This window comes from Ictalurus punctatus, chromosome 8 (assembly GCF_001660625.3).
Source record: "Ictalurus punctatus breed USDA103 chromosome 8, Coco_2.0, whole genome shotgun sequence".
Classification (NCBI taxonomy): domain Eukaryota; kingdom Metazoa; phylum Chordata; class Actinopteri; order Siluriformes; family Ictaluridae; genus Ictalurus; species Ictalurus punctatus.
The window spans coordinates 2,892,501-3,005,000 of NC_030423.2; the positions used below are offsets into that span (position 1 = coordinate 2,892,501).

The window sequence follows — 112,500 nt, forward strand, 5'->3', positions numbered from 1 at the left end:
TGCTATTCTTACGTTCTGCGGCAAGTTCTTGATTGATAGTCGTCCATTCTAACGACTTGGCTTTGGCCTTTCGCTCCAGCACACCAGACAACATACTAATCTAAACGGTGAAAATGAGCTGATAAGGCAATACTTGCAGTGCCGAACGAGGACAGCGGCTCTTCAAACAAATTGACAGTTAAATATCGAAAACGCTCGGAGGGGGTTGAGGATGAATTTTTAAAAAGGCCTCGCTGGGAGATTCAGGAAGAGGACAAACAGAACAGCCGTGCGAGTTTGTCTGTAGCACCTAATCTTGTGTTCACTGCTTCAACTGGACTAGTTATTGATTGGTTCCTTTTGGGGATATAAAATATGCATTTCATTAAAAATGAATGAAATTAGCAGTGACCACATGTGCATGAGAAGCTGTCCGAGTTGTTGTTGTTGTTTTTGAATTGAATGTCATATGGTGCGTCACAATTAAAGGTTATAGGGCAGTAGTTCTCGCCAGGTCAAAGAATTACTGCAAGAACGATATGGATGATAGGAAATCACAATCAAACTCTTTTCTGTATTTAGGAAGTGAAATTCAGGCGAAATATATTCCAACCTAACCATGGCTGACCATGATGTTCAATCATAACTCTTTTTTTTTTTTTTTTTTTTCATTTAAAACATTTATTTAAACAGTGAACAATAGTTCCTGATGACAATCAGTCTGTACCATGCTCATGTGGTGCATTTATTCAGTCCAAAGTACACGCAGACGTTGAATAGCTCTTTAAACACGTGCTTTATTTAGCTTCAGTGTAATGATCCGATCAACTTCTCAGCTGTCAGCTATGATTTGCAATCAGCCAATGCAAGACAGAATGTGGCACAATCAGCACAAAGTTAGTCTGCCTCTGACCCCCTGCTCCCCTTTTCCCTTTACTCAGAATGTTTTCTTTTAAAAAGAAAAAAGATTTATTTATTCGACAAAAATTAAAACATCATCAAAGGTTTGATGTCAAGCCTGCCTCTCATACTAACCCTAACAGACAAAATAGATCAGCTCGCCTACCTTTGTTTTAATTTTTGTACAGTCCATCTCGATTGCATATACAGACTTCCTGTCAGTGGGATGCTTCAGATGAGGATACTAGGTCCTGTTTTACGTAGACTAACGCATTGCAGAAAGAGAGAAAATAAGCATATTTACTCCATGAAGTCTGCTTTATTGGCTCCCAACTACTGCGTTTAAGTTAGGCATTGTATTTTTTCAGGAGGTCATTCTGCCAGAGCCTCTTGCGATCTGGGAAGAGCTTGGGGATTCTAATCTTGCGGAAATCCTCGATGCATTTCTTAAGCTCCTCCTCCATTATCTTCTTCTCCTTGTCCTTAGGTTCTTGGGCTGGAGATCCACCATTCTCCTTGTTGCCAGTGGTACGGGGCACTGCCTTCAGAGCCAGAGTGGTGGGCCGTGCCGGGCTGATGGCAGAAAGTGGAGAAGGGCTGGCAGAGGAGTCGGATGAAGATGTGAGGTGCTCTAAGACTGGAGTTGGAGGTGGGGGAAGGGGAAGGTCAAGGATGTCGTGGGGTTCTAAAAGGGGAACAGGGTCTGGAGGAGGCACATCTTGCAAGTCCAGGTCTGCACTGTTCCTGTCCATATGTTCTGTCCAGTCATGTACTGGTTCTGCCTCTGGCTGGACAAAACCTGGGTCACTTGGAAGTGCTGGGAATGATGATTTGCTACCTGTGAAAAGACATAAACAGTGTAAATAAATGTAGTAATAATGGACGCAAACATAGCTGAACTAGTGATCATTCAAGCTGATGGTGAATGATTCGCCATCAAGTTCCTGAACACAATAGGTCCAAGTTAACATTATTCATAGACCTACTAGACCTACTTTTCTTTCTTTCTTTTTAGTTATTACAATTTGGATTAAACCAAATTCAAGTGTCCAGTCAAACAGGTCAATTATGGTAACTCAATAACACAGTAAATAGATTTGACAATATTGGGTTGGGATTTTCACCACTGTAACTAAAAACAAATAAACAAAAAACAGGGACCTCTGGGCTATAATTCAAGGACTCCAGGAGGACCCCAGACTCCTCTTGGAGAACTGCCATGAAATATTCAGTGCTTCATTTTGATTGAAATGAAAAAAAAAGAAAAAAAAAAGGCTTCAGTCCCTAAATAAATTTCTACAATCTGGTGAGAAACAAAACAAAACAAAAAAAACAACAAAGAATGAGAAACACAATACGAAAAGACCAAGAAAATACATCAGATAGTATTTCCTTATTTACTTCGTCCGAGGTTATTAGTCAGTGGGACTTCACACAGAATATTTGCTCACATTCTCCCCTTTAGTGTTTACCCCCATCAAACTGCTTCACTGAACAAACCAAAGAAAGGCAGATTGAGATGGATTGAAGAAGAACGCCTTAGAAGTCATGAAGATTGATTCTAAGGCAAGTCGGAGTGGGAAGAATGTGGAAGACTGCCAGTTAGGGGGGAAAAAAATGTTGCTCCAGTGTTTTGACATGTTTAGATGAACACAGCACTGAATAATATAGCCACTGGCTTCGAGGAAGCGTATATTTCTAGTCAGAAATAAACACACAGACACACACACACACACACACACACACCTGGAGACTCATCCATACTGTAACCTCCTCAACCTGCAGCTCCAGTAAAAGCTTGGTTTGTGTAACACCAAGATTGAATAGAATATTTCAGTGCTCATCTGTTTCCATGCATATCCGAGTGTGTACACACATAATAAATAAATAAATAAATAAATAAATAAATAAATAAATAAATAAACTGCACCCTTCTTGTCACAAAGGTGGTACCTGGTAATGTGAATGTAGTGTACCTTTAGAAATGACTTAAGCTACATAATTACACCTTGAGGACTAATTTATTTACATTTATTTAGCTTTTATAAAGTAACACTTGGAACTATAAAAAGGTATACCACTGAAGGTATTGCTCCACTGACAAGGAACGGTACCGTTTAATACCATTATTCTGAAAATGTATATCTGTTTGTATGTATGTGATCGTTTATTTAGCAATGCACACACACACACACACTGAGGGCTAATTTGGGTTTATAGCAAGAGAGGAAGATGGAGACACCGGCTTAATGTGTAAGCCGACTTCATAGACGATTTTAAACCGACTGAATGGCGTTGTAAATATAGGCCCACGTTCACTGAATGTGAAAACAACTTATCTATAATGGCTGTGTGTGGGTTTCGCAGGCTTTCGTCGTGGGCATGTGTGGGGGCTTTTGAGTGCTGTTGGAATAATCTAGAGTAAGAGGGGGATGGGCTGGGTTTCTCTGTCATGGCGTGCAGAGTAAAGAGGAAAATACTCTTCCATTTTGCTGTCAGTCGGGTAAAAACATGAAAGCACTGTAGCATCCTTTTCTTTTTTCCTCCATGCAGCCCATCTGTTGTCAATGGCACTTTTTTTTCTCTCCATACAAAACCATCATTACTGCTATTAGCAGCACTAATGTGATAACCAGAACCAGCATCCCCATTAGAAAATGTATGATTGCCCATGCACAACATCGATCATCGTCGATGCATGAGATTTATATACTGATTTAAAGGAAATCTGCAGCCTAAAACACATCAAGTGTATTTATATTGAATATTTGTGATTGATTAGCGAATTTATTGGTCACTGCTGTATTGTATCATTATCCTCGGTCGTCAAGGCGACCTTGCTAGAGCAGGTACACTTGGGTTAAATAGGAGTGGAAAAAAATCTCGAACATAAGTGATAACAATAAGGATTCGCTCCTAAATGCAACACAGAAAGAGCTCACGATTTTCAACGCACCACGCTCTCTCCGAACCTCTAGCACCGTTAGACTGGTGATCCCGTCTCTCAGGGTACAAGGAAGGCATTCGTCAAGACTCTTCTCTGTTCTGGCACCTAGGTGGTGGAATGAACTTCCCCTAGATGTCTTCAACGACGTCTAAAGGCCTACGTCTTCCTAAAGTACTTACGTAAATGAGCACTTTTTATTATTAAAAAAATAAAATAAAATCAAACATTCTTATTGTCAGCATGTTTTTCTTACTATATTACCTCCCGACAGAGTGTTTCGACTGATGGTATTCTTAGTCCGTGACCTAGTGAATCAGTATCGGGATGTATTTATTATAGAGACTTCAAAGCACTTCTGTAAGTCGCGCTGGATGAGGGCGTCTGCCAAATGCCTTAAATGTAAATATTAATGAATCCAGATACAAGTTTCAGAATGCAATACAGCAGAACAACAGTTGCACTACGAGTTACGACAGAGATTTCGTCTGGTTAGTTAGTTTGTATTAGCGTAAAATCGACGTTCTAATACGCTGATCAGAGAGCTCAGATAAGGACGAGGGAAAGCTAGACAGACTAAAGGAGTAAAGCCCTGCTGCATGAATCGATTACAGACTGCCGCTGACGACACAATGAGCAGGCAGTTGAACAACACTGTGACCAATGTGTACAGTATGTTAAAATAATAATAATAATAATAATAATAATAATAATAATAATAATAATCTTTATATGTATAGCAAAATGTAACTCGAGTGAAAACAGACTTGTCGATGGAAAGTTTGACCCCAAAAAGTCCGAAAATTCAGAATTTAATAATAAAATAAATGTCATGTCACAGCAAACCAGTGACTACATTTCCCATCTTGCACTGCGGCCTACAAACATGGCCGCCATGGACTGCAATTCCATTTGAGAACCCTCACATTCATTCTAATCACGCACACCTGGATCAAATTCCCATCCCTCACAAACACAGTATAAAGAGACTGTTTGAACACGATGACGTTGCGAAGTATTGAGTGTTATCACCGTACCAAGCGTCTGTACCCGTTTCATTACATTACAAATATTGGTGTTCATTAACTGTATATCAACGTACGCCATATGCATTTATGCACAATGGACACCTCATATTTCAGTGCGAACCCCATCCCTTTCGTACAGTCGGTCATGTTGTCCCCTGTCCGAGATGAAACGTGTCTGTTTGTTGGCATTTATTTTTTGCCATATAAAAGATCACTTGTTTTTATTTGAAATCATGGATGCTGCGTTTTCCTCAGTGCTGTCTCAAGAGCAGACATGACTATGAGCTGCTTGAAGAGCCATGGTGAGAAGATCTTCAGTGTAGGTCTCAGGAGCCTGGTAAGGTACACTTGAGTGGGATGTGGGAAGCTTTTTAGAGTAAAAAGATGCTCGTTGTCTCTATGGTTACACCTCACTCATCATCATTGTGGAGCTTTACAATGGATCAATGCGCCAGAACAACAACTCTTCCTTTTAAATGTGTTCCCAAATGACTTAGAAAACTGTATATTTATATATAATACTGTACAAATATGGGTCAGCTGACACGGACCTGTCAAACCTGATATACATCACTTTCATTTCAAGCTACAAGCACAGATAAACTGGACCCGCCATCCCTCAAGACACAAACAAGACATACATCAATATACATCTGCATGGGCTACCAGGTGGTGGATTGAATTTCCTGTGATTGTCCAAACAGTGGAGTCATTAGTAATCTTCTAATGAAGATTGAAGACCCAGTTCTTCACTAAACACTTCAGCACTAAACCTACACAAAAATCCTTGTACACTGGCACTCAATGTTTTTCACAGCTGTCCCAATTCCCTTACTAACTCCTCTCTAACAGAGTTATAGCTTGATGGTATTCGAACATCCTGGTCTATTTGTACTAGCACGAGTGTGATTTTTGATCAAGTCTATAAAACATTTGTCTGGATATATGGATATTTGGTGAATGGTGTACACTATATTGGCTTACACTGTGCAAAACACCCTATTTTCTTTTTATTACAAACTTTGTTTTTATAGATCTGTATTTGATGACTTCTACATTGTCGAGTCAGTACCAAAACATTTTAGATTTCCAAACATTACAAAACGTTTTGGAAAAAAAATAATAATAATGTGTGTGTGTTTGTAAAGAAAGCAGTGTATTAAGTGATAAGAGACCACTTTCAGACATAAAAGATAATGATGGCTGCTGGGTTTTGCTGCAGAAATAAGAAGCGACAGTCAAAGTCTCCAGAAGAACTGTAGGCGGTTCTGCAAGATGGTCAATAAAACTTACAGCTCATTTCCTTTTAAAACCGCACTAATTCGAATGGACAGCAAAGAGCCTTGACCTCAACCTCAATGAACACCTTTGGGATGAATTGGAATTCCGACTGTGCACTAGGCCTTCTCGCTCGATATCGGTGCCTGACCTTACTAATGCTCTTGTGGTGGAATGGGCACAGATCCCAACAGCGACGTTCTACAATTTAGTGGAAAGCTTTCCCAGAAGACTGGAGGCTGTCACCACAACATATGGGTAGGACGGCCAGGTGTCCACATACTTTTTGCCGTATAATGTAAATGTACATGTAAAGTATGCTTGTAAAAATTTGAAGCACAAAATCTGTTTACAAATATCTTCCATACGTGCTCTCAGGTTCCACCAACCAAAATAACAAGCTAGCGGCAGTGCAATGGTCAGAAACACATAGTAGGTATGGAAAAAGATGAGCTCTAATCTCTCGTTATGTTCACTGACAATATAAGTATGTCTAAAAGTGTACATAGTGTTTAAAATATCCAGCAAAAGCTGCTGCACTTAATACTTCACACTACTATCAGCACCACACGCAACCCTGCCACGATCGCTGTCAAGTGTCACAGCTGTGATGCGAATGCTCCACCACTCAAGTAATATCTGTTCAGTGGCGTTCCCTTTCTCCTGGTGGATGGGGTAGAGAAGGGCTACAGTCAGTAGTTTTACCTGATTAAACATCCAATGAGTTTATCTACACAGTAGGTGTAACTGATAAAAATTGAGCATCTTGGAGTGGATCTATGGACTCAGTACCATGGAGACAGGACAGCCACCAAAACAATAACAAGTTCCTGAGTTGTGTTAATCCCGAGTGCTCACAGCTGGACGGCGATAAGTGCATCAGGCTTCCCCAGCTGGCTGCTCATTAGTGGAGTGACAAAAGGTCTACTCATGGCGGGAGAAGACAGAGGAGCTGTATGCGCCATGCTAACCCAAAACATTTACGGCATTTGGCAGACACCCTTATCCAGAGTGACTTACACTTTTTGTATCTCATTTATACATCTGAGTAGTTGAGGGTTAAGGGCCTTGTGCAGGTGTCCAGAAGTGGCAGCGCTGGGATTTGAATTCACGACCTTCCCATCAGTCGTCTAACATCTTAACCACTGAGTTACCACTACCACTACCCCAATACCATACCATACCCATATCCGTAACACTCCTTTCCCTCACAAAGATTCCCCAGTGGAACACTGTCCACCCCCTGCAATTATATTACCTCATCATGTGTCCTGTCACCTCTACCATGCTCACCACGCTCCCCTGCAGTTGACAGCCTGTTAAAAGATCACTAATCCTTGCAGGATTTTGCAATCAATGAATCAAGCCCCAGACTGGTGGTCTGTTTGTCCTACACACCCCAGGGTGTCCTAAGCAGGATGGATTGTTCTAGAAGTACTACTTACCCCAGACTGCTAGCGGCATGAGCACTACAGAGATTGTCACCCTGAGCACCCAGGACACCCAACAAAATAATAACTGCATGTGTTCCCTGGAGTCTAGGGGAACTGAGCGGACCAAGCTGAGCTGAAAGAACTGAATACTGAGATATAACGCAGCTATCTTTTCCCTCACACTGATTTCACACAGGATAGTGCTGAACCAGCTATGGATTTTGATAATCAGCACGTCTTCTTCTATGTTTGGGTTTTTGGGGTGTTTTGTTTAATCTAGTTGCTGGTCTTTTTCTCTTCTTTGTATGTCCAATCAGTGAAGATGTGCTTTGATATACTTCATACATTTAATGGAAAAAAAAAAAAGTTGCATGCCCTTTTGTTTGTTATAATTCGTTCATTTTCTGACCCATTTTCTGTGCTGTGTAGTAGATTAGATTACTGCTTGTGTTATTGCAGGCAGACAAAAGACAGCTGCTCAGCGTTGCAGATTTGATTGGGTTGGGACATTTCTTGATCAGAGTGAAACCAGAATGAAAATTCGACTCCAGAGTTTCCTCATGGTGAACGCGCTATGCTGGCTTTCCTCATGGGCTTACCTATTAAATCGTAATAAATTGAGTTTTGCTGGCAGGTGGCCACATGATACAGCGACTTCTTGGAAGTGGATGAGTGAGAGAGAAAGAGAGAAACATCCGTCCATTGGCGATGCTTGGGTAACATGGTGCGTGACACTTCACTGGATTTAAAGATTTTATGCAGTGGAAGAAAACAGGAAAAGGTATATAGAGAGGAGAGCAGTAAGCACTACGTGTAAGTGGTTGGTGGGGTGAAGGCGAGTAAACAGAAGGAACCGACTGAAAAACCTCCGAATTCTCAGTTCCGTCAACTTTCTTCAACACCACAACAGATTACTATACTATAATGTTTTAGGCTGTCTGCTCTAATAAATAAAAAAATAAAAACCCTCCCACTTCCCTCCCCTTACCCGTCATACACTCACTCAGGGCTATATATTCCCTCAGGGCTGAGAATAGCATGCCTTCTCAAGACCTTCTGTAGCTTTCTGGGTCAACGATCATGCTCGGTTCAACACCAAATAAACATGCGAAATCTTCACTAATTTCTCCATATTATCCCAAATATTTTATAGCATTTATATCACTTATCGTTAGTAGTTGAGACAAATATATCGTGCGTATCGTCATAAAATAACATGGATCAGTAGGACATGGATTTCAGGGCCATTCCACCTCCTCTGGTGAAACTGCATATGCCTCGTGAGTTGCATATTCGGGGGGAAAAGCGGCAGGTCTAAGCAGCACTGTTCTGTGGAGGAGGAAAAGTGTAAACAGAGGCCTCATATGAAGAAACTAGGGACATCCGTGGTATAGCGTTATTGCAAATCGTATTCTTTGTTATCGTTCAAATGATACGAATATCACAGGTCTAGAGACACTTTTAAACATGGCAAGCTACAGATTTACGTGACCGCAGCATACATCTTAGGGATAATGAATGTAGGACAAAAGGAAGCGAAAAAACAAACAAACCCTGTTTTTAGGATCAGACAGCTGCAGATACTTAAAATAAAGAGGGCGATGAAAGGAAAAAAAACGCCACGTCCAGTCATGCCTCGTACACCCTGAGCTAGCGAGCTTGCCTGTACACTTGCTGTGTGTGTTGACACAGAGCCAGTGAATGCTAGGTAATTAACTGGCTGGCACTTTCATTTGGGCTGCTTTCAGCTCTGCTTGTGCTCATAGCTATCAAGGACGGAAGGAACTGGTTAGCTCGCTGATATTCTACTCGTTTTATTCAACACATTTATTTAAGTATGTGTTTGTTTGTTTGATTCTTCATGCAGGGTGAGGTGAAGGGTGTAGGGCATACAGTAGTGGGGTATAGTGGCCCAGCTCCAGGGTTCTGGGTTCGATCCAGAGCTCATATTACTGTCTATATAGAGTTCCGCGTGTTCTTCATGTGTTTGTGTGAGTCCCCTAGGGAGTGAAACGTTTCCTTTAAAGGTAATTTTATCTACAAAGTTTATTCTATTTCCTTCGATTGTGCGAGAGCTCAGCAGATGAAAGTGAACAGGAGACTGCTCAGCGCAACACTTGACCTTCTCTCTGCTAGCCCTATGCCTCCTCAGGAAAGGAATAATTTTCCGGTTTAAAAAAGAAATAAAAAAAAAAGGTCCCATGGTTAGCACGTAGCATCCAGAAATCGATGAATTTCCGAGAACGTCCAGCAGGACAGTGTTTGGTATTATAATGTAAACTGTGAGCCATTAATGGAATAATTTAGGCCATTTGAGGAGAAATGTTTTCATTGCACGTTCTGCTCGTTACGTATGCTGCCGGATTAATGGAACATTTCCTCCCAAATGGTGGTTAACAGTGAAAAAACACACGTGAATCATCTGATTATTTGCAGAAAGACGATCAGTATGCCAGACTGAATGCATTATTAACATGCTTAGATGTTTGTTGTTTTTTTTATGTTTCAGCTATTGGGTGTAACTACTTGTTAAACCCTAAATCCTACCAAGGACTCTGCCATAACCGCAGATAATTTGATTAATGGACTTAATTAGGTTAGAGACAGTGTGATGTATCACACTGGGTGCAGAGGGCTTCCTGAAATATAGGCAATGGGATGAACTGAATTATTTAAAAGAAACATTTGGAAATTTATATTCAAGTGCACCTATTATGGTTTTGAAACGTGCCTAATTTTGTTTTAATGGTCTCGTACAATAGATTTACAAGCATCCGAGGTCAAAAAACACTCAAACGTGCTCATTATTTCAACTGCAGTGTTACCTTTTTTTCCCCCAGTGTCACAAACGACTCGTTCAATGATCCGTTCTAAACGATTCATTCGAAACAATTCATCCTCTGTTCTGATCGGTCAGATTTCCCAGTCTGTTGTGATTGGTCTACCGCTGTCAGCATGTTTCAAAAAGGAAACGCCCACTACCGTAACGAGCTTCAGATCCGTCTGTCAGCGAGCAGCCGATGAAGACCAGAGGCGGGGCTTTATGTTATAAACCTACGTAGGTTAGGACAGGAAGTAAAGTCTGGAATCACTAACGAGTCGATTCAGCTGTTCAGATTCGGTTCCTTCTTTTGGGAGTCAATGACTCCGTTTGTCGTGCGCTTTGATTTGTGAAACTTTGCAGACTTTTTGCATTCACAAACAGCTACGTATATAACACACTACATGAAAGGCAATATTTGAAAAAACCATAATAGGTGCACTTTAATCATTACTGGTTGATTAAATAATTAAATTTATTATTTAATTTTGTCCAAATATGCTCAATATGCATTGACCAAAGAATTAGCATCACCAGCCTGTTTGCCCAAAGCTCCATAAACGACACACATCCTTAATTATTGTGTGTTGCATTAAGTGCCAGAAATCTAGAATGTTTTGTCTACAATAAACACTGTTAATGAGCATAATTAAAACGGTATGACAAATTTCCAGTCCTGAAAAAACCCTCAACACTGGCAAGAAATGTGGATAAGTTTGATATGCTGGAATATTTTGTGAATTGACTCAATAATGTGGCCGCTAACCAAAAGTGATTCGTTTTCTCTAACGTTAATGTCGCCTCAGAGATCACAAAAATCACTTTGTACGTTCAGTACAGCAACATTAATTCGTTAACCGTTAGTGACTGCGACGGATCCGGAGGCTTTTCCAGGAACACGCTCTCAATAGGACGCCGGTATAGTGAGGCAACAACTGCACGACTATGCTGTCCCTACTCCAATTCAAATGAAATAATGACTCTTTCATTGACTATACAGGTTAATTAATTTCTTTACCAGGGCTGGGTAATCTGCTTCGAAGGAGCCCGTTTATCCGTTCGCCCTCATTTCTATTCTGGCCGTTCCTTCATTCTGCCTTTGAAGAAAGAAATGATAAGGCGAGAGAAGAGGGATAAGCAGGAGAAAGCTTGAGAAGCGCCGAGCAAAGAGGAGACACATGCTCAGGAGAGATGTGCAAGTTAATCCAGTTTAATGCTTCCATCTCCACCATTAACTACATACATAGCATCATCATCATCATCATCATCATCAAGGCAAATTTAGAGATTTTCATACGTGACTGTATTTCACCTGTTGAAGACTCCTAAGTTATTAACCAAATTGTTTATTTTCCTTTTAACAATTTTACAGTGATTAGATACTGAGAACCGTGATTCCAAAGAGTAATACACAACTGATTGGTACTTGAATTCACCACACATTACACAAATTGCTGATTTTATTCATGCTGCTTTTTAGCACATTTTTTTTTCTTTTTTTTTTTTTTTTCCTAACTCGCTGCTAACAACACAAAGTCTTCACAAGAAAATTAACAGGATAATAGGATATCCTAGATAATTATATGACCGGCTCAATGTAAACGTTTTCCTGTCAGGCGACATGATAGCACATGTGTGGCAAGAATCTGCCTAATGAAAGCATTTAGTGAAAAGAGTTGTACTCATAAAGCCATTTCATTGTTTATGCCTTAAATACTTTCTACAGATCTGAGGTAAGAACTGCTGTGCAAATCCAGAATTATCCTGAGGGTGGACCTGAAAACGTATTCTGCCTAATCTAATTCTAATCTCAGGTTTGTTTGTTTGTTTTTCACACCCTTTTATACTCCTTAGAATCTGCCCTGTTGCTGACACGCGTCTTCACTTAACCTAAACTTCTCGGACTTCTCGGGCTTTCTTACGTAAATCTGTACGTTCTGTCAATGGAATTGAAGCGCTAAATAATCGACTCAAGCTAACCGTAAAAAAAAAAAAGAAGAAAATATGCTGATACAACTGCAGTATCTGTTCCTTACGAAGAAAGAATTCTAAATGGTGTAACGTTACATACACATGGTAGGGAAATTATTATTATTTTTTAAATCCCTTAAAAGGCATAATAAAAGTGTGCGGCTGGAGACCAGACACAGAAATTGCCTCATGTCGCTATCAATACATCTCATCAGGCTTTACTGAGCAGATTTCAGGCAACACCTTAATCCTTTTTTTGTCTGTGTTCCATAGCCTCCTGCTCAGAGTTCAGCCCTTGATGTGCTTTGGCAAGAAGGCAAATCCCCCTTCTGGTGTGACACTTTGTGCTTAGTTAGAATTACAACAGCGTGACGCGAACATCTTGTCTTATGAACGCACGTGGACTGCTGTGGATTGACAGAAACGAAAAGCACTGCAGATCGTTCGATCTTCTTGCGCCGTAGTGGCAACTGTTGCTTATTTACATGCAGTGGCATTGCAGATTCAGAACGACGTGCTTGTCTAACAATCAAACAGATTTGCTTTAGGGTTCATACGCCTGGCCTGTCTACCTGCTGGTTTCCTAATGGCTTGGTCCCAAAATATTTAGCTTAAGATTACAACGACTTGTCATTACAGAGAACCAACATTCAAGCAAGCCGTGAACGTCCACTTATGTGATGGACTGATGAGAGGAATGCCATTGTTATAGTTTGGTGCAAAGGCTACTTGGAGATACAGAGAGGCCCGTTCCAAGCCCTTTCTGCCGGCCTTGTGCCAGTTTAAAAGCAACAGAACGCCACGAAATTGAAACCCGACAGCATGACAGAGTACTTCACGAAGGCCAGAAATGATTAGACATGTATCAGGAGCTGTTTCTAGCTGAAGGGACAGAGTTGGTTTGAAGAGAGGGGAAGTGACATGAAGTATCAAGGGCAAGTCTGGTTGGAGGTTTGGTTTGGGATGGTGATCTAGAAGCATCTGCATCTAAGGGAGCACATTCTCAGAGAGAGGCAAGTAGGTTTGGGAGGAGAAGGGTCAGGAACACAGGTCTGGTCTCACTCACGGTAGAAAACGTATTCCGTGTAGCTGGTCCAGATCTTGTCATCAGTTTGGTCATGTGTGAACGCGCACGTGCCTGTCGAGTTGCAGGCCACCATGTGAAAGCCAGCATCAGCCAACTTGTCGAAAGCTTGTTCGAGGAACGTGAATTTCAAATAGTAGCGACAGGTGTACCGCTCCGGCGGCCGGTCAGGGTCACGGCTTTCGTTCAGGGTTTCCCCAAAAACCTCTTTGGCCAACGACGTCTTCCCGCATACCATGATCCGGGCCACACGGCGGAACTTAGCGTCGGTTTGGCTATCACGGCCCAGCGTGTAGGAGCCTCGATAGCCAATTGTGATGAACCCGGTGCGCTTGCCGTCGCCGGCTACTAGGCTGCTGCAGGTCGCTGTTCCCAACGCCGCCAGGTTTCGGCTAGCGTCAGCACTCGGTGACGACTCCTCCGTGTCACTCTGGCATCCGTCGTCACCCAGCGAGTTCTGCTTGCTGATCTTCGGAGCCAGAAGCTTGGCTAGCTCAGGAAGGTTGAAGTACTCGGCCTCTCGCTGTAGTCTCCCTCGCTCTGGGAAATGGTCAGGCAGAACAAGTTGCTGGTCTCGCATGTAGTCCAGGATATAGCGAAACAGGAAGCCGTCGCGGTCGACAAAAAAGCGGCCCTTTGTGTCACGCGCCAGGCTCTTGGCGCTTTTCTGGCTGAACATCTCCCATAAGAGTGACTCAGGGACGCTAGTGAGAGTCGAGTAACGAGTTATGTATACCTGGCCCCCTACGTTGAGTTCAATAATCTCTGGAAAAGCCAGCTCGTCTGAAATGCCACTGGAGTTATCCGGTAAAGCCATGCTGATGATGACACGGTGAGCTGAGGCAAGAATTCAGGAGGAAACAACAACAACAACAAAAAAAAAAACACAAAACTTTGCAGTGATGGGTATGAAAGCCAAAGCCTCTCCACTCCCAACACCCCAGTCACAAAGTGGCGCAGAATCTCACACTGAGCCGAGGAGTAAATGATAACAGGGGTGTTCTTTCTCCTTGGGTTGCAATGCAGAAATGAAATTAAGATGGTGCACTTCACAACAGCAGATTTGACAGTATCTGGATTCAGTAGTCCTTTTGAGAGGAGAGGTGAAAAACAGACGCGTTTCCTCCGTCCTTCTGTCACACAGTTTCAATCAACCGACAAGAAGAAAGAGATGGTTACATACGGCTCTCTCAGAAGTCCATTACTATTCCCTCGTTTTCACAGGTCTCTTCTCATAACTGTTTTCAACTGTGTCCATAGCACAGCCTTCTCAGCCTAAACCCACTTAATTTGTGGTCGCACTTCAATTGTGGACAACATGGCGTGAAAGGCAAACCGAGTGCTGAAAAACATTCTGAACGGAAACCGTAAATAAACAAATGTATAAACAAACACGTCGGGATACACACCTTCCATAACTGATACTAAAGCGCTGTTTTCTTTTTCTTTTTCTTATTCTCTCTCTCTCTCTCTCTCTCTGTCTCTCTCTTTCTCTGCTACAACACTCATGTGATTAGCCCCGCCCACGTAGCTTCTACGTCACGCACATAGTGTACATCTTAATTTGACTTCCTTAAGCTTTTAGAATAAATGTTAATAAATGTAAGGTTTACTTCATTGGATATGGGGATTGTATATATATATATATACATTTATTTATTTGTTATTTAATTCGTAATAACAAATAAAAATTATTACTACCCGTTTTTTTTTCAGGTGGGGGGGCTTTAAAAGCCCATATGTATAGGCCTACAAGAAAGTGATAGCGATCAAAATGTGATCATTCAAGTTAGACTCTTTAATTATCACATACGTATTGCAAATAGACGTCTAAAGACAAATGGTTTGCTGTGTGTGTGTGTGTGTGTGTGTGTGTGTGTGTGTGTGTGTTTTATATTGGTTTATTTCTCTTCGCGTTATTCTGTGCAACACTGACATCTAGTGGCCAAACAGAGTGGTGCGTGACTGGTTATTACTAGGCAGTACTGTCGGTGGACGTTGAACACTGTGTGGATGGATGCTGTAGAGTAAGTGTGAGAGGTGTTGTTAATTCATTCATTCATTCAGGAACTGAATCTGTATCTTGCGAAGGGTTGCTGTGAATCGTGGGAACCCTCGGTGTGAAACGGGAATATGAACACGGGATGGGACGCCGGTCTCAGAAGTGGCATGCACAGACATTCACACCTAGGGAAAGTCAACAAGCCAGTCCACCTGCTGGAATGATTTTGGAAGGAAACCGGACATCCCGGAGGAAAACAAGGCAAACACAGACAGAATCTCGAGCTCAGGATCGAATCAGGGCCAGTGAATTCCTATCTGTGTACATGGTTACAGAAGGGACTTGTTTATAATTGTTTACAATCTGTTGTCACCCAGATGAGGACGGGTTGCCTTTTGAGTCTGGTTCCTCTCAAGATTTCTTCTTCATATCGTCTCAAGGAGTTTTTGTACACATACAACAAATAACTCCCTGTAGCCATATTAGCACGACTTTTTTCTTGAAAAAACGCTACAAAACAGCAGGTGTGGAAATAATAATCAGCACTTTGTAACAGTCAGAGTTAAAGCCGTTCTTTTAAGAAGAAAAAAAAAAAACCTTCAGGATGGAGGAATGCGTTTTGCGGTTTTCCACAATAGGAATAGGTTAAAAGTATGACGTCACTAATTACCAAATAAAAATAATGTAATCATTGGCAAATCGCTGTAGTTTAAGAGGAATAAAACACGTCGGGATGCTGTAATTGGGAAAATAGTCAACGTTTGGGGTGATAACGGTAATAATGCTTTGCATTGGGCCACATCACACCACTCCATCAACGATTATTTTCCCGTAACAGCACGTCCTGTCGTGTTTTTTAATCCCTACGTGTCATATTTTCCTCAGCATGAACAGCCATTGCAGTAGAGGGCAGATACAGGGGTAGATAACAGTGCAAAGGATTGACTGCTTGATTGAGTTTGTCTTGTATGAGAAAAGTGTTGAGATATTGTTATCACTGTCCTTGGGCTTAACTGGTGGGGACATCTTAGAGATAGAGAAAATGCATGAGGGGAAAGCTTGAAAGCTGCTGACACTAATCTAGATAGCACCGTTAATTATTCAGGACATTATATGCACTGTTTCTGTAATCTAATCACATTGTAATCACATTCGTACAATCTAATTGAAAATAATTTCTTGATGAATGGCTTAGCCATTGCTAAGAAGCCAAACCTCTTGACTATATATGGTATATCTGGACTCATGAGCTGCACACTTTGCTTAGCAAATGAGCGTGAATGTGAAGATTGACCACCTATTTGTTTCATTCTTCTGTTTCTCAACCTACAGAGTCCATCCATCTATCCATTTTCTATACCGGGGTGGAATGGAGATGTCTTCTTAGTGCTTACACATTAAAGATGGCACAGATGGCATTTGAATTTCTCATTATTTTCAGCCTTTGTATTACATTTTGATTCATAGTGTAGGCACTTTTGCCTGTTTATCCGGAAAAGGAATTACCCTAAAGAGGCTGTAATCTTCCTATTGTTTGTTCCTCATGTCGAACAGTTCTCATCTCGCCTTACATTTAATATCCAGCACAAAACAAAACAAAATACATTTTTGGGACCTTTGGTTTTTTATTCGTCAGTTCAAATACAAATCCATTGTCTCGAAATGTATTCTGCTATTTAAAACGTAGTCCATAGCACTCCGCACCCCATAACCTTCACTCAGTTGAAATACACTCGCTGGCCACTTTATTAGCAACACCATACTAATACTGGGTAGGACCTCAGTTTGGTTACAGAACAGCTTCGGTTCCTCGTGGTGTTCCGCTAGGTGTTGGAAACATATTGACTGAATCACATAATTGCTGTAGATTTATCAGCTGCAAATTCATGCTGCGAATCTTCTCCCCTACCACATCTCAATGCTGACAGGTGGAGACTGTTGATGTACACTGAACTCACTGTCATGGAGACAGATTCAGGTGGCGTATAGTACACTTTCATGCTGGAGGTAGCCAATATAATGGGTAAATTGTGGCCCTAAAGGGATGCACGTGATCAGTAGTCATACTCAGGCTGCAGCATTCAAAACCAATGCTTGATTTGTATTAAAGGGCCCAATGTGTGCCAAGAAAACGTTTCCCCACACCATTGCACAACTACCAGGCTGAACTGCTGTTCCAATAATTACATCTCTATCTATCTATCTAGTGCTGTGAAAGAGTATTTGGCACATCCTGATTTCTTCTGTTTTTCTGTACAGTCATGTGAAAAAATAAATACACCCTATGGAAATGGTTGGCTTTTTTTTCCGCATATTTGGACAAGCGAATACTCAGTGCTCTTTGAAACAGTGCCTTTGCTTCCTTTGCTTTTGAGGTGTGAGGTGTCATCATGCCGAGATTAAAAAAGTTCTATGAGGCTTCCAGAAAAAAAAAAAAAAGGTTGTGGATTCCTATGAGTCCGGTAAGGGATTTAAAAAGATCTCCAAATTATTTGAAATACATCATTCCACAAACTACACAACCCCAATTCCAAAAACAGTTGGGACGCTGCGTAAAATGTAAATAAAAACAGAATGCAATGATTTGCAAATCTCATAAACCCATGTTATTCACGAGAAAACATATGAAATGTTTAAACTGAGGAATTGTACGGTTTTAAGAAGAAAAAAAAAAACGTTTAAATTTGATGGCCACAACACGCCTCAAAAAAGTTGGGACAGGGACAACAAAAGGCTGGAAAAGTAAGTGTTACTAAAAATAAACAGCTGGAGGAACATTTTGCAACTAATTCGGTTCATTGGGAACAGGTCAGTAACATGATCGGGTATAAAAAGAGTATCTTAGAGAGGCGGAGTCTCTCAGAAGTAAATATGGGATGGAATCTGGATGGAAACAATGCAGTATGTTGCTCTAAAACCTGTATATACCTTTCAGCATTGATGGTGCATTTCCAGATGTGCAAGCTGCCCATTCCATAGGCACTAATGCACTCTCATACCATCAGAGATGCAGGCTTTTGAACTGAGTGCTGATAAAAAAGCCAGATGATCCCGCTCCTCTTTAGTCCTCCCTAGTTTAGAGGACAGAATCATTGCATTCTGTACTTATTTGCATGTTACAGAGTCCCAACTTTTTATTATACACACACACACACACGCACACACACACATATATATATGGTGTACTGTGTGTGTATAATGTTATGTCTAGTGGATACCATTAAGGACCAATAATAGTAATGGAATAGTAATGGTAATAGCAGTAGTAATGGTTTTAAAGGCTAGCTGATGGTTTGTAACAGTATTTAGTTTCTTTCCTTTTCAGCGGGGGTGGGCGGATCTTATAACTTTAGAGGCGGGGTTATCTGCTGACAGACAGGTGACAGAGTTCGTCGCATGATTCATAGCCAATCACATGCCACTTTTTTTTTTTTTTTTAGCTCCTAAGTAAAATGTCCCGACAGTCAGATATCCTGGGCATTTGATACTGGGGTCAGTAACACCGCTGTCCGGTACACATCTGGTCCTGTGTTGTCGTGGGAGAAGCGCGCGAGAAGGGAACCCAGTGGGAGGTCGCGTGACGTCATCGCGCAGCTGCAGCAGCACCGCGCACGCATGTGTTTGTGTGTATGTGATCCCGCGCGCCATCGGAGCCCCGAGAGATCAACTATGGCGGAAAGGTAGGGAAGACGTTCACCTAACAAGGGGATTCAGCATCAGCTAGCTACAATCTGACCGACACACCAGCCTCCATCCTGCTCAACCGGAAGTCGTTGTTGTAGAGCAAAAGGCTTTCTTGATTGTACGCAACGCCAGGCCCCGGAACACGAGAAGATGCCGAATATTAAGATTTTCAGCGGGAGCTCTCACCAGGATTTGTCTCAGAGGATCGCCGACCGGCTCGGACTTGAGCTGGGGAAAGTCGTCACGAAAAAGTTCAGCAACCAAGAAACATGGTAGGAAGAAAAGAAAAAAAAAATACAACCACCTCGCTGTTTTCTAGAATTATCGCATGTTACTTTTCCGTGCGTTGGCTGTCGTTAACTGGGTGCTCTTGGGGGTTGTAGTTCCGATCCTGACATTGGTGCTTCCATGTTTGACTACGGATACTACAACTCCCAGAATGCTCAGCAGCACAGCCGCTCAATATGGGAAATAATAAACGCAAACTGTTAAAAGCGCGTGCGCTTTAAATCTCTGCATTATTGTCGTATATTAACCTGGTCTCATGGTTGGGAGTTCTTAAGCGATTTCTGCCGTGAATTCACACGAAAAAAATAACCCCTTAGTGAATAAAAATTCGGTTTTAACGGCTGCGGCGTGCTGCGTTCAGCTCGCGCAGGAAGTGCTATGAATGTCACGCGCAGCCGGTGACGTGTTTTAAAGCAATTAAAGCTCAAATTCTCCACAAATATGATACCAACCTTTTATAGGTAATAATAATAAGGACCCCAGTGAACAATGCTCTTATTGTAAGTGCACACTCCTGTGTGTACGGATTCTGATCTCATCCTCACGCTCAGCATGTCCACATGTTTATGGCATAAAATGTCAGTTTCAAACCAGTTTTGGATAGAGACATGCCCAACTATTTTTTTTATTAAAAAAAACAAAACAAAACAACTTGCAATGCTCAAATGAGAGAAATGTTTTTATGCATACAACGCAAAGCCCTTTTACAGAGATTTAAAAGTGCCCATGATCGCTTAAGATTCTTCTTCTTGGTTGACGCTGATAGGAGTGGAACCTCATGTTGTAGTTCATCCACCTCAAGGTTCACTGCGGTGTGCATGCTGAGATGCTTTTCTGCTCACCGCTGTTATAAAGAGTGACTACAGACGTCCTGTCAGCTCAAACCAGTCTGGTCATTCTCCTCTGACCTCTCTCTTATCAACAAGGTGTTTCAGCTTGCAGGATTTTTTCCCCCCACACCATTCTGTGTAAACTCGAGACGTGTGTGTGTGTGAAAATCCCAGGAAATCGTCAGTTTCTGAAACACTCAGACCAGCCCATCTCGTACCGATATCTGTGTGTGTGTGTGTGTGTGTGTGTGTGTGTGTGTGTGTGTGTGTGTGTGTGTGGAGTTTGTTTGTCTGGATGATTTGCATCTTGCAATTTTTCTCCGATTCCAATAGTTTTCCCATGCTCAAACGTGCAACTTTTGTTACTGCTAAATACTGTAATCTTAAGCTTTTTGACGCTATGTTTTGCGCAGCGTGGAGATCGGAGAGAGCGTACGTGGCGAGGACGTGTACATCGTACAGAGCGGCTGCGGAGAGATCAACGACAACTTGATGGAGTTGCTGATCATGATCAACGCCTGTAAAATAGCCTCAGCGTCCCGTGTCACCGCAGTCATCCCCTGTTTTCCTTACGCCCGTCAAGACAAAAAGGACAAGGTGAGGCTGCTCGTATCGCGTGTAGAAAAGCCCTATGCAAATCCACTTGCGCATCCTGCTGTTTGAGCGGCGTGTCCATTTTGGGTGTTGAAAAGCTTTCATTAGGACTGTCTAATCCATACGTACAGCAGTTATTGGAAAATGATCAACGACTTAAGTAATTTGAAGTTAGTTTTACCACTCGAATTGATTTAATTTCCAATAACGGTACATCCTGAAGTGTTGGATTTCTATTAAACCTGGGGTCCCCAATCTGTTCCAGGGCAAGGCCCCCCAAATGCCATTAACATTTGACCGAGGCCCCCCCTTTTGCAAGATGTCTTTAAAACACATTAAAAATACAGACTTCTGAATATATCCCCTTTTTTATTAATAATTACATCTTTACATTAGGAATTGATTGTGTGTGTGTGTGTGTGTGTGTGATTGTCAGAGTGAGAAAGAGAAAATATACTAGTGAGAGGTATGGGCTTGGTGGCTCTGACTAAATTGTTGAGGCCCCCCGGGCGCCCCCTGGTGGCCCCCACTTTGAAAACCCCTGTCTTAAAAGACACCAATTTGCCACTGATAAAGTTGTAGAACATATGCGGAACATGTTGATTCTTGTTATCCAGCTATAAACAGTAGTTCCCCTTACTTTGTCTTGAAGTGAGTGAAAACAAACCGTCCACAAGACTTTCCCGTGTCTGAAAACTTTACCTCCGACTGTTACGAAGCACGGATACTGGAGACTCCTTCCAGAAATATTATCGATAATAACTGTCTTCATACAGAAAAGCATCACTATATAAGATTTTCATCGGTATGTTATTTTTTTCTTCGTTTAATAACAATCCATTTGTTATGCGTAACTATCCTCATGAGCAAGGCTGTATATTTGGATTCAATCTAGTTGTGCTTTAACGTCTTTCATCTAAGCCGCTTTGAACGTATAGAACATACCAAGAAGTAGAAAGTGAAAGTATAAACTGGTGACCGTGGACAACCAAAATAACTCAAACGATCAGAGGGATTTACAGGAACCGGGCGTTTGGAGTCTTGCGCCACTCAGGCCTGGGTCATTTGCATAAAATTAGACGCATTTGTCTCTTGTTGCTGTTGGTAGAATCACAGCTGCACTTCAAGAGGAAATAAAACAAGCTTGCTGTACGGACCGTATATGGACGTTAGACGGATCAGCCATTATATTGTGTAGGTCCCCCATTGTGCCAGCAAAACAGCTCAGACCCATCGACGCATGGACTCCACAAGATCTCTGAAGGTGTGCTGTGGTATCTGTCTCCAAGACATTACCAGCAGATGCTTTAAGCTCTGTAAGTTGCAAGGTGGGGCCTCCATGGATCGGATTTGTTTGTCTGGCACATCCTGCAGGGGTCAGGATGCGGATTCGCAGGCCCGTACGCAGCAAGCTGGGATGTTCCGACACCTTTCTATCATACCCTGCGTCAACTTTTCCAGCAATCTGTGCTACAGATCGGACCAGACGGGCTATCCTGCGCTCTACCAGTGCGTCAACAAGCCTTGAGTGCCCAGGACCCTGTCTAACCACCGCATACAGGGAATACCCCACTGTCATACCCCTGCTGTTTCGGACATGCTCCGATCGAGTCGTCTAGCCACCACAATTTGTCCCATCTCGGAGTCGCTCAGATCCTGTACACTTGCCCATTTTTCCTACTTCCATCACATCAACTTCATGAACTGACTGTTCGCTTGCTGCCTAATACAGTATATCGCACCCCTCCATAGGTGCCATTGTAATGAATTAATCAGTGGTTTTAATGTTCTGGCTGATCAGTTGTTATTATTATTATTATTATTATTATTATTATTATTATTATTATTATCAGTATGTTGATGATAAAAATACTTTGAATTTTTACTTTTAATAGGTTTGTATTTTCACTGGTTCTACCACAGCGCTGTGGAATGGTGGACTCTGATTGGTCAGACGGCGTTTCTATAACAGCAGGTCTGACAGTAATTCAGTGTAATTCAGTCCACAGGATTATAGTAACCTTGCTGTGGTGTAAGAGGAATGAAACACTTCAGGATGTGTAGTTATCGGAAAATACTGTTTTTATTAACCCGAACATGCCGTGAACCTCTTGGAAACCTAGTAATGATGCCCCCTTCTTTTTTGTTCTGCACTTTTGTACAGAGAAAGGCATTTTATTCATTGAAAGTATTTATCGTTATTAGAGCCGAGCGCCAATCTCTGCCAAGCTGGTGGCCAACATGCTGTCGGTTGCTGGAGCAGATCATATCATTACCATGGATCTGCATGCCTCTCAGATACAGGTGAGCTGGAACCGATTCCACCGGAATCCTTTAATCTCTTTGACCGGATCTGTTCAACCCGGTGCTCTAAATCCGGTGTTTTTAGGGTTTCTTCGACATCCCCGTGGACAACCTGTATGCCGAGCCCGCTGTGCTGAAGTGGATTAAGGAAAACATCCCCGAATGGAAGAACTGCACCATCGTCTCGCCAGACGCCGGAGGAGCGAAAAGGTCTGCGTAGCTTTTCCGTCTCGCCACGAGACTAAATTCAAGAAGGCGTCCGAGTTTACTCCGTGTTACCTTTTGCGTTCGTTTTTATTTATTTAGTGAGGTCCAGCTCTTCCCTGAATAACCGCAGTAAACGCGTTGTTAGAAACGTTCCCCGTCACGTCTATTTCAAGGCTAGGTCGTGACAAAATATCTGTCTACGAGAGCTTTTAAAAGTAATATAGATGAACGTGTCATTTTGTGGAAGTTTACTTTGCTCCTTTACTCGGTGTTGCAAGTCATTGAAGGCAGGTATCGAAAACCTTAACGGAAGCAAAGACTCCACTGCAACCATTAAATAACACGCGCTCATTTGCACACAGATGGATTCCGCATTATTTTCTGTTCATTCACCTGTGTGCTCTTTTTGCTACGTCAGTGGTGGTGTTTTGTTTTTCTTCTTGCTTTGACGTAATACTTAACCTTTAAAGTGTTTTTCCACTGGCAGGGTCACGTCTATAGCAGACCGGCTGAATGTTGACTTTGCCCTCATTCACAAGGAGAGGAAGAAGGCTAATGAGGTGGATCGTATGGTGTTGGTGGGAGACGTGAAGGACCGTGTGGCTATCTTGGTTGACGACATGGCTGACACATGTGGCACCGTCTGCCATGCGGTTGACAAGTAACTCACTTTCTTCTGTGATTTTATATATATGATTCATTACACATAAAGTGAAATATTTACAGCTTACAGCTCATGGAAGTCAAAAATCCAGTATCTCTAAATATTAGGATAAAGAATTTATAATACAGAAATGTCGACCTGATGAAAAGTGTGTTAATTTATGCGCCGATACTCGGTCTGGGTTTTAATCCTTTTGCACGAATTACCGCATCAATGCGGCGTGGCATGGAGGCGATCAGCCTGCGGCGCTCCTGAGGTGTTCTGGAAGCCCGGGTTGCTTTGATAGCGGACTTCAGCTGTAAATTCAAACTGATCGACGTACTAAGTTTTCTTTCTCTCCCTCTGATGTTTCTAGGCTAATATCGGCGGGTGCTACCAAGGTGTATGCCATCCTTACCCACGGCATTTTCTCAGGGCCTGCCATATCGCGCATCAACAACGCCTGCTTTGAAGCCGTAGTTGTGACCAACACCATTCCACAGGAAGAGAAGATGAAGCATTGTCCTAAAATTCAGGTTGGATGCCACACGCGTATTAAACGAGGCTGCAGGCGGAACGCTCAAATTTAGTTGTATGATTATGTGGAAACAAATTAACCAACCGTAAAAACCAATTAAAATAAATAAATAAATAAAAACAGAAAAGCAAAGTTAAAGAGATGGAGGCTGTTGCACGCTTGTCTCTACTGGGTTACAACCAGCGACCGTGTAGACCACTTCACTGAGAAAAACAGTAACGAGTGTTATGTTACTGCGCATTTCCTTTCCTAAAACATTTCTATTGAAAGCAAAATGCTTAGCTTGTAATCACCCGAGAAACAAACAAGATATATACAGAAATCCGGATCCTTTATACGATGTGAGAAAACAGCTTTTTTTTTTTTTTCCTCCATGGACATAAAACTTATGTCTGAAGTGATTTACCCTGATGTGCATCCTCTTTCTTGGAGGAAAAGTATGAAATATTTCCTCCTATAATACAGATGGAATCTGTATTGTATAGTTGGAGCAAGTCAAACATTGTCTAAAACATACTGTGCATGGTTTATTGCTGGTAGGAATGGGAAATTGCCAGCGGACACTGTACGTGTATAGCTGGGCGAGTTAGCTAGCTAATTGTTTTCTTGTTTGGTAAATGAATCCATTACACATTTCAGTATTCACCCGTTGAGGTTTGAAGATGCAGCTGGTAGTGTGCTCTGGTTTGAAATGTCTGATTTTATCAGATTAGACTAGGTTTGTCATAATATTGCAGTTCTTTTGGCTGTGCAACAATATGTAAGGGAAGGCTTAAATGTCTTTTTGATCAATGACCTGAGGGAATTTCTGTACAACGTGGTCCTAATTAATATTTTGAATTATAGCTATCAGTTTGAACGCCAGTTGAATGTCCTAGGGCTGGATAGGTCTCTGAGGCCCTCTAGTGGCTGGTTGGAGTAAACGTCTTAACCCCTCCCAGTCCCGTGTTGGCGAAAGGAGACCAGCCAAACTTGGTTTTTAAGTTCCATCTCCACAAATTTTGTTTTTTGGGAATAGTGTTCAGTCATATTTACAATTTCAGTTTCCGTGACGTCTCCCCAGTACGTTTCCGTACGATAAACGAGTTTTCTGAGTTATTTGATGATGACTAAAAAGACGTGATCGATGAGGTGATGCGTTTTTTTCTAACGAACATCTGAAGCTCCTTGGCAGTTCTGTAGCAACGCCATGTCCTGTTCTGCTGTAAACTGTTCTAACAGACCCTTAGAGGGGAGTTCTGGTACTTTGCTCATTAATTAACGACCCTTGCTCATTGTACCGACGTGAGCGAACGAACAGATGACCCAAAAAAAAAAACGAAGGCAGCTAACACTAACTAAATTGAATCATTTATTGACTGTATGGCCTTGGTGAACTCTCAACGTAGCTTGGTACGGTTACTCAGTCTCTCTCTTTTTTTTTAAACATTTTTTAAACAAACTCCACCAACAGAAGGAGCGGAGCATAAACGAGTACGTCTCCATTCAGATTGGTAATTTACTGCAGGTGTCGGAGCTAGATGAAAATCATGGAGAGTAGCATGGGCATACTAACCTAGCAATGCCTTTATCTCAGCCTGTTTTAACTTTATAGACTAAAGAAACCTGACAATTACTAGGCTTTGTTTAATAAAAATGCTTGCTTCTGATCTCGGATGATAACGACGTTTTCCACTTTTCAGGTCATCGACATTTCAATGATCCTCGCAGAGGCTATTCGGAGGACCCACAATGGCGAGTCTGTCTCGTATCTCTTCAGCCATGTCCCCTTGTAACCCCTCCTCAGTGTGTGTCCCTTTAATGTGCTTTACTACCAAAAAAACAAAACAAGGGAGACTGACCCCAAGTCCTGAAGAAGTTGTATCCGAGACCCCAAAGGAATTTAACCGTCTGTGAAACCATGGCAACCAAGACACCTGTTGGAGCTGTTCACTTCTAGTTGAGGATTCTAGCAAGACTTTAAATTCTTTCCCTCGAGGTTAAGTTCCTAGTCTTAAACGCCACCTTTTTATTACCTTACACGGATTGCGACTAGATGCTCAGCCATTCGAGTGACAATCTGTTACACTTTAATTTATTTGGGCTTTATTTGTATAAGTAACTTGCGAGATGTGTATCCACACAGGAAGAAAATGTGAGGTAGTTGAGTGAGTTTATTTTCCTTCTTCTGTCCTTTTAGTAGATGCTGGGGGATCGTAACTCGGACAGTCTGTCTGTTTTTTCATTTCGTCTCCCCCCCCTCACTTCCTTTTACTTTTTTTTTTTTTATTTTAAATTTGAATGTGTTTTCAGAAGTGATTTAGCCACACTTTCTTAGGATCAATCACGAAAGTGCTAATTCTGTTTCCCTTTTATATATGTTCGTTTTCCATTGTTTTTCATTTTCACACCGCTAAATTTGTTCTTATTAAAGAATTGTGACAAAAGAGCAAGGAAATGGACTTGGGTTACTTTTCCTTAAACGTAGTCTTCATGACTTTGGATGTAAATTTGAATGTTTTGTCTTGCGCAGCTTTTTAAACAAAAATTTTTTTTTTCGAGTGAAGATTCTGGAAAGCTTTAGCCCATTTTTGTATTTAGTAGAGATGCGCCGATACCGATAACCGATTATTCGGAGTGATATCGGCCGATACCGATAGTTCTGCCTTTTATGCCTTCTTTTAAATGAATAATAATGAATTCCAGGAATTCTGAAAGAAATGCAGATAAAAACTTTATTCTCTCCATTTCCACATGTTGTTTCACAGTAACTGGTCTCATACAGAGAAAACACATCACTCTAATTAACATTAACACATGAACTAAATACTGAAGATTAAAGTAAGATTTATTAACTTGTTGAATCTTATTAATTCATATTGACACTAACGGGCCAGTACATCGTCGGTGTACTGGCGCTTTAATTCGGCTCGAGCAGCGCAGCAAAAAAAATAAAATATTAGACTCGGCGCTGAAACTCCCGCTTCACTGCCGCAGCGTCCGGTGTAAAAAATTTATCGGTGCAGAGCTTACAGAGATCACAGACTGCAGTTTTGTCGTCATTCCACACAAGAGACATCATCTTTACGTACAGCACGAAATCGATGTGTTTTCCCGCCCTCTCTTGATTGACGGGATATAATCGGCCCTGATCATCGGATGTTTTTGAGGTGGATTGGGGTACAACAGCAGAAGACCACATCAGGTTCCACTCCTGTCAGCCAAGTACATGAATCTGAAGCTATCATGGGCGCAGATTCACCCAAATTGGAGATTTGGTAACAAACAAACGCATGCCTGGTCTCTTTTCAGTCTTCAACTGTCCAGTTTGGGTGAGTCTGTGCCCATGATAGCCACAGATGCTTGACAGGAGTGGAACCCGATGTGGTTTTCTGCAGTTGTAACCCATCCACCTCAAGGTCGATGTGTTGTGCGTGCTGAGATGCTTTTCTGCTCACCGTGGTTGTAAAGAGTGATTATTTGAGTTACTATAGACTTCCTGTCAGCTCAAACCAGTCTGGTCATTTTCCTCTGATCTCTCTCATCAACATGGTGTTTCAGCATGCAGACCCTCTGCTCACAGGAACGTTTTTTTTTGTTGTTGTTTTTCACACCATTCTCTGTAAACTCTACAAACGTGTGTGTGTGTGAAAATCCCAGGAGATCAGCAGTTTCTGAAATACTCAACCCAGCCCATCTTGCACGAAACATACCTGTATACATGCCATGTCATGGTTAAAGTCATAGAAATCCCTGTTTGATGTGAAGATTAACTGAAGCGCTTGACCTGTAGCCGCATGATTTCTGCATTGTGCTCCCGCCACACGATTGGCTGATTGGATAACTTGCCTAAATGAACAGGTGTACAGATGTTCTTAGTAAAGTGACCGATGAGTGTATATTTACACACAAGCATGCTGGGTTGCTTTGCAGGGACAGGATTAGTCAATCCTGGGCCCCTGGGCAGAAACCTAAGCAGGGCCTCCTCTCCACCCTGCTATGCATAAAACAATGAATGGCGTCCTGACTTTCCTTTCCTGCCCTGCACCCAAAAATATGATGCATAGGCCTACATCGTAAGTCCATTACGAGTATTTGAGTAGCATTGGTGCTCGGAAGAAGTCCGTTTTTATCGTGGTATACGTGACTGACATTTTTCTTGCTTTTTCACCTCACAACCTGATACGTTCACGATTTCTGACCCAGATGACGAATCCGGATTATACAGTTCCTTGATGAGGCGCTGTTGATCGCACTTTCCTACAAACCCCATTAATGACATCATGTCTTTCATTCAGCACAATAACAGTATGCCAATTTACTGTACATTTATGCCAATGTACTGTACATTTGCCTTAATAAATATAGCATACGACCGGTCTGCCAGACTGAGTTTCAGCTCTGTGTTCAATGTTCTTCACGAATTTTTTTTCCCGCCTACCGAATATGGCGTCGCATTACCTTATCTTCGGCGGTGACATGAACTGTACACTTTCCCCTGTGTTGGATCGTAGCTCACCCAGATTCTCGTCCCTGTCTGGGGCGTCGCGTTCTATCCAGCTCTTCCTCGAGTCGTACGGAGTGGTGGACGTGTGGCATTTTCGCAACCCTGCTTCCAGGAGTTACTCCTTTTTCTCCTCAGTTCACATGCCCAGATGTGATTATGGACCCATAGTTGTTTCAGATCACTGCCCCTTGACTATGAGAATGCGCATCCCGGATACACAATCCAATTACCGTCCTTGGAGACTCGATCCTCTGCTTCTCTCGGATGATGTTTTTACTAGTTTTATTGCATATGAAATTTTGTTTTTTTTGAATATTTATCGAACACCTGGAATGTCCTCCTTGACGGTTTGGGAGTCGCTGAAGGCGTATTTGCGAGGTCAGGTTATCTCAGGTCAGGAGAGTGAGCACTGCTTAACTTAAAGAACTGGCGGAAGAGATTCTTGAGCTGGATAGGGCATGTAGCCAGCTACCTTCTGCAGATTCTATGAAGAGGCGTTTGTCACTGCAGACAGAGTTTGACCTTTTATCGACGGAACAGGCTGAGAATCTTATCTCCAAATCACGATACGGGTTTTATGAGCATGGGTAGAAGGCTGGACGGGTTCTTTCTCACCAGCTAAGACAAAGAACTGCTAATCTGACCATCTCTGAAATATATGACGAGCAGGGCTCAAAATGTACAGGTAGTCAAAAAATTAACTCCAGTTTTCAAGCTTTTTATATGTGGACCCTTCTGTATTGGAAGACTTTTTTAAGACCCTGCATGTTCCATCCTTAGATCCAGGGGAGGCCGCAGGGCTGGAGGAGGACCTCTCGGTCGGGGAGATAGCATCAGCGATTGGCTCAATGCAAAGTGGCAAGTCCCCAGGACCGGATGGTTATCCAATTGATTTCTACAAAAAGTTTTCAAGGCAACTCTCCCCTTTGTTATTGTCGGTTTTCAAGGAGTCGTTCTCCTTGAGATCCCTGCAATCTATTATACGTGAAGCAGTTATCTCCTTACTCCTTAAGAAAGACAAGAGCCCTCTTGAGTGCAGCTCTTACCGTCCAATTTCTTTACTAAATACTGCTGTTAAAATCCTTCCTAAAACTTTGGCACGTCGTTTGGAGGGGGTTCTTCCATCCATTATATCGCCAGACCAAACAGGTTTTATTAGGAATCGTTACTCTTTTTTCAACATCAGACGCCTTTTCGATATCCTCTATAGCCCCTCTCCGCCTGGTACCCCAGAAGTAGTGCTTTCACTTGACGCTGAAAAGGCATTTGACCAGGTGGACTGGGGCTATCTTTTCAGCGTGCTGGAGAGGTTTGGATTTGGTCCCAGGTTCATATCATGGGTTAGACTTCTATATATACGTCCCCGAGGACTGCTGTTTGTACTAATAATAATTTGTCCACCTACTTCGAGCTCCAGCAGGGTACAAGACAGGGATGTCCTCTGTCACCACTGCTATTTGCCACGTGGCTGTAATGGAGCCACTTGCTGTGGCGTTAAGACAGAATACTGACATTAGGGGGATCCGGCGTGCGGGGATAGAGCATAAAGTTTCTCTGTATGCAGACGACATGCTATTGTTCGTTTCACAGCCCCTTGAGAGTCTCCCTAAACTAATGGTCCTACTCGAGGCTCATTAAAGTAAAGTTAAATAAGGAAATCTGTAAGAGAAGTAAATCTGCTGGGGGGAAAAAAGGCTTAATTTTGGTGTTGGGCCACACTGTGGCGCTGTTTACCCAATACCTAAACATTCCTCAGGTCCTCGGGTTTCACACCAAATTTGGGATTTTTACTTAAAGCTCACATCATTTACTGTGTGTTTAGTGTTTTTATTCTGTGTCATTCTCCTTTTTTAGTGTTTTTGTCCAAAAGTGTTTAATTTTCTGTAAACCAAACATGTAAAAGGTACGAAAACAGTAATGAAGACCAAATACTTTAATAAATACAATAAACATTTTAACTAGCTGAACAGTTCAGTCGATTTGATTTTTATTTATTTATTTTTCTTTTCAAATGTTGCGTAAGTATTCACCCCCTGAACTTTTCCCCATGTTACGAAATGAAATGGCCTCAGCTGGGATTTTATGCTGATTTTTCATAATGTTCTGTCCATGAACAGGTGTAGCGTAGTGTAGCAGTGTGCTTTAGCCCCATGTCTGGGTGGTACACGTACAGTTGAACATCTGTTTGAGTGGCAGATAAAAGCCTGAGAGTCTTAGACAGAGGGCTGTCAATCAAACATACTCATTAGAATATTAGGCCACACCCTACCAGACAGGTCACAGGTCACAGTTCACCCAGCCGGGGTTTGATCAGCATTTTACCATGAACAGCAGGATCCAAAAGTCTGAGCGCACTAGTGAAAACTGATTCATCTCGAGCGTTGTCTGATCTCACGCTTCAGTAGACGAGATTAGACGAGAGGAAAATCTGACCTTTTGTACAAAGCAATTAGTACGGCCAATATCACACATCTGCTTACGTTTAAATATGGAGCTAGAAATGGTGTAGAATATATAAGATAATGCACGTCACTTTCTTTGTATTAAATGTTTCAGAATTCTATTTCCAATTTTAAATGAAAAAAAAAATTGTTCAATGTGGTCTCGGATGTTTTCGATCTGCTGTATCTGTATTAGGGCTGCAACTAATGATTATTTTCGTAATCGATTAGTTGGCCGATTATTTTTTTTTCTTCTTTGCATTAATCGTATGGGGTCAGGGCAAACTTTCAGTACCCTTTAAAAAAAAAAAAAAAAAAAAAATCAAACTGAGTGTTACAAATCTAAATTTCAGACTAAAACTTTACACAACTGTTTGTCCAAAACAGAAAAGAACCCAATACACACACAAGAATATATGATTAATTTAGGACTGTAGTTTAATTGGGTGCCTTTTGTGCATCCATAAAAATAATGCATAAATACCATCAAATAAATTTTATATATATATACACACACACACACAGTGGCAAGAAAAAGTATGTGAACCTTTTAGAATTTCATGGTTTTCTGAATACATTTGTCATAAAATGTGATCTGATCATCTAAGTCAAGGGTATTGACAAATGTAATGTGTCTAAAATAATAACACAAAAAAAAATTCTGATCTTTCATGTCTTTATTGAGAACAACCAAAAAAACCTCATAGTGCTTGTGGAAAAAGTATGTGAACCCGTGAGTTAATGACCTCAAAAAAGCTCATTGGAGTCAGGTTTTAGCACACCTGGAGTCTCGTTAAGAAAATGAGTTTGGAGGTGTCGACTACAGCTACTTTGACTGATAAAAAAAAAAAACCCTCAAATGTTTGGAGTTTACACTGCACAAGAAACACACGCTTACATGAGCCATGCCTTGCCAAAAAGAGCTTTCAGAGGATCTACAATCAAGAATTGTTGATTTACATAAAGCTGGCAAGGGTTACAAAGTGATTTCAAAGACTTTAGAAATTCACCAGTCTACAGTTAAGCAAACATTCTACAAATGGAGACACTTTAGGACTGTTGTTACTCTGCCAAGAAGTGGGCGCCCAGTCAAAATGACACCAAGAGCATAACGAAGACTCCCCTCCTGCTTTTTCACTGCAGCGTCATGTCAGATCTGCAAGACTAATAAATTATTCACGTAGGTGAAATACAAGACCTAGACTATGGAATGTGAGGACATATAATAAAAGTGTGTACAAACATTACACTGGTGACATACAGAGAGATCAATTGCACGTGCTCAAGTTAAGCAAAAAAAAAAAAAGAAGAAGAAGAAGAGCAGCTCAACCAGTTTGTGAGGGATTGCACAATCCGGGAGGAGGCTCAGAGTCTCCCTTCGGGTCTTTCCCCCGTATTTGAACAGGAAAATACACCAATTCAGTGATATTAACTATAAAAATTATTGGAATGATTGGAATCATACCATAATTACAGTTCAATCACAGATCAGTGGACATATATATTTAATCATTATTTGTTTTTTACGCTCCATGATGACACAGGGGAGACAGCGCCTCCCCTGGCCGCACGTCACTGGTAGGTACTGTATTTGTCTGTGTTTGAGCGGTGGACAGACGCCATTTTTAATTGAAACTCGCGCCATTTTCTAATCACGTCAAAGAGAAAAAGTAGTGCCAATGTTCATCTCACTACCCAAATTGAACTATTCTTCCACTGAAAATAGTACCTTGTCTTATGTTGAAAAAGATTATTTGGCTTTTTTTTTAAAAAATATTTGATATTTTTTAATATTTGAGATTTGATTTTTTTTAAAAAATATTTGAGATTTGATCTTTTTTAAATAGCTGCGCGGATTGATACATGTTGTAGTGGTCAGCCCGACGGAGTTTTTTTTTTTCTTCAAATAGAACTTTTGACAGAAGAGTACAGTCACTAAGTCGGTAAGGATGTCTACGAGAAATTTTATTTTATTTTAATAGTTATGTTTAGAATTGTGTTATGGTTTTTAAACTAATGTTAGTTAACTTTTTAAAGTTTGTAGTAAGTAAGAGAATTCTTGTTCAACAAGTTTTGTACAGAAAAACAAGTATTAAAAGTGCTTTGAGCATGGAAATTCTATGAATAACGTTAAAATTACGTTTGTTTTTTTTTTGTTTTTTTTAATCTTAACACACAAAATTTGTATTCAGTCTTCTTAATGTATTCCCAATACAATATTTTTGTTAACAAGACAAAGCGCTAACAGTCAGGTGTGGAGCACCTGTATTCACCTGTATTCATTGTTGTTGTTTTTTAGTGTATATATTTATGGATATATTTTTTTGTATTCATTCATAGTTTCGTTGAATGAAAAAGTTTTTAGACATGTCTAGACAATCCAGAGGGCGCGGCCAACACGGCACAGCCCCGTCTCTAGCTATTTATTCCGCACCAGCTATTTATTCTTATTCATATTAATTATTAAACTACTGGGGCTGACAAGTGAGTAATAATAATAATAATAATAATAATAATAATAATAATACATCTGCTCACACACATTGTAAATTGTCATGTCCACCACCACACCACCAGAGGGCACCCTCACTCAACTTCTTATTGTCTGGCTGATTTACTGTTTGTACTCACCTGAATTGTATTTCTCATGTTTCTACTCACATTCTATAGTTTCTCTCATTGGTTGCTTAGGATTTGTTTCCCTTAGAAGTCTGTATCTTGTATGTTTTTCCTGTCATAGATTTTCTTGATTTTGGTTGGTTTTGCTAGATTTTAATTCTTTCCCTGCCTTTTGGTTGGTTGTTAGTTGTTTATTTAATAGAGCTTATCTGCACTTGCATCCACCTCCCTGGATTTGTTACAGAAATAAAAGCACACAGAAAACATTAAATATAAAATAACTGCTACTAAAGTGTAAAGTTTCAATGAATTTCATGCCACTGCTAAAAATGACATTAGCAAATATGAAATTAAACAATGCAGTCTAATTTCAGGATGAAATGGTCACATGGTAAGCTATTCACACCAATGTCTTTTGCTCATGCTGCCACAGGCCTCCGGATCTCTGCTACGAACTTTTTAGCATCAAGACGGATTTCAATGATGTTGTTGAGCAGAGCAAAAAGTGGCGCCAATGGAAATGACGCCACAAACAGTGTCACAAAACCAAACTGGATAACTGCACACAATAACAATACACATTACACACAGTTACAAATGACAGCGGTTTATGGTCGCTGAACCACTGGATGTCTGTGCTGTGGATGTGGTGTTCCGAAAACAATGTGGGCTTTAGAAACAATTGAAGTCATTTTGAGTGCAAGGCTGTCCTTTACGGGCAGGGCAGTATCCATCCCACTCTCGAAGGTGCTACTCTGATTTCTCAGAACAGGCCTAGTTAATCAGTGACAATCCAGAGCCAAGACCATGGAGCAGACAAACAGGCTAATCTGACCCTCTGCTAGCTGCCTTGAGTCATCACTCAGGTTCCAAAATAGTGAGACTGTCTGTTCCCCAAGCTTAACAAAAATGTACCTTTGGTCTGAAGTTAGGTTTGCTAAATATTAGATCTCTTACATATAAAGTATTACTGTTCAGAGATGTTATATATGTCTGTGCTTAATGGAAACTAGGATGAGACCAAATTGATATGTAGCATTAAATGAAGCTAGTGTTCCCTAATACAGTTTTATACATCACCCTCGTCTAACTGGCAGAGGAGGAGGCATCAAAGTTATATATAATGATAATCTAAGCATTCCACAAAAACATGGACATGAATTTAACTCAGTGGAACTAACATAACATATATAGCCACACAAATTACATCTACTCAATCATTTCACCTAATTATTATTATTTACAGATTGTATTCTGAATACGGTTAATCAGATCGTAACAGGACCCACTCGTAATGCTTGATTTAACACTAACGTTTGGATTACATATAGAAAACAGTCACACTTCCACAGGCTGGAGCAGATCATTGTCTCATCTCATTTAAAATAAATCTTACTCATAATATATGCACCACACCATGCTACCACATCAAACAGATCAGGTCAGTGACTGTACAGTTTTACAGGTACACTCAGGTTGATGGTGGAGTGGCTGCTTGTTTTATGTCTCAGGACACCCTCATCTCTGTCTTACCTTCTGGCTCTCGCTTTTAGTTTTACTGTCAAAGCTAGTCCTGGGTCACTGTAGAGTACATACCCTTAAACCACTACAGGACAAGAGCGTATATAATATTCCGTTCTCCCTCTCTCTCTCCATCACATGATACAGGATGTTCCTCCTGTAGCCTAATGAGATGCCGGTGATCCTGACTCCTTCTGCCCTTCTGACCAGCCTGATCCATCTTGATTCTCTACTTACACTTGGAGCCTCCTTCATGTGAGAATCACTCATCGTTGCTGAGGATGGCCCACATGGCTAGTCTAAATGCCTGAATGCTGTGAGATCACTGTGAGGTTGCTGTGGATGGTACCGAACTGATACCCTGAATATTGTTGTTGATGGTCTCACTTGGATAGCCAAAATTAACAGAAAATAAACAGATTATACCCAAGTCTCATTCAATGTTCAGTGAATAACTTCACTTGGATACTACACACACACACACACACACACACACTCATCTCCATGTACTCTGGTGTGAGGCCTGAAAAAGGTTCAAGGAAAAAATCGGTCTCGTAGCGCTGCAGTGTTTTTTTCTCGCACCTCCTGAAATGTACTGCATTTTAACTTAATGTAGCGAATCAGCTTTACTGTGATTTACTTCAATTTACTGTGGAGAAACACACACACGCACGTGCACACGCACGTGCACACAACTGTGTATTTTTCTTTTTTTAATTAAACAGAAAATCAGCTGGAAGCTGGTGGGAGACCGAGGAGATGTAACATCAGAATTCTGGGGGTGGCGGAAGCTAATGGATCCAGCTCTACAACATCAGTCTCGGAACTACTGAGAGAAATATTACAGCTGGATAGAGATGTGCTTGTGGACCGCTCTCACAGAAGGCTGGGTCCTGTGAGGAAGGATGGGAAACCACGCGCCATCATAGCCAAACTTCACTACTACCAGGACCGCGTTGAGGTACTGAGCTGGGCGCGCTCTCGAACGCCGCTCCCGCGTAACGGTGAGACGATTGCTATCTTTCCGGATTATACCGCAAGTGTCGCTAAGGCCAGGGCGGCCTTCAATGAGGTCAGGAAGTTGCTCCGTAACCGGCAGGGAGTTCGGTATGGCATCCTGTTTCCAGCCCGTCTCTGTATTACGTTCAACGGAGAGGAAAAGGAGTTCATAGATGCAAGCAAAGCCATGAGCTACGTCAGGAAGAATATCATTACTACTGTAGAGGGCTGAGTGAGTAACATTGCCCTGGCTAATTCATCGTCTCTGAACTTTGACTGGACGATAACTGTTTGATCAGACTTTTACTGTAATAAGGAGGATGATCGTCACCGCGGTCCTATTTTCTGTTATATACGCTATGATAGGGTGTATGTTCTACACTAGCTTTGTTTTTTTTGTTTTTTTTTTAGTTTATTTTCATACCAGGGGTTCGGTGGGAGCTTGAGCAGTAGGCTCTATAGAGTTCCTCCACACAAGCACTGAATGTGCGAATTTGTTTCGGGTGGGTACAGTGAGCACCATGGGTTTGGGGTTGGGGTTACGGGAGGGTGTGCCAGACTTTGTTGTTTAGAGTGTTTAATTTGCCAGACATCTGTGTTGTGGTCTATCTGCTTTCATTCTAGGTTCCCTGTAGGGCTCAGATATCTGACCTTTTTTTTCTCTCGTAATGACTGACTTCAGTATTCCCCGAGGGTCGGATGGTAGTATGGTTAATTTCGTGAGCTGGAATGTTAAGGCACTTAATCATCCTTTAAAGTGAAAGAAGGTATTTACACATCTGAAACGGCTTAATAGAAATATTGCATTTCTTCAGGAGACACATCTACGGTCATCAGACCATTCTAGACTAGGAGGGGAGTGGTCAGGACAGATCTTTCATTCAAATTTCCATTCGAAGGCTAGGGTGGCAGCTATATTAATTGATAGAAATACATCATTTACGATGACGAGTGTGGAAGCTGACCCCACTGGGCGCTATGTTATTGTCGTAGGGCAAATTGATACGTTTCCGGTATATTTTGGCCATTTCAGAGCTGAAATGGGCTTCATGTTCACTGACTTGAACTGTAGTGAGTGACAGGGCCAAATCCGTCTGTGACTCGCTTGCCAAGCGTGATGAAAAACTATAGCTGGGACACCAACTACAGCCTACAAAACAGTCAACAACAACAAAAAAAGATTTCAGTTAAACAGAAAGCTTATTTGGAAGGTTATTTGGAAGTTGTCTGACAGGACTGGCCTAATCTTAGCCTTATATTGGGCTTAACAATTACACAGTGTATGCTAATTTACACCACAAACCCAATTTGCTAGCAAACTAGGCTATTAAGAAAACCACTCCTGATTGAATAAAAACAGGATTAAAAAAAAAAAAAAAATTAGGATAAAAATGCGAAGACTGGGGAAATATTTACCAAAAATAAATAAATAAACAAAATAAAAATATTTTATGATGGTTTTGGAGTCACACACTTGTGATTGGCTGTGTTGTTAGGGGGATGTGTGCAACCATACAGCCTCAGGCGCATAGTATAACGGAAATATAGGCTACGTGCTCGGTTTACGGTAAGCGACGGTTCATTTATTTTGATTTTTTATTATTATTATTATTATTTTGTAATCTGTTGACGGTGATGTATTTTTTTTTTTAAACAACCCTTATAAGGAAATCGAAAGTAGTGATGCTGAAACAGTGCACGCGATCAGAGGAAGACGGCGGAAATCTATAGGTGCACCCTTTTATTTCCTCCGGTGGATAAAATCCGAACGACCATCCACCCTTTCATCTCATCCATCATCCACCTTTCCATCATCCGCCCTTCCATCATCCACCCAGTTGTCCGTTGTTTCAAGGTAGGAATATTATGAAATAATGTTCAGTATATTTCTATTCTTCCATATGCAAATAAATAATAATAACAGTAATCACTGAACCGCTTACAGTTTTCTCCTGCACACATTATGATACTCGAGTAGAAATAAAAAAACCCTTATATTGCGTTTTATCACTTAAAATGACTTTATTATTATTATTATTATTATTATTATTATTATTATTATTATTATTATTATTTTGCACAGACACTGCAGCAACTGAGATTTCATTCATATATCTAATGCAGAAGTCATTGTTGAGGCACTGCCTTTTGACTCCTCAAATAAGAATATGTACAGTGTCCTCCACTAATATTAGCACCCTTGGTAAATATGAAAGCTGTGAAAATTTGTCTTTATTCTAACCCCAAGGTTAGAATAGCTTTTGAGCTTTTGTTTAAAAAAAAAAAAAATCACAAAGCACGTTCGGCTCACACCTCCAGGGTCGGGGGTTCGAGTCCCACCGTGGCCCTGTGTATACGGAGTTTGAATACGAAGATGGATGGATGGATGGATGGATGGTTGACATGCACTGACATCTGTAGGGGTTCCAAATCATGTTCAGTCAGCTGAATTGACCACAGATAACCCTTAATCAACATGTAGAAACATTTTTTTTTTGTACATAACTTTGTGAAAACCTGAAAAGCAAGACAGGAAATGTGTGTGTGTGTGTGGGGGGGGGGTTGGATGCCGGGATCTGAAGATTTTCTGACATCCATTGCTAAATGTTAACCGATACATGATATAACGATGGTTTTAAAACTTATTTCATCTCGTGTTTTTTTTTTCTTCTGCCCCAGCAAACTGCTATTCACCAAAGAGAGAAATGAAGCAAAATCTTGCAGACAGCAGTGGAAAGCATGATGTCTCTGAGCCAGGTATTTCTTTCCAAAGTTATATGCATGGTGGGATGTCCAGCCTGACCTGCACCGTCATCACTTTCCCCATGTACAAAACTGTGTTTCGCCAGCAGTTGCACAACACACTGATCCGTGAGGCTGTGGTGCAGCTATATGAGGAAGGGCTACTGAAACTTTACCGTGGAGTTGTGCCACCCTTGCTGATGAAGACTCTTCAGGGAACCATTTTGTTTGGCTTCCAGAACACTCTCCTGCAGAAGCTATCCCCAATGGCTGAATCATATTTTCCCAGGGCAATGCTTCCCGCCCTGGCCGGGCTCGGGACAGGGTTAGTGGAGTGTTTTTTTTTTACCCCTTTCGAGCGCGTACAGAGTATCTTACAAAACAGTGGCAACGACCGCAACCTTCCCACTCTCAGCAAAATTGTGGGCCGGATGAGGTCTGAAACGTTAGCGAATGGATGGTACAGAGCTTTTTTACCTACTCTTACTCGTAACGCATTAGGGAGCAGTCTTTACTTTGGCCTGAAGGATCCGCTGTCCAGATTGTTACGTGAGCAAGATTGTCCCCCCGTAGCCTCATCTTTTGTCTCAGGGATGGTCAGTTCCTTTGTGATCAGCTTGCCCTTGTATCCACTGTCAGTGTTGGTGGCCAATATGCAAGCCCAGGTCGGTGGAGACAACTTGGGGGTGAGGGCCAGCTGGCATCAGCTGTGGCAGAAACGACAGCGAAGTCTGGTATTGCTATACCGTGGAGGATCGCTGGTCATCCTGCGCTCCTGCATCTCCTGGGGCATCACCACTGCAATATACGACCAGCTAACAAAACGCTCAGGCTGAGGACCACTATCAGCACTTCTCCTCTGGAAGGTGGATATATCGCATATGTGAAAAGATTTATTTAACCACTAAAACCATTTCTGGCAGCATTTTCTCTTTTTTTTTTCTTTCCCGAAAGTGTCATTGCTAACAATAGCTGAATTCTACTCTTAAATGAGTAACAGAGCTGATTGTTGGCATAGAATTTGCAAATACTCAACACGTGTTGAACTAGCATCCATACTAAGGACATTAAGGACATCCCAATGATTAACTTAGTGTATTTTTTACATTTTTATTAATCATTCACTTTCACTTTGTAATTTGAGTATCAGAGTTGCACCTTCAAAGTGACCTTGCCAGTCAGTATCACAGTATCATTTAAAATGAATTTTAAAAAAAATAGAACGTACAGTTTTTCATGATCTTAATGAGATTTGGATGATGCAACTTCCTGCTGAACATGGGACTTGTGGAATGTTTCTCACGCATGAGGTTTAAACGTATTCACATATTATGCATTACAGTATTTTGATGTGTGGTTAAGAGACGTTACAGTGGACTGGGACAAGCAATAGTGCTGTTTTCTAAACTCTGTAGAGAGGTTTGAATTTATTTATCTGAAACATGCACATAAGCTGTTGTGAAGGACGCTTTACTTCTGGTTAAAATGTATTTTACCTTTGTTTTATAACCCCAATTATGAAGAAATTGGGACGGTATGGGCTCGGGAATACTTTGGTAAACCTTTGTCAGTCGACACTATTCGCCGCTGCATCCACAGTTGCAAGTTAAGGCTTTACCACGCAAAGCAGAAGCCGTACATCAACACTGTCCAGAAGCACCGCCGACTTCTCTGGGCTCGGTCTCATCTGAGATGGACGGTAGTGCAGTGGAATCGTGTTTTGTCGTCCGAAGAGTCGACATTTCAAATAGTTTTTGGACAAAACAGCCTTCGTGTTCTCCGGGCCAAAGAGGGAAAGGACCATCCGAGCTGTTATCATCATCAGGTCCAAAAGCCAGCATCTGTCATGATATGTGAGTGTCAGTGCACATGGGATGGGTAACTTGCACATCTGTGAGGGCAGCGTTAATGCAGAAAGATACGTACACAGTTTGGACCAACATAATCTGCCATCCAGAGCAGGACAACGTCAAACCACATTCTGCCCGGATTACAATCGAATGATCGCGTAAGCAGAGAGTTCGGGTGCTAGCATGGCCTGCTGCAATCCTGACCCGTCTCCCATTGAGAACGTACGGCGCATTATGAAGCGCAAAATAAGAGGACGAAGGCCCCGTACACTCGCGCAGCTGAAGAAACGCATAATGGATGAACGGTGGAAATTTCCACTCGCTAAACTTAACGAACTGGTGTCTTCACTCTGCGTCCAAACACTTAATAAGGGTCATTAAAATACAAGGTGATGTTACACAGCGGTAAACAGTAAATCAATTCACAAAGTAAGATCAAATAATGTCTTTTCAATATAGTATAGGGTGAATTGAATTTTCAAATGACCCTTTTTTTTTTTTTTGCGCATTTTCTATACTGTCCCAACGTTTTCGTAATTGTGGTTGTACATTCATATTTGGAAATTATTATTATCAGTATGACACAAATGGCCCAGATTGTGTAATCATCCTATCATTGATGATATTGATGATTAACTATATTGCTTAACCACCAAATTACAGTGCATTGGACCAACATCCTCAGGTGTTCCTGATGTTATAAGGTGAAGTAAATTTATAAAACGGTGCCTAATAGGCAACGGTGCAGTCAGTATTTGTGTGCACAATATTTTATATGCTTTACATGATTCCCTGCTCACCTGTATGTATAAAGTCTTCTATCTCAGGGTTGCAAACTATTGTACTATTGTACTTTACTTAGAAGACCAGAATATAATCTCATATACTATTACTCTAATTATAATCCTGTAAGAATTGTGGCTTGGTGGTTAAGTCTCTGGGTTACTGATCGGAAGGTTGTGAGTTCAAGCCCCAGCACTGCCTAGCTGGCACTATTGGGCCCTCGAGCAAGGCCCTTAACCCTCTCTGCTCCAGGGGCGCTGTATAATGGCTGACCCTGCACTCTGACCTCAACTTCCTGACATGCTGGGGTATGTGAAGAAATGAAATTCACTCTGCTGCAATGTATATGTGACCATTAAAGACTCATTATCATTATCTACTGTAGGCTTTGCAAAAGAAGAGAGGGATAGACAGACAGACAGACAGGGAGAGGGAGAGAGACACAGAGAAGAAAGAAGAAGAAGAAAAAAAAGAGTGTGTCAAGATTATATTAAGCGAATAATCACCTAATGCCCATCTGACTGATTTCAGGTGCTCACTTCTTGTCAATCTTGGATAATCTTGCTCAAATAAAAGATAGAAATGTATTTTTTGTGTTTAGCTTCGTCTTATCTGGCTGAGATGAGCTGTTAGCTTTGAATCACTGTTTTCTTTTTCAATTAGAATAGGTGCATCACAATTTCCCTTGAAGCTCCACACCAGCCACTGAAACAAAAATCTCTGGTCTTAGTGACAGCCGTTGTTTTTCTGTGCTCCCCTGTGGTATTTACAGACCATGTCTTGTTCTCTCTCTGTGTGTCTCTCTCTCTCTGTCTGTCTGTCTGTCTGTCTGTCTGTCTCTTTCTCCCTCTTTCTCTCACTGTCTCACCCTCTCTTTCTCTGTCTCTCTCTCTCCCTCTCTATCTGTCTCTCCCTCTCTCTGTCTGTCTATCCCTCTATCTCTGTCTCTCTCTCTCTCCCTCCCTCTCTGTCTCTCCCTCTCTCTCACTCCCCGCTCTCTCTCTCTCTCTCTCTCTCTCTCTCTCTCTCTCTCTCTCTCTCTCTCTCTCTCTCTCTCTCTCTCTCTCTCTCGCCACAAGAGTGCGCTGTTGCGCCTTTAGTCACATTTCATCCCGCCTGCAGAACTGAAATGATCATCAGTGACCTACAGTATATATAACATGGTGGCTGTAACATCACATGGTTTCGCATAATCAAATAATCACTGTTAGACATCTAGTGCACTATATGGGACAAGTTGGACAAGCACTGTTTCATATAAGGAGAGTCTGGATCTGTTTGGGATTCAGTGTCTGAGGATTTAAGGCTGAATCCTAAACCACTTCCTATATAAACGCGCTACAAACCGGACTCTAAGTAATGTATGCAGAACTGAGCTGTTTGGGACTTAACCTACAGGTGCAGGTTTATCCGATGAGGGGGGGCTCGCTCGACCAATCAGAGTGAGGGATTTAGAGCACAATGCTCACGCAGAGCGGGGCGTGATTTCCTACTTAAACCTCTAGGCTTCGAAGGATTAAACACACTCACACACACACACTCACACACATAGAGAGACACAGCTTCCTTCAAAGGCAACGCAAGGTAAGCAGATATATTTCTGAATAATTTGACTGCAACCCGAAATTAAGGGCCAGAGACGCAGGATAGGACTTAATACAGCCTTCAGTGATTATATATATATATATATATATATATATATATATATATATATATATATATATATATATATATATATATATATATAAAATGTGTGTGTGTGTGTGTGTGCATTTATATATATACATATATGCACACATACACACATTTTTCAGTGCCATCCATCTAGTGTGCTGGGAGCCAGGACTGTCCTGTATTCAGCTCCATTAGCCCCATCAGTGTGACTTCTTCAGCTACCTGCCTTTAAGTCTCAGTGTGTCACTAAACGTTTTACAAACGTTATAACCGTTCTATGTAGTGAATAATGGAAGCACGCGGCACGTCCACGTCACTTGGAGCGGATCAGTTTGTTAATTGCGTAATAGCAGGGCGTAAACGGTGCACTGACATGGGGATAGCATGAAGAAATCATGAAATGATAAAGCACTGTATGCATGTTGTAGTGGTACAGATGAACTGGAACGATTATAATGTAAAAAAAAAAAAAAAATTAAAAAAAAAAAATTATTATTATTAGTGTCATTGGTTTTTTTTTTGTTGTTGTTGATGTACTGGGATAAAGTGATGCACATGCAATCATATGGTTATCATACTTTTCCTAGCTCAGGTAAACGCCAGTTAGATGTAGCGACGAATCGCCAGGCACTTAAGAACAGGTGAATGCACTTGTTGGGTGGAGTACAGCTTTTTAAAGCAGATCAACAACCTCTACATGCAGTGAATGCAACTCAAGACTGTGTAATTATCGTGCAAGGTGATGAATGGCTTTCTTATGATGTTTACCTTAGCCTTCTTTGACATGGGACGACAAACTCAATCCATTGTGCGTGTGGTTTTTTTCCACACCCACATCTTGTGTAAGAGCACCTGCAGATAAGGAACTCTATCAGTAACATCGTTTTATGTTCCTCAAGAGTTTAGTTGCATGCTAGTCAAGCTGGCATGCAACATATCTGCATAGATTTAAAACAGTGGCCTTTTTGTAATGCGTCGCAAACGTGTGGGCCGAGTTGTCACATGGCCGTCGTTGAAACAAGGAGCTTTCTGAAAACATATTCAGCATGGCTTTTATAGAAAGCCAAATATATATATATATTCCATTAGGAGTCTTTATTCACACATTTCCAATCTTAGTGCAATTCACAGTAACTGATCACACTAATAACAGTTTACGGGTTGTTGGGTTTTTTTTTTTTGTCAGGACCATCTAATAATATGCCCAAACCTCTCGAAATATTGTCGAAAGGTTACAAATCCCTTTGGCAATGTCTTCTGCTCGGTTTGTGGAACTTGTGGTAGAATTATTTGGAAATTCAGCTCCTTCTGTGTGTGTGTGTGTGTGTTTTTTTTTTTAAACTAGTTCTCTATTCTAAAACTGTGCGTGATTGCACAAAAGGACCGTTGTGTTTTTATTCACATCCCCTCTTCCACCGATAAGAGAAAGTTAATTTCATGGGTGGGGCTTGACGACGTGTCCAGACAGAGGAAAAGTGGCATTAGTTAAAGGCGTGTTGTAACAGAGAGAGAAAACGACCTGGTCTTCGGGACAAACCTGATTTGAAGCTGTAACAATAAGTAAAAAACTACCCATAATAATAATAATAATAATAATAATAATAATAATAATAATAAATCAGTTACTCAATATGATTAGATTTGACACGTTAGGTTTGGTTTAAGACCAGCAGGTTTCCCAAAGAGGTTCCTACTAATTTGTTTAAAGACAATCCCTAAACGTGATTAGCTGTAGCTAACTACCAAATTAGCTCATTTCACACCATTAGGTCAAAGACGCAGTGATTTCCTCAACAGTCATACCGGTGGCCTGAATCTACCTCGCAGTTTCTCCAGTCTGATGTATTGATTCGAATAAAATCATCTCTCTCCAACAGAACATCCAAAATGAGTGACCACCCAGTCAAGCAGGAGGTGCAGAACTTCGACAAGAGGTGTCTAAAAAAGACCAACACCGCAGAGAAAAACTCTCTTCCAACAAAGGAGGGTAAGCCGAGCAGAAGTCTTCATTTCGTTTCCACACGTCCACCGTGTCCCAGCACGCGTCAGGCATGTTCACTCGCACCTTTCGCGATAATTGACAAGCGGAAACAGAAACGGCAGACTGCGAGAGCAGATATGCGATTCGTGTTGCACTCGGACAAAACGAGAGGAAATGCTGGAAATGGGATGCTTGTCCCTGCTTCACCTTTAGCCCAATCTACTGCCAAGTAAAGGATCCAAAATATAGAAAGGCATGTCCTTTAATTGTGTGATCGTCGAACATCCCTCCAGCTAGGTCTACCTCAGAGCCAGAAAATTCCTCCAAATATTTACACATACGGTTTCAGTCCAGCTCTCGATACTCTTTCTGTAGCATGTTGCGTTATTATAATGCCGTAATAATGATTTGATAACATAACACAATGTAATACTAACACTGGGACTTTCCCAGCCAGAGGAAATATCGTAACATACAACAGAGAGAGAGAGAAAAAAAGAAAGCTTGTTATGTTGTGGTATTTCATCAGCGACCACAGATGTCATCTACATTAACAAAATGGTGTCATGTATCAGTGACTGCACTTGTTGGACTAAATAATGCCTTACTGTTGTTTATTCAGCTGAGCACTGATCTCCAGAAAGTGATTGACAGCTCTTTGAGTAGATTTATATTCATATTACGTTTAATTCTGTGGATCTCCATCTCCAGATGATAATTATCTCCTTCAGAGAGTGTGAAGGTTCATTAATATACTAGTATGTTTATAGCATCAGGTGTATATGCAACACTCAAAAAAAAAAAAAAACATGACTGGCCTGGGATATTTGTGTATGTATTATACGAATAAACGAGGCTCGTGAAAGCGCTTCCCCAAGTGCAGAAATTCCACAAGAATACCAGAGTTTGGCTTTAGCTAGCGATAATCTGCTTTTGAGGAATTTATCTGATATGGAAAGCTCTGATAAGGACAAGGAAGCAAAGACTGTATCTAGTTTAAAAATAAAAAACAGACCAGACGAACATTCTTTCGTTTCTTCATGCAGGTGATCCAAAGTTATCTTTGATTTCATTTGTCCAGCACTTATTATTATTATTATTATTATTATTATTATTATTATTATTATGCGAGTGACAGTCATTCGTAGCAATTCAGTGATTCTATATTATGTTTATATATCCAGAGGAAGACAGCCTAAACATTCACAGTTTACAACAGTGACACAATACAATGTTTATATCTATACGTATATATTTTCCTGGAATTCTAAATACCGTTTGACTTGCTGTAATAGTAGTAATACCCACTAGCAGTAATAATAGAGCAATAAATGTAACCTCGAGGTCATCAGAAACCTCAGAATGTAACGGCATTTCCAAAAGAGAACACGTGACGTCGACGTCTCCAGTTCCATGCAGATGTTTGCTCGACTTGGATAAATGTTTTAAAATCAATAAATAAATAAATAAACCTTGAAGAAATTACAGTGACGACGGTAACTGTCGGATTAACAGAACTATAAAGGTCGGCTTCTGCTTTTGTGACATCGATATCTGCTTTTTTAAAAAAATTTATAACACTCGTTGCATCACCGTCATTCTTACATGCACTTCCCTTTTTCTTTAACAGACATCGAGCAAGAAAAGAAGGCTGCCGAGGGTGGAAAATGAAGCCTGTCGAGCATGATTCTTCACATATCTCTCTATCTAACACCCCCACCCTTTCCCTTCTCCTTTTAAGACATTTTACTCGATCACCCTCTTCACCTCCTGCACTTCAAATCCTTGTTTAAATAATATCGCAGTCTCTTCACAGGCAAGGAGATATGCAGCCGAAAGGGGCAGATGAGTGGTAAAATCCTGTGTAATTGCACCTATGCAAATTTGTAACCTTTTTTTTTTTTTTTTTTTTTTTTTTTTTCTATTTTGCATACCTGAGAGTGGACTAAGGTTGTATTGGAGCAGCTGAGCAATCAAACACAAGTGTGTATGTCTTATCATCAGCCAGTAACTCTGTCATCTATGCCCATGTCTCTGTATCTGGTAACATTCGTTATGAGTTATCCAGTAAATGACATGTAAAAATATTTTTGTTAAAAAAAAATGTAAAAAAAATAATAAAATAAATGATGTTTAAAGCATACCTTGGAGAGTTGTTACTTCCTTGTTTGCAGCATGGATTGTAATTTTATGTTTTAGGCTTATGAACGTGTTTACAAAAGGCTTTGGTGTTCTTAACTATAATCAGCAATATCATTCATTCATTCTTCTTCAGTAGCTGCTTTATCCTGGTCAGGGTAGTGGTGGATTCAGAGGGGCTTCTGAGCGTGGGGCATGAATACAGCCTAGATGTGACGCAAGTGATGAGTGGCACCATGCACTCACATGAACACACTCATTCACACCTAGTGGCAATTTAGCATAGCCAGCCCACCTACCGGCTCCTCCAACTGGTGTCTACAGAGAATAATGCTGCTAGTTGTCTGACTGCTAATTTGTTTATGATTTGATTTTTATCATGCAGCTACAGTGCCGATGAAACACTACTGGAATATTTTAGAAACTCTAACTGATATATTTGTTACATTTATTACTAATACTTAAAGGTCTTTGTCTAAAGCTTGCCCAAAGCTTATACCCAACGACTGATCACTGATCACCATTATACCCAACCACCGATCACTCATCACCACAATTGCCAATGACCAATCACTGATCACCATTATACCCAACCACCGATCACTGATCACCATTATACCCAACCACCGATCACTGATCACTCATCACCACAATTGCCAATGACCAATCACTGATCACCATTATACCCAACCAAAGATCACTGATCACCACTATACCCAACCACCGATCACTGATCACCATTATACCCAACCAAAGATCACTGATCACCATTATACCCAACCAAAGATCACTGATCACCATTATACCCAACCACCGATCACTGATCACCATTATACCTATCCAAAGATCACTGATCACCATTATACCCAACCAAAGATCACTGATCACCATTATACCCAACCACCGATCACTGATCACCATTATACCCAACCAAAGATCACTGATCACCATTATACCCAACCAAAGATCACTGATCACCATTATACCCAACCACCGATCACTGATCACCATTATACCCAACCACTGATCACTAATCACCATTATACCCAACCACCGATCACTGATCACCATTATACCCAACCACCGATCACTGATCACCATTATACCCAACCAAAGATCACTAATCACCATTATACCCAACCACCGATCACTGATCACCATTATACCCAACCACTGATCACCATTATACCCAACCACCAATCACTGATCACCATTATACCCAACCACCAATCACTGATCACCATTATACCCAACCAGCAATCACTGATCACCATTATACCCAACCTCCGATCACTGATCACCATAATTATTATTATATCTATGCCCTGACTATTCACCACCAGTGTGTCTTTTTGTCTGCATTCTTTTAAAATAATATAATATAACATAATATAATATAATATAATATCATAGTATAGTATAGTATAGTATAGTATAGTATAGTATAGTTAGTGGATTGGCACCCTGTCCAGGGTGTACCCCGCCTTGTGCCTGATGCTCCCTGGGATAGGCTCCAGGTTTCCCCGTGACCCTGAAAAGGATTAAACGGTATAGAAGATGGATGGATGGATGGATAATAGTTGTTTCCACGCTATGTATTGAATATGCAAAAGGTTGATTTGAATACATTTTGTATATACATAAATAGTTTGTGGTGGCGTAACTAAATACTTCCCTAAAAATAACTGTTCATTCTAATACAACTATTCTATTTTATATGCCTTTACAAAATCTTCCTTCTTCATGTAACATGATTTGATGACCATTATCATATCAAATAACCATTATGTTTGAATATTTGCCTATGACGTCATCTGGTAACTTCTAACGACTTTCTGAAGCTACATTAGCTGCTTTCCACATGGAAGGATTTGGCAACACAGGGTACTGTCTGATTCTGAAACTCTTAACTGCAATACTTCCTGCCACAGCTATGCCAGACCAGTGAAACATTTTTACTACAACCCTGGAATTTTTTCTAAACAGTTTATAGATTTTTATATCGATTACCTGACTTTTGTAGGTCAACAGCCATTTTGTTAATGCATTAATGTTGAAAGTGACTTATTTTCATTTCCTGTATATGCCACTGCAACAAATAAGGATTAACTTGAATCTACTAGAACGATTAACGTGAAACTTCATTCATCACCATCCTAAACTGCATTTATTTGACCAATACAATAATATGAAGTTTTTATGATGTTACTGTTATAAACCCTGCATGTCCTTTCCGTGGGATCTGCTACGAGGCAGATCAGATAATATACCTGTGAATTGTTTGCATTGATTAATGGGTTTAGTTGTTTTTAGACTTACACTGCCAGCACATTAAATTTTCTTTGTTTATCGTTATATAGTTAGTCCGATAAGAGTCTAACCCACACCTTCTTTTCATGCTTCCGTTATCATATGAAGTCATTTTGACCAAAAGGTGTGGCTAGAGTAAACTTGTGCACTGAAGCGATGATTTCCCAGCTCACAAGAAGAAACAGGTTTCAAGAGACTGAACTGAACTACTCTTTGGGTAGTAAATCCTTATTGGGAAATTCGACATAGTTCATGCACCATTAATTCAAGCTCATTAGTAGTAGTAGTAGTAGTAATAATGATTATAATAATCTGTATTTATAAATCAGTTTTTAACTTCCGGTAAAGGTGATTAACATAAAATATACCTGCGGTTTTCCCGCCATTGTAAAATGAGATGAAATGAATCAACAAAATGAATAAGATGGCATGAAAGGAATGAAATAATAACTACCCTCAACTCAGCTAAAAGTACATACATAAAAGAGGTTATGTTGTTTTAGAAGATATTTTTTTTTTTTAAAAAGAGAGAGAGAGAGGTGTTTATGTTTTAAAATAGCTGTGAAATCTGGGTAAAAACGTGAAAGAGTGAGTATTTCCTATAGATCTAGATGTAGGCTCTGAGCCCAGCAAATGTACTAGAGAACTGGCTCTAGATCACCTATCTAAAGGAAAGTATTTTATCTGGAAGGCGAGGTAAATCTGAACCTCACGCAGAACACTATTTTTACCCCGCTGCAAACACTTCTCAACACGTCTCAACAAGAAAGACTTGACATTCCTACCCAAGAAGGATCTCTACAAGTATGCTCAAATAACCTCAAGCTGCTTGGTGAAAGTCTTCTATCAAACCAAATGTGTCAATAGGACCAGAACATTTGGCCTAGCCTGAAGGGAGCTGGTGAAGAGAATTCTGTAGGGAGATCAACAATCGCAAGCACTAATACGTCTGTGGGTGATGAAGAATGTAATGCTCCAACTAAGAATGTCTTCCAGCGCTTCACTGGCTTGAGCATGACGGCAAGGCGTGTTTTTGCACGTAGGCTGCGTTCAGAACTACAAACCACGAGGCATTCATTCATATTCGTCCTTATTCTTCAGAAAATAACAAATATATATCTCATCTCTTCTTAGATGTTAAATGTCTAACTTGTCTAGTTCACTGTTTTTAGGCATTTTGCATAAGCATTGAACGTTAAACTGACCGCCTCTTCACGCTCAGCTTATTATCATGACACCGTGAAGCCACTGACATCACTGTGGCTTGTATAACACTGAATAGAGTTCATAATATTCCATTTGCTTCTCCAGAGAGCTTATTTGATGTTGTGTCCTATCCGGAAAGACAGATAAAGAAGACTGCGGTGTGTAGAAGCACTCGGGGGTCTCTTTACTACAGCCGCAGACCCTTTGCAAAACACACAGTGCAACACAGTCAGTACGTTTACACGGACAACAAAATTCCGATATGAACCCGATTAAGTCGATACGCTGATTAAGGAACTAGCATGTAAACAGCGAATATTCATGACCTTAATCCGATTAAAGTCGCACTCGAAGTAAACACAAACGGAATTAAGACGTGTGGAGTGTTCCTGTTTTAGTCGCATTATGGACGTGCGTTACAGACACGTACACACCTTAATCACACTATTAACGTCGTGTGAGAGTTTCCACCGCATTTTGCGACAGGACACGTACACACACGGCAGCGCTCAACCGTTTGACGCCAAACAAGAGAACAAGGCTGCGTCCCAAACCGCGTACTTACCCGCTATATAGTAGGTGAAATACACGTATTTTGGCTACTATATAGACGGTAAGTACGTGGTTTGGGACACAGCTCACGGCTTCAAGCAGTCGTCTATTAGCACGTATAGCACGACAAATAATTAACCGCACTTTCGTAAAATTTAAAACGAAACATCCGAAACTGTTTACGGTGCCATAACGAAGACCAACTGTATGAACGATACGTGAAATTCCGGAGGGAACGTCGGACGGCGTGGCGCGGTGACGTGATGACGTGTGCTGTTAATCGATCTATGTTCTATAACATGTAAAACGGGTGCATGAAAGGTTTTCAGACTAAAATATGACCAAATCCCCCCCCCCCCCCCCCCCCGCCACATGTTTATGGGATTTATATTATACATGTTTATGGGATTTATATTACACATGTTTATGTACAAGTCTCTTTTGTAAAATGAAGAGTTGCAGAATTTTGGGACACACCCAGGACACACCGCAACATCCGAGTGTGTCTGGAGAATGGATAGCTCTCTTGCATTTTGTCTTCATCTTTATCATGTGGCATAGGTAGGGGTGTGTGTGTGAATCATGTGGCTCAAATTTCTTGCTCAGATAGTATCAGAGCAGCTCTATGCAAATACTTACACAGACCAACACTATTACTAAATCCATGAAGGCTTTTTTGTTTGTTTGTTTGTTTGTTTGTTTGTTTTAAAGAAACAACTCCATATTCTTGTGAAATTCTCCATAGGATTTATTTATTTATTTATTTTACAATGAATTGGGATTGTATGTTATCCTGAGCTATAACCAGTTTTACCAGAGTTATGACTTTCCCATGGACTTATAGCCTACATTTGACTTACCTCTGCCGTTTTTTTTTTTTTTTCTTGTGCTGCAGGTTGGAGGTTGAGATTTTCACATATATTAGCGCACTGTATTTATACTCTTCAGTGTTTAACGTGGCATAGTGTATTGTATTTTACAGAATGAAAGTCCTTGTTGTGCTCAGTGGAGTCATTTACTTGTTTTCATAGGGCCATATCCACAGTTGGTGTCACATGTTCAATTGTAACATTATTTACACAGGGAAAGTTAAGCTACACTGTGTACAAAAAGACCATGTAAACGAGATTTATTAATACTGAAAGTCATGGTATTATTTAACAGAATAAGATAACGAGATGTTAATACTTAACTACAACCTTTATGAAGAGCAAATCATGACTCAGAGGCGGTTCATGTCTACACTTCATTATTTCCCGATGTGCTCGAGCATTAATAGTAAAGTTTTCCTAATGTACGTATCGTATGATGCTTCTTTGTAATTGTTACAATATACAGTGGGATCCAAAAGTCTGAGAGCACACTGAAAATCCGTGATTTAAAACAAAAAAAAATTCAAATTGGAAATAAACAGAAAGGTTTTTTTTTTTTTTTTTTTTTTTTAGAATTTTTAAAATATTTTAAACAAAGAAAGTAAATGGTCAATATCTTGAATACTGTATTTAATATTCCAGATTCTGCGCTATTTTTAAAAGTGTGCAAAAGTGTGATATTGACCATGTTAATATACCTTTATATAAAACGTCAGATTTTTCCTCATGTCTAATCTCTTCTATTGACGTATGTGCTCAGAAGACACTGATGGATTTGCTCTTAAATAGATCACGAGGGTTTTTCCCCCCCACAATCTGGTAGAGTCCATGGCAGCTCAAATGCACACTGTCAGTAAAGTTAAAATAAATAAATAAATGAATGAAAAATTGGGGGGACGTACCAGATACTAAGAAACTCTGTAAATACTGTATTTCAAAGATTCTCAATAATATTGTATTAAATTAGCGAAGAATGCAAAATAGTGGACTCAGACATTTGGCAATGATTTTGGACTTTAATGGAAAGTTGGGGGGGGGGGGGTTGGTGGGTCAGATTTTAAGTTCTGTTTTATTGGCTATTGAGGTCATGAAGTCTTTACAACACAATGACGACTTTTTTTTTTTACTAAAAGCACATCACTGTACGGTAGAATTCATATAAAGTGCTTTATCTTGTGAATCTTATGAATGAAAATTTGATGACCACTTTAGTCTGAGGGCATTCAGTTCTTTCATTTGACTAGTATTTGGGTTTCGGAAAAGGAAACTACACCGAAGTCCGCCTCGTGCCGCCAAAACAGTTCTGACCCATCAGGGCACGGACTCCACAAGACCTCTGAAGGTGTGCTGTGGTATCTGGCACCAAGACGTTAGCAGCAGATCCTTTAAGTACTGCAAGTTTCGAGGTGGTGTCTCCATGGATCAGACTTGTTTGTCCAGAACATCTCAGAGACGCTCGATCGGATTGAGACCTGGGGAATCTGGAGGCCGAGATAACACCTTGAACTCTTTGTCATGTTCCTCAAACCGTTCCTGAACAATTTTTGCAGTGTCTCAGGGCGCGTTATCCTGCTGAAAGACGCAACTGACGTTAGGGAATACCGTTGCCATGAAGCGGTGTACTCGGTCTGCAATAATGTTTAGGTAAGTGGGATGTGTCAAAGTAACATCCACATGAACGCAGGACCCGAGGTTTCCCAGCAGAACATCACACTACCTCTTCCGGCTCGCCTTCTTCCCATAGTGCATCCTGATGCCATCTCTTCCCCAGGTAAGCGACGCACACACGCATCCGGCCGTCCACATGATGCAAAAGAAAACGTCATTCATCAGACCAGTCCACTTTCTTCCATTTCTCCATGGTCCAGTTCTGATGCTCACCTGCCCAAGGCTTATTATTGTGTTATGAATACCGAGTACAGCCATCCTCCATGTATTAATCATTACCAAAAAAAGAAGAACCTTGTGACCAAACTACCTTTAATAAGAATAAACTGTGGGCTAAATTTATATGTAGCAAAGGATGAACAGGAAGTATTTGACATTACTATTCTCCTCTGAACATACCGCTATTCAGATGTGTTTTTATGCTCATACTCTATCCTCGAATATTAGATAAATGAGTTAGGCATGCATTTTCTGGCATATTAAAGGAAACATTTGCCGAGCAAGTCTCGAATGGAAGACTTTTTACCTGTCGCAGCCTGTTAACACTTGCCCATGAAGAAAACAAAGCCCAGATTTTAAGTAAGCCATACAAAGTTTCCTAAGACCATTGCGCAATGCTAAGAGAGTAACATTTAAGGTTTTCTTTGAAGGTTATGATTAGGATTTCCCTCAGAAGTCAGTAACTTTCCATAATCATAGTTCTTGGCGTTGCAGATGTGAATCAGGTATTACCAGGACAATCATAAACAGCCTGTTTATAGAACAGAAGACTTGTTTTCTCTTAGGGTGTGAGTCGAAAGACCTTTTGACCTTGTTAAGGGTGCGCAGCAATCTTCCTGCTGATCGTTAGAAACTCTCTCGTACACAACCACCTAGCATTCTTTGGCTCGCATAACTGAACTGAGTGCTTGCCAACGTCCTCTTGCTTATCTGTAGACACTGGCGACGCGTTATTAACGCTAACGTTCGGGCTGCGTCTAAAGAGAATCCAAACTGTTCTGAGAATCAAAAGGTGAAGCATGAAAACGGCTGTGCATGAGGGTGTGTACTATCGTCAACGTGTACGGAGGTGGAACTAATCGTAAAAAAAATAAAAACATAAAATTTATGGGTTGGGCGTAAACTCACAGCCTGAGACTCAAGGTTTCTGGAACATGGTGAAGAAACTCACAAGCACAGACATGAGAAGGATAAGCACATTCATGTGCAACTCCTTACATTCCAAGACAATAGGTCATGTATAATTACCAGGGGCATTTTCAATTCTTTACAGAACATGCTAAGGATGTATATTTTATCAGTGGTAAAGTTTTATTTTTGATAAAGGTGGAGTATCGGTTAACTGTAGTCACTAAACAGTTCTTACTTCTTACACTAGGCTCTCCAGTCTCTCTTTCTCTGCATTGTTTGGTCTCTAATTCAAAGTTTACTTCCCAGTTTCTCACACTTTGGCCCGCTAAACACTGTCACTAATGACGGTAAAGGCATGAGGTAATATGATTCCCTCCTTCCAACACAAACATCCCACCCATACTCGGACATTTGTTTATAAGTTTTAAAAAAAATTTTTTTTATTATTTTTTAAAATTTTCTTTAGACTGCACTCTAGCTGAAACTGGAGTATCTACTGCCATCTCCTGGATACATTCGGGCATTTCAGATACCCAGGTTGCCGCTTGCATTCTGGCATCCTGACCTTCTCATATCATCTCAGCTTGGATCATCACTTAAATCTGAATCGAAATGAAACTGAAATGTGCCACTGTATATACCTAGAAACAAATCCTTTTTGTCTTTCAGGATACACCTAATCTGTGTTGGATGATCATCATTCTCTGTGCATGTTGCAAACCATACTTGGTCATGTGTGTTCACCTGTACATCAGTAGTGATTTCTCCAAGGAGGTCCATCCTAGCTTGGCTTCCTGGATGTTCCGATAGATCCTTACACTCATGTTCAGTCATATCTCACTCTACTGGAGTAGAGTGCCACCACTGGGTTCATGCTGTTGCCTACATTACATTCAAACCACTAAAAAGGGGGCTTGGCGGTTAAAGCGCTGAGTTACTGATCGGAAGGTTCAAGCTTCCTGACATGCTGGGTTGTGCGAAGATCTAATGTACTACTATAATACTGTAATGTATATGTGATTAATAAAGACTCATTATCAAAATCAAAAATGCACCCCCCCCCCCCCCCAAATAAATAAATAAAAAATTCCCACATCGTACTGTCCACCAAGCCGCAACATCAGCTGGGTTTGACATGCCACCCAAGGAAGACAAACATCTCTGCACTGGTGATACAGTATGACGATATTTTCTAACCAACTTAGTTCATCCTGTTACCCAAATCAGTCCCTCTATCATTTAGCGATCGCAGAAATTAGGAACCTCCACAATATTCACAGGAGATTGAAATTTTTCAAAATGACCACGGATTTTTCGCAGATTTGGGCGCAATGACGTCACATGACGTCACACGACCCTCTGCGATTCGCTTGTGTCGAACACGAGTACAGCTAAAAGGTCTCATTTACCAACAAACATCGCTGCAAAAGACCGTGCAAAACCATTTCGTGCGATTGCAATTTCACCCATTCAAGTAGTTTTCTGCAGATTTTGAAAAAAAAAAAAAAAAAAAAAAAGCCAGAGCAAAAGCAAGCATTTTTGGGCAGCAACAATCACACACACACACACACAAACCTCTGAAAAATTCTGTACGGACTGCCGAAATATAAATTTAGTCATTTAAACCACTTTGACACTGATGGTGGTCAGGAGCCTGGAGCCTATTCCAAGAAAGTCAGGGCACAATGCGGGGGACACCCTGGATGGGGTGCCAACCCTTCACACACATTCACACACTCCGGACAATTTGGAAATGCTAATCAGCCTACAATGCATAGCTATGGACTGAGGGAGGAAACCGGAGTACCCGGAGGAAACCCCGAAGCACATGCAACCAGGGCACAGGCGGGATTCAAACCCCCAACCCTGGAGGAGTGAGGCAAGCATGCTAACCAATAAATGCACCCTCCATTGCATAACATGACATTTGTCATCGCTGGCTGTTGTATGAGAGGAATACCAAAATCAAAAACAAACAAAAATGATTTATTTGTTATTTGCTTTATTGACTATATATTATGTTAGGAGTTGCAGTTAATGTTATCCTGAAAATTGGAGGTCTTGCAGGAGCCTCAGCACTAATTCCTGAATTGCCCCTCTGTGTGTGTGTGTGTGTGTACGTATGTATGTATATGTGTGTGTATATATGTCTCTCTCTCTGTGTGTGTGTGTGTGTATGGTGCCCTGCGATGCACTGCAGTTAATTCTCCTGTCTTGCGCCCATTATAACTGAGACTGGCTTCCTATCCATCGCGAGCCTGTCCAGAATAAAGCTTTTACTTCAGATTATATATATTTTTAAAAAGATCAAAATGAACCTTTTTACAGTTTTTTCGATCAACCCTGACTGCGCAACTTTAAATGATCCAGCAAGGAGCGCTAAATCTCAAAGCACAACAGCGTGCCTTCTTCCGTGTTCAGACACGTCCCGCCTCTGCGCTAGGATTGGCTAGTACAGGAAGACTGCTCGTGATTGGAAACTACTGGCCAATGATATTGCAGGAGGCGGGCTCTGTTCAAATGCGTATAAAAGGCCGCATTTACCAGCGAGCTGTAATCTGGTTCGCGCTTAGGCAAGTGGGCGGGATTTTTCATTTTATTGGTCCACCGAGATTCGGGTTATTCAGTGCTTCATAACAAACTGGCTAATCATTGAAACAGCTAGTTGGCTAACTAGCCAAGGTTGCAGTGAGATAATTGAACAAGTAGCGCGGAAAGTAGTTATTCAATAAATCGATTTAGATGTAACTGTTGCAACTAGGCGCTCGGTGATTCAAGATCTGGACGTATTTGGTGAGGTAAGTTGTTTAACGTTGGCTGTAGGCTGGGAAATGTATACTCGACAACCACACTCTTCACCCGGCAACAGTGCTAGCTAGCTAGCTAGCTATCAAGCTAAGCTTTAGCTTGGTTACTAGGTAGCAGTGTACACCGACTCGATGTTTATCTGGGCAGAAATCTCCACAATATAAAACTACAGTCCTGTATCAATGCGGTGCAATATACATCTTATTAGAATAGAATAGAATAGATCATTTGCGGCTTCACTACCGGTCTACAGCACTATTTACAGGCTTCACCCGGTTAGCTTAGCTGCGTTAATGTTAGAGAGAGACAGGTTAAGCGTTATACTTGACCTAAGTGCAGAGTTTGGGAGAGCCGTCCTACATTAATCTGCTCCTTCCAGTCGTTTCTATAGTAACAGCTTCACGACAGCTTTTTTTTCCGGCCTCTCGGTCACATGACAAGCTATATTATTATTATTATTATTATTATTATTATTGGATTACTGACTTCATGCGAGAGAGAAGGACTGTTTATAGCCCCTGTAACTTAAGTGATGACAATTTCCACTTGTCTCCAAGCTTTCAGCTCTCCTGTAGTTTGTTATAAAGTCAAATTTCCAAGTTAAATCTCTCTGCTTTGCTTGTATTTCCTCGTTTATAAGCCGCTTTGGATGAAAATGATCTGCTAAATGAATATATGTAAATATGGTAAGGATAATGGTCAAAAAACAACTTTCCATTATTATGTGTATGGCTTAACCCTTTACCTGGGGGTTGTTTTCAGTCTGTTTCTTGTTGGGGTGCATTCTAAAGCTAAGTAGTTAAACACAAACGAAATAACGCACCCATTCATGAGGATATTGGTTGTTTGGATTTGATTTAGGATTTGTACTTAGCTTCATTGGCAGATTAGCAAAGCAAGCTAACTCTACTAGCTATGGACACTCGCCAGCGACGCCAACGACTTCTGCTACTTCTTTCCAAGCTTTATTTTTGTTCCTGCCCACATGTAATGAGAGGTTGTGTATGACCGGGTGAGGTGGAACCATGCTTATTTGCAAGTCTTTCTTTAGTTGCTAGAGAGATTTGACTCTAGAGTCAGAAGGGAACTACAGGAGAGCTGAAAGCTGTCGTTGTGAGTGGAATAAAATATGACGTCCAGATATGCAGAAGGATAGTTTTGATTGGTTCACTAATATGTTAGTGTTGCTGTAGTGGTGGTTGTAATGGTGGTGGTGGTAGTGCTAGTGGTGGTAGTAATGCTGTTTATAGTGGTGGTGGTAGTGGTGGTGGTGGTAGTGCTAGTGGTGGTAGTAATGCTGTTTATAGTGGTGGTGGTAGTGGTGGTGGTGGTAGTGCTAGTGGTGGTAGTAATGCTGTTTATAGTGGTGGTGGTAGTCGGAGTAGTGGTGGTAGTAGTGGTGGTGGTGGTAGTGCTAGTGGTGGTAGTAATGCTGTTTATAGTGGTGGTAGTAGTAGTGGTGGTGGTGGTAGTGCTAGTGGTGGTAGTAATGCTGTTTATAGTCGTGGTGGTAGTAATGCTGTTGGTGGTAGTGGTGGTGGTGGTGGTGGTGGTGGTAGTAGTAGTGGTGCTAGTAATGTTGGTGGTGCTAGTAATGCTGGTAGTGGTGGTGGTAGTAATGGTGCTGGTGGTAGTAGTGGTGGTGGTAGTAGTAATGCTGGTGGTGCTAGTAATGCTGATGGTGGTGGTGGTAGTAGTAATGCTGGTGGTGCTAGTAATGCTGGTGGTGGTGGTGGTAGTAGTAGTGGTGGTGGTAGTAGTAATGCTGGTGGTGGTGGTAGTAGTAATGCTGGTAGTGGTGGTGGTAGTAGTAGTGGTGGTGGTAGTAGTAATGCTGGTGGTGGTGGTAGTAGTAATGCTGGTGGTGGTGGTAGTAGTAATGCTGGTGGTGGTGGTAGTAGTAATGCTGGTAGTGGTGGTGGTAGTAGTAGTGGTGGTGGTAGTAGTAATGCTGGTGGTGGTGGTAGTAGTAATGCTGGTGGTGGTGGTAGTAGTAGTAGTAGTATTCTGTCGATATAAGATTTCTAAGGATTTTTGTGTATATCTTGTACTGGCTTGTATTGTGGAAGTGTAGTGTAGTATTTGTTCAATTTATGGCAAGCATCTTTTGTACACACAGAAAACCTGCATGAGATTGTTGTTTCTGCCCCACAGAGTGGGAGAATGGTGGTTCCGGACAGCGGAAGCGGGGCTCAGCAGGCAGACAGCGGCACGGTGCCGGGGTTCGAAGACGAGCAGAATGGAGCGGAGCTGGAGGAGGTCCGCAAGTTGCGCGAACTCGTGCGGCGCCTTGAAGTACAGAACGAAAGCTTGCGCAGCCGGGGCACCACGCGTCACCACAGCACGAACGCTGAGAGACCGCTGTGCGAGGACACCGGCACCAGCTCAGGCAGAGACTTCCAGACTTTGTCTCCTCCTCAGGACAGTGTCAGCGAGGACATGTCTCCTCTTCCCGAAACCACAATGCTGGAGGACGGAGAAGAGACGGAAGAGCACGGCCCAGTGTTTCGTCTTCCTTGTGCCGCTCCACCGGGGCACCCTCAAGAACACACACACGCCAGTTCTTCCGATAGCTACGATTCAGAGACACTCGGCGGGAGCGATGCCGGCGTAGACCAGTCTGCTCTGGATGAGGTGGACGTGCTCGACTTGGACGACTGCGCCGATATCGACGGTGAAGACTGCTGGTACGTTTCGAACACGATTTTGCAGTACCAGATTCATCTTGGCAAACATTAACCCAGCTACTCTAGAATAGCCGTGTAACGTTTCAAGCAAACAATATGTAGATAAATGCCACATTTATTACACAGCACAAAGGTAGGGTGCAAAATCTTGGAAAATTGAGCTTACTGACATCGAATAAAAACGTGCGCTAGGATCCGGATGTTACGGATTAAATACTTTTTAAAATATATGTATTGGCATCTGCATTGCATTGAGTAAAATCAATGCTGGACTTGTATGGAAATACATGTATGCATGTGAAGCTGATGGATGATGCTGGCTGTGTGGTTTTTCTCTCTTGTTGACATTGAGCGTTATGTTTGAACACTTGTTCTGCATGACCGATTAAATTCTCCAGACTGGAAAGGGCATACAGTAATTCAGCAGCAGGTGTATTAACGTCACTGCTGAAAACATGGGTCGTTTCTTTTTTTCTACTGTACTTTCAGAAAGAAGAACTGGCTTAAACAGGAACTGCAAGGACATCAATGGGTTAAAACAACGTCAAATCATTGTTCGTGCCACAACTGAGAAAAGGTTTAAAAAACTGCACGGTGGCAGGTTTGCTGGTAAACAGCAGCAACAAACTAGCATATTCTGTGAATTAAGCCTTGGTGTAGTTGGGTTTTTCTGAGTGTTCACACATGCGTATTTGATTTTATTTATAGACCAGTGGTCACCAACCCTCTTCCTTGAGATCTACCTTCTTGCACGTTTCATCTCCAGCCAAAATCGAACACGTGCTTTAGTTGAACTTCTTAAAGCGGTGATTAGACCGTCACGTGGACACGATTTCTGGTTGGAGCTGAAGCCTTCAGGAAGGTAGATCTCTAGGGAACAGAGGTGGTGTGCGCTGTCGTAGGACATATCGCAATGGATCCTTTCAGACCTGGGAATAACGCACCGTTCGTAACAGGAACTCTTGTTTGTTAGTGTAAAGATGCATTCAGTCTTTTAAGGAAACCGGTCGTGTAGTAGCATTTTTAAACTAGTATGGATGAGCTGTCGACCATACGATGTGATCTCTTCTCTTCTCTAGGAGAAATGTCTCTATAAATAATGTGAAGTTCATGCAAAGCTAATTGCCGTAGTAACCGTCTGTTTCGCTAAACATTTCTCCAGTAAACCATGCTTACTTTATTTGTAGAATGACATTTGTGGAACGTTCCTGCAATCGAGTCAGAATACAGAATCGATGTACGGCTTCTGCTTTGCGTAAAAGCCGTATCTTGCATCTGTGGATGCAGCGGCGAATGGTGTCGAGTGACAAAGCTTTACCAAAGTATTCCCGAGCCCATGTCAGGATCTCCATTACAGACTCATGACGGTTTTTAAGACAGTCACGTCTGAGGGATCGGAGATCACGCGTGTTCAGAAGCGGTTTTCGGCCTCGCCCTTTACGCACCGTCATTTGACCGGATTCCTTGAATCTTTTAATTATATTGCGCGCTGTAGAAGATGAAATGCCCAAAATCCTCCCGATTTGTCTTTGAGGAATGAATGTTGTTCCCAGTGTTGGATTATTCGCTGACGTATCTGTTGGCAGATTGCCGAGCCTCGACCCATTCTTGCTCTTGAAGGACTTTTTTTATTTGGAGGCTCCTTATATACTATGATTAGACGATCGCCTCACCTGTCTCACGTCACCTTATTTCAACTTGTCACATCGCTATTAGTCCAAAATTGCTGCTGTCCCAAGTTTTTGGGAACTTTTTATCCTTTTATATGTGAATGTATCACTGTCAATGTCAATTTCGTTTATCTTCGAAAAACTATGCAGTTGATTAGGTTAAACACCAAATACCTTGTCTTTATAAGTTTTGTTTGTTTGTTTTTGTTTAAATACACATCAAAGTGCATTTACAAGCATTCTCCATACTGTCCCAATTACTTCGGAATAGGGGTCGTACAAGTACAGTGAAATTTGGTTTGCGACTGGAAGTTGTGTAGAAAATTTCTAAAACGCAGAACGAGAAATAAATGACTGGTTCGGTGGTACGTAGAGTGGTACATGAGTTTGTCGAGGTATTTATGGACAGTTCAATGCTGCAGTACAGGAAATAAGTGTAAATGAGTTCCAGTTGCTGTAGAGTACCTTGTTGTTTGTGTTGTATTGCAGGAACAAGGATGAAAGCAGGATATGTGAGATGTACTATAAACGAACTGATATTGAAGTGTAATTGTAGCAGTAGGATGGTGTATAACGCAGTGGTTCACAGGGGCAGTAATAAGGAAGTGTGGTGCACAGATCTGTTGCGGTGAGCTAATCCTCACTGGGGCTTATAGTGCAGAAGCTTGAGGGAGTGTGATGTGTGTAGGGCAAAGGGGGGGGGGGGGGGAGCTGTTTCAGCAGAGTGATGGACCTGGGGGGGGGGAGCTGTTCCTCAGTCTGGCGGTGCAGGCGTCAATAACAGGTAATGATAGGGGTGAAGTGGGATCTCTGCAGATGCTGGTAGATTTCCTCAGACAGCACGAGTTACAATTTGCTTATTTTGTTTTGTGTACTTTATTTGTTAAAACGGCTCGAATCGGAGAATTTTGCAGTCGCACGAAATTCTTTCGCAGCGACGTTGGTTGGTAAACAAGACTTTTTCACCGTACTCCCTTTCGACACGCATGAATTCGAAGAGGGCTTTGACCTCGCGTGTCTCGGCCCGAATCTGCGGAACATCTGCGGTAGTTTTTTTGGGGGAAAAAAACCTACAAGCGCCTCTGCAGAATATCTATAGACATAACCGAGTCTAAAAACATCACGTTTCCCATGGTATCATGGGATTAACCGACCGTTTAAAACGCACAGAAGTACGTGGATTATGTAAAATTTACGTAAGTAGTTTGCTAGTAATCGAAGTAATTACGATTCATTTGCTCCGGGTGTATAAAACACACACAGATGGGCGTGTCCTCGCAGTACGGTCGTCATGCGAACTAAAATCGAGTCGAAAACGACGTAAACAGGCCCAAAGAAAGCTCGTTGATGCTTTTATTATTACGGAATCCGTATGCAGAAAAGACCGACGTCGGCATGTTGATACACTAGATCGATCATAACCATTTTTTTTTCTTCCCCCTAATATGTTGCAATCACAGTGTGTGGCATTGTGAGTGTTGTATGTCCATGTGATACTTTTGTCCATGTCAAACGTATGGCCTACTGACCACATCTCGTAAATCAGTGACATCTGGCCCATGTCACAGTCGCTCAGATCCTTACCATCATGAGTTACATCATTAGTGAGCCTGTTCCCCAAAGCAGCCACGCAGGCCCAAGCCATGACACTACCTCCACCATGTTTCACAGATGAGCGTGTATGTTTTGGCTCAAGAGCAGATCCTTTCATTGTCTACACTTTGGCCTTTCCATCACTTTGGTAGAGGTTCATCTTGGTTCCAGAACTTTTGCTTGCCCATTTTTCCAGCTCCCAACACATCAACTTCAAGAACTGACTGTTCACTTGCCGCCTAACATATCCCACCGCTTGAGATAACCCATGTTGTTCATGTCACCCGTCGCTGGATTTAATGTTAGGGCGGATCGGTGTGGGTAAATATCGCAATCTACTAGCCGCTGAATCCGGATAGAAGTTAGAAAGAGCGACGCTGAGAGTATTGACGCCACTGAGTGATGATTCCCTAACTGTACCTGAGAGCTCATGGTCCTATTTCCATTATTTCCCATTACCTTTGTGTCTGTCTTTCTCTCAAAGGAAGGACGAAGCTCCATCATTGTGTATTGGCACGCATTATTTACTCTCTCCATAGCTCTTAACGTTCCATGAACTTTTCTCTGTGTAGTGATACAAAGGCTTACAATAGATTCCCTCAGTGTTTACATTTGAGCAGTAGTAATTGTGAAGCTCGGTGGAATTGCCCCGCCTCGTCTACAGCCTGTAGGGTTTGTCTGATAAGATTAAAGTAACGTGATCGCCAAGAGAAAGTGCTGATTGTTAGGAAACTGGGCCACCCTGATTCATAGGCTGCTGGCGTTTTAACCACAACACTAGATCAGTTTGTCCTCTGAAAAGGGCGAGATGATTTTTTCTGACCGTGCTAGTACTGTAATTCTGGCGTTGTGTATGTGACGTAATTGATGCCGTCTCACCGGCTGTGTTTATATGCAAAGATTTTCACCTATGAAAAGCTCCACTTGTGAGGACAAGTGTCTCTCTCCTCTCCCTCTGTCCTCTCTCTCTCCTCTCAATCCTCTCTCTCCTCTCAATCCTCTCTCTCCTCTCAATCCTCTCTCTCTCCTCGCGCTCTCTCGCTCCTCTCTCTCTGTCCTCTCTGTACTCTCTCTTCTCCCTCTCTCCTCTCAATCCTCTCTCTCTGTCTCTCTCTCTCTGTACTCTCTCTTCTGTCTCTCCTCTCAATCCTCTCTCTCTCCTCGCGCTCTCTCGCTCCTCTCTCTCTGTCCTCTCTGTACTCTCTCTTCTCCCTCTCTCCTCTCAATCCTCTCTCTCTCTGTCTCTCTCTCTCTGTACTCTCTCTTCTGTCTCTCCTCTCAATCCTCTCTCTCTCTCTCTGTACTCTCTCTTCTGTCTCTCTCCTCTCAATCCTCTCTCTCTCTCTCTCTCTGTACTCTCTCTTCTGTCTCTCTCCTCTCAATCCTCTCTCTCTCTCTCTCTCTGTACTCTCTCTTCTGTCTCTCTCCTCTCAATCCTCTCTCTCTCTCTCTCTCTGTACTCTCTCTTCTGTCTCTCTCCTCTCAATCCTCTCTCTCTCTCTCTGTACTCTCTCTTCTGTCTCTCTCCTCTCAATCCTCTCTCTCTCTCTCTCTCTGTACTCTCTCTTCTGTCTCTCTCCTCTCAATCCTCTCTCTCTCTCTCTCTCTGTACTCTCTCTTCTGTCTCTCTCCTCTCAATCCTCTCTCTCTCTCTCTCTCTCTCTGTACTCTCTCTTCTCCCTCTCTCCTCTCAGTCCTCTCTCTCTCTGTCTCTCTCTCTCTCTCTGTACTCTCTCTTCTGTTTCTCCTCTCAATCCCCTCTCTCCTTGTGCTCTCTCTCTCTCTCCTCTCAATCATCTCTCTCTCTCCTCTCAGTCATCTCTCTCCTCTTAATCCTCTCTCTCTCCTCGCGCTCTCTCGCTCCTCTCTCTCTGTCCTCTCTGTACTCTCTCTTCTCTCTCTCTCCTCTCAATCCTCTCTCTCTCATGGCGCTCTCTTGCTCCTCTCTCCTCTCAATCCTCTCTCTCTCCCCTCTCTCTCTCTCTCTCTGTACTCTCTCTTCTCTCTCTCCTCTCAATCCTCTCTCTCCTCGTGCTCTCTCTCGCTCCTCTCTCGCTCCTCTCTCTCCTCTCTCTCTGTACTCTCTCTCCTGTCAATCCTTTCTCGCTCCTCTCTCTCCTCTCTCTCTGTACTCTCTCTCTCCTCTCAATCCTCTCTCTCTGTTCTCTCTCTCTCTCTCTCATGCATCTGTCTCTCTTCTCTCTCTCGTTCTCTTGCTGGGAGTGGGTGTGGTTAGCATGAGAGCTGCGTGTGTGAGAGCGTTTGTTTTTCCGTAGAATCTTTAATCTATTTACTCTATCATTTCTGTTATTTTGTGTGAGTGTTGGGAGTGAACGTGGTGAAGTTTGTGAGTTTTCTGATCCTCTTTTTTCTTAAGGTGGTGGTTTATTTTTGCGTGTTTGGTGGAGTCGGCGGCTGCCGGCGTGGCCGGACAGTTTAACTTTGACAAACTGACTCGCCGACACGCCATTAAACCGTCTCCACCTGACGGGTGCTCAGTAGAGGAGTGTAGTTTAGCGGTCGGTGAGATTGTTGGTTATGAAAGTATTAAATCTGCGTCTAGAATGAACAGCGCTGTTGTGATTTTTCTAGACAATATGGATAAAGTAAATCAGCTACTTGTGAACGGAATAGTGATTAAAGGTTCCTACGTATCAGTTTTGTCCCTCGTAAGTCCCGCTAAAAAGGTCATTATTTCGAATGTACCCCTGTTTCTAGAAAAAAAGAGCTTTTGGAAAAAGAGCTGGAGCGATACGGTAAACTAGTGTTTCCGATAAAGATGATTCCCTTCAGCTGTAAATCTCCTCACCTTAAACACGTCGTGTCTTTTAGGAGACAGGTTCATCCATCCATCCATCCATCTTCAACCACTTACTCCTTTTCAGGGTCGTTGGGGAACCCGGAGCCTATCCCAGGGAGCATCGGGCACAAGGCGGGGTACACCCTGGACAGGGTGCCAATCCATCGCAGGGCACACAATCACACACGTTCATACACTACGGACACTTTAGCCTACCGTGCATGTCTTTGGACTGGGGGAGGAAACCGGAGTACCCGGAGGAAACCCCCACAGCACGGGGAGAACACGCAAACTCCTCACACACAGAGCCACGGGAATCGAACCCCCGATCCTAGAGGTGTGAGGCGAACGTGCTAACCACCATGCGCCCACGAGACAGGTTCATATGATTCTTTAAAAAAAGCGATGAAGAATCGAATTCGGTGTTCAAGTTTAAAATCGATGACTTTGATTATACCGTGCATGTAACATCAGAAATGATGAAATGTTTTGGGTGTGGCGCTTTAGGACATGTGATCCGCTCGTGCCCGGAGAGAGCAGGTGAGAGCCGGCCAGCTGCTAGCGCAGAGGAACCGCCGTCCGTTAGAGCCGAAAGCGGAGCCTCGGTACCAGACCAATCGCAGGAGGAAACCGCGAGACGATAGCGATCAGGAGAATGAGGTGACGGGAAACTTAGAGGGTGAACAAAACGAACAAGTTGGTTTAGAGGCGGATGTGAACGTTAGTCACGCCGCGACTAGAGTAGCAGAGTCAGTGTTTTCTAATGAGGAAGGTGTTTTAATGGATGCCGATCCTTCCAAATTCTCCACCAAGAGGAAAAACCCGGAAAATAAATCAAACACTGAACAAATTGCAAAAGTGTCAAAGACTAATCCAATGGGCTGTTCATCTCAGTCAGAGGATGGTCTTACAAATACGCAAGAGGGTCAAAGTGAGGAAAGTGATGTAAGTAGAGACTCTCAGATGGAGGTCGAGGGTGTTTACTCTTTCACTGGAATTCATTCGTTTTTATATAGGACAAAAGGCATGTGATCAGTTAAAGTTGATGAGTTTATTTTTTTTCTCCCCAGATTTAAAATTGTTCCTTAACCCTGTTAGACCGTTTATGAAAAACACAGAACGCACCGGCCAACCAACTTTTACCGACCAAGAAGTGTTCCGTCTTAAAAAAAAAGGCGAGCGAATAGCGAAAGATGGTTAAGCGTCTCACATTTTGCTTTCCCCTATTTTGTGTCAACCTCACGTTTTTGTCCGAATGCAGCTTTGCACGTTTGCTATGTGCGACATAAAGCTGGGATCCTTAAATATTAATGGTGCTAGAGAGGATGTGAAGAGAGCGTCCCTTTTCAGCTTGTTTAAGGTCAAGAAGCTAAACGTCGTCGTCTTAGAAGAAACGCATAGTACAGCTGATAATGGAACTGCATGGACGAAGGAATGGGAGGGGGAAATGGGTGACGGCGGTGGAGTTGGCATCTTGTTTTCTAGAGACTTTTTACCCGTCTCTTGTGTAACTGAGGAAATCATTGAGGGTCGTTTTGTTAAAAATACAAGCTGTTTGTGAAAATGTCAAATTGATTGTTATAAATGTATACGCTCCAACCGTAGGCACAGAAAGGGTGGTTTTCTTAAACACTCTAAATACTGTTATTAGTAATTGTGGTGATGGCGGATACATGTTCCTGGGTGGTGATGTTAATTCCACTGCAAACGCAATGTTGGATAGAAACCACCCAGAGCCACATGGAGCTAGTAAGGGATGTCTGGTTAAATTAATCGAGGAGAATGATCTATGTGAGGCTCTTCCACACCACTCAGCGTCAATATACTTGGGCTCATGTAAAAGATCATTCATCGTCTTCGGCAAGGCTTGATAGATTTTTACTGCTTCACATATCAAAGCAACATATTTCAAAGCTGTTTAATACACCCAGTTGGTATTTCAGACCATTCCCTTGTACAAGTTTCCATCTTTGTCCAAGATGTGAAATGCAATAGCGCTCACTGGCATTTTAATGCGTCTGTGCTGTCTGATAACGTTTTTTAAGGATGTTCTCGTGTATTTTTGGGGGAGTTGTACAAAAACAAGGTAGGAATATAGTTCTTTACAGCAGTGGGGGGGCACAGGGAAGGGCAAGACCAAACAGCTGTGCCTACAGTATACTCTGAATATCACAAGGGACATAGTGTAGAATAGTGAAGCTGCAGGATTTGGTAGACTCCACAAGAAAGGGAGAACATTTTAAAGTTCTTAAAAGGGAAAAAAAAAAAAAAAGTCAGCTCTATCTAACCTGTTGGGTTTTTCTACCCAAAGTGCTCTGGTTCGCTCTCGCCATCAAAACGTCGTCAAAATGGACGCACCGTCTGACTTCTTCTTCGGCCTTGGACGCAGGAATGGAGAGAAGCTCACGCGCTCTCTGCGGTCCAGCACCGGGCAGCTGCTCCAGGAGTCTGCGGAGATCCGTAAATGCTTTTTATGAGAAGCTTTTCGGGAAAGAGTTCCAAGAGAAACCAGAGGTGGTGCAGTCCTTTTATGAGGGCTTACCCAAGGTCTACAAGGAGGTTAATGCAGAGCTGGAAGCTCAGATCTCTGCTGACAAGCTGTGTTGCAGAGCCTAGAGAGCGGTAAGGCACCTGGCATTCATGGGCTTCCTGTGGACTTTTATAAAGTGTTCTGGCCTGTGATCGGAAAAGATCTACTGCTTGTTCTCAGAGACGGTTTGAACAAAGGACAACTACCATCGAGCTGCAGGAGCGCAATCCTTACTCTTCTCCCTAAAAAAGGAGATTTACAGGAGATCAAAAACTGCCGACCCGTGGCTCTTCTCAGTACTGACTACAAACTTCTATCAAAGGTGTCGGCCATGAGGCTGAGAGACGTCATGGAGCATGTCGTTCATGTCGATCAGACTTATTGCATACCCAACAGGTTGATATCTGATAACATCATCCTAATTCACGATGTTTTGGACCTCTCCAATTCACTGGGCTGTGAAATCTGTTTGATTTCACTAGATCAGGAAAAGGCCTTTGACAGGGTTGGACATCAGTATCTGTGGCGAACGCTAGACGCGCTCGGGTACAGCGCTGGTTTTATAAACGTGATTCGAGTCTTGTACAGTGACCTCGAGAGTATTTTAAAGATCAGCGGCGGTTTAAGCGCTCCATTTAAGGTTCAGAGAGGAGTCAGACAAGGCTGTTCATTATCTGGCATGCTGTCCTCCTTGGCCATAGAGCCTCTCCTACACAGATTAAGACGGTCCCTTTCAGGTGTAAACCTTCCTGGATGTGAAGCAGTTTTTAAATCATCTGCCTATGCCGATGATGTCATTGTCATCACCGAGAAACAAGAAGATTTGACACCCTTGTAGAAAACATTAATGATTTTGGTGTAGCGTCCTCTGCAAAAATTACCTCGGGGGGAAAATGTAAAGCCATAACAATCGGTGATGAGTTAGGCAAGAAACTGGTTTTACCTGCTGGGCTAAGTTGGAACAAGGGTGGTTTTAAATATCTTGGTGGTGATACTTTTGTGAGCAAAAAATGGGACAGTGTTTTAGAGAAGGTTGAAGGATGTCTTAAAAAAAATGGAAATGGATCTTGCCACACATGTCTTTCAGGAGTCGTACGCTTGTGATTAACAACTTGGTGTCATCTATGCTGTGGAACCGTTTAGCCCAACCTCCAGCACAACTGCTGGCTGAAATACAGGCAGAATTGGTGGACTTTTTCTGGGACCGTTTGCACTGGGTCCTGCAGAGTGTACTATTTCTACCCAAAGAGGAAGGACGGCAGGGACTCCTTCATCTCGCCAGCATGGGTGCTGCCTTCCGTTCATTCAGAGGCACCTCGTTGGGCCCAGAGACCGTGTCTGGAGACCCTTAGCCTGAACCGTATTGACTCGAGGCCGGAATTTGGGTCTTGTTGAGTCTTTGTGGTTCATGGATTTGAGTTCTGACGAACTGTACAATCTCCCAAAGTTCTACGAAGGACTATTTACTGTGTGGGGGATAAACAGAGAAAAACAGGCTATGAGACTCTGGCTGCTGAAGGAACCAGTGGTGCATGGGACTCGTTTCAACGTGGAGCGCATAGCAGGACCCTCCGTGATGCAGTTGTTCTGTTCAGCTGGGACGGTAACGCTAGGACATGTGGTCGAGTGATGTGGACCTAGTTTGATTGACGCTGCAGGTTTAGCCTCTCAAGTGAGAGTTACATCCACCGGGGTCATAACCCAACTGCTCAACACGTGGAAGTGCGAACTCGCAAAAACGCAACTTTCTCTGCTGAACAGCTGCTGTAACGGACACTGTCAAACACCTGCTGACGGACCCTTCCTGATTTTTAAAGACTGTACGGGACAGCTGTTCGAGTCCAGAGAGACTCTCACAAACAGGTTGGACATCATGGGGGGAAAACTTATGTATTCTTTGTTTGTAAAAGTCTTAAACAAAAGCAAACTAAGTGGTAGGGCTGACACTCCTTAGAGAGCTCATCTAGGGCTGGACAGTGAGGTCCGACCTGCGTGGAGAGCGCTATGTAAAGCACCGTGGACGGAAAGGGTTGGACATTTACAGTGGAGAATCTTACTTGGTATTTTTTGTTTACGGAGGGAAACAGTTGATCACTGCGTTTGAGAGTGCAACAGATTATGTACCTTGTTTCGCGATGTTTGGAGAAAAGTTTTCCAGGCATTTGTTTATTTTTGGTTTTAGATACAGTCGGAATTGGAGAGGGAAATGTCAACTATTTAATTTTGTACTGGGACAAGCAACAATGGCAGTTTACATTAGCAGAAGAAACAAAATAGGAGAGTGAGTAGATTGCGACGCAAGCACGGTTTTTTGCTAGAATGGTGAAGGCAGATTAAATATCCACGTTGCGTTCTACAGAACTACAAATAATGTAGAGGAGTTCACAGGTGTGTGGCGTCTCAGACGTTCAGTGTTCAGTTGTGGAGAATGCTCTTATTTTCGGGACTGTGTCGGGTTAAATCATGTTTATGCTTTTATTTTTTAAAAATTTTATCTTTTATTTGACTTTCTTCTGTGTTTTTGGGAACAGCATCAAGCTGTAGATAACTCTGTTTTGTTTAAATAAAAAGGTATTGAAATCTCAAATCTCTCCTCCCTCTCTCTTCTCTCTCTGTCCTCTCTCTCTCTCTTCTCTCTGTCCTCTCTCTTTCTCTTCTCTCTCTGTCCTCTCTCTCTTCTCTCTCTGTCCTCTCTGTCTCTCTTCTCTCTTTCTCTTCTCTCTGTCCTCTCTCTTTCTCTTCTCTCTCTGTCCTCTCTCTCTTCTCTCTCTGTCCTCTCTGTCTCTCTTCTCTCTTTCTCTTCTCTCTGTCCTCTCTCTCTCTTCTCTCTTTCTCTTCTCTCTGTCCTCTCTCGTTCTCTTCTCTCTCTGTTCTCTCTCTCTTCTCTCTCTGTCCTCTCTCTCTCTCTCTCTCTCTCTCTCTCTTCTCTCTCTGTCCTCTCTCTCTCTCTTCTCTCTCTGTCCTCTCTCTCTCTCTTCTCTCTCTGTCCTCTCTCTCTCTCTTCTCTCTCTGTCCTCTCTCTCTCTCTTCTCTCTCTGTCCTCTCTCTCTCTCTTCTCTCTCTGTCCTCTCTCTCTCTCTTCTCTCTCTGTCCTCTCTCTCTCTCTCTCTCTCTCTTCTCTCTCTGTCCTCTCTCTCTCTCTTCTCTCTCTGTCCTCTCTCTCTCTCTTCTCTCTCTGTCCTCTCTCTCTCTCTTCTCTCTCTGTCCTCTCTCTCTCTTCTCTCTCTGTCCTCTCTCTCTCTCTCTCTCTCTCTGTCCTCTCTCTCTCTCTCTCTCTCTCTCTGTCCTCTCTCTGTCCTCTCTCTGTCCTCTCTCTGTCCTCTCTCTCTTCTCTCTCTCTTCTCTCTCTGTCCTCTCTCTCTCTCTTCTCTCTCTGTCCTCTCTCTCTCTCTTCTCTCTCTGTCCTCTCTCTCTTCTCTCTCTGTCCTCTCTCTCTCTTCTCTCTCTGTCCTCTCTCTCTCTCTCTCTCTCTCTCTCTCTGTCCTCTCTCTCTCTCTCTCTCTCTCTCTCTCTCTCTCTCTCTGTCCTCTCTCTTCTCTCTCTGTCCTCTCTCTCTTCTCTCTCTCTTCTCTCTCTGTCCTCTCTCTCTCTCTCTGTCCTCTCTCTCTTCTCTCTCTGTCCTCTCTCTCTCTCTCTCTCTCTCTCTCTCTCTTCTCTCTCTGTCCTCTCTCTTCTCTCTCTGTCCTCTCTCTTTCTCTTGTCGGTCCTCTCTCAATCCTCTCTCTTTTCTCTTTCTCTTTTCTCTCTCTCTTTTCTCTCTCTGTCCTCTTTCTTCTATCTCTCTCTATCTCCTCTCAATCTTCTCTCTCCCTCTTCTCTCTCTCGCTCCTCTCAATCCTTTCTCTCTCCTCCTTCTCTCTCTCTCTCTCTCTCTCTCTCTCCCTCTCTCTCGCTCCTCTCAATCCTTTCTCTCTCTCTCTCTCTCTCTCTCTCGGTCTCTCAAAGTTAATAAGACAAGCTTCTTTTGTTACTGAGAAACTGCAATTCTTAAACATTTTTTCCGTAGGTTGTACGTGTCTCCGAAGAAGCACGTACAGACGGCGCAGGGTCCCGAGTCTCCACTGAAATGGTGTCGGAAAGTGCTCGATCACCCGAGTCCTGAGACCGAGGTGGCTTGCAGGACACTTCTGAGCCGCCTGGACCAAAGTATGCATCACGCACCTGAGAACGTGTACACAGTCGCTCTGTCCTGTGCATTATTATTCTTATTATTATTCTTATTATTGTAATATACGTGTCTAAAAGTAAATAAAGTATGAAGAGATATAGAACGGGGGCTTCTCGTTGCATATTCACGAAGAAATAGGTGTTCCTGTTAAAGTGACCGTATACTTAACCACGTGATGCTAATTCAGATGCGGCGTTTTCACTCCGCCTCGCCCTTTTGTTTCTCCCATAGGCTCGAGATGGAGGAACGTGTACAGCAGCCCATCGCAAACCCCCGCGGGCTCGTCAGCCGAGGCTGGCCCAGCTCATTCTCCTGGGTACCACAAATCAACTAACAAAACCCTACTAACCTGTGGCAGCTCAGGTACGGCATGTGTTCAACACGACGCTGCTCCTGCTTTCGTTAAACCTTGTTTGTGTGTATTTACGGCATGTCATGCATAGGGTGTGCCTGCCAACACCCAACACAGATTAATTGCCTTTGCATGGATCTCGTGGTAGTGAACTTGTGTTTACCGAGTAAATATCACACCCGAGAAAGAACAGCAAATAAGAGTCGGCGTTTGAAGGGAAGGGCTCGTCTCTTAAACGATAAGCAGGTCTGGGCGGTTTGGACTTTTCTAGCACCTTTTGCACTTAGCGGTCCTTTACACCGTCGTTCACTCGCACGCAACGTGTCCGTGGACAACCCGCTCTAGCACCTGAGCCACAGCCGCCCCGAGACACCATTCCGTTAGCGTTTGCTTCAGCAAGTCCCACTTCTCATAGTGACGGTGCTGTGATGTCTCGCTGCACATGAAAGCCATCGACGTTAACCCACAGGCAGGGAACTCGCATGTGAAGACTTCACGAGGGTTTTCGTCAGCCCGTGTCTCGCTCGCTCAGCCGAGTAAAGGGGAGACCTCCCTTGTTATTGTGTCTAACGCGGCCACTACACATCTGCACTGCCCTACAGGTCCATCGTCTACACCGCTGCTCTGGATTATATCCTGTCCTTTTTCCCTCTTTTTTCACTTTCTTTCTTTCCTTTTGCTATGTCTGTCTGTCTCTTTCTTTTCTTTCTTTCCTTCCGTATTTCTTTCTTTTCTTTCTTTCCTTCCGTATTTCTTTCTTTTCTTTCTCTCCTTCTGTCTTTCTTTTTTTTTTTTCTTTCTTTCCTTCTATTTCTCTTTCTCTCCTTCGGTCTGTCTTTCTTCCTTTTCTTTCTTTCCTTCTGTCTTTCTCTCCTTCCTTCTGTATTTCTTTTCTTTCTTTCCATCTGTATTTCTTTCTTTTCTTTCTTTCCGTCTGCCTTTCTTTCTTTTCTTTCTTTCCGTCTGTCTTTATCTCCTTCTGTCTTTCTCTCCTTCCTTCTTTCTTTCTTTTCTTTCTTTCCTTCTGTCTTTCTCTCCTTCCTTCTGCCTTTCTTTCTTTTCTTTCTTTCCTTCTGTCTTTCTCTCCTTCCTTCTGTATTTCTTTTCTTTCTTTCCATCTGTATTTCTTTCTTTTCTTTCTTTCCGTCTGCCTTTCTTTCTTTTCTTTCTTTCCGTCTGTCTTTATCTCCTTCTGTCTTTCTCTCCTTCCTTCTTTCTTTCTTTTCTTTCTTTCCTTCTGTCTTTCTCTCCTTCCTTCTTTCTTTCTTTTCTTTCTTTCCTTCTGTCTTTCTCTCCTTCCTTCTGTCTTTCTTTTTCTTTCTTTCCTTCTGTCTTTCTCTCCTTCCTTCTGCCTTTCTTTCTTTTCTTTCTTTCCTTCTGTCCTTCTCTCCTTCCTTCTGTATTTCTTTCTTTTCTTTCTATTTTTCTCTCTCCTTCCTTCTGTCTTTCTTTCTTTTCTTTCTTTCCTTCTGTATTTCTTTCTCTCCTTCCTTCTGTGTTTTTCTTTTCTTTCTTTCTTTCCTTCTGTCTTTCTTTCTTTCTCTCCTTCTTTCATTCTTTCACAAGGATCACAGAAATACTTGCCTATATACACTCACCAGCCACTTTATTAGGAATACCGCACTAATACCGGGCAGGACTCCTGTTTTCCCCGTCTTAGGAAAGCTTCAGTTCTTCACAGCATGGATTCCAGGCGATGTTAGAAACATTCCTAGTCGACATGGAGAGATTCCGCTCCATTTCGACACCATCGCAATGCATAATTGCTGCAGATTTGTCAGCTGCACATCGTGCTGCGAATCTCCTGTTCCACCACACCCCAGATGTGTTCTTCTGGATTCATATCTTGTGACTGGGAAGGCAATGAAATCGCACTTAACCCATCGTTTATGAAACCAGTTTGAGACGACATTGTGACAGTTATCATTCTGGGTGTAGCCATTACAAAACTCTGGGGTGTGTGTGAAGCATATCTAGAGGGTATGTGAAATATGTTGCGTATGTAACATGAACCTTAGAAGGAGCTCATGAATATAAACCATATAAATTCACAAGGATCTGGAATCTAAGACGTAATAAACTCAGCCAGTCGATTTTCTTGTACCAAGGAAAAGGTACCGCTAAAAGTACCCGTTTTTTTTTTAAACTCCCTGAATTTTTAATTAACATCTTGGGCATTGGTGTGCATTTTTGTTTTATTTTCAGTGTCTCCACATAAATATGAGCTTCAAATCAGGTCAGTGTTGGCTATTTCGTGCCAGAAACCAGCTAAGCTGCTTGCTGAAGAAGGACGTTTCTAGCTAGACTTATTTTTATTAAAAAATAATAATAATAATTTCAGAAATGAATGCAATTCATGAAAGAGAATTTTATAGATGCGTAGGACTGGGCGATTATATCGATATAATATCAATATTGTGTATCGCACAATCATGATTGCACCGATGCGCAAGAAGGCAACGCGATACATTAAGAGCCGGGGGGGGTGTGTAAACTTTTGAACAGGATGATCTGTGTAAGTTGTTACTATTTTGTCTTCTGGGAAACACGTCAATATCTTGTGTAGCTTCTGAAGATATGGTACTAAATGAAATAATAAGAATTTACACCGATCAGCTTGTTCAAAAGTTTACACCCCCCCCACGCTCTTAACGTATCGTGTCGCCTTCTTGAGCATCGGTGAACGTTTGCGCCTTTTTGTGACAGTTGTGTACGGGTCCCTCGGTTCTCCTGAGCATATATCGCAAAACATATATAAAAGGTCGTTGATCATCCAGGTAACACCACAGCGTATTACGAATCGAGCGTATGTAAGCCCGAACACGGGTTCTTTGGTTATTAAATTCGGTTATTATTGTGTCTTGTGGACTATATGTAAACATCTGTTCTGTGAAATGGCTTATTCCGGGCGGCATTAAATAAATAATAAATAAAACCAAAACGTCATTTTTATGATCCCTTTCAACTGTAGGTGAGGGCTAAGCATGGTGCTGTGGTTTCTGCAGTGTTCTCCAGGGTTGACTGAGTCCTCATCATGGTTTGTTCGATTGTCTTATCTGTTACGGTGTCATGATCGGTGTGTATGCACTTCTAATCTGAATCCACACACCAGACGTGTCGCATCAAGACCTTAGTCAGTCCAATCCGCTCGTGTCTCAGCATGCGGTTCTGCACACTTTACTGGCAAGAAAAATGAGCAATGGTGCGCTTTGATTTTAATCTCTTTTTTTTTTTTTTTTTTTTTCTTCTTCTTCTTTTTTTTTTTTTTTCTTTTCTTCTTGGCAAGTCTGTGTTCCAATGATCAGTTATGAGTTGGTGAATTTTTTACATTTCTTGTGATTTATTATTTTTTTTAATTATTATTGTTATTTTTTTAAACAGATATAGACATATTAACCATTTGATAATGAAAGGCTTATTCCAATCTTTATGGAGTAGAATTACAGGCTGTATTTTTCTGCCTTTTTATGTATTTATTTATTTATTTTTTCTTGGATTGTAGGTTACATGAGCATGCACTCGGCGCTGAGCTCCCAGTCCTCCATCGACAGCGAGCTGAGCACGTCGGACGATTCCATCTCGATGGGCTACAAGCTGCAGGACCTGACGGACGTGCAGATCATGGCTCGGCTACAAGAGGAGAGTGAGTGCTCCTGAAAGATGGTGACGCTTTTTCTAAAGCGCTTACTCCTACAGTGTATAAACCTAAAGCTAAAGACTTCCAAGTAAATAAACGGTTTATTAACGTGCGAGAGAGCAGATTCTCGTTCCTAAACCCACAGGTACCAGCATCACTACTAGAAGCACTGTCTTGGGAGGATATTTCTGCATATTTTGCATTCCAGTGAAAGGGATGCGGGGGGGGTTCTGACTCGTTTTCTCTCAAGACTCAAAATCATTTCAGTCCACACAGCGTTCATGAGACACGCTAAAACTCCACCTTCATCCATCCTGCTGTAGCGGCTCGGGAAATATTTTTAATGGTTTTAATGGCGTTAATCTGATCGTGCAGCTGCTTTGTCGTTTTCTTAAAAAGTTCTCCCTTCACTGGCTTCATGTAGCTGCTTGCGTCAGACCTAGTTTGTTTGTTTGTTTGTTTATTTATTTATTTTATACTGATCACACTCTTAGTCCCCAAGTTGGGGAATTAGCATGAGCGTGGTTTCGGTCGAGACTAAAGAACTTCTGTACGTTTCTCTTTATAAGTGCGTCTGCAGGGTTGGGGGTTCGACGACTCTCGCCTCCGTGCCCCCGTGTGCGTGACGTTTTCACGTTCTCCCCGTGCTCGAGGGGTTTCCTCCCCAAAGATCCGAAGACACTCATCGTACGTCCGGCTTTCCAAAATCGTCTGTAGCATGTGGATAAATTGCGCATTCGTAAAAAAAAAAAAAAATTTTTTTTTAAATAGCATCATGGCTAATTGTGCACCAATTACAAGCACACGACTACATTACGTTACAAGTTCCGATCAATAATTCTGCTTTGTGTTTATAATACAGTGTAGTTGTGTACTTGTAATTGATGCACAATTACATCTGATGTTTGATAAATAGACGACTTTTTATTTATTTATTTATTTATTTATTTATTTATGTATTTGTACTTTCACAGGTTCATGCTTTTGTATTTTGCAATTTTTATTTTTTTTCATAATGAACATTGCATTTATTTTATCTGTAGTAAATACACAGTATCTCACAAAAGTGAGTACACCCCTCACATTTTTGTAAATATCTGATGATATCTTTTGATGTGACAACGCTGAAGAAGTGACACTTTGCTACAATGTAAAGTAGTGAGTGTGCAGCTTGTGTAACAGTGTCAATTTGCCGTCCCCTCAAAATAACTCAACACACAGCCGTTAATGTCTAAACCACTGGCAACAAAAGTGAGTACACCCCTAAGGGAAAATGTCCAAATTGGGCCCAATTATCCATTTTCCCTCAGCGTTGTCACATGAAAAGATATAATCAAATATTTACAAAAATGTGAGGGGTGTACTCACTTTTGTGAGATACTGTGTGTGTGTGTGTGTATGTATATGTATGTATATATATATATATATATATATATATATATATATATATAACACACCGTAGTGTGTTTTGGCTAACGTCCACAATGTCGTGTTTGTAGGTCTGAGGCAAGACTACGCTTCGAGCTCGGCCTCGGCATCGCGGCGGAGCTCTGCGGCTTCGCTGCACTCGTTGAGGCGAGGCACCTACAGCGACCAGGAGCTGGACTCCTACAGTTTGGAGGACGAAGAGGCAGACAGCATGCCTTTCACGCACCTCCACCGCCGTCACTCGCCTTCTCCTGGCACCTCACCTCGCTGTCCGTCACCTGCAGCTGGAACAAGTGTGCCCAGGCGCTCCCTTCAAGGCACGGCGCCAGAGCTCCTCAAATTTACTAGGAGTGAGGGTAGGATGCAACACGACCTTCATTTATATATCACCTGCCTTGTATATTTAAGCCTGGCAGATATTTTGCGTACCACGACATGCACGATATCTCAGATGTTATACGCGGGGTGTAGAAGACGGGAAACTGTGGGTGTGTCTCAATCAGCTCCCCAGGTGTTGAATTAACGTATCGTTTACGTGAGTTCGGACCCTGTAGCTCACGATGCATATTAGGACACCAATGACTACATACTCGCATTGTAAAACATCACCAAAAATAAATATTTAAGATTTGTTAGATATATTTGTTAGCTTATAGCTCACGTGCATTTCTGTCATGGTATGTCAAGCAGGCTCGTAGGCAAGCTAGCGGATTAAAATTTTTTTTAACATTTAAAGGGACAGTTCACCTAAAAAATAAAAAAGCTGTCACTAATTACTCATCCTGATGTCTTTCCAAACCCATAAGACTCTCATTCATCTTCGGAACACAAACGAAGACATATATTTTTTTTAATGAAAACTGGTCTTCCATTTACAATCCAGTAAACGAAACTTTCAAGCTCCAAAAAAGTTCATAAAGGCATCGCAAAAGTAATCCATGTGACTCCAGGGGTTTAATCCCAATTTTATGAAGCGATACGAAGGCTTCGTGTGCCCGAGAGAGCTAAAATGAAGTCTTTATGTGAAAGCTGTGCCGGGTGCATGTAGAAATCGCAGAAGTCACCCGAGCGCAGAGAACACTCGAGTCTGCGCTTAAGAAATGAGTAGATAAATAGTTAAATTACTAGTTTATAAACGTTTTACGTACCGCGTCCACCATTCAGTTTTACTTTTTTTTTTGGGTTCTCTGCCTAAATAAAATGCTCCGAGAAGGGAAAACGGACCAGGGTTTGATTCAGGTGGACTTAACGCTGCATATATGAAAGCTTTCTAAGAAAATCCTGAATGCACATCAGCCCTTTACAGTGCAGTGGCACCATGGGAGAAAATTACAGCTAGCATTCCACCCTGCACTCTCATGAAAGGAAAGGTGACTGCATGTAGCCATTTTCCTTTTACAGGAAGTCTGAGTGGTGACAGCTGGTGTGTGTGTGTGTGTGTGTGTGGGTTTCAGAGGAGTTAAGACACAGCATGCCTAACTTGGCCCCACGCACCAGCCTGCGCTCGCTGGAGGCAGTGAGAAACAGCCGTAGCATGGAGGCTAATCTGCACAGTTCAGGCAGCCGCATGTCCCGCCTGCCCCAGTCCCCCACAGGTCGGTACCCAGCACCCCCTGCTTCCTCACCCTCATCCACAAACCACCATCACTCCACTTCTCTCCTTCAGACACGCCCTCGAACAGGTCGAGGCAATCTTTTTTGGGGTTTTTTAGTTAGCTATTTATATACAGTGCTTATGAAAGGTTTTGGTCATTCACATCATTTTGATGTCAGTGACTCGAGTCGTCATTACTATATTCCGGAAAGTCCGTCGGTCCTTATTCCTCAAACTTGTGTACGATCATGTCTCAACACCTCTAAGGTTTTCCTTTTCTGTCACCCTATCTACGTATCTATCTATCCGCTTGAAAGTTTGTGAACCCTTTAGAATTTTCTATATATCTGCATAAATATGACGACATGATCAGATTTTCACACAAGTCTTAAAAGTAGACAAAGAAGACCCAATTAAGCAAATGAGACAAAAAATATTATATTTGGTCCTCTTATGTATTGAGGAAAATGATCAAATATTACATATCTGTGAGTGGCTAAAGTATGTGAACGTCTAGGATTAGCAGTTAATTTGAAGGTGAAATTAGAGTCAGGTGTTTTCAGTCAACGGGACGACGATCAGGTGTGAGTGAGGGTCGTGTTTTATTAAAAGAACAGGGATCTATCAAAGTCTGATCTTCACAACACATGTTTGGAAGTGTGTCATGGCACGAACAAATGAGATCTCTGAGGACCTCAGAAAAAGAGATGTTGATGCTCATCAAGCTGGAAAAGGTTACAAAACCATCTCTAAAGAGTTTGGACTCCACCAATCTACAGTCAGACAGATTGTGTACAAATGGAGGAAATTCGAAACCACTGTTACCCTCCACAGGAGTGGTTATCTACCGTCCTTCCTTTTTTTTTTTTTTTTTTTTTTAGGCCCTAATTGAGCTTACATAAAAATGTTCGTTATGATGATTTGATGACGAAAAGGAAAAACCTCATCCTCGAGATCTATCTTTCAGGTTTCATCTCCATCCAAAATCTAACGTGTTTTAGTTGATCAAGAACTTCTTAAGTCATTGTTGACTATGATGTTTGGAAAATTGTGCAGGTGTCTATATTTACTGGTAATGTGTCGCCCTCTACTGGTGAATTTTGAAACCGCGTTTACTGATTGTAATGGTTTAGTTGCATGCACTGCGTTCTGTATGTAGAGGCCAAAGAGAATATTTTTAAAAGATTTGAATTAGGAATTGAAATTATTCTTGCTATTAAACCGTATGATCACCCTAAAAGTGCCGGCTGTCGCTTACTCCTGTAGGTGTGTCCACCACCCGATTAAGAGGCAGCGGGCAGTCACCGCTCTTGTTGCGGGCTCCTGTGAAAGCTCTCAGCCCCGTGGGCAGCATGGCTGCGGTGCGACAGTCCGCAAGACAGAGTGCTGGAGCTCAGGGACCCGCTCCAGCAGCACGGCGGGTGCAGTCACCAGGGCCTGCCAATGGAGCAGCTTATTCTGCAGGCAGGACTGCTACGACAGGGCCAAAACAAGCAGCGGGCAGAAGCATGGCACCAGCGTCCTCAAAAAGCAGACTTGCCCAGACCCCTAGAAGGTAATACTTAACCATTGTATTCAGTGCACTATTCGGCATTTTTTACATTTTTATTTATTTATTTTTTTTAGGAACGTATTACAAACGTACAGCAAAATATATCAACTTATATCACAATACTTGATCTTTCTATGATACGTGATATCTAACAATATAAAGGTTTGCTCCTAAACTGCCAGGAAAAAGCAATAAGAAAAAAAAAAAAAAACGTGTATAGAAATAAATTACCGGGAGGGGAAAAAATGTTAATTAATTAAACAACAATTGCTTCCAATCATAATAATAATAATAATAATAATAAATATTTTTCATCTCAGGAAAACATGAGCACAATTTATAACCATGTCAGTATATTATTGTCCTATTGCCCACGTGCGAAACCCCTATCATTTTTGTGAAGAACACAAATCCTCGTTCCGTTTCAGACATATTAATACTAGTAACTGTATAGCTTTATTTTCCCCTTGTGACTGAAACGATAACGTAAACATGATCTCTCCAGCCATTTTTTTTTTCTTCTTCTGACTCAACATCAACAGCACTTGATTTTGTAAACTCACTTTCCTGTTCTTATCACATCTTCTTACAGCAGGTCTCTGGGAATGACAAAAACCTGCGGTCCTATAGCAGACGATTCCTGGAAGGATGGCTGTTACTAAAGCTTTTGTCATTCTCCTTTACACACTCCTAGAAAACATCCATGAAACACCGCTGCCTTTACAAACATCACAGGGACACCGGACACACCGAGGCCAGAAGCAGAAAGGCACAAAAAAAAAAAAACACCACCACAGGAACCCTGGAAAGTTTTACTCCAGCATGAATCTTCTTACCCCCTCTGCCACACTAGCCAGAGAAACGCTAATGGAAAACCTTTGAGACGACATGATTTGTTTCATCAGACTTTAAAATGGGCTGTTTTTTTTTTTTTTTTTTTAAATAAATATGACAAGCTGCTTTATTTTTATGATAACTGGAGAAGTTGCTGGGGGAAAAAAAATTGTCGTAGTGTATAAAATACCTGGAACATATGTATATGTTGTTTTAACGATTACATTTCGGAAGTAAGTTCTTAGATCCTTATTCAGAACAAGTGGATGTCCTCTGTTTTGTTCTTCCAGAAATGACGGAAAATATGTATGAGCTGTTTCACTGGAATTTTATCTGACCTAAAAAAAAAAAACAAACAAGAAAAAAAAAAAAAACCCACCACGGTCTATGCAGTCTTCCATCTTCTCAAAAAGTGAAAAAAAAAAAAAAGCTATAATAAAATTGACGTCACTGGGTTCTGCTTTACCACCGTCTCCAAAATCCCGTCTTGTCTTTTTCTCTTCATCACTATTCTGACACGGAGTCTCTTAAAATGTTCACCAACCAAATCAAGTTGTTGGAAGCAGAAACGTGAATAACGTGAGGTTTAGTATGAGGCTGGTTACAAACGGTACGCATTGTTTAACTAGAATTTGACCTTCCAAAAATAAATCTGACCCACTACATTTATAAAAAAAAAAAAAAAGTTTTCTTTTCTTTTTTTTTTTTTAAACCTGACAAATCTCTAGGACCATATATTAATATGATAACCACTCATACTTCATTACAAATATGAGCTGCAAAACACAATTTTATTTCAGGAATCTCATGTTATGGTGTGAAGCTAAATTCCAAAATGATCATTATATAAAAATTCTATAATGTTTTATTATTATAGCCTATATAATTACACGATAATTATAGAAACACTTTCAAAGATTGATTCTTCGGTATTTTTTTCTTCTTCTTTCCACAGTACCACCATTATCTCTACATGGAACACGCTTTCTCTTCCAGTTATTTGTCTCCATTCCACCACCATTTACTCAATTGATAAACGATTCATATCAAAATTGCAAATGTATAAACTTAATCAGTGGTTTTCTCACTAAATTGGGCTTACTCTCAGCAGGTAGGTCACAGGTAGAAGGTTAGGTGTTCTGCGTACATTTTGATTAAAAATGGACCGCGATGGCGAGGTTATCTCTCCTCATATCCGTGCTTCTTGATCCTGCTCCCAACAACTCTGTAGGCTATGTTACACTTCTATACCACATCTATTCTGTATTTACATCTATATACACGCACTAAGAGAGTTTTAGGTCTGTAGTGGAATCTAAACTGCATGTTGTAAATGTACGGCTTTGATTGTAAACATTTCTACAATCTTTTTCAGTGTTATCCAGGATGTTGGTCTTTCAAAGCACTTTAAGATCTGGGAAGTTTAGGTAAGGGTGGAATGGTTCTGTCACTAGGACCTGATTAATTTACCACTAGCTACATGTAGGCCCCATAGGCCAATACGAAACACCCAGCCAGCAGTCTAAGAAGAGTTGGTGTCTTTTTAAGCATCTTTAACAGGTGTTTTTATTTGAATGATCGTCTAGGGGCCAGTCTTAATAAATAATTCACTTAAGCATTTCTGGGATTTCGTGTAAAAGGACCCCTAGAGAATTGCTTCACAGGCCTCATTACAAATCGCACACTTCTGTTTTTAACAAGACCAGCAGCACGGCACGTCATAATCGTGTAGTATGTCATGATAGTTCATTGTTTAGTGCTCTATTGTGCTGTTTTTTGTATCTAACAGCTGCTTTAATCGAGTTAATAACATAATAGCTTCGGCTATGTTTCTCTATGGGGTGACGTAAATGGCCCAGGCTCGGCGGTGAGCGAGGCCTCGCGCGCGTTGTCTGCCCCCTCCCGCCCCTGTTGGCGGCGCGCAGCCTGATTGGCCCGGGCCTGCGAAAGCTTGCTCGGGGATTCTGGATGTACAGGCCGCAGACGCACTACGCCTGGAAAATAAAGCTAAAACCGGATTATGATCTCTTCGGTGCAATAAGAAGGCCGTCGGCGTGCTAACGACGAATCAACGGACCAGGTAAAAGCGTCTCTATTAACACCGGATGTTAGCAAAATTTGAGCCGCGGCCTGTTTGGGCCTCGTCGGACAGCACAACAAACAAAAGCTCGAGGAAGGGCCTTGCTAGCTGGCTTAGCAACCGGTCGGAGACTCGTACGAGTAAAGATAATCATCGCGCAGATAATTTCCGCGACTCAAAAAAGTATACAAAGTGTCGGTTTATAAACTATATGCATACTATATAGATGTATAACGCGTGTGTGCAGTTGACTCGTTTGTTTTCCTCTATCTTCTTGCTGGGTAAATAATGCTAACTAACTAGCATGAACTAAAATGGCGGAATACAAGATGGCGGATCGCCGACTAGAGCCATGTAGAGAAATTGCGAATATTAAACCATTACTTAGCAATGTGTATATTTTTCCAACACATTAAGACCAAAGTCCTTTATTGGCTTTATTGGTTTTCTGTTGGTTAGTAATATTGTCGCGGGGAAGAAGGGAGAAAAAAAAGATGTTTAGATTTCAAGGTTTGACGCAACGGGGCGAAGAAGCGTACGTAATAGCAAGATGGCGGGCAATGGCCATGATTTCAGCTGCTGCAAAGGGCTATGGGTAGACACGGGCAGCAGAGGAGGCAACGCGCAGGGGGAGGGTCTGGAATAAAAAACAAAAACAACATTAAATCTTCTAGTCATACAACGACAATAAACACGACAACACGTCAGGTTGAAGATATTGTGCTTTTTTAAATGGTATGTGAGCGCTGGGAAAGACTTCCTGTGTTTATTATGGGCGGCGCCATGACGTCATTTTGGAAATTCCCTCCACAGCGTTAAAACAAGTTTGCAGGGCATATAACATCACACAGATACCCCGAAAGTGTGTCTTGTTCATATGACACGGAAATCCCAGTCGATTCTAGACAAACCAGTGAAGGTTAAACAGCCCCCACCCCCTATAATAAGGTCTGAGCGTTTGTACTTTTAACTCTGTAAAGTGTGCTGCAGTTTTGTGTTGAGTATTCTTGTTGCTGGCATTGGTGCGTTATTAATAACACGTTATTTTATTTCCAGGTGTTTTCCTCCCTGATGATACACAAACACACACACACATGCTGTGTTGCTTAATATTTGACACTTTTTATGTGTATAAAATTATACAGTCAACAAATGTGAAGGTACGTCTACATTTCCTTTTATAAGGGATAATAACATTTACATTTAAATTACCCATCTCAGTTACTGCCACTCATGACTAGCATATTTCTTCTGCTTATTTTGTTTGTTTGTTTGTTTGTTTTGGTTTGGTTTTTATATATATTTATTTTATGTTTATTTCCACTTTTGGTTAATTTTAGCATTGGTAAAAAAAATAATCCAAGAAAATGGATCGAGGAGGAGGGGTCTTAGAGCTTCACTCCCAGGATTTGAAAATGCCCCACACAATGATAATGCAAGACTTTGGTAAGGGCAAGTATGATCTGTCTGTAATTTGGAAAATACTATAGGATCTGTCTGTTTGTTTGTTTGTCTGTCTGTCTGTCTGCCTGTCTGTCTTTGTCTGTCTGTTTACCTGTCAATCCAGCCATCCGTCTACAGATATATATATGTGTGTCTGTGTGTGTGTGTATGTGTATATATATATATATATATATATATATATATATATATATATATATATATATATATATATATATATATATATATATATATATATATATATATCTCTCACACACACATATATATATGTATACAGGATTTTACACACACTCAAATATTTTATGGAGGCAGAGAACTACCCGATGCGAAGCGAACGTGTTAAAATCGTGTCACACACACCTAGCCGTGGATTAGCCCGCTTATACCAGCCTTGACAAGTTAAAGCTGTCCTCTGTGTTTGTGGCGCAAAATTGGACAGAAAGGATAAAAAAAAAAAACTGAAGGTTAATTTGAGTAAAGTATAAAATGATTTTATATATACGAGGCCTCGGATCTAGAATTCCGCCCCGCTCTAAATCATACACCGAGATAAAGTTGTGTGATAGTACATGTGAGCGAGTTTAACTGCTGTATGCAGCTGTAACTGTGTGTTACTATGGTTACAGTTGTTTGTAGGCGGTACATTATTCTGGAACGGTGATTAAACGGACTGGAACTTCCTGAGCGTTAAGCGGTTTGAACGCACACCTTCCAGCCAATCAGAATCAAGTATTCAAATAGACCATGGGGGGGTATATATATATTTATATAATCTTCTGCCTCTTCCCTATCTCATTTGGAATTCAGCTTGACTCTGTATAATGTGTATACGCCATTGTGTTTGGACTCTGTGTTCACAGGCATGGGGGGCATGGCCCACATAGACGGCGAGCACATTGTGGTATCGGTACCCGAAGCCGTGCTGATATCGGATGTGAATACCGACGAGGGCATCCTGCTGGAGCACGGGCTGGAGGCTGAAGTGGTGGAAGGGCCTGGTATTGGCAGGGAGGATGTCATCATGTCTGAATCTATCCTGGGAGCAGAGGTGGCCATTGAAGAGGCTCTGGACGCTGACCACCATGTCCTGGCTGCCGAACTTATCGAAGAAACGGTGCCCGAACAGGTGTTTGTGACCGATCTAATGTCCACACACGAGGACAGTCCACTGAGCCCTGAGCTGGTGTCGGAGGAGGTGATGGTCGCAGACACGGAGTCCATAGTTCACGCACACGAGACGACGCCACCCTGTGCGACCCTTAAGACCGACGACGAAGAAGATGGCAAGAGCGCCTCGGAAGACTACCTCATGATCTCATGTTAGTCAGTAGTGATTTTAATAGGTGAAATGTTATATTTGTAGTGTTTTATGGCATCCTTATAAATAAATAAAAATACGCAAAGGTATAAGCCGATACTGTCACTTTTCGTACGCTGAAATATAGTAGATCTGACGCGCACTGGAATTTACGGTCATTGATGTTTGCCGTTTTTTTTTCTTCTTTCCCCTTCGCATTGCAGTGGATGATGTTGGGGAGAAGTTGGATATCGGTGACGCACCATTAAAAATCAGCACAGAGGTGGGCCAGGACGACGAATCCAAAGAGGATGAGTTTGGCTCTGAGGTTATCAAAGTGTACATCTTTAAGACCGAAGGGGATGAAGATGTGGAAATAGGTGAGGATGTGTGACGACATCCGAAGATGCGTTGATACTTTTAGGAATCTAGTTTTTCACCATAAAATGATGTGTACTGAGACAGTATATTCTCTCTCTCTCTCTTTTAACAATCCTAAGATTAAAAATCTTTAAAAGAAAACAAGAAGGTTTTGGGAAGATTTCAAAATTTTTTTCTGGTCATGTTGTAGGTGGAACAGAGGTTGTTGAGGAGAGTGATTTCCCCAACGGGCACGCAGTGTTGGAGCCAACAACAGCAAGCACGGCTCGTTTGCCCAGGGAGAAAATGGTCTACATGGCAGTGAAGGATACCAGCCAAGGACAGGAAGATCTGAGTGAGCAAACCTTGTTCTTAAAGCATGGTAATGTTAAACCATTAAGCAGCACATTTCTTATGTAGCGCTGTCTTAAACACATTTCTATTTAAGAGTGGCGCGTTCATGGGTTCAGTTCGTACTGTCAGCCAATCATGTGGCAGCAGAACATTGCATACAATCATGCATATACTGGTCAAGAGCTTCCTCTAGTCTTCGTATCAAACATGGGAATTGGGGGGAAAATCTTGGTGATCTTGGTGACCTGTAGCACGGTTGTTGGTTGGGTGTTGGTCAGATCTCCTGGGATCTATAACACAGAGTCTATAGAGTTTGCACGGAACTGTGCGGAAAAACAAAACGTGCACGAGAATGGCCAGACTGGTTTGACCCGAGGGAAAGGCTAAGATAAGATTGCATCACATACATTGCCCTCCATTAATATTAGCACCCTTGGTAAATATGCGCAAAGGCGGCTGTGAAAAACTGGTCTTTATTGTTTTGATGTTTTGTTCTAAAAATTCACAAAAATACTCTCCTCTCATAGATATCAAACAATTGAAAACACTACACAGGTTTATCAAAAAAGATAGATTTATATCTTTGTTAAATATTGGTGTGCAACAATTATTTGCAGCCTTTAAGTCAATACTTTGTGCTAACTCCCTTTGCCAAGATAACAGGTCTGAGTCTTCTCCTATAACGCCTGATGAGGTTGGAGAATACATGGTAAGGGATCTGAGAGCGTTCCTACATACAGAATCTCTCCAGATCCTTCACATTTCGAGGTCCACAATGGTGGACTCTCCTCTTCAGTTTACTACACAGGTTTTCTATGGGGTTCAGGTCAGGGGACTTTGATGGTCATGGCAGAGTCTTGATTTTGTGGTCAGTAAACCATTTTTGTGTTGATTTTGATGTATGTTTTGGATCATTGTCCTGCTGGAAGATCCAACCACGGCCCATTGGAAGCTTTTTGGCAGAGGCAGTCAGGTTTTTGTTTTTGGATGAGAGTAGAGGCCTTTTTCATGAAACCCTTCCAAACAACTTGTGGTGATGGAGGTGACTTCGGATTGTAGTTTTGGAGACTTTCTGACCCCAAGACACAGCTAACTTCTGCAATTCTCCAGCTGTGATCCTTGGAGATTTTTTGGCCACTCGAACCGTCCTCCTCACGCTGCGTTGAGACGATATAGACACACGTCCAATTTCAGGTTGATTCATAACATTTCCAGTTGACTGGAACGTCCTAATCATTGCCCTGGTGGTGGAAATGGGCATTTTCAATGCTTGTGCTATTTTCTTATAGACACTTCCCATTTTGTGAAGCTCAACAACCTTTTGCCGCACAGCTATATTGCTTGGTCCGTACCCATTGTTATGAATGACTAAGGGAATTTGATCTATGTGTTACCTTATATTTATACCCCTGTGAAGCAGGAAGTCATGGTTAAACAAGTTCCTGGGAATATACTTCAAATATATTTTTTCTCATATGACGTCATAGAGTGCCAGTAATTGGTGCGCATCTATATTTAGAAGTGTTGTTTGTTTTTCCCCAGATAAACCTGTGTTTTGTTTGCATTCGTTTGATGTCCATGAGAGCAGAGTACTTTTGTGAATTTTGGTTTGAACAAAAGATCAAAAAGTTAAACAATAAAGACAAAATTTCAGAGCCTTCTTTGCTCATATTTAACATGGGTGCCAATATTAGAGAAGTACATTCAGTTTATTAAGAACACCAAACTAACAATGGCTAGTAACCCCCCCTTCTGCTCTCAGAACAGCCTCGATTAAGCTACACGTTAATGCAGTGGACATCTCTGGTTGTTATAAATTGCATAATATTGTGCAATAACTGTGATACTAACCTATTTCATCAATACTGTATCATACTCTACAAGGTCAAAGTGTCAAAATACGTCTAATCGTTCCATGTGTCGTGTGAATAGACGTTTCTGAGATGACTGACCAAGTATACATGGAGGTGATCGTTGGGGAAGATGAGGCTCCTGCCATACAGGAAGCGCAACTGGAGGATTCGCCGTCTAATAAGACCTTTGTTCCTGTTGCATGGGCAGCTGCCTATGGTTTGTCATTTCTTCTTTTGAATGTTAAACATCTTATAGTTGCTTCTATGCAATTGTCCCACACCCACCGATTTACAGTAATGCAAGGTTGAAGAATCTGATTAACCCCGGGGGCCCAGATGGTGCCTGGAATAGTCGCCAGTGCACCCAACCTTTTTTTTATTTCCTGCCAGTGGTGATGGAAGCCTCCCAAGTAATACAAAAGACACACAAAGGGTTAAGACTTTTGCTCACTCCATCTCACTCGATCAGTGAAAGATCTCGGGTACAGTCATCCTAGCTGGACTCGGTCAGTATTCAGTCATTGCCAGGTGGTGATGGCGAAGCGCATCTAATTGAGTTTCCTATGCCCTGCCTTCAGTGTGGCTACAGGAGTTATCCAGTTTACGTTCTAAAAACGGGAAAATGCACTGAACCTTTTGTGTTCAAGAAGTGCGGGAGATTTCATAAGTGGTTTAAGTCATTTACAGAGAGAAATCGTAAAGCATGGTGACAAAACCTCCCCGAAAAAACACAACAAAACAGAAGAATGTCCAGGGATTGTCTCATCGCCAGGCCTGCCTCTCATGCCACCACGATAGCTAGAATACTTCAATGTACCAATTATAAAGTTACAAAAAATAAAGGAGTTGAAAGAACTGAAAATAAACCGCATAATATAAATACAATATTAAACGGCCATTTCCCCGAGATGCTTTTTAAACAGTATTAAAGGAGTTCCCACCGACGCCGGACTCTCATCGGCTGCTTTTCGGAACATTTCGCTCCGAGCCGTCAACTTTTCTGTAAATAAAATGTCAGTTTTCTAATGAAAGAAATGAATACATCGGCACAGTTATATTTTTTTGTCTACAACACCGATTTCAGACATTTAATCATACACTTTCAGATCAGAAGGGTTTTAGGATCACGGGAAACGTTTCAGTCAAGTGTCCACAAACTTTTGACGGGTGGAGTGTATATATACTTGCAGCTCAATTGGGTAGACATACTGCTCAACATTTTTGCTTAGCTCGTTATCTAATCCATTCCTACTGAAGCAGCTCCAACGGTTACCAATGCTTTCCAGTTTCCCGTAGTCCTCCCTTTGTCTCTCATAAACGCAACTTGACCACAGACTGTCTTTTGTTTCGGGGTCCTCCGCTGTGGGTTGTAACGCAGCCGTCTCATTGTTGGGTTTGCAAGTCTCCAAGACCGGGTGACAAATGTGCGAGAGAGAGAGTTCCCGTCAGAGCTTGATTTCCAGTCCATTAAGTTGCTGGACTGGGAAGATTTTTTCTCTTTTTACTGGGAAGAATTTTCTCTTTGCTCATAAGATTGTTGAGGTGATTGATTTATTTATTTATTTTATTTATTTATTTAGAAAGTGCTTCATACCAGTTGGGTTGATCTGATTTTTTTTTTCAAAGTCAGTGTTAATGTTAGTTTGTATTGTTAAGTATCATTTTGATTCACTATTTTGGATTTTATTATTACTAGTGATGCACTTGGTTTTGCTTGTATTTCGCCCACATGCTGGCTTTTTAGTCTTTGCCATACCCTACGGGCGGGGCATGTGTGCGAGGATTTCCTTCTTTGTGTTCTGTGCTAATCATTATAATAAGCGAGTGTAACAATACTACAAAAACCATCTTTCCTACATACAAGTCAAGTTTGTGCACTCATGTGCTTCCAGTCGAATCGTCTTCTAGATGCTGTCTTTCTGGCGATGAACAAACGGAATGTCATCCGTACATAATTAATAGCCAATAAGCCAAAAGAGTGTTCACACCCAAGTCGGGCCAACCAGCGACCGCAAAGCCTAAAAATACTAAAAGCTAAAACACTTGCATATGCTCAAGTGGAGATTTACATCAAACCTGCAGGGCACAGGTAAGTTAGCAAATAGTGGAGTTCCATCAGCGGTGCTGAGTCTTTCATCTGTCCAACTAACTCGTGCCAAATTCACACGGATCGTTAGAGCGGCGCACTACGACCTTCCTGTCAGTCCACCCCAGACAGCATGCTTGTTTTTATCACGAAAAGTAATGCCCAAATCTACAACCGAGTCAACGAGACTCTGTGGATAAGGGCAGCCAAAGTTGAGACCAACTGTGATTTAGAACGCAACCCGATATAAACATTGCACGAGACAATGGAGCAGAGGATAAGAATCATTTTTTCATCAGTGTGATCGTGGATACGGGCTCCATCATGGCTCTTCTCAGAGGGTACTGTCGCTAGTCTCGAATTCTTGCTTTGCGCTTCTCAAATAGCTCTGCTGTTCTTAATTTACGTTCCCGCTGAAGTAATTCTAGCGTTTCCCAAAGTTTTTAAGCACTTAAATGCGTCTTGTCCCAACTTTGTGCATAATGAATCAAACTGCTGGCTAGTTCAAATGTTGCGCTCCTATTTTTTCACTCTAGGTAACAATCTGGAGTCTCATTTAGAGAGTAAACACGGTGCAAGCACTCCATACCTGCAAATCAGCGACAGCATCAGTACAAGCCGCGCTCTCAAACAGAGGATCAAGAAGAAGAAGAAGGGCGAGACCCGGCAGTGCCAGACCGGTATGACAGAACAAGCTGGTATCAGTGAGAACGAGCTGTAGAAACCACATTTAAGTGTGCACACTTAAGTAAATCATCCTCTCTGTTGCAGCTGTAATAATCGGCCCTGACGGCCTGCCGCTGACGGTCTATCCTTGCCACATCTGCGGGAAAAAGTTCAAGTCACGCGGGTTCCTGAAGCGGCACATGAAGAACCACCCGGACCACATGTTTAAGAAGAAGTACCAGTGTACAGACTGCGATTTCACTACTAATAAGAAGGTCAGCTTTCACAACCACCTGGAGAGCCACAAGCTCATCGTCAAGAACGAGAAAGTCCCGGAGTACACGGAGTACACGCGGCACTACCGGGAGGCGAGCCCGCTCAGCCCCAACAAGCTGATCTTGCGTGATAAGGAACCCAAACTTCACAAGTGCAAGTACTGCGAATACGAGACGGCTGAGCAGGGCCTGCTCAACCGCCACTTGCTGGCCGTGCACAGCAAAAACTTTGCACACGTTTGCGCAGAGTGCGCTAAGGGCTTTCGCCACCCGTCCGAGCTCAAGAAGCACATGCGGACACACACGGGCGAGAAGCCGTACGGCTGCCAACGCTGCGACTTCCGCTGTGCCGACCCTTCCAACTTAAAGACTCACGTAAAGAGCAAGCACGGCGCCGAGCTGCCGTTCAAGTGCGCTCACTGCCCGCAGGCATTTGCCGACGACAAGGACCTGCAGCGGCACATGGAGGTTTTCCAGGGCCACAAGACTCATCAGTGCCCACACTGTGAGCACAAGAGCACCAATTCGAGCGACCTGAAGCGCCACATCATCTCCGTGCACACCAAGGACTTTCCACACAAGTGCGACGTGTGCGAAAAAGGCTTCCACCGGCCGTCCGAGCTCAAAAAGCACGCGGAAACGCACCGGGGCAACAAGGTGCACCAGTGTCGGCACTGCGACTTTAAGATCTCGGACCCTTTCACTCTGAGTCGGCATATCCTGTCCGTGCACACGAAAGAGCTGCCTTTTAAGTGCAAACGCTGCAAGCGTGGCTTCAGGCAGCAGAACGAACTCAAGAAACACGTGAAGACTCACAGCGGCCGCAAAGTCTACCAGTGCCAGTACTGTGAGTATAACACGGCGGACGCCTCGGGTTTCAAACGCCACGTAATCTCCATCCACACTAAGGACTACCCACATAGGTGCGACTACTGCAAGAAGGGCTTTAGACGGCCCTCTGAAAAGAACCAGCACATAATGCGCCATCACAAAGACACACTGATATAGCCCTCCTCGGTCCCCTCCACCTCATAAACCAGAACCTACTTTACACAGCAGAAGATGAGAACAGAATGGTACCCCCACCCCCCCCACCCCTCCTCCTCCTCCCCTGCAGGTTTTTGTAAAGGCTTTTCAATTAGTACTTCTTAAAGTACTATCCCCATTATTGGAGCAGGATTGCTAGGGTCAGCCAGGGTCTCAAATCAGTATATTTTTATATCTACCTGGCTGAAATGCTGCAAGTGAATCATGTCCTCAATGTTAATTGGGTAACTAAAGCTTTTAATATATGCTGCGATTTGAAAAGAAATGCCCGTTATGACCCTTGGGATTCTTTGTAGCCATGTCGGTGTGGGCTGCAGCGTACTCCGTCAGAGAGTACTAACTAGTGTGCCTAGCTTATATGCTAACATATTTTTAATGCCAATCTAAATCATGTCACTGGTTCCAGTAGGTGATTTGTGGTATAAATTATCTCCATTTTTTTAAAATAATGTTTACTTACATACCACTCGTAAGTAAACGCGTATATTTATGCATATGGGTATAGTTACATGCTCATTTATACTTAAGTATACCCCTATTACACCAACCAGTAAATTTTCTTACCCAAGATTTTTGGAGATTGGAATCACGTTACTTTGAATAAAACTTTTTATCTTTTTTTCCTCCCTCTTTTTTTTTTTTTTTTTTAAAATTAAAAGCTGTCTCCCTTGTGAATGCCGCTGCAAGTAATGTATAATATGTATAATCACATGTAACTGGCAAATGTGCACATATTGTCATTTTGAATTCCAATTTGCAAGTCATGCCTTACCTGTATTGTATTTTTCTTGCACTGAAATTCAGTAAATTGAATGTGATTTTATTATTTTTTAACACGTCTCAATGTGCAGTTAATAGTTCAATTTACTGACCGCCGTAGTAAAGTTAGAGTATTTTATCTGTCCTTTTTCTATTTTTTTTTTTTTTTTTTTTTTTATAAAAAAAAATAATTATTTATTAGTCGGAGGACACTGATGACTCGAAGACTCCTTTATTTAAATAGGTTGTTATAAAACGTGTGAAAATTAGCACCAGTTGAACCAGGTTTTTATTTATTTATTTATTTATTTATTTATTTATTTAGCTTTTTTTTTTTTTTTGCGAAAGTATTGGAGGCGGTTATGGACAAATTTGATCTAATTTTCAATATCATATTAGTGTTGTCTATATTTATACCTAAATCACAGTCCTGATAGTTTACATGCTTTTTAAATAAAAAAAAAATATATATATATTTTTCCTTATAGCTTTTAGCTGGACTCGGCCAGAATGTTAGAAAAAGGGAAAGCAGAAATGGTGGGGGGAAGATCATCTACATGAGTTCCCAGGACAGAGGTTAGTAAAGACCTGACATGTTGCTGCTAGGAGTCTTTACTTAAATCAGACATTGGTTGGAAACACATGTATACTACTTGAATATAATAGAATATGTTGTCTTATAAATGCACACTATGTTTTGGAATAATAATAATAATAATAATAATCACTATGGGACATGGTATTCAATCCAACTCCAGGGCTTCTAAACATCCTCGATTCGTTTTCCCCTGCTGTTCGATCTGCATAACCGAGGGTGTCCATAATAACATGATCATCTCAAATAGGATATTTACTACCAAAGAAAACAAAAATACCTGGCATGTGTGAGTAGCGCACAGGACTGAGAGCTAGTGTCTTTGAGAAAAGGACTTTGCTAGTGAAATTCTTGCAATTAATCTAATTAATTCAAATCGTTTTCTTTCTTATGTCTGTTATTAATGGCTTTCTTATATGAAAGCACCAAGTGAACCGTTGTTTGTCTCCCCCCCCAAAAAAATGGCCAAAAAGTCCATTATAAAGGAATACGTTTGGATGATGATTAGTATTTAAACGATTTTGTTCTCCGTACAAACATCTAAATGCTTTTGAAGCCCTCCGTGCAATGCTTCAAAGACTTATTTTTATATTAAAAATAAGAAAAAGCGCCTCTCCCTTCCCCAATGCTGTTCACGCCGTGTCATTAAGTTTCAGTTATTAAACTTTAAAGTTGAATGTTCTGATCAATTTTAAAATGGAAACCTAAGATGCATTCAGGCAAGAATTTTTTTTTTTTTTTCTGTATCAGATTTGAATTGTGTGTATTGTTACACCCCTATTATATCATAGGACCATTCGTAATCCATCTTTTAAGCTATTTTCCTCCAGCAATCAATCTTTACAGTATTAAATTCTCAAACACCCCCCCCCCCCCCCCCCCCCCCCACCCAACATATCTAATAATTTGTCTGAGAATATACATGAAGACTGAAATATTATTCTGGCAACTCATAATGGATAGAATTATCTAGAATTGCTCCGAGACCTAACCTTTTAATCACCTACAGATTGGTGACTGCTGTAGTCCCGTATATTTACATGTTCAGTCCTTGCTCCACCGTGTCCAAAGGATATAAATGAGAGTGGTACTGCAAGAAATTACTTTTTTGAGACTCTGACCTGTTTTATCCTCTCATATATATATATATATATATATATATATATAATTACAGAGACCTCTATTACAAGTCAAATATATTTAAACCTATGAAGAAATTAATAGTTCAAATATCGCTGGCAAAACTTGGATGAAAGAATTTAATTTTACTATTCTTTATTGCTTTTAAACATGACCTTGAACATAGACAGAACACAGTGAGGGCAGACGCATTGACAGAGACCCGTAAGAACTTAAGATGGCTACATATACATAAGGAAAAAAAAAAAAAAAACACGTGGACAAGCCATATTTGGCGATGCAACCAATCCATAACTTCAAAAATATTTCCGAACCATGAGGGCATACCACTGTAGTGTTTTTTTATTTATTTATTTTTTATAAAAATAAACATGTCACATGCTGTTTATATAGATATAGAGATATATAATATTTGTTAAAATATAGGTACTATGTAACTATGATACATTACTGCTATAAATGATAAACTATACTTTACTCACGTGATTTTTTTAAATTTTTTTTTGCTTTAAAAAAAAAAACTAAATCTGTAGCAGTGTTAGAATAATTTCAATGGTTTTCAAGCTGCACAATCTCGTGTCTTTTACAACCTTTTTTACAAGTTAAATAAGAGACCACTTTCATAAGAAAGTCTACCTTCAAATGTTTGGTTTGGATTTCCTTTGACTAGCGTTTATATCGTACACTCGGGTCTTATCCGATAACAGTCATCCAGCAAATTATTGACTTTATAGTAGCCACTTTGTGTAAATTTACACTAAATGATTCGAAGTGTTTAACATGCAAGACACCGACCGGAACAATGATATACGAAAAGTATGATTCGATTATTCAGATTAGATTCAGATGCAAGAGCAGGAGACAGAGGTTTTCAGACAGAAAAAGGCTGTTGATTTTATTAAAATATATAAAAGCTCTTATTTGGGCTTCTTTAATATACTCTGGAGTGCACAATGACCACATGGAAATTCAAAGTGAGTTCAGGTTTGATGTAGAGGAGAGGATTAAACGTCAAGAAACTTTTTTTTTTTTCTTTTCTTTTCTTTTTTTAGCCATAATAACACCTATACATGTATAGATAATTTTTCAATACAAGCATGAATCGTGGAGCTGATCGAATAAATAAATTGCCCATGAATCTCATCACACTGTTCCTTCTGAAAGTATCAAATGTGTGAAAGTACAGTGTTCTTGTGCATGCCGACGTGAGTATTTCTTTTCATCTTTAATTTTTGGTGTGAGTTCAAACTCAGTGATGTATGATGCATGAGAACAGAAAGGAATTTGTATTAGCGAATTTTGAATATCTGCTACATTGTCTGCCCTGAGCAGGTGTTCCCTTCCACCACCTCGTGACTGGGCCGTGTGTGTTCATGTACATTCGTTTCAAATGTGTAAATTTAGACTTTTAGACTCGAAAATAGCTCAAAACGTGATCTTGCGACAAGGGAATACTTAAATTTCATATCACAACAATCAAAATTGTACAAACAAGCACATCAAATAACCATCGCTTTCACTATCTAATTCACAGAATCTGCTACTTAACATTTCTCTGCAATAGTTTTGCCCCAGGCATATATTCATTTGAGATATTATTCCTCTGCAATATTTGTTTTTACATGTTAATGTATTACTGCATGTATTTTCAACATGGGAACAATTATAATGGTAAAAAAAAAAAAAAAAACCCAACAACTTCAGTCTATTGGCAATGACGACAATCGCTAATGTAAGTTTTTAGAGTGTAGCCCTGTTGATCATCCATACAGCAGAGGGCAAAGGATGGTACTATTGTTCTCTCTCTTTGGCACAAAGTGCAAGGTAGTCAGAGGTCCTTTTGTCTTCTGGACAGTCAAGCAACTTAGTGCCGAAACAATTCTGTAAACGTGTCATGGAGTTGTATGTAATTTGGTAGACGTGGATGTAAAAAAAGAAATATAACAGATCATCCAAGAGTGTTGTACCTTACGTGATGTATTGTGCAAAAAGAATGTGTTACTTGCTGGGCAAGGTTTTGATGGAGCGAGTAAGAGAGCCCATGTTGGTGGAGGTGGGGAGACTTGTACTCTTTGTTGGCAAGCTGCAAGAATGTCCCATTGCCTCCTCGGCAGCCCGTAGAAGCAGAGTGTAGTTCACTGCAACCTCTTCTACCTTTCGTAAGAGCTGTAGCCTTTGGGTTTCAGATCGTACACCTCGGACCAACCGAATGAATGTCTGAGTTAGGCTGCACAATACCTCAAAGCTGGCTGTGACGGCACTTAACATTCGTGAAGGACTCTTCTCGACACTCGCCACTCTTCTACACGAGGCCCTGAACTCTTTGAAGCGGACCGCAAGTTCTTGCTTGTACTCTACCAGCTTTGCTGGAAGCATTCGCGGTTCACCCTCGATCTGGGGAAAGTTGGCACACTGCCGTAAAATAGAAAGCAATTCGTTAGCATCAAGTTGTGCGTTTAGGAAGCCATCGGGTAACGAGAAAGTTTTTCCCTGCAGTGTCTGCACTCGTGCCATGCTTGTTTCGAAATTGCCACAGGCCCGCAGGTCGATCTCTTGCGTTTGTGGTTCTTCCTCTTCTTCTTCTTCCTCTCCACTACAGTCCTCAGCATCAAGTACCTGCAACGTCTTGCTGACAACGGGCATAGCTCTTGAATCTAGCTGCATCCCAGGCAAGACCTGTAGGGGAATGGAATATGAAAGTTCATCTTTTTCACTGCTCTCATCGGCAGCCTCACACTTGCGATAACAGAAGCAAAAGGAGCAACATTTTTCCCTGTCCTCATTCTCTTCACTTAAACCAAGTAGAACCTCAGTGGTTCCCTCTCGACCCTGACGAAGAAGTTCTTCGCCCTGGATAAAGAATACGCCTTTCTTTTTGGAATCTGCACTTTGAGTATGAACGGGTTCTACTGGAGTAGGAAGCCGAAGACCTGTAGCCCTAACTCTTTCCATTTCCTTCTCCAGGCTTTTTGTTTTGGTTGTTTTAACCTCAGCATAAAGGGGTGTGCTGTCATTATCAATTTCCCCTATGCTATATCGTCTTTGTAGTTTTTTGTACTGCGGGGCTCCGGTGCATTCTGAATGGGAGGTGCATGTAGGTAAACAGGACGTATGTGTATCGCTGAGGTCTCTCGACTCCAGGCTTGTGGAACGGATTCGTGTGGTTTTGATCTCCAAAGATTGAGGTTGTGTAGCAGTCCCTTGAATGTGTGGAGATTTGGGTTTTGCAGGGGGAGTTTTGGAGATGGTTCTCTCTCTGCCTCTATGCTCCACCGCAGAACCTACTGGAGTGTCAGGGAGACGCATTGCCCTACACATCCTCTTACAGTCACAGCTACGTCTCTGTTCTCGTGAGATGCCAGGGACTTTCTGCACTGGGCTTGTGCGCAGTTGGCATGAACATGGAGTACCTGATGGGATGGGAGATGACCCTTGGGACAGGAACTCTCCCTGTGATGTCTTGGGCTTTAGAAGCTCCTCAAGGAACTCTAGTTCATACTGCCTCACTTTCTGGAGCTGTGCACGACGTTCGTCTGTCTCCCGACGCAGGCGGGCAGGAAACGTGGCTGAAATTAGATTTCGAATGCTTAGAAATGGAGCACTACGCTGGGATTTGGCTTTGCTGTTTGCTTGCTTCTTATATTCCGCTCCAGGAATAGTAGCCCCTTTTTCTCCACAGCTCAAATCATGTGTTGTGTTTACTAGGACTGGAACACTTTTAGTGTTTTTCTGTGGCTCAGCAAGGACTGTACATTTGGAGCTGTCTGTAGTGACCTCGGGTACATCTTTCCCTTCCATTTTCACAGGCACGACTGGGGAGTACTTTGCTGCGGGCAGGGCTTTCGGCTTAGCTAAGTTTATGTCCGCGGTCCTAACTGTGCTGTCTTTGGTGCTGGACAACTGTAGTCCTTTTGCACAGAGTCGCTCATCATCAGTGGGAGAGGAGGAGTTCAACACTACCTTTTGGGTCGGTGGGTCCTTCAGTCGCAGTTGTTGCCCTGGTTCTGATCGAACTGGACATGTGCAGAACAAATCATCAACTGGCAGTAGACTCGTTGAACTTGAAGGCTTATCGGTCTCACTTGAGGCAGCCTCAGCATCGTGGCATATCTTTGTTGGGGAAATCTTGGCAGAAGCATTTTTGTCCACAGGCAAGGGAATAGGTAAGGCTTTACTGGTAGTTTCTGGTATTGCGTGGCTAGGGCTTTTCTCCATGACATTTTCAGAGATATTAGCGCTTAGCTTAGCTTCTTTAGAATATAATAATCTCTCCTCTTTCTTGACCTCAAAAGTGTCCTCCTGTTCAGGAGTTTTTAACTCCTCTCCTGTCTGTGGAGCACATTCTACAGAGCACTCTTTAGCGCTCTCTGAATCTTGTTCATTCTTTAACACATCTTCAGTTTTACCTTGCTCCATAGGAGCTCTAGAGGGTACAGTCCCTTGACTAGGACTGACCTTCAAGGGCACAGTTTTACTGAGGATCACAGACCTAGGTGGACAGCCACTACGGATTTGACCCATTGCAAAAGCCCCTCTTCCAATTGCTTGTGTTGTGCAGCCTGGAATTGTCAACGGGAAGTCACGTCGACTAAATATGCGCTCCTTGTTAATATGGTGGGCCAAAAGGTAGGCCTGGTTTTGATGGTGCTTCATGGCAGAAACCATTTCTGACACATCGGTTAGCTCTGATGAGTTGGTCTCATGTCCAGAGTCGAGTGAAGACTCTGGAGTGATGGCTGCCAGGACAATCAACCCTGTGGGAGAACACAAACAGGACACAATCAGGGTCGTGTTTGATATACTTTGTGTTAGTAAAGTCAGGGCTAATTCTTAAATATCTAATGGAACTTGTACCAGTTAGACCAGTTTTCTCAGATTGCACAGTTAAATAATGAAACTTAAAGCGTTTGTATGCTTACATACAACCAAACATCAGTGTTCATCCTGTTTCTCTGGCAGCTTTTACTATGTCCACCATAGGTCTAGTTACATTTTATACCAATTAATTATTGAATTATCAAAATATGTCCATTTGTTGGTTAACTTCTGATCAGATTTTGTTTTGATCAAACTTACGAGTGTGAGACAAGCATCAGTCTTGCATTGTAAACAGAGAGGTACCAATTTTTCTTACTTTGTTAATTTGGACAGTTAGTACTTGTAGATGGATACTAAGTGTGTACAAAATAAAATGGTATATACAGTGTGTGTATATACACACTTTATTTCTAAACTTGATTGGTTTTAGGCAAAAATGGGACTTTTTAAACATAATGCCAGTACAACCAAACTGTAGATGGTGCCATTTTGCTTTTTTTTCATGTACTTTCATGTTTTAGATTTAAAAATGTTTTAAATGAAACCATAAAACCAGTAACAAGTAGTTTGTGGACATCTTGCACTTGTTAAGAAGTACTTGGTATGTCCACCTGCTGTCTGTGGAGTCTGCGGCTGCTGATGAGGGTAGTCCTCTGATGCAGCTAGTGCTTCCAGTGCCTGCAGAGTAGACACTAAAGCATCATCTAGCTCCTGAGCATGGTCTCGCACCGTCCTTGGGGCAACATTATCAATTAATGTCACAGGTACTTTCTCTTGAGTATCTACCAGAGGTGCTACAGCTGCGGTCGCACCGGTGCTGGGAGCAGCCTTACGATTCTTTTTAGCGTCGTCCTCATCCGAGCTATTATCTCGAAACCCTGGAGGTGGTGCTGCTATTGCAGGAGGAGGAGGTTGCAGCTTCCCTCCTCCATCCTCAATTTCTTCATCCTCCTCACTTCCGGGAGGAGGAAGCGCTGTGAGATCAACAGCTCCAACTTCACAGGAGGCACAGGCATTTAGGCATTGCAAAGCATGTTTCCCGGACGTGCCTTTCTCGGTCATCATGCCCCCAGCCTTAAGCTTTGCCTTGCAAGCATCACAGAAGAATCTCCCTGTACGCTTTGAGTTCTCCATTGTTTTAGCCCTGCCTCTGAAGCCTGAGCTGTCCTCAGTTGCGCTCTCTGGATCAGCCACCGATTCGATGCTTTTGAGGGTCGGATCGGACTTGGCACGTGAGCGATTCTGTGACTTGGATATGAAGTTCTCGTTAATATCCAGCTGCTCCTCTGCCTGCATTTGGAGCTCCTGCAGATGCTGCTGCTCTTTCAAATGTATGTGACAGAGGCCAAGGTGTTGTGACGGTGGTGGTTGTGGTGCGGATATCTTCTGTGACGCCTCTCTGGACGAACCCTCTCTCTCTTCACGCCGACTGCTACTTGACACGGCGGCCCCAGAGCGGGAGTGAGGATGGGGGCTTCTGAAATCTGAAGAACAGAACCATCAGAAGAGTTGAAAAGGCAAGAGTTAAATGGTTGATGGGTGTGAGTCCAGATGGGAAAAGCAGAGGCTGAGGGAGACCACAGATATGGAGGCTGAAGAAAAGTCTTTTGAAATGTCATGTGATGTGGTCATCCTCACTAGCAGACCAGAGTAGATGGTGATGGCATCCAATGTATGGTTGAATATTATGGATGTATGCTCTTGGGTCAGAGTAATGAACAAATCCATAATGTAGTTTCAGTTTGGAACACATAAATGGATCAAACGTCCGTGGATTCGTTTGAAATGAAGATGGAAGGCTCAAGAACAGCAAGAAAAAAATGAGTGATTCTCATGAATAATGCATGTCCCAGACAACTTAAAGAAACATAAATGTAATTTCAGGTGATACTGTATGATAACTTACTGAGGAGCATATTTTTTTTCCATTATTAAAGCTGCTGTAGGTAGATACCGCTAGCTTCCAGGGTTTTTTTTTGTTTGTTTGTTTCTTTGTCTGTCCAGCTAGTTATGCAGCTGACGGCACAATTAAGGTTATTAACTAATGGCCGCCTATCTAACTATACCATGCACATTGTTATAATTTGGAAGAGTAAAAAAAAAAAACCTTCCACAGTGAAGTACAGATCTTCGGTGTCCTTCATAAAATTTAACACAAAGTGACGCATGCAATAATGGATATTTTTAGCTTTTGGGCTGTTTTAAGACCATATGATTCAAAGTGAAAATTCTTGGTGGTGCAAATCCCTAGGTCATGCAAAACACTAGTTTTCAAAACGATGATGCAATTAATATTTAATGAAGCCTCCTTGAGAGCGAATAAAGTAAAACAGCCTTTATCTTATCCCCTTTTTCACCAAACTTGCTGATACTATTCATGACCAAACAGTGTGCTTAAAGTCTGATTATCTAACGAGTTTCAGTGAGGATCGGTGTTGTTGAGGATCAGCTGCAGCTTTCTGTGCACTCCTCTCAGCGAGTTCTTTTTCCATGCCACCTTACAAAACAGCTTCTCGTTGTTGTTTATTCAAATGATTTTTCTAAACCGACACTTTCTGAAAAATGTTAATCATCATTTGTTTATTTTACGCAGTCACCTTCGCACATTTTCTTGAACGATGCTAATACTTATGGAGTTGAGACCACCTGTTATCTAGAAGCAAAGCACGTGAGCAGATGTTTTCAAGCCCTTCAGATCTCTTAAGTCTCACCCTCACTGAAAAGTGGCACTGCGGTTCAGTCTTGTTTGGCTCAGATCTCGGCCCCGGTATTTTCTAGACACGTCCGTTTAATTAGGCCGTTTTGTAGTATGACCTGTTGTCAGCAATGGTGGAACTGGAGCATGCTCTCTGCTACTCTGCCATCATTATGTACACTGATCAGCCATAACATTAAAACCACTGACAGGTGGCGTGAATAACATTGTTTATCTCGTTATAATGGCACCTGTCAAGGAGTGGGATATATTCGGCAGCAAGTGAACAGTCAGTTCTCGAAGTTCGTGGGCAAGCGTAAGGATCTGACCGTCTTTGACAAGGGCTAAATTGTGATGGATAGACGACTGGCTCGGAGCATCTCCAAAACGGCAGGTGTTGTGGGGTGTTCCCGGTATGGGGTTGTTTAGTACCTACCAAAAGTGGTCCAAGGAAGGACAACTGGCGATAGGGTCACGGGTGCCCAAATCTCATTGATGAGTGTGAGGAGCAAAGGCTAGCCCGTCTAGTCCGATCCCACAGAAGAGCTATTGTAGCACAAATTGCTGAAAACGTTAATACTGGCTATGATAGAAAGGTGTCAGAACACACAGTGCATCCCAGCTTGATGCATATGGAGTTGCTTAGCCAGAGACCGGGCAGAGTGTCCATGCTGACCGCTGTCCACCGCCAATTGGCATGTGAGCATCAGAACTAGACCATGGAGCAAGGGAAGAAGGTGGTCTGGTCCGATGAATCACGTTTTCTTTTACATCATGTGGATGACCAGGAGTGTGTGCGCTGCTTACCTGGGGAAGAGATGGCACCAGGGTGCACTATGGGGAAGAAGGCGAGCCGGCAGAGGGACTGTGATGTTCTGCTGGGAAACCTTGGATCCTGGCATTCATCTCGATGTTACATTGACATGCACCACCTACCTAAACATAGTTGCAAACCAAGTACACCCCTTCATGGCAATGGTATTTCCTAATCAAAGTGGCCTCTTTCAAAGGGAGAATCCGCCCTGCCACACTGCAAAAATTGTTCAGGAACGGTTTGAGGAACATGACAAAAAGTTCAAGGTGTTGACTCGGCCTCCGAATTCCCCAGATCTCAATCCGATGGGATGTGCAGGACAAACAAGTCGGATCCGTGTAGGCCCCACCTCGCAACTTACAGGACTTAAAGGATCTGCTGCTAACGTCTTGGTGCCAGATACCACAGCACACCTTCAGAGGTCTTGTGGAGTCCATGCCTCGACGGCTCAGAGCTGTTTTGGCAGCACAAACAGACCTACATAATATAAAGCAAGTGGTTTTCATGTCATGGCTGATCAGTATAGTTTTAGTTCTTACACAAGAAATGTGGTATTCATTAAAATTCCGTTAGTTTGGGGAAAGCAAGTCCTACCAGAGCGCCTGAATTTGTGTAAATATACCTGTAAAGAGACGTACTAATGTAAACCTCAATGGATCAGTTTCATATCGAATTATTGTTGATGAGTGAGTTACTTCAAGTTTAAATGACTCATTTATTCCAATAACACGCACTAATGGAAATTTTGTGAAAGCCGGTCATTTCATATTAATGGCATTAATTTAAATAAATAAGTAAATGCATACATAAAGAATGCAAGCCAACACAAATCCATAAATTAAGTCTATTGAGACAATGCCACTTAATTCACACATCATGACCTTTTCTGTAATTCGTCTCCAGATTTGAGCCTTTTCAGGTGCTGCTATGTTGAGAGATATATAATATATATTATATATATTTTTACTATAATACTACTGGCATAGACGTGAGTCAAAATAACTTCCACTTCCACCTCGGAGAAATGATTTTACTCTTGTCGTTTGGTTCTCGTGTCGCGCTTTCAGCTGTACTTCCTTTTATGGAGTTTTGTGGGCGTGACTAAATGCAAATCAGCTGTAGCATGAACATGCTGTGCACTTTACCATGTGATTGGCATTTACTGTATCAACACAAACGTAAGTATGAAGAAAATCAGCATCATCGGTAAACCCGGCGGGCATTTTTATTTCAGTGCAGCTTGCTAAACTTTTACACACAACTTTCATTACTTTTCAACTTTTTTTTTTATTAAGAGATTAATAAATGAAGCCTATTTTCTTTCTTGCACGTCTGTTTTAGCGATGGTTATCGGGTTAGACCTGACGTCCTTAAGAATGCTTACAGCAGCTTTAATACTCTTGGATGACAAGAAATTGAATACAATAATTGAAAGGGAAAGGCTGCTCCTCTTTAACATGTCCACATAAGGGCCCCAATCATTTGACATTTTTTGCTGGTTTAAATGATATTTTTAAAAAGATCATTTTGTAAGTAGAAAGAAAAATACAGGTGGGTGAAGGTGAATATCCTGCCCTAATTTCAATAATAATAATTAAAAAAAAATAAACAAAACAACACACACACAAAAAAAAAAAAAAAAAAAAAAAACAAGGATGTGACTACTACCATACCTGCCTTGATCATATGAGACTGACCAGGTGTCCTGTAGTAGATGGTCCTTTTGGGATCCACAAAGAGCTTGTAATACCCAGAAATCAAACAGGCAAAGTTTGATGCATCTGGCCACTCCATCAGCAAGACCAAGGGCTAAACAGTTAAGCAACAAATAACTCGAGTGCCTAAATATTCTAAATCCTGCAACAAAAACAAACAACTAATTTGTGTTTAGTGCCATACCTTAGCCTCAAGAATAGCCACTTCAACACGGGCTACTCCCTGGTGTTCCCGGAACAGCTGCACCTTTGCTACACGGCTGAATTCAGCCAAGACTGTCGTGAGGTTATTTTTCAGATCAATGACATGACTGATGCCATGTCTAGGTCCTACCAACAGTGTTGTGGCCGTGTGTTTTTCATCCTGGGAGACAGAAAGAGACACGATTGTAAATATAAGAAGTGAAGATGAAGCGATTTGTTATTCGGTCCATTCTTACCAGTCCAACTGTATGGAACAACAGGCATCCAAATGGTGGAAGGTCATTTAGCACGCGTATGTACTGTAACTTTCCTTGAAGAGGGGGCACCTGCAAACAAAAAAACAAAAACAAAAACTAAATAATAAATGGCAATAGAACAATCACACCAGCAGGGGGCAATGTGTTTCTACTCCAACTTGACTAAAGATTCAAGTAGCATGCATTCTCTAAAATGACATATACTGCACATGTGTGTGTGTATATATACATATGACATGTAATATGAAATAAAATATTTGAAGTAAATACAACTTTGATCTTAAGAAATGAATCTGAACAGGCAAACGTTACAAAAAGAGAGCGTGCAAGAGTTGTCTCGAGGCTGTGTTTCTGACGAGCGTTTGAACATCGTTAAGGATGAAAGTAAAAGCGTGTCTTTGAATCAAATCTTCAGGCCTTGTACTCAAAACGCGAGTTCTTCACGAGCTTAATGGAATGCTAATAAATATTTTATCCAAATCCGCTGAATGAATTGGTTTCATCTATAAAGCTAGGCTCTTAAATATAACATAAACTTGATTGCAGGGTGAAAAATGTAAATTTGTACAGGTACTGTCAATACTGGTGCTTTTTCAGTAGATAAACATGGTTTATCTCATCTCTGAAGGACATCATGGTTTCAGTAATACTAATATCACATTTAATGTATATTTTCATGAGGGATAAACATGCTTAAATGTTCATGAGTTACTATCTTTTCACATTCGGCACCTTGTTGCCAGCAGGTGGAGGGTGCTGATAAGTCTTGAGAAGTTGGGAAAGGGTCTTGCAGACGTTCTTCTCCTTGACAGTTGGCAACAAGGTAAGAGGAAGGAAAGGTTCCAAACCCCATTCTTTCCTGAAAAAAAAAAAAAAAAGGCAAGGCAGTTGAGCTGTCATGGCTTTCACGAACATGTATTTTTGGATACGCTGTGTTCTTTAAAAGTGGCATGTTGGCACAGCAGGTAGCATTGCCACCTCACAGCTTCAGGGTCCACAGTTTTATTCCGTGAGGAGCTTTGCTTGCTCTCCCTGTGTCCAAAAACATGCCAGCAGGTGGATTAGCTACTCTAAATTTCCCCTACACTCTCAGAAACAGGGTACTAAACTACCTTCTGTAGTCACTAAGCAACCCGTGCATGTAGTGTACTTTCAGTGCAGCACTCCAAAAATTAATTATGGTCCATAGCTTAAAGCATTTTTAAAGGTACACTTTATCCACATTTCCAGGTGAAAAATACATATTAAAGGTACAAAATATGTACTGATGAGGGTACCCTAACATCCATCCATCCAACCATCCATCCATGTAGTTTTGCTGTACTGCTTATCCTGCGCAGGGTTGCAGGGAGCCTTGAGCCTATCTCAGGGGACACACACACACACATTCACACACTATGAACAATTTAGATATGCAAGTCAGACAGTGTCTTTGGTCTGCGGGGAGAAAACCCCCGAAGCACAGGGAGAACAAGCCAACTCCGTGCACACAAGAGCGGAGGCGGGGATCAAACCACCGACCCCAGAGGTGCGAGGCAAAAGTGCTAAGCCCCCAGTACCACAACAGCAACAAGGAAATATTTTCCTGAGAATGTAAAGTGCTGTGAAAAAAGTATTTGCCTGATTTCTTCCGTTTTTGTGTATGTCTCATACTAAATAGTTTTAGATATTCAAACGAAATACAACATAATATAACCTGAGTAAACACACGATACAGTTTTTATTTGTTTATTTTTTGTACTGAAGCAAAAAAAAAAAAAAAAAGTTATCCGATACGTGTCATCCATTTGCCCCTTTAAAATTAAAATCCGGTTGTGGTAACTTTAGCAGCAATAACTGCAACCAAACGCTTCTGATAACTGGAGATCAGTCTTTCACTTACTTCTAGGACTAGGACTTACTCCTTTTGGATCATTTCATTGTCTTACTGCATAACGCAGTCGCGCAGTCGGACATTCTCATTTAGGATTTTTCGGTAGAGAGCGGAATTCATGTTTCTCTCAATTATTGTAAGTTGCCCAGACCCTGAAGCAGCAAAGCATCCCCACACCATCACACCTCCACCACCATGCTTGACCGTAGGTATGATGATCTTTTTGTGGAATTCACCGTTTGGTTTGGAGTCCCAGAGCCTTTGAGAGAGCTTTCCCAGACTGTTTTATTTCAATCACCTTCTTCCTTATCGTTTCTGGAATTTCTTTCAACTTTGCCATAGTGTATTACTGGGTAAGACCTTTTAACCAACTTCATGCTGTTAAAAAGTTCTACTTAAGTGTTGATTTGATTGAACGGGGTTTGCAGTAATCAGTCCTGGTCTCATCCCGTCCAGCGGAACCACATCATGAATGCAGTTTCATTGATTTGAGGAATTAGTAACTATGGGTGCAAATACATTTTCACACAGGCCCAGTTGGTATTGGATAACTTTTTTGCTTCAGTAATTACATGATCATTTATAAACTGTATGTTCTGTCATTCACGAGGAATATTACTCGAGTTTGATTCAGGACTTACTCCACATGCTTGAGGGAGATCTTCTGATTCGGTCTCGCTACTGACACCGTGATGTAAATGTGGAGGGCTGCCAGCTTAAGTGTTACATCAGACTTCCAGTCCATTCCAAATCGTTCCTTGATGACATCATTGCGACTCTGTTCAATATTATACGCGAGACGTTTTAGACAAACGGTATCCCCACCCCCCCCAAAAAAAACGTATCAAAGTATAATTATTTCTTGTTAAGTAGTAAAGGACCTCAACCTGTATGTACAGGTACTCAAATGCAGCAGGATCCCTCCTCAATAAGTCAGCAGGGTCTTTGGGGAAGAAGCAGATCCGGAATAGACAACGCATCCCCTGGAAATAGGTTCTATGTACCACCTGAAGTGATAGAACAAAATGCATCGTCTAGAACACAAAAATCTCGACCTTTTCTGTATAAGCGATATGAAGTAAAAGAGTCTTCCTGCTCAACTACGGAATATTTAATACATAGTCAAATAGTTATTTTATAAGTTGTGAGTAAAGAGTAGTGCAGATGACAGAAGGGAAGAAAGTGTGAAAGGCATGACATTTCCAACACAAAGGCAGACTCACATGAGAGAGAGGTTGGGTTTCCTGCAGCAGGTGCAGTCTCTGTTTGTGCTCGAGTCCTCCAGACTCCAGAACCAGAGCAAAATGCTCGATGTAGCGTAGAGAGAGGCGGTCTTGTAGTGAGGATATGACATCCTGTCACAAGGAACGAAGAAATAGTCACTGTTTTATTGACTTTCTAATCTTGCCTAGGCCTGCACCGATCATGCAGAGAGCCAGTTGAACAAACACGGTAGTAAAGATATAGTCAGTCTTCACACAGTGAGTGTCAGACTTGCAGCGCCCTCCAGTCATATCGGCATTCTTGATAAATATGAGCAAAGAAGGCTGTGAGAAATTGTCTTTATTGTTTAAGCTTTTGATCTTTTGTTCAGAAAATTCACAAAAATACTCTGCTGTCGTGAATATCAAACAATTTCAAACACAACACAGGTTTCTAGAAAAAAAAAAAAAAAATCTGTGTTATATATAGGTGTACAATAATTATTGGCACCCTGTGACTTCATATGAGAGAATTATATTTGAAGTATTCCTATTGATATTTTACTTTTTTTTTTTTTAGGACACCTGGGTGACTAGGAACAGGAAATTGTTCATCAAATTGGTCAATCATGACTTCCTGTTTCACAGGGGTATAAATATGAGGTAACACACAGGCCAGATTCCCTTAGTCATTCATAACGATGGGTAAGAGCGAGGAATATAGCTGTGATGTGCGGCAAAAGGTTGTTGAGCTTCACAAAATGGGAAGTGTCTATAAGAAAATAGCACAAGCATTGAAAATGCCCATTTCCACCATCTGGGCAATGATTAAGAAGTTCCAGTCAACTGGAAATGTTATGAATCGAGCTGGAAGTGGACGTGTGTCTATATCGTCTCAACACACTGTGGAGAGGACGGTTCGAGTGGACAAAAAATCTCCAAGGATCACAGCTGGAGAACTGCAGAAGTTGGATGCGTCTTGGGGTCAGAAAGTCTCCAAAACTACAATCTGAAGTCACCTACATCACCACAAGCTGTTTGGAAAGGTTTCAAGAAAAAAGCCTCTACTCTCATCCAAAAACAAACTCGAGCGTCTTCAGTGTGCCGACACTACTGGAACTTCAAATGGGATCGGGCTCTACGGTCAGATGAAACCAAAATCGAGCTTTTTGGTAATAAACACAGAGGTGGTTTTGGTACACAGAGAGGTAGCCATATGGAAAAGTACCTCATGCCCACGGTTAAATATGGAGGTGGATCTTTAATGTTTTGAGCTGTTTTTCTGCCAGAGGACCTGGACATTTTGTTAGGATACATGGCATCATGGACTCTATCAAATATCAACAGATATTAAATGAAAACCTGACTGCCTCTGCCAGAAAGCTTCAAATGGGCCGTGGTTGGATCTTCCAGCAGGACAATGATCCAAAACATACATCAAAATCAACACAAAAATGGTTTACTGACCACAAAATCAAGATCCTGCCATGACCATCCCAGTCCCCTGACCTGAACCCCATAGAAAACCTGTGTGGTGAACTGAAGAGGAGAGTCCAGCAGCGTGGACCTCGAAATGTGAAGGATCTGGAGAGATTCTGTATGGAGGAACGGTCTCAGATCCCTCGCCATGTATTCTCCAACATCATCAGGCGTTATAGGAGAAGACTCAGAGCTGTTATCTTGGCAAAGGGAGTTAACACAAAGTATTGACTAAAAGGCTGCAAATAATTGTTGCACACCTATATTTAACGAAGAGATTTTTCTCCTGATAAACCCGTGTTGTCTTTGCAATTA

General features: G+C 41.7%; 8 protein-coding genes across 14 annotated transcripts in view; 5 read left to right on the plus strand and 3 right to left on the minus strand.

Annotated features, from left to right (window-relative positions):
* Positions 1 to 640: 640 nt before the first annotated feature.
* Positions 641 to 2,250, minus strand: LOC108269384 (BTB/POZ domain-containing protein KCTD8-like). Its single transcript, XM_017475231.3, has one exon. It carries the CDS (start codon positions 1,629 to 1,631, stop codon positions 1,227 to 1,229), a length of 405 nt encoding a protein of 134 aa, XP_017330720.1. The 5' UTR covers positions 1,632 to 2,250; the 3' UTR covers positions 641 to 1,226.
* Positions 2,251 to 11,577: 9,327 nt separating this feature from the next.
* On the minus strand, positions 11,578 to 14,936 carry kctd12b (potassium channel tetramerisation domain containing 12b). Its single transcript, XM_017475230.3, has one exon. The coding sequence runs from the start codon at positions 14,253 to 14,255 to the stop codon at positions 13,413 to 13,415; it is 843 nt and encodes a 280-aa protein (XP_017330719.1). The 5' UTR covers positions 14,256 to 14,936; the 3' UTR covers positions 11,578 to 13,412.
* A 3,999-nt stretch (positions 14,937 to 18,935) lies between these two features.
* prps1b (phosphoribosyl pyrophosphate synthetase 1B) lies at positions 18,936 to 26,956 on the plus strand. Its single transcript, XM_017475013.3, has 7 exons — positions 18,936 to 19,396; positions 20,656 to 20,839; positions 23,042 to 23,140; positions 23,226 to 23,350; positions 23,835 to 24,008; positions 24,367 to 24,526; positions 26,211 to 26,956. The coding sequence occupies exons 1-7, from the start codon at positions 19,275 to 19,277 to the stop codon at positions 26,301 to 26,303; spliced, it is 957 nt and encodes a 318-aa protein (XP_017330502.1). The 5' UTR covers positions 18,936 to 19,274; the 3' UTR covers positions 26,304 to 26,956.
* A 6,354-nt stretch (positions 26,957 to 33,310) lies between these two features.
* On the plus strand, positions 33,311 to 42,985 carry LOC108268880 (solute carrier family 25 member 53). Of its 3 annotated transcripts, XM_047157056.2 has the most exons (5): positions 33,311 to 33,398; positions 35,743 to 35,850; positions 36,321 to 38,161; positions 38,262 to 38,449; positions 39,274 to 42,984. In XM_047157056.2, the coding sequence occupies exon 5, from the start codon at positions 39,300 to 39,302 to the stop codon at positions 40,170 to 40,172; it is 873 nt and encodes a 290-aa protein (XP_047013012.1). In that variant the 5' UTR covers positions 33,311 to 33,398; positions 35,743 to 35,850; positions 36,321 to 38,161; positions 38,262 to 38,449; positions 39,274 to 39,299; the 3' UTR covers positions 40,173 to 42,984. The 3 variants fall into 3 exon arrangements, with proteins under 3 accessions (XP_047013012.1, XP_053538391.1, XP_053538392.1); XM_053682416.1 differs by having other exon boundaries at positions 36,321 to 38,449; XM_053682417.1 differs by lacking the exons at positions 33,311 to 33,398; positions 35,743 to 35,850; positions 36,321 to 38,161 and having other exon boundaries at positions 38,357 to 38,449; positions 39,274 to 42,985.
* Positions 42,986 to 43,400: 415 nt separating this feature from the next.
* Positions 43,401 to 47,767, plus strand: tmsb1 (thymosin beta 1). The gene is made up of 3 exons (XM_017474204.2): positions 43,401 to 43,553; positions 45,521 to 45,630; positions 47,255 to 47,767. Exons 2-3 carry the CDS (start codon positions 45,531 to 45,533, stop codon positions 47,293 to 47,295), a joined length of 141 nt encoding a protein of 46 aa, XP_017329693.1. The 5' UTR covers positions 43,401 to 43,553; positions 45,521 to 45,530; the 3' UTR covers positions 47,296 to 47,767.
* Positions 47,768 to 58,063: 10,296 nt separating this feature from the next.
* Positions 58,064 to 83,620, plus strand: zgc:66447 (SLAIN motif-containing protein-like). 2 transcript variants are annotated; one of them, XM_017474212.3, is made up of 9 exons: positions 58,064 to 58,300; positions 60,465 to 60,997; positions 73,597 to 73,736; positions 73,990 to 74,121; positions 77,613 to 77,753; positions 79,247 to 79,531; positions 80,630 to 80,770; positions 82,036 to 82,324; positions 82,914 to 83,620. In XM_017474212.3, the coding sequence occupies exons 2-9, from the start codon at positions 60,474 to 60,476 to the stop codon at positions 82,981 to 82,983; spliced, it is 1,722 nt and encodes a 573-aa protein (XP_017329701.1). In that variant the 5' UTR covers positions 58,064 to 58,300; positions 60,465 to 60,473; the 3' UTR covers positions 82,984 to 83,620. The 2 variants fall into 2 exon arrangements, with proteins under 2 accessions (XP_017329701.1, XP_017329702.1); XM_017474213.3 differs by lacking the exon at positions 58,064 to 58,300 and adding an exon at positions 59,333 to 59,423.
* A 624-nt stretch (positions 83,621 to 84,244) lies between these two features.
* znf711 (zinc finger protein 711) lies at positions 84,245 to 95,468 on the plus strand. 4 transcript variants are annotated; one of them, XM_017474208.3, is made up of 9 exons: positions 84,246 to 85,235; positions 86,292 to 86,395; positions 86,576 to 86,681; positions 87,557 to 88,015; positions 88,218 to 88,373; positions 88,565 to 88,735; positions 90,640 to 90,777; positions 93,183 to 93,326; positions 93,418 to 95,468. In XM_017474208.3, the coding sequence occupies exons 3-9, from the start codon at positions 86,603 to 86,605 to the stop codon at positions 94,593 to 94,595; spliced, it is 2,325 nt and encodes a 774-aa protein (XP_017329697.1). In that variant the 5' UTR covers positions 84,246 to 85,235; positions 86,292 to 86,395; positions 86,576 to 86,602; the 3' UTR covers positions 94,596 to 95,468. The 4 variants fall into 4 exon arrangements, with proteins under 4 accessions (XP_017329700.1, XP_017329697.1, XP_047013018.1 ...); XM_017474209.3 differs by having other exon boundaries at positions 84,247 to 85,235; positions 88,565 to 88,708; XM_017474211.3 differs by lacking the exon at positions 90,640 to 90,777 and having other exon boundaries at positions 84,245 to 85,235; positions 88,565 to 88,708.
* Positions 95,469 to 99,101: 3,633 nt separating this feature from the next.
* The window catches only part of frmpd3 (FERM and PDZ domain containing 3), a 23,136-nt gene continuing 9,737 nt past the window's right edge, over positions 99,102 to 112,500 (minus strand). The window contains exons 5-13 of the mRNA XM_047157059.2: positions 110,728 to 110,859; positions 110,392 to 110,511; positions 110,146 to 110,282; positions 108,364 to 108,490; positions 107,611 to 107,700; positions 107,355 to 107,534; positions 107,129 to 107,264; positions 102,558 to 103,430; positions 99,102 to 101,882 (exon numbers count right to left, since the gene is read on the minus strand). Of these exons, the coding sequence (XP_047013015.2) occupies positions 99,127 to 101,882; positions 102,558 to 103,430; positions 107,129 to 107,264; positions 107,355 to 107,534; positions 107,611 to 107,700; positions 108,364 to 108,490; positions 110,146 to 110,282; positions 110,392 to 110,511; positions 110,728 to 110,859 (4,551 nt within the window). The 3' untranslated portion in view covers positions 99,102 to 99,126. The remainder of the gene's footprint in view (positions 101,883 to 102,557; positions 103,431 to 107,128; positions 107,265 to 107,354; positions 107,535 to 107,610; positions 107,701 to 108,363; positions 108,491 to 110,145; positions 110,283 to 110,391; positions 110,512 to 110,727; positions 110,860 to 112,500) is intronic.

Coding starts and splice junctions, on each gene's coding strand:
- tmsb1 (XM_017474204.2), top strand. CDS start 45,531: ATGAGTGACCACCCAGTCAAGCAGGAGGTGCAGAACTTCGACAAGAGG. Junction 45,631..47,254: donor CTCTCTTCCAACAAAGGAGG/GTAAGCCGAGCA, acceptor TTTCTTTAACAG/ACATCGAGCAAGAAAAGAAG.
- LOC108269384 (XM_017475231.3), bottom strand. CDS start 1,631: ATGGACAGGAACAGTGCAGACCTGGACTTGCAAGATGTGCCTCCTCCA.
- kctd12b (XM_017475230.3), bottom strand. CDS start 14,255: ATGGCTTTACCGGATAACTCCAGTGGCATTTCAGACGAGCTGGCTTTT.
- zgc:66447 (XM_017474212.3), top strand. CDS start 60,474: ATGGTGGTTCCGGACAGCGGAAGCGGGGCTCAGCAGGCAGACAGCGGC. Junction 73,737..73,989: donor TCTGAGCCGCCTGGACCAAA/GTATGCATCACG, acceptor TTTCTCCCATAG/GCTCGAGATGGAGGAACGTG. Junction 79,532..80,629: donor CAAATTTACTAGGAGTGAGG/GTAGGATGCAAC, acceptor TGTGGGTTTCAG/AGGAGTTAAGACACAGCATG.
- LOC108268880 (XM_053682416.1), top strand. CDS start 39,300: ATGAAGCAAAATCTTGCAGACAGCAGTGGAAAGCATGATGTCTCTGAG.
- prps1b (XM_017475013.3), top strand. CDS start 19,275: ATGCCGAATATTAAGATTTTCAGCGGGAGCTCTCACCAGGATTTGTCT. Junction 23,141..23,225: donor TGCATGCCTCTCAGATACAG/GTGAGCTGGAAC, acceptor CGGTGTTTTTAG/GGTTTCTTCGACATCCCCGT. Junction 23,351..23,834: donor GACGCCGGAGGAGCGAAAAG/GTCTGCGTAGCT, acceptor TTCCACTGGCAG/GGTCACGTCTATAGCAGACC.
- znf711 (XM_017474208.3), top strand. CDS start 86,603: ATGGATCGAGGAGGAGGGGTCTTAGAGCTTCACTCCCAGGATTTGAAA. Junction 86,682..87,556: donor AATGATAATGCAAGACTTTG/GTAAGGGCAAGT, acceptor CTGTGTTCACAG/GCATGGGGGGCATGGCCCAC. Junction 88,016..88,217: donor AGACTACCTCATGATCTCAT/GTTAGTCAGTAG, acceptor TTCGCATTGCAG/TGGATGATGTTGGGGAGAAG.